Genomic DNA, 144,179 nt, shown 5'->3' with positions numbered 1-144,179 from the left:
GCAGAACAGTCAGTCAGTTAGCTGCACTTACAGTGTATTGTGTATATATATGCATCCCAGGTGTTGCATATATATATATACACTGTATTCAGTTTAGCTAGATCCGTTCCTGTTATCTTCTATCTAGACTATTTACATTTAATGCAGTGCGTCCTGCTCACAGTGTTCAGCTAGATCCGTTCCTGCTATTTACATTTAGTGCAGTGCGTCCTGCTCACAGTGTTCAGCTAGATCCGTTCCTGTTATCTTCTAGACTATTTACATTTAGTGCAGTGCGTCCTGCTCACAGTGTTCAGCTAGATCCGTTCCTGCAATTTACATTTAGTGCAGTGCGTCCTGCTCACAGTGTTCAGCTAGATCCGTTCCTGCTATTTACATTTAGTGCAGTGCGTCCTGCTCACAGTGTTCAGCTAGATCCGTTCCTGTTATCTTCTAGACTATTTACATTTAGTGCAGTGCGTCCTGCTCACAGTGTTCAGCTAGATCCGTTCCTGCAATTTACATTTAGTGCAGTGCGTCCTGCTCACAGTGTTCAGCTAGATCCGTTCCTGCTATTTACATTTAGTGCAGTGCGTCCTGCTCACAGTGTTCAGCTAGATCCGTTCCTGCTATTTACATTTAGTGCAGTGCGTCCTGCTCACAGTGTTCAGCTAGATCCGTTCCTGCTATTTACATTTAGTGCAGTGCGTCCTGCTCACAGTGTTCAGCTAGATCCGTTCCTGTTATCTTCTAGACTATTTACATTTAGTGCAGTGCGTCCTGCTCACAGTGTTCAGCTAGATCCGTTCCTGCAATTTACATTTAGTGCAGTGCGTCCTGCTCACAGTGTTCAGCTAGATCCGTTCCTGCAATTTACATTTAGTGCAGTGCGTCCTGCTCACAGTGTTCAGCTAGATCCGTTCCTGCTATTTACATTTAGTGCAGTGCGTCCTGCTCACAGTGTTCAGCTAGATCCGTTCCTGCTATTTACATTTAGTGCAGTGCGTCCTGCTCACAGTGTTCAGCTAGATCCGTTCCTGCTATTTACATTTAGTGCAGTGCGTCCTGCTCACAGTGTTCAGCTAGATCCGTTCCTGTTATCTTCTAGACTATTTACATTTAGTGCAGTGCGTCCTGCTCACAGTGTTCAGCTAGATCCGTTCCTGCAATTTACATTTAGTGCAGTGCGTCCTGCTCACAGTGTTCAGCTAGATCCGTTCCTGCTATTTACATTTAGTGCAGTGCGTCCTGCTCACAGTGTTCAGCTAGATCCGTTCCTGCTATTTACATTTAGTGCAGTGCGTCCTGCTCACAGTGTTCAGCTAGATCCGTTCCTGCTATTTACATTTAGTGCAGTGCGTCCTGCTCACAGTGTTCAGCTAGATCCGTTCCTGTTATCTTCTAGACTATTTACATTTAGTGCAGTGCGTCCTGCTCACAGTGTTCAGCTAGATCCGTTCCTGCAATTTACATTTAGTGCAGTGCGTCCTGCTCACAGTGTTCAGCTAGATCCGTTCCTGCTATTTACATTTAGTGCAGTGCGTCCTGCTCACAGTGTTCAGCTAGATCCGTTCCTGTTATTTACATTTAGTGCAGTGCGTCCTGCTCACAGTGTTCAGCTAGATCCGTTCCTGCTATTTACATTTAGTGCAGTGCGTCCTGCTCACAGTGTTCAGCTAGATCCGTTCCTGCTATTTACATTTAGTGCAGTGCGTCCTGCTCACAGTGTTCAGCTAGATCCGTTCCTGTTATCTTCCTACTGACAGGCAGGCTTGTCTGGTTACAGTATATAAAGCTACCTGAAGAAAATTACAGGTGTTCTATTTGATCCTATTAGTACCACGGTCAGGCAGCTAGACTATTTACATTTAGTACAGTGCGTCCTGCTCACAGTGTTCAGCTAGATCCGTTCCTGTTATCTTCCTACTGACAGGCAGGCTTGTCTGGTTACAGTATATAAAGCTACCTGAAGAAAATTACAGGTGTTCTATTTGATCCTATTAGTACCACGGTCAGGCAGCTAGACTATTTACATTTAGTACAGTGCGTCCTGCTCACAGTGTACAGCTAGATCCGTTCCTGTTATCTTCCTACTGACAGGCAGGCTTGTCTGGTTACAGTATATAAAGCTACCTGAAGAAAATTACAGGTGTTCTATTTGATCCTATTAGTACCACGGTCAGGCAGCTAGACTATTTACATTTAGTACAGTGCGTCCTGCTCACAGTGTTCAGCTAGATCCGTTCCTGTTATCTTCCTACTGACAGGCAGGCTTGTCTGGTTACAGTATATAAAGCTACTTGAAGAAAATTACAGGTGTTCTATCCCAGCTTAGTGCAGCTACAGGCCATTAGTATGTCTGGAAGGCCAAGAAGGAGAGGCAGACAGTCACAAGCCAATAAGAGAGGGCAAGCAGGCTCTGTGTCTAGTGCTGGTCGTGGAGACGGTGCATCCTCATCAGCACGTGGCCATGGGACACGCTTGGCCTTTTTTTCGGCAGCTGGCCGTGTTGAGCCGCAACATGCGGAAGACTTGGTCGAGTGGATGACCAAGCCGTCCTCATCCTCCTCATCCTCTCTCACCCATGCCCAGGGTGCTTTGTCTGGCAAAGCAGCGGCCTCTTCCCTCAGCTCAATGTCATCAGTGACTCCTTCCCTAGCTCCACCATGTCCTCATGAGGATTCCCTCGAACTGTTTGACCACAGTGTTGGGTACATGCTCCAGGAGGATGCCCAGCGTTTGGAAGGCTCTGATGATGATACTGAGCTCGATGAAGGCAGTAACATGAGCACGGACAGAGGGGGTGCCCAAGAAGGACAGCAATCTGGCAGTCATGCTCCCCCTGCTGCAGCATACTGCCAGGTTTGCTCCAGTGATGAGGAGGGAGGGGATGATGAGGTCACTGACTCAACGTGGGTGCCTGATAGGAGAGAGGAGGAGGAGGAGGAGGAGGAGGAGGAGGCGGCGGCACATCACCAACGAGGCAGGATGCCCTCCAGGGGCCAGCCTAAGGGCAGCACATTGACTGCATCACACCCCAAAGCTCCACATGTGCAGGGCGCTGCAGTCTCTGCGCGTTATTCAAAAAGTTCTTTGGTGTGGGCCTTTTTTGAGACGAGTGCATCAGATCGCACCGCTGCTATTTGCAACATATGTCTCAAGCGTATCTCGCGTGGCCAAAACATCTCCCGCTTGGGTACCACATGCTTGACCAGACATATGTTGACCTGCCATGCAGTTCGTTGGCAAGCGTATCTAAAAGACCCACACCAAAGAACAAAGAGGATCTCTCCTTGCTCCTCATCAGCTGAGATTTCCAACCCCACTAGACCTTCAGTCCTCTCTGAGACCTGCAGTGAGAGGAATGAAGGTGTAGAATTAGGTGTGTCACAGCCAAGTACTTGTGGGCAATCTGCTTTTGGTACACCGACGTCAGATTGTACCAGGCAAATTTCCCTGCCCCAGCTGCTGCACCGCCGAAAGAAGTTTGCTCCCAGCCATCCACATGCCCAGCGGTTGAATGCTAGCTTGGCAAAATTGCTAGCACTTCAACTGCTGCCTTTTCAGTTGGTAGACTCTGCCCCCTTCCGTGAGTTTGTGGAATGTGCGGTTCCTCAGTGGCAGGTACCCAAACGCCACTTTTTCTCACGGAAGGCGATTCCGGCTCTCTACCGGCATGTGGAAGGCAATGTCCATGCCTCGCTGGACAGGGCGGTCAGCGGTAAGGTGCATATTACCGCTGACTCATGGTCCAGCAGGCATGGACAGGGACGTTACCTAAGTTTCACGGCGCATTGGGTGACTCTGCTGGCAGCTGGGAAGGATGCAGGACAAGGTGCAGTAGTGTTGGAGGTTGTTCCGCCACCACGCCTCCAAAATGCTGATTGTGACACACCTCTCTCCTCCACCCCCTCCTCTTCTTCTTCCTCTATGGCCTCTTCCTCGGAACCAGCGGTGCTCCGTAGGCGTTCAAGGGGCTACGCAAGTACGCAGGCCAAAAGATGCCATGCGGTGCTTGAGCTGGTGTGCTTGGGGGACAGGAGCCACACTGGGGCAGAGGTTTTGTCAGCTCTGCAGGGGCAGGTTCAGAGGTGGTTGACGCCACGCCAACTTAAGGCAGGAATGGTGGTTTGCGACAATGGCACCAACCTCCTCTCTGCCCTCCGACAGGGACAAATGACCCATGTGCCCTGTTTGGCTCACGTCCTTAACTTGGTGGTGCAGCGGTTCTTGGGCAGGTACCCGGGCTTACAGGATGTCCTGAGGCAGGCCAGGAAAGTCTGTGTGCATTTCCGCCGGTCATATAATGCCAGTGCTCGGCTGACGGACCTCCAAAAGGAGTTTAACCTGCCCAAGAACCGCCTAATCTGTGACATGCCCACCAGGTGGAACTCAACGTTGGCCATGCTGCAGCGGCTGCACACGCAGCAGAGGGCCATCAATGAGTACCTGTGCGACTATGGCACCAGGACAGGGTCAGGGGAGCTTGGTTTTTTTTCCCCACGTCAGTGGGCCATGATCAGGGATGCATGCACTGTCCTGTCACCATTCGAGGAGGCCACGAGGATGGTGAGCAGTGACAGTGCATGCATCAGTGACACTGTCCCCCTTGTCCACCTGTTGGAGCACACGCTGCGTGGAATAATGGACAGGGCACTTGAGGCAGAACAGAGGCAGGAAGAGGAGGACTTCCTTAGCTCTCAAGGCCCCCTTTATCCAGACAGTGTTCCTGCGTGCCCGCCGATCACACAGGAAGAGGACGAGGAGGAAGAGGAGGAGGAGGAAGATTGTGTCAGTATGGAGGTGGAGCCTGGCACTCAGCATCAGCAGCAGTCTTTAAGGGATCAGTCCCAAGAAACACATGGACTTGTACGTGGCTGGGAGGAGGTGGCTGCGGACCATGTCGTTCTTAGTGACCCAGAGGACTCCGGACCGAATGCCTCAGCAAACCTACGCTGCATGGCCTCCCTGATCCTGCAAAGCCTGCGTAAGGATCCTCGTATTCGTGGTATCAAGGAGAAGGACCAATACTGGCTGGCAACCCTCCTTGATCCACGTTACAAGGGTAAGGTTGCGGACCTTATCTTGCCATCGCAGAGGGAGCAGAGGATGAAACATCTTCGGGAGGCCTTGCAGAAAGGTCTGTGCAACGCGTTCCCAGAGACTGGGAGGTTACAAACTCCTGTTTCTGGACAACGTGTTGCTGAGGCTTCGGTCAGTCAAAGAAGGAGCGGTGGAGAAGGTGGCCGTCTGACCGATGCGTTCAGACAATTTTTTGGTCCGCAGCCCCAAGGTATGATCGGTTCCAGCAACCATCGCCAGCGTCTGTTTTATATGGTGCAGGAATACCTAGGGGCAAGATCAGACTTGGACACCTTTCCCACCAAAAATCCTCTGGGTTACTGGGTCTTGAGGATGGATCACTGGCCAGAGCTTGCACAGTATGCAATTGAGCTACTGGCCTGTCCTGCATCCAGCGTTCTTTCGGAACGCACATTCAGTGCTGCTGGAGGCGTGGTAACCGATCACAGGGTGCGTCTGTCCACCGACTCGGTCGATCGGCTGACCTTCATAAAAATGAATGAGTCTTGGATCACCACCAGCTACCAAGCACCTGATGCTGATGTAACCGAATAATTTTTTTTGAAATCTCAGATCCCTTCAAAGACTGCCTATGCTGATGCTGAGTGACTATCCCTGAGTAATTATCCTCTTCCTCCTCAATCATCACGCTGATAGCTTGTAAGAACATTTTTGGTTCTGGGCGCCACCACCAGTGCCTAAGGCCCAATTTTTCAGCCCCTGTTCAACAGGGGCGTGTAATTACAATTTTTGATGTAATACTTTGCAGCAGGGCTCGTTCCTGCATTCCAACTAGAGTGTCTGTGAGGGGTTGCAGTGTTGTGGCACCAGCACCAGTGCCTAAGGCCCAATTTTTCTGCCCCTGTCTAACAGGGGCGTGTAATTACAATTTTTGATGCAATACTTTGCAGCAGGGCTCGTTCCTGCGTTCCAACTAGAGTGTCTGTGAGGGGTTGCAGTGTTGTGGCACCAGCACCAGTGCCTAAGGCCCAATTTTTCTGCCCCTGTCTAACAGGGGCGTGTAATTACAATTTTTGAAGCAATACTTTGCAGCAGGGCTCGTTCCTGCGTTCCAACTAGAGTGTCTGTGAGGGGTTGCAGTGTTGTGGCACCAGCACCAGTGCCTAAGGCCTAATTTTTCAGCTCCTGTTCAACAGGGGCATGTAATTACAATTCTTGATCTAATATTTCACAGCAGGGCCCTGTGAGGGCTTACAGTGTTGTGGCCACAGCAATACCTAAGGCCCAAATTTCTGCTGAGTATATAGGGCAGGACCCTACTTTCAAACATCTAACTTACAAATGACTCCTACTTGCAAACGGAAGGAGACAACAGGAAGTGAGATGAAATCTACCCCTAGGAAGGGAAATTCTCTCCTGTAAGAGTTAATATGGGAAAACAATTTCTCCTTTCCACTGATGCTTTCCAATCCTTGTTCCACAAAAAAACCCAAATTTTCAAAAAACATTTTTCATTGGGACAAAAAAGTGAGGTGAAATCTTCTGAAGAGGAGGAAAGACAGCAAAACAAATGTCACAGGGGTGATAACCCTTCCCTATGTTTTCCAAAAAGCTTAGAAAAGATTTTTTGGCTGGAGCTAAACACGTTAAAAATGTTCAAAATTACAAACAGATTCTACTTAACAACAAACCTACAGTCCCTGTCTTGTTTGCACCGCCTGTATACTGCTGTTCAGAGTATATAGGGCCTGGTGGCCCCACACCTTTCCTTATTTTAATTTGGGTGCGGGGTTCCCCTTAATATCCATACAAGACCCAAAGGGCCTGGTAATGGACTGGGGGGTACCCATGCCGTTTGTCTCACTGATTTTCATCCATATTGCCATGACCCGACATGACATTAAACCCGCAAGCAGTTTTAAATGAGATTTTTTCCTTTAAAAATGACATTTGGTGCAGGGACTGTTCTAAACATGGGAAACACGCGTCACTTTACAGGCATACTATAGACACCCCCCAGGTACGATATTTAAAGGAATATTTCACTTTTTTTTTTTACTTTAAGCATCATTAAAATCACTGCTCCCGAAAAAACGGCCGTTTTTAAAAGTTTTTTTTGCATTGATACATGTCCCCTGGGGTAGGACCCGGGTCCCCAAACCCTTTTTAGGACAATACCATGCAAATTAGCCTTTAAAATGAGCACTTTTGATTTCGAACGTTCGAGTCCCATAGACGTCAATGGGGTTCTAACGTTCGTGCGAACTTTCGGTCCGTTCGCGGGTTCTGGTGCGAACCGAACCGGGGGGTGTTCGGCTCATCCCTAGTGGCCACCACCTCTCCCGCATTCCTTGTCTGTTTGTGGTAAAAGGGGCACTCCGCAGGTTTCCGCTGTCCCGCCTAAGCACATAGGGCAGCCGGTTCACTTGAATGACCCACCCTGCATGCGGCAAACATGCCAAAAATGCCCCCGCCCCTTTTCATTGCTGCCTCTCCACCTATAGCTGGCACCCCCAGCTTTCTGAAATCTTCTGACTAATGTACCCATCCTGGGAATCACCCCCATCCACTAGTACACAGCCCTGAAGAAGGGGGAGTCCTTTCCCCTGAAACGCGTTGGCTTGATGTTCATGTTACCACTGATATTAAACACCTATGAACCATACTATGGCAGTCGCATTTCTCTGGACACCGGGCGCTCCTTCCTTCCTATCCATCCCCCCCACCTTTTTAGGCGCTGAGCTCTGCACTAGTTTTACCACACATTTTTGGCGAGTTCGGTGCGCATTTTGTTGCACAGAAAAAACACACGTCTGCTGCCTGCTTTTAGGGTGCCCTAAACAATTATTTAACATTTTTTTGCATTCACACTTTTGCACACATGTTCCTGGAATGCACAGATGTGAATGGTGCTGCAGCACCCCGACGTGCAACATGTTCTTGGCGCTGCATTGTGGTAAAGCGCCCATTCCCACGCTGCAATGGGGCGGAGCCAGCCTCAGTGAAGTGACTGCTTGGAACACCGCCGCTGTCAATGTTGGTGGTGCAGACGTGACGCACCTGACCCATTATGAAACCTCAGGCACCACGCTCTAGGGAGCACATTTCCGAAAGTTTTAGGTGCCCCTCCCCCATCCTCATTACATCATTAATTAATGTGACAACCTCCAGCCTGTGGGGGGGATGGATCATATGATGACTATCTGCCCCATCAATACCTCACAGCGCTCCTTCATTCCCATTGGCAGCTGAAGAAAACCTATTCCTGGATGAAGGTTTTCCAGCAAGTTCTGCACCTATGCTCTAGTCAGAAAGGACCCACCCAGAGCATTTATAAAATCCACTACAGCAGTGAATTCAGCAGGACTGTTACAGTGCTTTTTGGTTCAGGGTGCAGGCTCTGGTGACATCACCCAGTGGGCGGAGCTAGGATCCGGGAACACTGGATTTTTCCAGACTCTGGGGGGCCTTCAAAAGATGGAAGGTTTAGTAAAGGGGGGGCAACTAGGGGATTATCAGACCAATTTGGAAGTGTGAGCCCCTCAGTGGGCAAACCTTTGACCCCGACAGTCAGTGAGGTCTCCCTTTAAATGGAATGTGCCTTAAAGTCACAGGCACCCCTTTTGTGGCCCCTATATATTGTATATATTATTATTTATATTATAACCCCTTTATATATTATATTTCCTTCTATACAGATTATTATGTATTATTTTCTCATATATAATACATTATTCCCTTTTATACATTATATATATATATATATATATATATATATATATATATATATATATATACACACACAGTTGTGCTCATAAGTTTACATACCCCGGCAGAATTTATGATTTCTTGGCCATTTTTCAGAGAATATGAATGATAACACAAAAACTTTTCTTTCACTCATGGTTAGTGTTTGACTGAAGCCATTTATTATCTATCAACTGTGTTTACTCTTTTTATACCTTAATGGCAGCAGAAACAACCCAAATGACCCCGATCAAAAGTTTACACACCCTGGTGATTTTGGCCTGATAACATGCACACAAGTTGACACTGCCGGAAACCATGAAATCAGACCGAGACAGAAGTACAGTTAAAATCACACTTGTTTAATAATAATAATTAAAAAAAGGTAAACAGAGTAAACGTAGTCAAAACATAGCCAGAGGAACCGGAAACAGATAGTCAGACAAGCCAAAACATCAGGGAGCCAGAGAACAGCGTAGTAGAACGGCAAGCAGGATCTGGAGCCAGAAGGAATGTCAGCCAAGCAAGTCTTTAACAGGAACACAGGAGAGTGTCTCTAGAGATGTGACCAAGGTGAAGGAAGAGCTCATCTGGACTGGACGGCTTAATTAGGTAGGACTGACAAGGAGGATATCATCAACAGGTGAGTCGCTGTGGAGAGATAGGAGCTGGCAATTAGCCGACAGCTGAGCAGCCAGCTCAGAGGAAGGAAGGACTTTATGTTCAGGTCGAACATGAGTTCACTGAACAGCGAACAATTTGGGGTGTTCGCTGCAAATTTGAAAGCCGCGGAACACCCTTTAAAAGTCTATGGGAGGAATCAAAAGTGCTAATTTTAAAGGCTTATATGCAAGTTATTGTCATAAAGTATTTGGGGACCTGGGTCCTGCCCCAGGGGACATGTATCAATGAAAAAAAAGTTTTAAAAACGGCCGTTTTTTCGGGAGCAGTGATTTTAATAATGCTTAAAGTGAAACAATAAAAGTGTAATATTCCTTTAAATTTTGTACCTGGGGGGTGTCTATAGTATACCTGTAAAGGGGCGCATGTTTCCCGTGTTTAGAACAGTCTGACAGCAAAATGACATTTCTAAAGGAAAAAAAGTCATGTAAAACTACTATCGCTAGCGCCGGCTATAATGAATTGTCGGTCCTGCAATACACATAAAAGTTCAAACACAGCATGGGAATTCCCCACAGGGGAACCCCGAACCAAAATTTACGTAACCGGGTGACCCCGCCCCCCCTGACAACACGGGGAAAGCCAGAGGGAAATCCCCATGAAGTCCCCGTGCGTCAGAGGAGGGGTCACTGGGTGGCCCCGCCCTCCGTTATATAGGAAGTGTCAGAAGAACCGAAGAGTCACACGGCAGAAGAATCCCACTGAGGTGGATTGTGCGGATGGAGCGGAGAAGAAGCCGGAGGAAGATGCAGGACGAGAAGAGCGGAGGAAGAAGTAGATGGAGAAGAAGAACACCGAAGAAAGACCAGAAGAAAGAAGATGGAAGAAGAAGCATAAAGAAGAAGAAATTAATAAAGGACTTGTCAAAAACTGTCTCTTGTGTTTTTTAACCTTTTTGACACTTTTTTGTGAAATGGTAGGGGTACATTTGTACCCCATTACCATTTCACACAGGGGGCTTCCAGATTCCGATAATCCCCCCACCCACAGACCCCCACAACCACCGGGCAAGGGTTGTGGGGATGAGGCCCTTCTCCCCATCAACATGGGGACAAGGTGCTTTTGGGGGCTACACCAAAGCACCCTCCCAATGTTAAGGGCATGTGGCCTGGTACAGTTCAGGAGGGGGGCCACTCTCTCATCCCCCCCTCTTTTCCTGTGGCCTGCCAGGTTGCGTGCTCGGATAAGGATAGGGAGTGGCGCTGTGTTAGAACAAAGGGTGTGGCTGTAAAATTAACAAGTGCTCTGGTGTGTGATATAATCGCTTCTTAGAAGTGAAGAAATATGTTATATGAAACTCCCAAAAATCAATGTATCCATATATATGTAATTAGTAAAAAATCCTTATTTAATGATAGAGGGAATTTTCAACTATGTGTGCAAGCAGTAACACAAATTTTAAATCATCACCATTATATAACATGTGTTGACAATAGTATATATAAATCTACTAATTAGTAAATATAAAGTGACAAGTACCAAGTGGTGCTGTGTATGAAAACTGTGGTTATCAAACCATTCTGCATTAATGTGCAAAAAACATTTAAAAATAGTAAATCATTAATAATGTGTAAAATCCACAACTATGTATCGAAAAAAATCCCATATACTGTTTGTTGCAAAGTGTTCATAACAATAATATAATGCGCCATGCACCAAATCCTCGTAGAAATCGTGCAGAAGGTTCTTCTTTGGTGGTAAAGAGCCGTGCTGTAATTATTGGCAATCACCCCCCAATGTGGTTGCACTCACCGGAGCACTCCACCCCTGCAGGGGTACGAGCGTATGATGTTGATCCTGTTGGTCTCTCCGATTATATGGGTGCCAGTATCCTTCCACGCGTCCCAATCCAAAGCAGCTACTTGCATACAGGGAGATGGGGACTCACTGTCCCTTGATGTAATGTAGGTCCCCACTAGATATCCACTGGAGGTGGCTCAACAGTTGATGTTCATAGATGTGTATTTGGTTGATGGCAAAGGAGTAGGTCAGATCATGCAGCTGTCCAGGCCGGTATCATCCCATAGGGCAATACCATAGGGCATCCCATAGGGAATGATACCGGCCTGGACAGCATTCCACAACTGGCTTTGTTACAGAGAGGTACTCCAGGACCGGAGCTCCCTGCCACTTGGAACAATACACCTGACACAATCAATTTAAGTTGTTTAATTATCACGACTGCCAAATACTGGTTTCTTCACAATATACCAGGCCATCCCGTAGAGGATATTTGAGCAGCATTGACAATCACGTGTTAGGACCCCTGCCAGCACTGGGAAAGCGATTTTTCACAGTTAAATGCAAATAATGTGATGCAGTCCCTCCCTGAGGAAGACTTTATCCTTACAATGAGTTGAAACGCGTTGGAAATCTGCTATCATGACTCCATCACACCTATCGGGGGTGGTACTTGTAACTAGCAGTAGGATGCATCATATGTTTCCATATATCTGATGTTTTTATAATTATTCTTAACTAGATCAATGTGTATGTTCATGTATATCCTATTCGTTTTTGTATCAATAAACTTCTTTTTAACTATAATTCAACACTGCCAATTTCTGCATTGCCCTTAAAATCCCATTTTGAGGTACACATCTAGTTCTAAAAATTACAAGGGATGTTGGCAATGACACGGCCAACCCTCTGAGTCATACATTTATGTAAATAACTTGCATATAAGCCTTTAAAATTAGCACATTAGATTATTCATGTTCGTGTCCCATAGACTTTAATGGTGTTCAAACAAATTTTTTGCCTGTTAGTATGTTCTGGTGCGAACCGAACAGGGGGGTGTTCAGCTCATCCCTACTCATGGTTATCAACCATTGCTATCTATAGGCCCTTTTAGCCCCTGATAAGCCCTCTGATTTTTTTTTATATCTTATATATGTTTTATACCTTATATATCCAATATTCTCTATTTACTGGCCATATAATTTTTTGGCATACATAATGTATATACATAGTTCTAGGTACCATACCGATTATATTTTTCTTTTCCCTTCTTATTTTTTTTTGTTTTACAGAATTTTACTATTTGAATATTGGGGATTCTTTGTGTGATTTATTCATACATGACCCCTACAATGTATTACCTTAAAAATCTTCATATTATGTAAGTATCTATTTCTATGGAATATATCTTACAAAATTTGACTTGTTATACATAAAACTTTTAACCGCTTGCCGACCGGCTCACACCGATATACGTCGGCAGAATGTCACGGACAGGCATATTAACGTACCTGTACGTCGCCCTTTAAGACGCGGCATTGTGGGCGGGCACTGCGAGCTCCGTGAGTGTGATCGTGGGTCCCATGGACACGATGTCTGGGGGGATACCCGCGATCGTCTCAAGGAGAGGAAGAACAGGGAAATGCTGTAAAACAATCATTTCCCCCGTTCTGCCTAGTGACAGGACACTGATCACAGTTCTCTGTAATCGGGAGCGGTGATCAGTGTCGTGTCACACGTAGCCCCTCCCCCCACAGTTAGAACACACCCCTAGGACACACTTAACCCCTTCAGCACCCCCTCCTGGTTAACCCCTTCACTGCCAGTCACATTTACACAGTAATCAATGCATTTTTATAACACTGATCGCTGTATAAATATGAATGGTCAAAAAATAGCACCAAAAGTGTCCGATGTGTCCGCCATAATGTCGCAGTCATGATAAAAATCGCTGACCGCTGCCAAAAAAAATTATTAATAAAAATGCCATAAAACTATCCCCTATTTTGTAGATGCTATAACTTTTGCACAAACCAATCAATAAAGACTTATTGCGATTTTTTTTATAAAACTATGTAGAATAATACGTATCGGCCTAAACTGAGGAAAAAAAAATTTTATATATATTTTTCGGGGGGATATTTATTATAGCAAAAAGTAAAAAAATATTGCTTTTTTTTCAAAATTGTTGCTCTATTTTTGTTTATAGTGCAAAGAATAAAAAATCGCAGAGGTGATAAAATATCTCCAAAAGAAAGATCTATTTGTGGGGGAAAAAAAGGGACATCAATTTCTTTTGGGAGTCACGCCGCACACAACCGCACGATTGTCAGTTAAAGCGACGCAGTGCTGCATCGCAAAAAAGTGCTCTGGTCTTTGGCCAGCCAAATGGTCCGGGGCTGAAGTGGTTAATTTATTAGTTTGTGTAATGTGTGGCTGCGTCCCCATGGGAGGATTGTTACTTTTTGCCCCCCCTCCCCCGGTGGTCACCGGACTTGGGCTCCATCCTGCTACATCCCATTGAAATGACCATTTCATTGTTTATATTGCTTTATATACTGGATAGTATGTTATATATATATATATATACTTATTTGATGTTTTTTCCATGTTTATCAGATCTGTAATCTCCTGAAGAAGCACAATTGTGTGAAACATGTAGAGGGGAAAATCCTCCTGTGACCTCACACTGCGACTCAACTACTCCATGCACTTTATTCCTCTTGGATGCCGCTACTGGTTATACCGGATCTTATTTCTCATCCCACTGGATTAGATTATAATATTTGGAGGTGTTATTGGAGTCCCCGGGGTCATGTATTCTATGTCATCATTAGTATGATGTCTGTTCTTTTTATGTTTTCTACATTTTACCTTTTTTAACTTTATCCAATTATAAATTCTAATATTTTCTATCCTACGTGTGTGCCTACAAAGTCCATTTTTTGTGATTTCTTAGTCTTTTCCAATGTTGATAAGTGGTTAGCACTTCTACCTGGCAGCACTCGGGGTCATCACTTCAAATCCCAACCAGGGGGCACTACCTGCCTGGAGTTTGCATGTTCTCCCTGTGCCTGTGTGGGTTTCCTCCCATACTGCAAAGACACGCTGGGAGGTTAATTAGCCCCAATGTATGTATTAATATGAGTTAGGGACCTTAGACTGTAAGATCCTTGAGGGCAGTGACTGGTGTGAATGTACTATATACTGTATATATATATATACCACTTTATTAGGTACACCTGTTCAATTGCTTGGTAGAAAATTTTGCTAATCAGCCAATCACATGGCAGCAACTCAAAGCATTTAGGTATCTAGACGCGGTAAAGACGACTTGCTGAAGCTCAAACCGAACATCAGAATGGGGAAGAAAGGGGATCTCGGTGACTTTGAACGTGGCGTGGTTGTTGGTGGCAGACGGGCCGGTCTGAGTATTTCTGGGATTTTCACACACAACCATCTCTCGGGGTTTACAGAGAATGGTGGGAAAAAGAGAAAATATCCAGTGAGCGGCAGTTGTGTGGAGAAAAATGCCTTGTTGATGTCAGAGGAGAATGGGCAGATGATAGAAAGGCAACAGTAACTCCAATAACCAACCAAGGTATGCAGAATACCATCTCTGACCGCACAACACATCCAACCTTGAAGCAGATGGGCTACAGCAGCAGAAGACCACACCGGGTGCCACTTCTGTCAGCTAAGAACAGGAAACTGAGGCTACAATTGGCACAGGATCAGCAACATTGGACAATAGAAGGTTTTGAAAAATGTTGCCTGGTCTGATGAGTCTGGATTTCAGCTCCAACATTCAGATGGTGGGGTCAGAATTTGGCGCATGGATCCATCCTGCCTTGTATCACTGGTTCAGGCTGGTGGTGGTGGTGTAATGGTGTGGGGGATGGGATATCACTGGTTCAGGCTGGTGGTGGGGGTGTAATGGTGTGGGGGATGGGATATCACTGGTTCAGACTGGTGGTGGGGCTGTAATGGTGTGGGGGATGGGGTATCACTGGTTCAGGCTGGTGGTGGGGGTGTAATGGTGTGGGGGATGGGGTATCATTGGTTCAGGCTGGTGGTGGGGGTGTAATGGTGTGGAGGATGGGGTATCACCGGTTCAGGCTGGTGGTGGGGGTGTAATGGTGTGGGGGATGGGATATCACCGGTTCAGGCTGGTGGTGGGGGTGTAATGGTGTGGAGGATGGGGTATCACCGGTTCAGGCTGGTGGTGGGGGTGTAATGGTGTGGGGGATGGGATATCACCGGTTCAGGCTGGTGGTGGGGGTGTAATGGTGTGGGGGATGGGGTATCACCGGTTCAGGCTGGTGGTGGGGGTGTAATGGTGTGGGGGATGGGATATCACCGGTTCAGGCTGGTGGTGGGGGTGTAATGGTGTGGGGGATGGGTTATCACCAGTTCAGGCTGGTGGTGGGGGTGTAATGGTGTGGGGGATGGGATATCACCGGTTCAGGCTGGTGGTGGGGGTGTAATGGTGTGGGGGATGGGATATCACTGGTTCAGGCTGGTGGTGGGGGTGTAATGGTGTGGGGGATGGGGTATCACCGATTCAGGTTGGTAGTGGGGGTGTAATGGTGTGGGGGATGGGGTACCTGAGTATTGTTGCTGACCATGTCCATCCCTTTATGACTACAGTGTCCCCATCTTCTGATGGCTCCTTCCAGCAGGATAATGCACCATGTCACAAAGCTCCAATCATCTCACCACTGGACAATGAGGTCACTGTACTCCATTGTCCTCCACACTCACGACATCACATCCAATAGAGCACCTTTGGGATGTGGTGGAACAGGAGATTGGCATCATGGTTGTGCAGCCGACAAATCTGCAGCAACTGTGTGATGTTATCATGTCACTATGGAGCAAAACCTCTGAGGAATGTTTCCAACACCTTGTTGTATCTATGCCACCAAGAATGAAGGCAAAAGAGGGTCAACCCACTACTAGGAAGGGGGACCTAATCTGATCCTCATCATCATCATACATCAGAGGTAATAATTGTGAAGTGGAAGGAAAATGATAAATGATACAAATAAATATGTGAAAAGTGTGTGTGGGGGGGGGACATTTGTATTCAGCCCCCTTTACTCTGATACCCCTAACTAAAATCTAGAGGAACCAATTGCCTTCAGAAGTCACCTAATTAGTAAATAGAGTCCACCTGTGTGTCATTTACTCTCGATATAAATACAGCTGTTCTGTGAAGCCCTCAGAGGTTTGTTAGAGAACCTTAGTGAACAAACAGCATCATGAAGGCCAAGGAACACACCAGACAGGTGAGGGATAAAGTTGTGGAGAAGTATAAAGCAGGGTTAGGTTATAAAGGAATATCCCAAGCTTTGAACATCTCACGAAGACATGGCCGTCCACCTAAACTGACCGGCCGGGCAAGGAGAGCATTCATCAGAGAAGAGCCAAGAGGTCCATGGTAACTCTGGAGGAGCTGCAGAGATCCACAGCTCAGGTGGGAGAATCTGTCCACAGGACAACTATAATGCCCCGTACACACGGTTGGATTTTCCGACGGATAGGATCTTGTTGTCGGAAATTCTGACCATGTGTACACAAATCTGACGGACAAAGTGCAACGCATGTTCAGAATAAATAAAGAGATGAAAGCTATTGGCCACTGCCCCGTTTATAGTCCCGACGTACGTGTTTTACGTCACCGCGTTCAGAACGATCGGATTTTTCAACAACTTTGTGTGACCGTGTGTGTGCAAGACAAGTTTGAGCCAACATCCATCAGAAAAATTCCTAGGATTTTGTTGTCAGAATGTCCAATCAATGTCCGACCGTGTGTACGGGGCATTAGTCGTGTTCTCCACAAATCTGCCCTTTATGGAAGAGTGACAAGAAGAAAGACATTGTTCACACAGGGGTGACCTGTCCGGTGACTTAGCGGCCTGACAAGTCGCGCTCCATTCTCTACAATGGAACCGTTCTAATAGGAGCGACTCAAGTCAAACTCAGCTCAAAGGTTCCTGTACTACTTTGGGGCAACTTCAGAGCGGCTTGCATTGACTTCTATACAGAAGTAAGGATGAGCCGAACACCCCCCGGTTTGGTTCGCACCAGAACTTGCGAACAGACCAAAACTTTGCAAGATTGTTAGAACCCCATTGAAGTCTATGGGACTCGAACGTTCGAAATCAAAAGTGCTCATTTTAAAGGCTTATATGCATGGTATTGTCATAAAAAGTGTTTGGGGACCCGGGTCCTGCCCCAGGGGACATGGATCAATGCAAAAAAAGTTTTAAAAACGGCCGTTTTTTCAGGAGCAGTGATTTTAATAACACTTAAAGTCAAACAATAAAAGTGTAATATCCCTTTAAATTTCGTACCTGGGGGGTGTCTATAGTATGCCTGTAAAGGGGCGCATGTTTCCCGTGTTTAGAACAGTCTGACAGCAAAATGACATTTCAAAGGAAAAAAAGTCATTTAAAACTACTCGCGGCTATTAATGAATTGCCGGTCCGACAATACACATAAAAGTTAATTGATAAAAACAGCATGGGAATTCCCCACAGGGGAACCCCGAACCAAAATTAAAAAAAAAATGACATGGGGGTCCCCCTAAATTACATCTCAGGCCCTTCAGGTCTGGTATGGATATTAAGGGGAACCCCGGCCAAATTTTTTTTTTAAAATGGCGTGGGGACCCCCTCAAAATCTATACCAAACCCTTCAGGTCTGGTATGGATTTTAAGGGGAACCCGGCACCAAAATTTAAAAAAAAAATGGCGTGGGTTCCTCCCGAACTCGAAGCTCATCCCTATACAGAAGTAGATTTGCAAGTTGTATTGGGGCGGTTTAAGAGTCGGGCAACTTTGAAGCCGATCCTGTGTGAACCGGTTCTATAGGGACAAGGACTCCAGAATTAATTAATAAATAAATAAATAAATAAATAAAAAGTAATATCTTTTAACTCTACTCCAGATACTGCATGTAGTTACTTTCTAAAGCAAGTCACACACAATCAACAGCCAAATTGGTGATTGGGGAACCCTCTGAAAAGTCTTTTTGTCTTTTTTTGTTCGGGGACCCCCAGGTGTCCGTGTGTCATTGTTCTGGGACCCTCAAGTGTCCGGGTGTCATTGTTCTGGGACCCCCAAGTGTCCGGGTGCCATGGTTCTGGGACCTCCAAGTGACAGGGCTTATAACCTTTTGTTAATGTAATGCCCTGTATTCTCTTGGGTTTTTAGATGCATTCTGTTATGTACAGGCCACATTATGGGTTAAAGACAAACATCGGCGTGTGGCGTGACGTTGATGTTGACAAACGCAGATAAACAGTTCAATGAGGATGAGATGTACTGTGAGGCCGGACTGTACTGTGACTATTAGTTTGTTCAGATAAAGATCACCGATTGTTCAGAACTCACCTGAGGTCCCGGATCTCCGGCATTCATTATTGGAAGAGCAGACAGAACAATTCATTAATTCCCAGTAAGTACTGGTTTTATTTATCTTGTGGAATGGAGAACAGGAGCAGGCGGTAGACCTTTGGGTACAGCAAGATGCTCATATAAAGATTTATTGAGCCCGTTTGCCAAAATCATACATCCCGAGTAAAAAACATCCTCATTAGGCTGACGTCATACGGTGTAGTCCCGGTGTAATCCTTGTAGTCCCTATCAGTGAGATGGAGAAGGCTTGTATATCTGCAGGACGGGATGGGGGTGGTCTATCATAGTTACATGATTGAGATTTAGTCATAATAGGCATTGGGGGAACAGAACCAGCACAGTGATCTGTCACATAACAAAAATAGACAGAACCAGAATCTGTACCACAGACCTCATTCTAGTCACTTTACAAAAGAATACAATTTGCACTTTTTATGAGTTATAACTAGTTTACAGATAAAACCAAAATTTGTTCCAATAACGTTAATGAAAACCTGGCTTCCCAAAGCTCCTAATAGCTAAACAACACTGGTAGAACCGTGTCACATCTTTTTCCCTTTTCTATTTGGTTTTCCATGGCCATTTTCATGAGTGTCAAGTCAAATCCGCTTGGTAAGGCGTTTTTCACAATGCCGTCAAAGTAGCGTCCTGGGTGGAGGGGGAGGGGCAATATTTGCTGAATTCAGCGATTGTGCAATCTTTTAATAAATGTAACATTTTTTGGATATGACGTTCGTCTCATCTGCAGTATTTGTGCTAAAAATATTGTTTAGCTCATTACGTCTGGTCATCTTCCTACAAATGATTTTATTGGTTGATTTCTCTGACTTCATATAAAAGGGTGGAAATAGCCATCAACTCACAGAAACCAATCAGAAACGAGAACCATAAATGGATCTCTGCAGACAAAAGAAATTATGATTTAGTATTGTTCCATATTCTGAGAACCAGAAATCAGGCTGACAGTGTGAGGGCTCTGCTCTATGAGCCAATCATATTACAGCACTTTACATGGCTTCCTAATCCTAACATGTTTCAGGTACTGGGAGCTGTAATGGCTGCAGCAAGAGTTGTACCCTCTTCCCTGGGGGAGTGGGCTATTGAGGTGGATCGCATCAGGGACCTTGAACGCCTGTTGGCTGAGGAATCTAATAAAGACAACCAGTTCTCTCTTACGTGGACTTCGTGGTCCATGTTCCGATACTCATCGGACTTCATCCCCTGGGCAAAGGGCAACCTGGACGGTACTGCCCCATGACCATGGTGGAGCGACTCCAGTTCCTAACCTTTCTGTTTCTCTACTTTCCCCCTAATCCTTCTCCTTTTCATATCAATGTACTCCTTAAAATCCAGATTCAGAATACGACCCGCACAAGCTAATCCTATACAACATAACAGGTTCCTGGAATAAGTTGATTGTAAAAACACACAAAGTTTACTTGTAATCCCCTCCCATATATTGTGAGGGCTCTATGGTTATCCTTGTTATATCTCATTATGCTAATTAAAACAATGTTTTTCCTTGTGATCTGCACACATAACGTTCTACAATATGTATCCTGCGAATACACTGGATCTATTGTTATAAACAATACTAATGATGTATATGTGAAGTACATTTTCTTGTATGTTTTCTTTTTTTTCAATAAAATAAGATTGAACTAAGAGTTGTACCCTCTGTTTGTCACATAAGTTCTCGGCTGTATTATATAAACCCTAAAAAAATTCAATGCAGCAACATCGCCCTCTGCTGTTCTACTTTATATAAAACCTTACATTGGTACAAAGCTACAACATCGCCCTCTGCTGTTCTACTTTATATAAAACCTTACATTGGTACAAAGCTACAACATCGCCCTCTGCTGTTCTACTTTATATAAAACCTTACATTGGTACAAAGCTACAACATCGCCCTCTGCTGTTCTACTTTATATAAAACCTTACATTGGTACAAAGCTACAACATCACCCTCTGCTGTTCTACTTTATATAGAACCTTACATTGGTACAAAGCTACAACATCACCCTCTGCTGTTCTACTTTATATAAAACCTTACATTGGTACAAAGCTACAACATCGCCCTCTGCTGTTCTACTTTATATAAAACCTTACATTGGTACAAAGCTACAACATCGCCCTCTGCTGTCCTACTTTATATAAAACCTTACATTGGTACAAAGCTACAACATCGCCCTCTGCTGTTCTACTTTATATAAAACCTTACATTGGTACAAAGCTACAACATTGCCCTCTGCTGTTCCACTTTATATAGAACCTTACATTGGTACAAAGCTACAACATCGCCCTCTGCTGTCCTACTTTATATAAAACCTTACATTGGTACAAAGCTACAACATCGCCCTCTGCTGTTCCACTTTATATAGAACCTTACATTGGTACAAAGCTACAACATCGCCCTCTGCTGTTCTACTTTATATAAAACCTTACATTGGTACAAAGCTACAACCGTGCTATCTGCTGTTCTACTTTATATAAAACCTTACATTGGTACAAAGCTACAACCGTGCTATCTGCTGTTCAAATATATATGTATATGTATATATATAGCTCTGACATATGGCGCCGTGCTGTATAGAGATCACTGAGCCAATCACATTATTCTCTGTACCAGAGGAGCTTACACTCTAATGTCCCCTCCCCCCACAGTCACACACTATTATTATTATGCATTTATATAGCTCTGACATATACCGCAGTTAATTCCTATATATAATGAGAGGTATATACTGTATATATAATATAGTTGATTCCTATATATAATGAGAGGTATATACTGTATATTTGCCCACACAGGGTTTCTGCCTTCTACATACTGACCACTAGATGGCCCCAGAGTCTCTCTCTGAGTCGGCCCATTATCCTTCCATTCATTGATCTATAGAGTGGAGTTTTGTCTGATTTTTTTTTCTATAATTATTATAATAAATTTGTACAAATAAAACAATCTCTCCATCCGCAGAATCCGACGCCAGTTTGGTGCCAACATTACGTATGAAGTTAAATTCCCATGCTAAGCTCACTTGTCTCATAATGCGTAAAACGCGTCGGTGGGTAGGGACACATCATCAGCATTAGAGCCTCGGAGCATTAAAGTGAACCTTATCAGAAGTTGCCGGTTCCCTGGCTGTCAACCAATCCAATGCTGACACAGAATACAGATATTGATGACATCTAGTAAACCAGAGAAGGGTGACCATGAAAGTCGAGGATCTGTAATATTCTAACAGACCGATTTCTGTCATCATCTATGGGAGAAGCTTTTGATGGAAGTGATTGCAGACCACATAATGCTGTATAATTGCTCTCAGAGGATGTTGCTGCCCCCCCAACCTAACATGCAATTATATCATGGCAGCTTCCTTCTGAGGCTTCTCACCGAGAAAGTTATTTGTTCTTCATATTCAGAAATCAGAACCTCAAAATACTTTTTCATTGTGCAGTTCAAAGGTGGGGGGCTCAGCTATATAATAAATTAATACATTTGCTCCCCATTTGAAAACAATTATGTCTGGACTTATATTAAAGTTGAATCCGGCTAACTGTGCCAAAAAAAGTGTGAATGTGGAAAGTACATCATTATGACCACAAGATGGAGCTGAGGAGTGTACTTTATTCCTTAAGATGCTCAGTGCCATCTAGTGGCCATAATGCAGTATTCCCCCATGTACACTAGATGTGTGCTTTGATGAGAATACTTATTCCCTATAATACTCAGCGCCATCTAGTGGCCATAATGTGGTACGGTCCTGTGGTCGGGCACATGGCTGGAATGTGAGCCACTCTCCTAGGTGTTTGGCTGCAGAATAAACTCTAATAACCCCAAAATCTCACGTGTGCATAGGGCAGCCAGTTCACTTGAATGACCCGCCCTGCATGCGACAAACGTGCTGAAAAATGCCCCCGCCCCTTTTCATTGCTGCCCCTGCACCTATAGCTGGCACCCCGGCTTTCTGGAATCTTATGACTAATGTACCCATCCTGGGAATCACCCCCATCCACTAGTACACAGCCCTGAAGAAGGGGGAGTCCTTTCCCCTGAAACGCGTTGTCTTGATGTTCATGTTACCACTGATATTAAACACCTATGAACCATACTATGGCAGTTGCATTACTCTGGACACCGGGCGCTCCTTCCTTCCTATCCAACCCCCGCACCTTTTTAGGCGTTGAGCTCCGCACTAGTTTTACCGCACATTTTTGGTGAGTTCGGTGCTCATTTTGTTGCACACAAAAAACACCCTGATGGCACCGTGCGGCACCCCGATGTGCAACATGTTCTTGGCGCTGCATTGTGGTAAAGCGCCCGTTCCCACGCCGCAATGGGGCGGAGCCAGCCTCAGTGAAGCGACCAATTGGAACACCGACGCTGTCAATGTTGGTGACGCAGATGCAATGCACCTGACCCATCATGAAACCTCAGCCACACCGGACCACGCTCTAGGTGGTGCATTTCCGAAAGTTTTAGGTGTCCCTCCCCCATACACTCATTACATCATTAATGTGACAACCTCCAGCCTGTGGGGGGAACAATGGAGCATATGATGACTATCCGCCCCCTGCCCCCATCCATACCTTGCAGCGCTGCTTCATTCCCATTGGCAGCTGAAGAAAACCTATTACCGGATGCAGGTTTTCCAGTAAGTTCTGCACCTATGCTCTAGTCAGAAAGGACCCACCCAGTACATTTATAAAATCCACTACAGCAGTGAATTCAGCAGGACTATTACAGTGCTTTTTGGTTTGGGGTGCAGGCTCTGGTGACATCATCTAGTGGGCGGAGCTAGGATCCAGGAACACTGGATTTTCCCAGACTCGGGGGGGGGGCCTTCAAAAGATGGAAGGTTTAGTAAAGGGGGGCAACTAGGGGATTATCAGAGCAGTTTGGAAGTGTGAGCCCCTCAGTGGGCAAACCTTGAACCCCGACAGTCAGTGAGGTCTCCCTTTAAATGGAATGTGCCTTAAAGTCACAGACACCCCTTTTAAAGGCACTTATATATTGTATATATTATTATACAGATTATTATTTCTATTATAACCCCTTTATATATTATATTTTTTTCTATACAGATTATTATATATTATTTTCTCATATATAATACATTATTACCTTTTATACACATATATATATATATATTTATATATATATATATACACACACACACAGTTGTGCTCACAAGTTTACATACCCTGGCAGAATTTATGATTTTTCAGAGAATATGAATAATAACACAAAAAAAATTATTTTACTCATAGTTAGTGTTTTTGCTGAAGCCATTTATTATCAATCAACTGTGTTTACTCTTTTTATATCTTAATGGCAACAGAAACTATCCAAATGACCCTTATCAAAAGTTTACACACCCTGGTGATTTTGGCCTTATAACATGCACACAAGTTGACACTGTCGGAAACCATGAAATCAGACCGAGACAGAAGTACAGTTAAAATCAAACTTGTTTAATATTAATAGTAATAAAAAAAGGTAAACAGAGTAAACGTAGTCAAAACATAGCCAGAGTTCAGGAACCGGAACAGATAGTTAGACAAGCTAAAACATCAGGGAGCCAGAGAACACCGTAGTAGAACAGCAAGCAGGATCTGGAGACAGAAGGAATGTCAGCCAAGCAAGTCTTTAACAGGAACACAGAAGAGCATCTGTAGAGATGTGACCAAGGTGAAGGAAGAGATCATCTGGACTGTACGGCTTAAGAAGGCAGGACTGACAAGCAGGATATCATCAACAGGTGAGTCACTGTGGAGAAAGATGGGAGCTGGCAATTAGCCAACAGCTGAGCGGCCAGCTTAGAGGAAGGAAGGGCTGAGCCCAGCCCTGACAGACACAAAGGGGTTTGAATGGCTATTAAAGGTAACCATCCTCACCTGTGATCTATTTACTTGTAATTAGTGTGTGTGTATAAAAGGTCAATGAGTTTCTGGACTCCTGACAGACCCTTGCATCTTTAATTAAGTGCTGCACTGACATTTCTGGATTCTGAGTCATGGGGAAAGCAAAAGAATTGTCAAAGGATCTGTGGGAAAAGGTAGGTAACTGTATAAAACAGGAAAGGGATATAAAAAGATATCCAAGGAATTGAGAATGCTAATCAGCAGTGTTCAAACTCTAATCAAGAAGTGGAAAATGAGGGCTTCTGTTGAAACCAAAGCACGGTCAGGTAGACCAACTAAAATTTCAGCCACAACTGCCAGGAAAATTGTTCAGGATGCAAAGAAAACCCCACAAATAACTTCAGATGAAATACAGGACTCTCTGAAAACATGTGGTGTGGCTGTTTCAAGATGCACAATAAGGAGGCACTTGAAGAAAGATGGGCTGCATGGTCAAGTCGCCAGAAGAAAACCATTACTACGCAAATTCCACAAAGTATCCCGCTTACAATACGCTAAACAGCACAGCCTCAAACCTTCTGGTAAAAAGTCATTTGGAGTGATGAGACCAAAATTAATTTTTTGGCCACAACTATAAACACTACATTTGGAGGGGAGTCAACAAGGCCTATGACGAAAGGTCCATCATTCCTACTGTGAAACACGGAGGTGGATCACTGATGTTTTGGGGATGTGTGAGCTACAAAGGCACAGGAAATTTGGTCAAAATTGTTGTCCAGATGAATGCAGAATGTTCTCAAAAAATACTGGAGGAACATTTGCATTCATCAGCCAGGAAGCTGCGCATGGGACATACCTGGACATTCCAACAAGACAATGATCCAAAACACAAGGCCAAGTCCACCTGTCATTGGCTACAGCAGAATAAAGTGAAGGTTCTGGAGTGGCCATCTCAGTCTCCTGACCTCAATATCATTGAGCCACTCTGGGGAGATCTCAAAATGTGTCGTTCATGCAAGACAGCCCAAGAATTTATAGGAACTTGAGGCTTTGTGCCAAGAGGAATGGGCAGCTTTACCATCTGAGAAGATAAAGAGCCTCATCCACAAATACCACAAAAGACTTCAAGCCATCATTAATGGTAAAGGGGGCAATACACGGTATTAGGAACTGGGGTGTGTAAACTTTTGATCAGGGTAATTTGGGTAGTTTCTGCTGCCATTATGATATAAAAAGAGTAAACACAGTTGACTGATAATAAATGGCTTCAGCCAAACACTAACCATGAGTGAAAGAAAAGATTTGTGTTATCATTCATATTCCCTGAAAAATGGCCAAGAAATCATAAATTCTGCCAGGGGAAGGAAACTTATGAGCACAATTGTATATATATATATATATATATATATTTTATTATTATTTTTTTTTTTCTCATTATCACAGGAGAGGGTGAAGGAAATTGACGAGGATTCAGGGCATTTGGTGAGAATGAAGAGCAGCAATGCCTGAGGGGAGGGATAGGCTTTGAACATAGACACAGGGACTGACTGTATCTGTAGGGTGCCAGTCATACCCGCACTGAGCGAGGAATATCAGGAGTAGGGATGAGCTGAACACCCCCCGGTTCGGTTCGCAGCAGAACATGCTAACAGGCAAAAAAGTTTTTGAACACACGAACACCATTAAAGTCTATGGGATACGAACATGAATAATCAAAAGTGCTAATTTTAAAGGCTTATATGCAAGTTATTGTCATAAAAAAGGTTTTATAAAATGGCCATTTTTTCGGGAGCAGTGATTTTAATAATGCTTAAAGTTAAACAATAAAAATGTAATATTCCTTTAAATTTCGTACCTGGGGGTGTCTATAGTATGCCTGTAAAGGGGCGCATGTTTGCCGTGTTTAGAACAATCTGACAGCAAAATTACATTTCTAAAGGAATAAAAGTCATTTAAAAGTACTCGTGGCTATAAGGAATTGTCGGTCCCAGCAATACACATAAAAGTAATTAAAAAAAAGTCCTGGGATTCCCCCACAGTCCATTACCAGGCCCTTTGGGTCTGGTATCAATATTAAGGAGAACCCCAAACCTAAATAAAAAAAAAAAAAATTGCATGGGGGTCCCCCCAAATTCCATACCAGGCCCTTGAGGTCTGGTATGGATATTAAGGGGAACCCTGTGCCAAAATTAAAAAAATGGCGTGGGGTCCCCCCTCAAAATCCATACCAGACCCTTATCTGAGCACACAACCTGGCAGGCCTCAGGAAAAGAGGGGGCGCGAGAGAGTGACCTCCCCCTCCTGAACCATACTAGGCCACATGCCCTCAACATGGGGAGGGTGCTTTGAGGTAGCCCCCCAAAGCACTGTGTCCCCATGTTGATGGGGACAAGGGCCTCATCCCCACAACCCTTGCCTGGTTGTTGTGGGGGTCTGCAGGAGGGGGGCTTATTGGAATCTGGAAGCCCCCTTTAACAAGGGGACCCCCAGATCCCGGCCTCTCCCCTGTGTGAAATGATAACGGGGTACCATTTCACCAAAAAAGTGTCAAAATGGTAAAAATGACAAGACAAGGCTTGGGACAACTCCTTTATTAAAAAATAAAAAAATAAAAATTTCCCACAAAGTCCATTCATCTTCTTCTCTCGCTCCAATGGACCGCAAAAAAAAAAAAAAAAGCTGCACCGACCGGCCTCCATGGGAGGCACTCTCCATATGACATGTCCTCGCAGGTAACAGTTCTTTTATAACTGAGGGCGGGGCCACAGGGTGAATTCCCCAGGTGACCCCACCCCCCTCTGACACACGGGGACATCCTATGGCTCCCCCCAGCATCAGAGGGGGCGGGGTCAGATGGTTACATCACCGTGTGGCCCTCAGTTATAAAAGAACTATCACCTGCGAGGACGCGTCATACGACGGGTGCCTATGGAGGCGGGTCGGTGTGGCTTTTATTTTCTTTTTCAGTCCATAGGCAGAGAAAGAGAAGAAGAAGACTACGTGGGACATTTTTATTTTTTTATTTTTTAATAAAGGACTTGTCCCAAGCCGTGTCTTGTCATTTTTACCATTTCGACACTTTTTTTGTGAAATGGTAGGGGTACATTTGTACCCCGTTACCATTTCACACAGGGGGGAGGCCAAGATCTGGGGGTCCCCTTGTTAAAGGGGCTTCCAGATTCCGACAAGCCCCCTGCCCACAGACCCACACAACCACCGGGCAAGGGTTGTGGGGATGAGGCCCTTGTCCCCATCAACATGGGGACAAGGTGCTTTTAGGGGGCTACCCCAAAGCACCCTCCCCATGTTGAGGGCATGTGGCCTGGTATGGTTCAGGAGGGGGAGCTCTCTCATCCCCAGTCTTTTCCTGTGACCTGCCACATTGTGTGCTTGGACAAGGGTCTGATATTGATTTTTATGGGACCCCCACGCCATTTTTTTTTACATTTGGAGTGGGGTTCCCCTTAATATCCATACCAGACCTGAAGGGCCTGGTATGGATTTTGGGGGGACCCCCACGCAATTTTTTTTTTAAATTTGGTTTGGGGTTCCCCTTAATATTCATACCAGAACCAAAGGGACTGGTAATGGACTGTGGGGGAATCCCATGCTGTTTTTTTCAATGACTTTTATCTGTATTGCTGAGTAGTTTTAAATGACTTTTTTTCCTTTAGAATTGTCATTTGGTGCAGGGACTGTTCTTAAAACATGCGCCCCTTTACAGGCATACTATAGACACCCCCAGGTATGAAATTTAAAGAAATATTTCACTTTTATTGTTTCACTTTAAGCATTATTAAAATCACTGCTCATGAAAAAAACGCAGTTTTTAAAACTTTTTTTGCATTGATACATGTCCCCTGGGGCAGGACCCAGGTCCCCAAACACTTTTTATGACAATAACTTGCATATAAGCTTTTAAAATTAGCACTTTAGATTATTCATGTTCGTGTCCCATAGACTTTAATGGTGTTCGTGTGTTCAAACAAATGTTTTGCCTGTTAGTATGTTCTGGTGCGAACCGAACTGGGGGGTGTTCAGCTCATCCCTACTCATGGTTATCAACCATTACTATCTATAGGCTTTTTAGCCACTGGTAAGCCCTCTGCTGTTTTTTTATATCTTATATATTTTTTATACCTTATATATCCAATATTCTCTATTTACTGACCATATAATTTTTTTGGCATACATAATGTATATACATAGTTCTAGGTACCATACCGATTATCTTTTTCTTTCCCTTCTTATTTTTTTGTTTTAAGAATTTTACTATTTCAATATTGGGGATTCTTTGTGTGATTTATTCATACATGACCCCTACAATGTATTACCTTAAAAATCTTCATATTATGTAAGTATCTATTTCTATGGAATATATTTTGCAAAATTTGACTTGTTATACATAAAACTTTTTTAACCACTTGCCAACCGGCTCACACCGATATACGTCGGCAGAATGGCATGGACAGGCATATTAATGTACCTGTACATTGTCCTTTAAGACGCGGCATTGTGGGCGGGCACTGCGAGCTCCGTGAGTGTGATCGCGCGTCCCATGGACTCGATGTCTGGGGGATACCCGCGATCGTCTCACGGAGAGGAAGAACGGGGAAATGCTGATGTAAACAATCATTTCCCCCGTTCTGCCTAGTGACAGGACACTGATCACAGTTCTCTGTAATCGGGAGCGGTGATCAGTGTCGTGTCACACGTAGCCCCTCCCCCCACAGTTAGAACACATCCCTAGGACACACTTAACCCCTTCAGCACCCCCTCCTGGTTAACCCCTTCACTGCCAGTCACATTTACACAGTAATCAATGCATTTTATAGCATTTTTAAAGCACTGATCGCTGTGTAAATGTGAATGGTCCCAAAATAGCGCCAAACGTGTCCGATGTGTCCGCCATAATGTCGCAGTCACGATAAAAATCGCTGACCGCCGTCAAAAAAATTATTAATAAGAATGCCATAAAACTATCACCTATTTTATAGACGCTATAACTTTTGCGCAAACCAATCAATAAACGCTTATTGTGATTTTTTTTACCAAAAGTATGTAGAAGAATACGTATCGGCCTAAACTGAGGAAAAAAAAATGTATATATTTTTTGGGGGATATTTATTATAGCAAAAAGTAAAAAAAAATTGCTTTTTTTTTTAAATTGTCGCTTTTTTTTGTTTATAGCATAAAAAAAATTAAAAACCGCAGAGGCGATCAAATACCTCCAAAAGAAAGATTTATTTGTGGGGAAAAAAAGAGGACGTCAATTTTGTTTGGGAGTCACGCTGCACACGACCGCGCCATTGTCAGTTAAAGTGATGCAGCGCAAAATCACAAAAAAGTGCTCTGGTCTTTGGCCAGCCAAATGGTCCGGGGCTGAAGTGGTTAATTTATTAGTTTGTGTAATGTGTGGCTGCGTCCCCATGGGAGGATTGGTGCTTTTTGCCTCCCCTCCCCCGGTGATCACCGGACTTGGGCTCCATCCTGCTAGATCCCATTGAAGTGACCATTTCATTGTTTATATTGCTTTATATACTGGATAGTATGTTATATATATATATATACTTATTTGATGTTTTTTCCATGTTTATCAGATCTGTAATCTCCTGAAGAAGCACAATTGTGCGAAACATGTAGAGGGGAAAATCCTCCTGTGACCTCACACTGCGACTCAACTACTCCATGCACTTTATTCCTCTTGGATGCCGCTACTGGTTATACCGGATCTTATTTCTCATCCCACTGGATTAGATTATAATATTTGGAGGTGTTATTGGAGTCCCCGGGGTCATGTATTCTATGTCATCATTAGTATGATGTCTGTTCTTTTTATGTTTTCTACATTTTACCTTTTTTAACTTTATCCAATTATAAATTCTAATATTTTTGTATCCTACGTGTGTGCCTACAAAGTCCATTTTTTGTAATTTCTTAGTCTTTTCCAATGTTGATAAGTGGTTAGCACTTCTACCTGGCAGCACTCGGGGTCATCACTTCAAATCCCAACCAGGGGGCACTACCTGCCTGGAGTTTGCATGTTCTCCCTGTGCCTGTGTGGGTTTCCTCCCATACTGCAAAGACACGCTGGGAGGTTAATTATCCCCAATGTATGTATTAATATGAGTTAGGGACCTTAGACTGTAAGATCCTTGAGGGCAGTGACTGGTGTGAATGTACTATATACTGTATATATATATATATATATATATATACCACTTTATCAGGTACACCTGTTCAATTGCTTGGTAGCAAATATTGCTAATCAGCCAATCACATGGCAGCAACTCAAAGCATTTAGGTATCTAGACTTGGTGAAGATGACTTACTGAAGTTCCAACCGAGCATCAGAATGGGGAAGAAAGGGGATCTTGGTGACTTTGAACGTGGCGTGGTTGTTGGTGGCAGACGGGCCGGTCTGAGTATTTCTGGGATTTTCACACACAACCATCTCTCGGGTTTACAGAGAATGGTGGGGAAAAGAGAAAATATCCAGTGAGCGGCAGTTGTGTGGAGGAAAATGCTTTGTTGAGGTCAGAGGAGAATGGGCAGACTGGTTCCACATGATAGAAAGGCAACAGTGACTCAAATAACCAACCAAGGTATGCAGAATACCATCTCTGACCGCACAACATATAAAGCCTTGAAGCAGATGTGCTACAACAGCAGGTGACCACTCCCATCAGCTAAGAATAGGAAACCTCGGCTACAACTGGCACAGGATCAACAAAATTGGACAATAGAAGATTGGAAAAACGTTGCCTGGTCTGATGAGTCTGGATTTCAGCTCCGACATTCAGCTGGTGGGGTCAGAATTTGATGCATGGATCCATCCTGCCTTGTATCACCGGTTCAGGCTGGTGGTGGGGGTGTAATGGTGTGGGGGATGGGATATCACCGGTTCAGGCTGGTGGTGGGGGTGTAATGGTGTGGGGGATGGGATATCACTGGTTCAGGCTGGTGGTGGGGGTGTAATGGTGTGGGGGATGGGATATCACCGGTTCAGGCTGGTGGTGGGGGTGTAATGGTGTGGGGGATGGGATATCACTGGTTCAGGCTGGTGGTGGAGGTGTAATGGTGTGGGGGATGGAATATCCCCGGTTCAGGCTGGTGGTGGGGGTGTAATGGTGTGGGGGATGGGGTATCACCGGTTCAGACTGGTGGTGGGGGTGTAATGGTGTGGGGGATGGGATATCTCTGGTTCAGGCTGTTGGTGAGGGTGTAATGGTGTGGGGGATGGGATATCACTGGTTCAGGCTGGTGGTGGGGGTGTAATGGTGTGGGGGATGGGATATCACCGGTTCAGGCTGGTATTGGGGGTGTAATGGTGTGGGGGATGGGGTATCACTGGGTCAGGCTGGTGGTGGGGGTGTAATGGTGTGGGGGATGGGGTATCACCAGTTCAGGCTGGTGGTGGGGGTGTAATGGTGTGGGGGATGGGATATCACCAGTTCAGGCTGGTGGGGGGGGTGTAATGGTGTGGGGGATGGGATATCACCAGTTCAGGCTGGTGGTGGGGGTGTAATGGTGTGGGGGATGGGATATCACTGGTTCAGGCTTGTGGTGGGGGTGTAATGGTGTGGGGGATGGGATATCACTGGTTCAGACTGGTGGTGAGGGTGTAATGGTGTGGGGGATGGGATATCATAGGTTCAGGCTGGTGGTGGGGGTGTAATGGTGTGGGGGATGGGATATCACCGGTTCAAGATGGTGGTGGGGGTGTAATGGTGTGGGGGATGGGATATCACTGGTTCAGGCTGGTGGTGGGGGTGTAATGGTGTGGGGGATGGGATATCACTGGTTCAGGCAGGTGGTGGGGGTGTAATGGTGTGGGGGATGGGATATCACCGGTTCAGGCTGGTGGTGGGGGTGTAATGGTGTGGGGATGGGATATCATAGGTTCAGGCTGGTGGTGGGGGTGTAATGGTGTGGGGGATGGGATATCACCGGTTCAGGCTGGTGGTGGGGGTGTAATGGTGTGGGGGATGGGATATCACTGGTTCAGGCTGGTGGTGGGAGTGTAATGGTGTGGGGGATGGAATATCACCGGTTCAGGCTGGTGGTGGGGGTGTAATGGTGTGGGGGATGGGGTATCACCAGTTCAGGCTGGTGGTGGGGGTGTAATGGTGTGGGGGATGGGGTATCACCAGTTCAGGCTGGTGGTGGGGGTGTAATGGTGTGGGGGATGGGGTATCACCGGTTCAGGCTGGTGGTGGGGGTGTAATGGTGTGGGGGATGGGATATCACTGGTTCAGGCTGGTGGTGGAGGTGTAATGGTGTGGGGGATGGAATATCACCGGTTCAGGCTGGTGGTGGGGGTGTAATGGTGTGGGGGATGGGGTATCACCAGTTCAGGCTGGTGGTGGGGGTGTAATGGTGTGGGGGATGGGGTATCACCAGTTCAGGCTGGTGGTGGGGGTGTAATGGTGTGGGGGATGGGGTATCACCGGTTCAGGCTGGTGGTGGGGGTGTAATGGTGTGGGGGATGGGATATCACCGGTTCAGGCTGGTGGTGGGGGTGTAATGGTGTGGGGGATGGGGTACCTGAGTATTGTTGCTGACCATGTCCATCCCTTTATGACTACAGTGTCCCCATCTTCTGATGGCTCCTTCCAGCAGGATAATACACCATGTCACAAAGCTCCAATCATCTCACCACTGGACAATGAGGTCACTGTACTCCAATGGCCTCCACACTCACCACATCTCATCCAATAGAGCACCTTTGGGATGTGGTGGAACAGGAGATTTGCATCATGGATGTGCAGCCGACAAATCTGCAGCAACTGTGTGATGTTATCATGTCACTATGGAGCAAAACCTCTGAGGAACGTTTCCAACACCTTGTTGTATCTATGCCACCAAGAATGAAGGCAAAAGGGGGTCCAACCCACTACTAGCAAGGGGGACCTAGCTAGTAGGTACACTCTGGACAGGAAAGGGTTACCTCTGATGTATGATGATGATGATGATGAGGATCACCTCTGGGTGTACCTAATCTGATCCCCATCATCATTATACATCAGAGGTAATAATTGTGAAGTGGAAGGAAAATGATAAATAATACAAATAAATATGTGAAAAGTGTGGGGGGGGGGCATTTGTATTCAGCCCCCTTTACTCTGATAACTAAACTCTAGTGGAACCAATTGCCTTCAGAAGTCACCTAATTAGTAAATAGAGTCCACCTGTGTGTCATTTACACTCAGTATAAATACAGCTGTTCTGTGAAGCCCTCAGAGGTTTGTTAGAGAACCTTAGTGAACAAGCAGCATCATGAAGGCCAAGGAACACAGCAGACTAGTGGCGGCCCATCCATAGGGGGTGCCCGGGCACCGCCCCCCCCTCCAGGCTGTCAAAAAAAAATAAAAAAATAAAAATTTAAATGGCCCTTTAAAAAAAAAAAAATTGAAAAAAGTCCTTAAGTGCACTGTGTTTGGGCGCCGGGCACAGTGCACTATGGAAAGCACCATGTCTATGTAATCACAAGATTGCAGACGAGGCGCTTCATTTGCGGGGTTTTAACCCACCTTGTGGCACAAAGCAAAATGCCGATCGTCATCTGCCCAGTGCCCATAGTGTATTACTATGGCCGTGTGCTTTGAGTGACAGACTTGTTAGTAGTTTGTCACTTCCAGTTTTCCCTGTGTCAGACCAGTGCGCCCGAGCGGAGGAGCGGACTCCTCCACTGCCTTCAACTTCAAAGAGGCAAAGCCGAATGTTTCCACTTCTAAACCAAGACACAGCAACACCAGTGGAGATAATAGAAGAATTGACGATCACACAAGGCTGGTCTCCTTATTTCTACAGGATGGATGGATGGATGGATGGATGGATGGGGAAGCTTCACATGGGCTGTGTGTTTCACAAGTGGCAATCGTCAATACTTCTATTATCTCCACTGGTGTTGCTGTGTCTCGGTTTGGCAGTGTCAGTGGAGGCTCTTGTTAAGCACACATCCTATGTTGTGAATCATCCCCATCCATCCATCCTGTAGAAATTAGGAGACCAGCCTTGTGTGACTGAATATGCATGGAGATAAGAACGAGATAAGACATCCTTCCCACCCAGCGTATGGAAGGAAGGAGGCAGAGGAGGTGTCAGGACAGTGTCACTAGCCATGGACTGCAGCCTGCAAGACAGAGCCCCATTAATATGTAAGTCCTCATCACTGATCTATGTGTGTGTGTCCATCCCACCCAGTGTATATCCATCCATCCCACCCAGTGTATATCCATCCATCCCACCCAGTGTTTATCCATCCATCCCACCCAGTGTCTATCCATCCATCCCACCCAGTGTCTATCCATCCATCCCACCCAGTGTCTATCCATCCATCCCACCCAGTGTCTATCCATCCATCCATCCATCCATCCATCCATCCATCCATCCATCCCACCCAGTGTCTATCTATCCATCCCACCCAGTGTCTATCCATTCATCCATCCCACCCAGTGTCTATCCATCCATCCATCCCACCCAGTGTCTATCCATCCATCCATCCCACCCAGTGTCTATCTATCCATCCCACCCAGTGTTTATCCATCCATCCCACCCAGTGTCTATCCATCCATCCATCCATCCATCCAACCCAATGTCTATCCATCCATCCCACCCAGTGTCTATCCATCCATCCCACCCAGTGTCTATCCATTCATCCATCCCACCCAGTGTCTATCCATCCATCCATCCATCCATCCATCCATCCATCCATCCCACCCAGTTTCTATCCATCCATCCCACCCAGTGTCCATCCATCCATCCATCCATCGATCCATCCATACATCCATCCCACCCAGTGTCTATCCATCCATCCCACCCAGTGTCTATCCATCCATCCATCCCACCCAATGTCCATCCATCCATCCATCCCACCCAGTGTCCATCCATCCATCCCACCCAGTGTCCATCCATCCATCCATCCCACCCAGTGTCTATCCATCCATCCATCCATCCATCCATCCCACACAGTGTCTATCCATCCATCCCACCCAATGTCTATCCATCCATCCCACCCAGTGTCTATCCATCCATCCATCCATCCATCCATCCATCCATCCCACCCAGTGTCTATCCATTCATCCATCCCACCCAGTGTCTATCCATCCATCCATCCATCCCACACAGTGTCTATCCATCCATCCATCCCACCCAGTGTCTATCCATCCCACCCAGTGTCTATCTATCCCTCCCACCCAGTGTCTATCTATCCCTCCCACCCAGTGTCTATCTATCTATCCATCCATCCCACCCAGTGTCTATCTATGTGTCCATTTATCTGTCTATTTATCTATCTATTGCGGGCGAGTGACCGGCGGGGGGGGTGTGGCTGGGGTTGGTTAGGGCTTTGTGCCCCCAAAAAAATTGAGCACCAGCCACCACTGCACCAGACATGTCAGGGATAAAGTTGTGGAGAAGTGTAAAGCAGGGTTAGGTTATAAAGGAATATCCCAAGTTTTGAACATCTCACAAAGACATGGCCGTCCACCTAAACTGACCGGCTGGGCAAGGAGAGCATTCATCAGAGAAGCAGCCAAGAGGTCCATGGTAACTCTGGAGGAGCTGCAGAGATCCACAGCTCAGGTGGGAGAATCTGTCCACAGGACAACTATTAGTCGTGTTCTCCACAAATCTGCCCTTTATGGAAGAATGAGAAGAAGAAAGCCATTGTTCACACAGGGGTGACCTGTCAGGTGACTTAGCGGCCTAACAAGTCGCGCTCCATTCTCTACAATGGAACCGTTCTAATAGGAGCGACTCAAGTCAAACTCAACTCAAAGGTTCCTGTACTACTTTGGGGCAACTTCAGAGCAGATTGCATTGACATCTATACAGAGGTAGGGATGAGCCAAACACCCCCTGTTCGGTTCGCACCAGAACTTGCGAACAGGCAAAAAATTTGTTCGAACACGCGAACACCGTTAAAGTCTATGGGACACGAACATGAATAATCAAAAGTGCTAATTTTAAAGGCTTATATGCAAGTTATTGTCCTAAAAAGGGTTTGGGGACCCGGGTCCTGCCCCAGGGGACATGTGTCAATGCAAAAAAAGTGAAACAATAAAAGTGTAATATTCCTTTAAATTTTGTACCAGGGGGTGTCTATAGTATGCCAGTAAAGGGGCGCATGTTTTCCGTGTTTAGAACAGTCTGACAGCAACATGACCTTTCAAAGGAAAAAAGTCATTTAAAACTACTCACGGCTATTAATGAATTGCCGGTCCGACAATACACATAAAAGTTCAGTAAAAAAACGGCATGGGAATTCCCCACAGGGGAACCCCGAACCAAAATTTAAAAAAATATGACCCTTCAGGTCTGGTATGGATTTTAAGGGGAACCCCGCACCAAAATTAAAAAAAAAATGGCATGGGGTCCCCCCAAAAATCCATACCAGACCCTTATCTGAGCACGCAACCTGGCAGGCCGCAGGAAAAGAGGGGGGATGAGAGAGTGCCTCCCTCCTGAACCTTACCAGGCCACATGCCCTCAACATTGGGAGGGTGCTTTGGGGTAGCCCCCCAAAACACCTTGTCCCCATTTTGATGGGGACAAGGGCCTCATCCCCACAACCCTTGCCCCGTGGTTGTGAGGGTCTGCGGGCGGGGGGCTTATCAGAATCTGGAAGCCCCCTTTAACAAGGGGATGACCAGATCCCAGCCCTCCCCCCGTGTGAAATGGTAACTGGGTACAAGAGTACCCCTACCATTTCACAAAAAAAGTGTCAAAAATGTTAAAAATGAAAAAAGAGACAGTTTTTGACAATTCCTTTATTTAAATGCTTCTTCTTTCTTCTATCTTCTATCTTCCTTTGGTTTCTTCCTCCATCTTCTTCTTCTTCTGGTTCTTCTGTTTTTTCCGCCAGTGTTCTCGTCCGGCATCTTCTTCCGCGGCGTCTTCTTATCTTCTACTCCTCTGATGCTCCGCATCCATCATGGCATGGAGGGAGGCTCCCGCTGTGTGACGCTTCTCCTCTTCTGACAGCTCTTAAATAATGGGGGGGTGGAGCCACCCAGTGACCCCACCCCCTCTGGCGCACGGTGACTTGAAGGGGACTTCCCTGTGGCATTCCCCGTGATGTCAGAAGGGGGTGGGGTTACATAACGGGTGACCCCGCCCCCTCTGACATCATGGGGAATGCCACAGGGAAGTCCCTGTCAAGTCCCCGTGCGTCAGAGGGGGAGGAGTCACCGGGTGGCCCCGCCTCCCCATTATTTAAGAACCATCAGAAGAAGAGAAGCGTCACACAGTGGGAGCCTCCCTCCATGCCATCATGGATGCGGAGCGGCCTGAGGAGAAGGGAAGAAGACACCGACGCAGTGGAGGAAGATTTTGGACGAGAACACAAGAGGAAGAACCAGAAGAAGAAGAAGATGAAGGAAGAAACCGAAGGAAGATAGAAGATAGAAGAAAGAAGAAGCATTTAAATAAAGGAATTGTCAAAAACTGTCTCTTGTCATTTTTAACATTTTTTACACTTTTTTTGTGAAATGGTAGGGGTACCCCCTTACCATTTCACACAGGGGGAGGGCCGGAATCTGGGGGTCCCCTTGTTAAAGGGAGCTTCCAGATTCCGATAAGCCCCCCACCCGCAGACCCCCACAACCACCGGCCAAGGGTTGTGGGGATGAGGCCTTTGTCCTCATCAACATGGGGACAAGGTGCTTTAGGGGGGACCCCAAAGCACCCTCCCAATGTTGAGGGCATGTGGCCTGGTACAGTTCAGGAGGGGGTGCGTTCTCTCATCCCCCCCCTTTTCCTGTGGCCTGCCAGGTTGCGTGCTCAGATAAGGGTCTGGTATGGATTTTTGGGGGGACCCCACGCCATTTTTTTTATTTTGGCATGGGGTTCCCCTTAAAATCCATACCAGAACTGAAGGGTCTGGTATAGGTTTTGGGGGGACCCCACGCCATTTTTTAAAAAATTTTGGCCCGGGGTTCCTCTTAATATCCATACCAGACCTGAAGGGCCTGGTATAGAATTTAGGTGGACCCCCACGTCATTTTTTTTTTTAAATTTTGGCTCGGGGTTCCCCTGTGGGGAATTCCCATTCCATTTTTATCAATGAAGTTTTATGTGTATTGTCGGACCGGCAATTTATTAATAGCCGCGAGTAGTTTTAAATGACTTTCTTCCTTTGAAATGTCATTTTGCTGTCAGACTGTTCTAAACATGGGAAACATGCGCCCCTTTACAGGCATACTATAGACACCCCCCAGGTACGAAATTTAAAGGGATATTACACTTTTATTGTTTCACTTTAAGCATTATTAAAATCACTGCTCCCGAAAAAATGGCCGTTTTTAAAACTTTTTTTGCATTGATCCATGTCCCCTGGGGCAGGACCCAGGTCCCCAAACACTTTTTATGACAATAACTTGCATATAAGCCTTTAAAATTAGTACTTTTGATTTCTCCCATAGACTTTTAAAGGGTGTTCCGTGGCTTTCGAATTTGCCGCGAACACCCCAAATTGTTTGCTGTTCAGCGAACTGGCAAACAGCCGATGTTTGAGTCAAACATGAGTTCAACTCAAACTCAAAGCTCATCCCTATACAGAAGTAGTTTTGCAAGTCGAGCTGTAGTTGGGCAACTTTGAAGCCCCCCTTTGTGAACCGGACAAGGACTCCAGAATAAATAAATAAAAAGTAATATGATATCTTTTAACTCTACTCCAGATTCTGCATGTAGTTACTTTCTAAAGCAGGTCACACACAATCAACAGCCAAATTGGTGATTGGGGAACCCTCTGAAAAGTCTTTTTGCTGATACTTGACATTCAAAAATCATTATCTAAAAAATATATTGAGGGTTGCATAGCGTTGACTAATTCTAAATATAATAATCTTGATGCACAAACTACTAAGATGAAAAAAACAGACATGTAGAATTTTTACCACGAAAGACTCAGATTTCCAAACTAAATACTCTTTTTTATTTCCTGTGGGATACTCTTCTAGAATGGAATCTCGGTGTAATATAGGCAGGAACCGGGGAAAGATGGGAAAACGATGGTTAATTAAATCTAAGTCTTCCTTCTATAGGAGCAAAAAGACGCCACCTCCGTAGACAGCATCCTGAAGAAGCTGGATGAGAATGGAGATGGGAGGTGGACTTTCAGGAGTTTGTCACCTTGGTGGCCTCTTTGACCGTGGCCTGCAACACCTTCTTCTGTGAGAGCAGCTGAGGCACTCAGACTGTTCATTCCACAGCCATGGAGGAGACCCTTGTACAAAGACTGACATCCCAATAAACGAGAAATTAATCCTTTAAATGCTTCTATGTTTCTGTTTTCTGCATCAATTGATCTATAAAATACCAATGACCATAATCCAATATTCCTGAGTTTCCGGGTGTCATTGTTCTGGGACTCCCAAGTGTCCGCATGTGTCATTGTTCTGGGACCTCCAAGTGTCCGCATGTGTCATTGTTCTGGGACCCCCAAGTGTCCAGGTGTCATTGTTCTGGGACCCCTAAGTGTCAGTGTGTCATTGTTCTGAGACCCCCAAATGTCCGGTGTCATTGTTCTGGGACCCCCAAGTGTCCGGGTGTCATTGTTCTGGGACTCCCAAGTGTCCAGGTGTCATTATTCTGGGACCCCCAAGTGTCCAGGTGTCATTGTTTTGTGGCCCCCAAGTGTCCGGGTGTCATTGTTCTGGGACCTCCAAGTGTCTGGGTACCATGGTTCTGGGACCCCCAAGTGACAGGGCTTATAACCTTTCATTAATGCAATTTCCAATATTCTCTTGGGTTTTTAGATGCATTCTGTTATGTACAGGCCACATTACGGGTTAAAGACAAACATCGGCGTGTGACATGACGTTGATGTTGACAAAACGCAGATAAACAGTTCAATGAGGATGAGATATACTGTGAGGACGGCCTGTTCTGTGACTATTAGTTTGTTCAGGTAAAGATCACCGATTGTTCAGAACTCGCATGAGGTCCTAGATCTCCGGAATTCATTATTGGAAGAACAGACAGAACAATTCATTATTTTCCAGTAAGTACTGGTTTTATTTATCTTGTGGAATGGAGAACAGGAGCAGGCGGTAGACCTTTGGGTACAGCAAGATGCTCATATAAAGATTTTTTGAGCCCGTTTGCCGAAATCATACATCCCGAGCAAAAAACATCCTCATTAGGATGTCGTCATACGGTGTAGTCCCGGTGTAATCCTCGTAGTCCCTATCAGTGAGACGGAGAAGGCTTGTATATCTGCAGGATGGGATGGAGGTGGTCTATCATAGTTACATGATTGAGATTTAGTCATAATTAGGGATGAGCCAAACACCCCCCGGTTCGGTTCGCACCAGAACCTGCGAACGGACTGAAAATTCACACGAACGTTAGAACCCCATTGACGTCTATTGGACTCGAACGTTCGAAATCAAAAGTGCTCATTTTAAAGACTAATTTTCATGGTATTGTCCTAAAAAGGGTTTGAGGACCCAGGTCCTGCCCCAGGGGACATGTATCATTGCAAAAAAAGTTGTAAAAATGTCAGTTTTTTCGGGAGCAGTGATTTTAATGATGCTTAAAGTTAAAAAAAAGTGAAATGTTCCTTTAAATATCGTACCTGGGGGGTGTCTATAGTATGCCTGTAAAGTGGCACATGTTTCCCGTGCTTAGAACAGTCCCTGCACAAAATGTCTTTTTTAAAGGAAAAAAGTCATTTAAAACTGCTTGCGGCTTTAATGTAATGTCCTGGCAATATGGATGAAAATCAGTGAGACAAACGACATGGGTACCCCTCAATCCATTACCAGGCCCTTTGGGTCTTGTATGGATATTAATGGGAAACCCCGCACCCAAATTAAAAAAAGGAAAGGTGTGGGGCCACCAGGCCCTATATACTCTGAACAGCAGTATACAGGCGGTGCAAACAAGACAGGGACTGTAGGTTTGTTGTTAAGTAGAATCTGTTTGTAATTTTGAACTGGTACATTTTTAACGTGTTTAGCTCCAGCCAAAAAATCTTTTTTAAGCTTTTTGAAAAACATAGGGAAGGGTTATCACCCCTGTGACATTTGTTTTGCTGTCTTTCCTCCTCTTCAGAAGATTTCACCTCACTTTTTGTCCCAATGACAAATGTTTTTTGAAAATTTGGGTTTTTTTGTGAAACAAGGATTGGTGATAAAGCATCAGTGGAAAGGAGAAATTTTTTTCCCATATTAACTCTTACAGGAGAGAATTTCCCTTCCTAGGGGAAGATTTCATCTCACTTCCTGTTGTCTCCTTCCATTTGCAAGTAGGAGTCGTTTGTAAGCTGGATGTTTGAAAGTAGTGGCCTGCCCTATATACTCAGCAGAAATTTGGGCCTTAAGTGTTGTTGTGGCCACAACACTGTAAGGCCTTACAGGGCCCTGCTGTGAAATATTAGATCAAGAATTGTAATTACATGCCCCTGTTTAACAGGGGCAGAAAAATTGGGCCTTTGGTGGTGGTGGTGGTGCTGGTGCCACAACACTGTAAGTCCTCACTCGCTCTTGGTGGGCACAGAACTGGGCCCTGCTGTGAAATATTAGATCAAGAATTGTAATTACATGCCCCTGTTGAACAGGGGCAGAAAAATTGGGCCTTTGGTGGTGGCGGTGGTGCTGGTGCCACAATACTGTAAGACCTCACTCACTCTTGGTGGGCGCAGAAACGGGCCCTGCTGTGAAATATTAGATCAAGAATTGTAATTACATGCCCCTGTTGAACAGGGGCTAAAAAATTGGGCCTTTGGTGGTGGTGGTGGTGCTGGTGCCACAACACTGTAAGTCCTCACTCACTCTTGGTGGGTGCAGAAACGGGCCCTGCTGTGAACTTCTCACAGAAACTGTAGTTGGAACGCAGGAACGAGCCCTGCTGCAATGTATTGCATCAACAATTGTAATTACATGCCCCTGTTAAACAGGGGTTGAAAAATTAGGCCTTAGGCACTGGTGCTGGTGCCACAACACTGCAACCCCTCACAGATACTCTAGTTGGAACGCAGGAATGAGCTCTGCTGCAAAGTATTGCATCAAATATTGTAATTACACGCCCCTGTTAAACAGGGGCTGAAAAATTGGGCATTAGGCACTGGTGGCGGCGCCCAGAACCAAAAATGTTCTTACAAGCTATCAGCATGATCATTGAGGAGGAAGAGGATAATTACTCAGCATGACAGCATAGTCACTCAGCATCAGCATAGGCAGTCTTTGAAGGGATCTGACATTTCCAAAACAATTATTCAGTTACATCAGCATCAGGTGCTTGGTAGCTGGTGGTGATCCAAGACTGATTCATTTTTATGAAGGTCAGTCGATCGACTGAGTTGGTGGACAGACGCACCCTGTGATCGGTTACAAAGCCTCCAGCAGCACTGAATGTGCATTCCCAAAGAACGCTGGATGCAGGACAGGCCAGTAGCTCAATTGCATACTGTGCAAGCTCTGGCCAGTGATCCATCCTCAAGACCCAGTAACCCAGAGGATTTTCGGTGGGAACGGTGTCCAAGTCAGATCTTGCCCCTAGGTATTCCTGCACCATGTAAAACAGACGCTGGCGATGGTTGCTGGAACTGATCATACCTTGGGGCTGCGGACTAAAAAATTGTCTGAACGCATCGGTCAGATGGCCACCTTCTCCACCACTCCTTCTTTGACTGACGGAAGCCTCAGCAACATGTTGTCCAGAAACAGGAGTTTATAACCTCCCAGTCTCTGGGAACGCATTGCACAAACCTTTCTGCAAGGCCTCCCGAAGATGTTTCATCCTCTGTTTCCTCTGCGATGGCAAGATAAGGTCCGCAACCTTACCCTTGTAACGTGGATCAAGGAGGGTTGCCAGCCAGTATTGGTCCTTCTCCTTGATACCACGAATACGAGGATCCTTACGCAGGCTTTGCAGAATCAGGGAGGCCATGCAGTATAGGTTTGCTGAGGCATTCGGTCCGGAGTCCTCTGGGTCACTAAGGATGACATGGTCCACAGCCATCTCCTCCCAGCCACGTACAAGTCCATGTGTTTCTTGGGACTGATCCCTTAAAGACTGCTGCTGATGCTGAGTGCCAGGCTCCACCTCTATATTGACACAATCCTCCTCCTCCTCATCCTCGTCATCTTCCTGTGTGATCGGCGGGCACGCAAGAACACTGTCTGGATAAAGGGGGCCTTGAGAGCTAAGGAAGTCCTCCTCTTCCTGCCTCTGTTCTGCCTCAAGTGCCCTGTCCATTATTCCACACAGCGTATGCTCCAACAGGTGGACAAGGGGGACAGTGTCACTGATGCATGCACTGTCACTGCTCACCATCCTCGTGGCCTCCTCAAATGGTGACAGGACAGTGCATGCATCCCTGATCATGGCCCACTGGCGTGTGGAAAAAAAACAAGCTCCCCTGACCCTGTCCTGGTGCCATAGTCGCACGGGTACTCATTGATGGCCCTCTGCTGCTTCTGCAGCTGCTGCAGCATGGCCAATGTTGAGTTCCAATTGGTGGGCATGTCACAGATTAGGCGGTTCTTGGGCAGGTTAAACTCCTTTTGGAGGTCTGCCAGCCGAGCACTGGCATTATATGACCGGCGGAAATGCACACAGACTTTCCTGGCCTGCCTCAGGACATCCTATAAGCCCGGGTACCTGCCCAAGAACCGCTGCACCACCAAGTTAAGGACGTGAGCCAAACAGGGCACATGGGTCATTTGTCCCTGTCGGAGGGCAGAGAGGAGGTTTTTGCCTTTGTCACAAACCACCATTCCTGCCTTATGTTGGCATGACGTCAACCACCTCTGAACCTGCCCCTGCAGAGCTGACAGAACCTCTGCCCCAGTGTGGCTCCTGTCCCCCAAGCACACCAGCTCAAGCACCGCATGGCATCTTTTGGCCTGCATACATGCATAGCCCCTTGAACGTCTGGTTCCGAGGACAAAGCACAGGAAGAGGCCATGGAGGAAGAAGAAGAGGAGGGGGCGGAGGAGAGAGGTGTGTCACAATCATTACTAGTGGCATTTTGGAGGCGTGGTGGTGGAACAACCTCCAACCCTACTGCACCTTGTCCTGCATCCTTCCCAGCTGCCAGCAGAGTCACCCAATGCGCCATGAAACTTAGGTAATGTCCCTGTCCATGCCTGCTGGACCATGAGTCAGCAGTAATATGCACCTTACCGCTGACCGCCCTTTCCAGCGAGGCATGGACATTGCCTTCCACATGGCGGTAGAGAGCCGGAATCGCCTTCCGTGAGAAAAAGTGGCGTTTGCGTACCTGCCACTGAGGAACCGCACATTCCACAAACTCACGGAAGGGGGCAGAGTCTACCAACTGATAAGGCAGCAGTTGAAGTGCTAGCAATTTTGCCAAGCTAGCATTCAACCGCTGGGCATGTGGATGGCTGGGAGCAAACTTCTTTCAGCGGTGCAGCAGCTGGGGCAGGGAAATTTGCCTGGTACAATCTGACATCGGTGTACTAAAAGCAGATTGCCCACAAGTACTTGGCTGTGAAACACCTAATTCTACACCTTCATTCCTCTCAGTGCAGGTCTCAGAGAGGACTGAAGGTATAGTGGGGTTGGAGATCTCAGCTGATGAGGAGCAAGGAGAGGTCCTCTTTGTTCTTTGGTGTGGGTCTTTTAGATACCCTTGCCAACGAACTGCATGGCAGGTCAACATATGTCTGGTCAAGCATGTGGTACCCAAGCGGGAGATGTTTTGGCCACGTGAGATATGCTTGAGACATATGTTGCAAATAGCAGCGGTGCGATCTGATGCACTCGTCTCAAAAAAGGCCCACACCAAAGAACTTTTTGAATAACGTGCAGAGACTGCAGTGCCCTGCACATGTGGAGCTTTGGGGTGTGATGCAGTCAGTGTGCTGCCCTTAGGCTGGCCCCTGGAGGGCATCCTGCCTCATTGGTGATGTGCCGCCTCCTCCTCCTCCTCTCTCCTATCAGGCACCCACGTTGCGTCAGTGACCTCATTATCCCCTCCCTCCTCATCACTGGAGCAAACCTGGCAGTATGCTGCAGCAGGGGGAGCATGACTGCCAGATTGCTGTCCTTCTTGGGCACCCTCTCTGTCCATGCTGACATTACTGCCTTCATCTAGCTCAGTATCATCATCAGAGCCTTCCAAATTCTGGGCATCCTCCTGGAGCATGTACCCAACACTGTGGTCAAACAGTTTAAAGGACTCCTCAGGAGGACATGGTGGGGCTAGGGAAGGAGTCACTGATGACATTGAGCCAAGGGAAGAGGCCGCTGCTTTGCCAAAGTACCCTGAGCATGGGTGAGAGAGGATGAGGAGGATGAGGACGGCTTGGTCATCCACTCGACCATGTCTTCCGCATGTTGCAGCTCAACACGGCCAGCTGCCGAAAAAAAGGCCAAGCATGTCCCACGGCCACGTGCTGATGAGTAGAGATGAGCTTCGAGTTCGAGTCGAACTAATGCTCGACTCGAACATTGGCTGTTCGCAAGTACGCCGAACAGCGAACAATTTGGGGTGTTCATGGCAAATTCGAATGCCGCGGAACACCCTTTAAAAGTCTATGGGAGAAATCAAAAGTGCTAATTTTAAAGGCTTATATGCAAGTTATTGTCATAAAAGTGTTTGGGGACCTGGGTCCTGCCCCAGGGAACATGGATCAATGCAAAAAATTTTTTTTTAAAATGGCCGTTTTTTCAGGAGCAGTGATTTTATTAATGCTTAAAGTCAAACAATAAAAGTGTTATATCCCTTTAACTTTCGTAGCTGGGGGTGTCTATAGTATGCCTGTAAAGGGGCGCATGTTTCCCGTGTTTAGAACAGTCTGACAGCAAAATGACATTTCAAAGGAAAAAAGTAATTTAAAACTACTCGCGGCTATTGCATTGCCGGTCCGACAATACACATAGAAGTTCGTTGATAAAAATGGCATGGAAATTCCCCACAGGGGAACCCCGAACCAAAATTTAAAAAAAAATGACGTGGGGGTCTCCCTAAATTCCATACCAGGCCCTTCAGGTCTGGTATGGATATTAAGGGGAACCCTGGCCAAAATTTTTATTAAAAATGATGTGGGATCCCCCAAAAATCCATACCAGACCCTTATCCGAGCACGCAGCCTGTCAGGATTCAGGAAAAGAGGGGGGATGAGAGAGCACCCCCCCTCCTGAACCGTACCAGGCCACATGTCCTCAACATTGGGAGGGTGCTTTGGGGTAGCCCCCAAAACACCTTGTCCCCATGTTGATGAGGACAAGGGCCTCATCCCCACAACCCTGGCTGGTGGTTGTGGGGGTCTGCGGGTGGGGGGCTTATCGGAATCTGGAAGCCCCCTTTAACAAGGGGACCCCCAGATCCCAGCCCCCCATGTGAAATGGTAAGGGGTGTACCCCTACCATATCACTAAAAAAGTGTCAAAAATGTTAAAAATGACAAGAGACAGTTTTTGACAATTCCTTGATTTAAATGCTTCTTCTTTCTTCTATCTTCCTTCATCTTCTTCTTCTTCTGGTTCTTCTGGCTCTTCTGGTTCTTCCTCCGGTGTTCTCGTCCAGCATCTCCTCATTGGCGTCTTCTATCTTTTTCTCCTCGGGCCGCTCCGCACCCATGGCATGGAGGGAGGCTCCCGCTCTTATCTTCATCTTCTTCACCTTCTTCATCTTCTTCTTCATCTTCTTCATCTTCTTCATCTTCTTCTCTTCTTCTCTTCTTCTCTTCTTCTTTTCTTCTCTTCTTCTCCGGGCCGCTCCGCACCCATGCTGGCATGGTGGGAGGCTCCCGCTGTGTGACGCGTCTCCTCTTCTGATGGTTCTTAAATAACGGGGGCGGGGCCACCCGGTGACCTCGCCCCCTCTGATGCACGGGACATGACGTGACTTCCCTGTGGCATTCCCCGTGACGTCACAGGGAAGTCCCGTCAAGTCACCGTGCGTCAGAGGGGGCGGGGTCACCGGGTGGCCCCACCCCCTATTATTTAAGGAACCGTCAGAAGAGGAGATGCGTCACACAGCGGAAGCCTCCCTCCATTTCAGCATGGGTGCGGAGCGGCCCGGAGAAGAAAATGAAGAGAAGAAGAGAAGAAGATGAAGAAGAGAAGAGCGTGAGCCTCCCCCCATGCCATGGGTGCGGAGCGACCCGAGGAGAAGAAGATAGAAGATGCCGCGGAGGAGATGCTGGACGAGAATGCCGGAGGAAGAACCAGAAGAGCCAGAAGAACCAGAAGAAGAAGAAGATGAAGGAAGATAGAAGAAAGAAGAAAGAAGCATTTAAATAAAGGAATTGTCAAAAACTCTCTTGTCATTTTTAACATTTTTTACAGTTTTTTAGTGAAATGGTAGGGGTACAAAACCCTTACCATTTCACACAGGGGGGCGGGATCTGGGGGTCCCCTTGTTAAAAGGGGCTTCCAGATTCCGATAAGCCCCCCGCCTGCAGACCCCCACAACCACTGGCCAGGGTTGTGGGGATGAGGCCCCTGTCCTCATCAACATGGGGACAAGGTGTTTTGGGGGGCTACCCCAAAGCACCCTCCCAATGTTGAGGGCATGTGGCCTGGTATGGTTCAGGAGGGGGGTGCTCTCTCGTCCCCCCTCTTTTCCTGCGGCCTGCCAGGTTGTGTGCTCGGATAAGGGTCTGGTATGGATTTTTGGGGGGACCCCACGTCATTTTTTTTTTAAATTTTGGCCAGGGTTCCCCTTAATATCCATACCAGACCTGAAGGGTCTGGTATGGAATTTAGGGAGACTCCCACGTCATTTTTTTTTAAATTTTGGCCAGGGTTCCCCTTAATATCCATGCCAGAGCTGAAGGGCCTGGTTTGGAATTTAGGGGGACCCCCACGTCATATTTTTTTTACATTTTGGTTCGGGGTTCCCCTGTGGGGAATTCCCATGCTGTTTTTATCAATTAACTTTTATGTGTATTGTCGGACCAGCAATGCAATAGCCGCGAGTAGTTTTAAATTACTTTTTACCTTTGAAATGTCATTTTGCTGTCAGACTGTTCTAAACACAGGAAACATGCGCCCCTTTACAGGCATACTATAGACACCCCCCAGGTATGAAATTTAAAGGGATATTACACTTTTATTGTTTGAGTTTAAGCATTATTAAAATCACTGCTCCATAAAAAACGGCCGTTTTTAAAACTTTTTTTTTGCATGGATCCATGTCCCCTGGGGCAGGACCCAGGTCCCCAAACACTTTTTATGACAATAACTTGCATATAAGCCTTTAAAATTAGCACTTTTGATTATTCATGTTCGTGTCCCACAGACTTTAACGGTGTTCGCGTGTTCGAACAAACTTTTTTCCTGTTCGCATGTTCTGGTGCGAACCGAACAGGGGGGTGTTCGGCTCATCCCTACTGATGAGGATGCACCGTCTCCATGACCAGCACTGTTGCCTCTAGACAGAGAGCCTGCTTGCCCACTTTTATTGGCTTTTGACTGTCTGCCTCTCCTTGTTGGCCTTCCAGACATACTAATGGCTTGTAGCTGTACCAAGCTGGGATATATATACATATATATATATATATATATGTATATATATATATATATATATATATATGTATATATATATATATACTGATAGATAGTACTGATAGAACACCACCAATCATCTTCTACAGGTAGCTTTAGCTGAACACTGTGAGGAGGACGCACTACACTAACTTGTAGTTTTAGCTGAACATTGTGCAGAGGTCTCACTACACTAACTTGTAGCTTTAGCTGAACACTGTGCAGAGGTCTCACTACATTAACTTGCAGTTTTAGCTGAACACTGTGAGCAGGATGTACTACACTAACTTGTAGCTTTAGCTGAACACTGTGCAGAGGTCTCACTACACGAACTTGTAGTTTTAGCTGAACACTGTGAGTAAGACGCACTACACTAACTTGTAGCTTTAGCTGAACACTGTGAGGAGGGCGCACTACACTAACTTGTAGTTTTAGCTGAACACTGTGAGGAGGACGCACTACACTAACTTGTAGCTTTAGCTGAACCCTGTGCAGAGGTCTCACTACACTAACTTGTAGTTTTAGCTGAACACTGTGAGCAGGACACACTACACTAACTTGTAGCTTTAGCTGAACACTGTGAGGAGGACGCACTACACTAACTTGTAGCTTTAGCTGAACCCTGTGCAGAGGTCTCACTACACTAACTTGTAGTTTTAGCTGAACACTGTGAGCAGGACACACTACACTAACTTGTAGCTTTAGCTGAACACTGTGCAGAGGTCTCACTACACTAACTTGCAGTTTTAGCTGAACACTGTGAGCAGGATGTACTACACTAACTTGTAGCTTTAGCTGAACACTGTGCAGAGGTCTCACTACACGAACTTGTAGTTTTAGCTGAACACTGTGAGTAAGACGCACTACACTAACTTGTAGCTTTAGCTGAACACTGTGAGGAGGACGCACTACACTAACTTGTAGTTTTAGCTGAACACCATGCAGAGGTCTCACTACACTAACTTGTAGTATTAGCTGAACACTGTGAGGAGGACGCACTACACTAACTTGTAGCTTTAGCTGAACACTGTGCAGAGGTCTCACTACACTAACTTGTAGTTTTAGCTGAACACTGTGAGCAGGACACACTACACTAACTTGTAGCTTTAGCTGAACACTGTGCAGAGGTCTCACTACACTAACTTGCAGTTTTAGCTGAACACTGTGAGCAGGATGTACTACACTGACTTGTAGCTTTAGCTGAACACTGTGCAGAGGTCTCACTACACGAACTTGTAGTTTTAGCTGAACACTGTGAGTAAGACGCACTACACTAACTTGTAGCTTTAGCTGAACACTGTGAGGAGGACGCACTACACTAACTTGTAGCTTTAGCTGAACACTGTGGAGAGGTCTCACTACACTAACTTGTAGTTTTAGCTGAATGCTGTGAGCAGGATGTACTACACTGACTTGTAGCTTTAGCTGAACACTGTGCAGAGGTCTCACTACACTAACTTGTAGTTTTAGCTGAACACCATGCAGAGGTCTCACTACACTAACTTGTAGTATTAGCTGAACACTGTGAGGAGGACGCACTACACTAACTTGTAGTTTTAGCTGAACACTGTGAGCAGGACGCACTACACTAACTTGTAGCTTTAGCTGAACACTGTGCAGAGGTCTCACTACACTAACTTGTAGTTTTAGCTGAACACTGTGAGCAGGACACACTACACTAACTTGTAGCTTTAGCTGAACACTGTGCAGAGGTCTCACTACACTAACTTGCAGTTTTAGCTGAATGCTGTGAGCAGGATGTACTACACTGACTTGTAGCTTTAGCTGAACACTGTGCAGAGGTCTCACTACACGAACTTGTAGTTTTAGCTGAACACTGTGAGTAAGACGCACTACACTAACTTGTAGCTTTAGCTGAACACTGTGAGGAGGACGCACTACACTAACTTGTAGCTTTAGCTGAACACTGTGGAGAGGTCTCACTACACTAACTTGTAGTTTAAGCTGAACACTGTGAGCAGGACGCACTACACTAACTTGTAGCTTTAGCTGAACACTGTGCAGAGGTCTCACTACACTAACTTGTAGTTTTAGCTGAACACTGTGCAGAGGTCACACTAAACTAACTTGTAGTTTTAGCTGAACACTGTGAGCAGGATGCACTACACTAACTTGTAGCTTTAGCTGAACACTGTGCAGAGGTCACACTAAACTAACTTGTAGCTTTAACTGAACACTGTGAGGAGGACGCACTACACTACCTGTCAATAGTCTAGCTGCCTGACTGTGGTACTAATAGGATCAAACGAACACCAGCAATTTTCTTCAGGTAGCTGTAAGTACTGTAACAAGACAAGCCTGCCTGTCAGTAGGAAGATAACAGGAACGGATCTAGCTAAACTGAATATAGTATATATATATATATATATATATATATATATATATATATATATATATATATTATATATACAACACCTGGGATGCATATATATACACAATACACTGTAAGTGCAGCTAACTGACTGACTGTCCTGCCTAATCTAGCTAACTCAAATGAAATGACACTGTCTCTCTCTCTCTCTATCTAAGCACGCTGGAACACACTACACAGGGCCACCGTGTAGGCGGCCTTATATAGTGTGGGGAGTGTTCTAAACCCCCGAGCCATAATTGGCCAAAGCCACCCTGGCTTTGGCCAATTACAGCTCTCTCTACCGATGGCACTGTGATTGGCCAAGCATGCGGGTCATAGTGCATGCTTGGCCAATCATCAGCCAGCAATGCACAGCGATGCCTCTGTGAATTATGGGCCATGATGCGCCACATGAATTTGGCGCGAACGGCCCATATCGTTCGCAATTCGGCGAATGATCGAACAGCCGATGTTCGAGTCGAACATGGGTTCGACTCGAACACGAAGCTCATCCCTACTATTGATGTTAGGCTAACTGGTCTGTAATTCCCAGGGATGTATTTTGGGCCTTTTTGAAATATTGGTGCTACATTGGCTTTTCTCCAATCAGCTGGTACCATTCCAGTCAGTAGACTGGTCATAAAAATTAGGAACAATTTCCTAATTTACAATTACTTGAGTTCCTAAACCCCTTAGCGCCGACCATACGCACTTTTGCGTTCACGACTTTCAGGGGTTATACCGGGGTGATGCATGACAACGTTTTTTAGAGCGGGTGGTTCGCTCTTAAAGGATAACAACTGATGCGGCTAAAAGCCAGTTGGTTGTTATCCCACAGGAGCGGGAGGGGTCATCCCCTCCACCAGCCTACTTCTGTAGCTCTTCCCGGGCCTCCGTCCATGATCCAGCACTTCCACCGGCTAGAGAGAGACTGAAACGAATCTGGAATCGGCTTCCATCGAGTCTCCTATGTGTAAACACAGAAGCAACGCCACAACGTCAATTCCGGTTTAGTCGGCTGCCAATGGCGCAGATTAAAGAAAAATGACTATATATATATATATATATATATATATATATATATATATATATATATATATATATACTTTGAAGTGCAAAAGAGGGATTTTTACGGATCCCTCCGTAAAAAGTACCTTTCCCCACCTATTACTGACACAAGGGATGTTTACGATCCTTGTGACAGCAATAAAAGTGATCAAATTATTATTTTTTTTAAAGAGACAATGTAAAAAAATAAAAATTAATAATAAATACATTTGTTTTTTTAATGAGCCCCTGACCTCGCGAGCTTGCGCAGCAAAGAAAACGCATGCATAAGTCATATGTAAACAGTGTTCAAATCGCACATGTGAGAGATAGCCATGATCATCAGAGTGAGAGCAATAATTCTAGCAACAGACCTCTTCTGTAACTCTAACCTGGTAACCGTTAATTCTTTTTAAAGCAACTCCTTTATGGATTTTTAGGTACCACAGTTTGTCGCCATTCCACGAGTATGCACAATTTCAAAGCGTGACATGTATCTATTTACTCGGTGTTACATCATCTTTCACATTACACAAAAAAATTGAGATTACTTTAATGTTTATTTTTAAATTCATGAAAGTGTCTTTTTTCCCCAAAAAAATTGCAATTGAAAGACCGCTGTGCAAATACCGCGTGACATAAAATATTGCATATGATCTGACCTCCCACTCTTACTTTTTATGTACTTAAAGAATTTCTTGTGATCTTTCTTACTCTCCTCCGCTATGTGCCTTTCGCGTTCTATACTAGCCGCCCTGATTGCACCCTTACATTTCTTGTTGCATTCTTTGGAAAGTTGGAATGCTGGTGATGATCCCTCAGCCTTGTATTTTTTGAAGACCTTCTCATTAGCTTTTTTATGCATTTTTACATTGGAGTTAAACCACCCAGGACTTTTATTAGCTCTTTTAAATTATCTTGTATATAACCTTACAATGGTACAAAGCTGCAACTGGATTCTATGATTTTCTGTCAAGGTGAGTATGTATCAGTACAGCTTCGACTGAGAAGAAGAAGGGGTGTCTTGAAAATGTAACTAAGTGCGATTAAAAAAAGTTTTATGGACAGCACTTGACTGTGTTGATCTATTACCTTCCAATAATTTACCTTTACAACACCCTCAGCTGTTCTACTTTATATAAAGCCTTACAACGGTACAAAGTTACAATAGCGCCCAAAGCCCTTCTATTTTCTATAACCTTACACAGTTGTGCCCTCTGCTGTTCTTCTTTATATACACATTTACTATTGTACATGTATAATGGACAGATCCTTATCTACAATATATAAATATCATCATCATGTCTCATATGCCTCTAGCATGAAACACAATAAAAATCTTCACAGCAGCTGCAGGTCAACACATTAACAATGATCTTCTCTGATTGGCCCACTTCTGGTCTGTTAAATATCCCATTAAAAGTGTTTTGTTATATATGTGCTAGAAGTGCAAAAGTGCAAAAAAAACCCTGTCATTCAACCCACTTCCTCTGAGCCCAGGTCATCCCGGACGAGCCCCCACAATGTGATTGGACAGTGAAAGGAGAAGCAGCACAGCGATAAGCCGATCTCGTTGTCACCCTGCTCTCTCTGCCTATCAGCATTCTTCTTGCATAAACTGATTGGCTCCTTGTGTTGCCTATTCCTCTTCCAGTCTGATCTCTGCTGTACAGGGACTGTAAGAGGTAGAAAAAAGGTCACATTGATGGATTTATGCTGCTAATGATTTATTAATGATTACAGAGCTTTTGTCTCTATTTTAACTGACTGGAGTTAGTTCCAGAAATGAAGTCCTGGAGAGCTTGAAAACCGTGTATGTCTGTGTTGGTGTATGACCCCCTACAGGGCTGCCATCGGGGGGGACAGCCCATACACATGTAAGGGGCCAGGTATCCTGAGGGGCCAGGCCACCCAGGCCCCAACCATGGCTGGAGTCCCCCCAAGCTGCTTTGGCTGCTGTGTGGAGTTACTTTCCAGGTCCAGTCTGGCCAATTCAGAAGTAAAGGAAGGGGGTGGGCAGAGGCAGAGAGGAGACCTGCCTGGCAGATTGATATAGAAAAGGGCCAGGAGTGTAATGTACTTGTCTGCCACAGGAGATTGATACAGCGGCACCCAGAAGTGAAGAAAGTCCGCTTGGCTGGGGAAAGTTTTTCTTTAATTGTTACAGCCTGCAGATGGCGGTGCCCAGAGTCTCCTCTCTGCCTCCCTTCCTTCTGGGGGATTCCTCTGACTGGGATGGCTGTGTGTGCAGGGAGGGGGTCTTCCATCTGAAAGGTGTGGAGGCGACCACTAGCAGGACCTGGCTGTGTTTGTTGAATATGCCATCTTTTAACAAAGGATGTCTCTTTGCTGGATTGGGCTGTCTATTTGCTGCATATATGGGGATGTCTCTCTGCTGGATTGGGCTGTCTCTTTGCTGGATTGTACTGTTTATTTGCTGCATATATGGATTTGTCTCTTTGCTGAATATATGGGGATATCTCTTTGCTGGATTGGCCTATTCTATTTTCTGAATATATGGAGATGTCTCTTTGCTGGACTGGCCCATCTCTTTGCTATATATGTGGAGATGTCTGCTGGATTGGGCTGTTTCTTTGCCAAATATATGGGGATGACTCTTTGCTGAATTGGGCCAACTCTTTGCTAAATACAGTATATGAGGATGTCTTCCTTCTGGATTGGGCTGTCTCTTTGCTGGACTGAGTCATCCTTTTGCTGAATGCTGGATTGGGCTGTCTCTTTGCTGAATATATTGGGATGTCTCTTTGCTGGAAAGGCCATCTCTTTGCTGAATATATAGAGATGTCTCTCTTTTAAATATATGGGGATGTTTCTTTACTGGATTGAGCTGTCTCTTCGCTAGATTGACCCAACTCTTTGCTGAATATATAGAGATGTCTTTCTGCTGGATTGGGATGTCTCTTTGCTAAATATATATGGATGTCTCTTTGCTGGATTGGACAAACTCTTTGCTGAATACATGATGTCTCTTTGCTAGATTGGCCCATCTATTTCCTGAATATATGGGGATGTCCCTTTGCTGAATATAGGGGGATGTCTCTCTGCTGAATTGGCCCATCTCTTTGCTGAATATATTGGGATGTCTCTTTGCTGGATTGGGCCAACTCTTTGCTGCATATATGGGGATGTCTCTCTGCTGGATTGGACTGTCTCTTTGCTGAATATATGGGGATGTCTATTTGCTGGATTGGGCTAACATTTTGCCGAATATATGGGAATGTCTATTTGCTGGATTGGGCCAATTATTTGATGAATATATGGGGATGCATGAATTAAGTTGCAAGCGTGTTTAAAATAAAAGTGGTTGCACTGAAGGAGCGGATTCAGTGGGATGGCCAGTGGGCCCTGGGGAACATTGGTGGTCAGGCCTGGGGGGGTCCCAGGCCTAAAGCTGTGTAAGCAGCCCCAAAAATTTCTGATAGCTGTCCTGGACCCACACATCAGGTGCTGCCAATAGCGGGGTCCCACGGCAGAGATTTGGGGATGTGACTAGGCTGAAACTTTTTTTAATATACTAAGAAAATGACAATAATGGTCGTACCTTCAAAGTGTATCTAAAGCCAAAACTTTGTTTTGGATAGAGTAGAAAAGGGTTAATAGATGGTGTCACTCATGGATCTCAAGATCATCAGACATGCATGTTGGTAAAGGCAAACAGTCCCTTTTTCTTTCCAAGTAAACAGGCAAAGAGAGAGAAAAACAGCTCATCATCAGCAAACAGAAAACATGAGGTAGTCCATAACCCTGCTTCAAAATTGCAGAACAAGTCAAAGGTTCACCGTCACCATACTGGCCCTCCTGGGGTTTGGGGGTTTCCCGTTGGCTTCAGGGATTCCAAGGAGGTTTTTTTCGCAGCCCAGCAATGATGGCTCAGTCCTAAGCTCACCCGGCTCAATCTCTCTCAGCCAGATGCCAAATGAAAACCAGTCCTCCCTAAGGGACCACAACCTGAATAGTTTTACTAAAAGTTTTATCAACATTTCGGAGAGCTTGTGAGGAGAGGGGAGCCAATGAGGAGAGGAGGAGGAGGAAGGGCGATACCTCCACCCCAAATCCTTGGCTCATCTCTTATCAGGTTGCTCCCCTGGGTGTGGCGCTGTCTTGTCTGGGTATATATTGGGCATCAAATTATAACAGGTACCACAACAGCTGAATTCTACCCTCTGTCTCCGTAGACTGACGACATTGAAAACATGGTAAGTGAGACTATACTGCTCTCTGTCTGCTTTGTGTGGGGGGGGTGGTAGCAGTGCCAACATTCATGGCCAGCTTGGCATGGGGCTCTCCCTATGGGTTTCCTCTGGTGGGGTCATTCGATGTTCCAGGTTACATTCTCGATAGGCAAGGGTCACCTGCACCGGTGGGCAAAATGGGGGTCAGCTGTCTCAGATAGTTTGGGGGGTGTCGCTAAGGGATCGGAAAATAGGAATGGTCCCCATTTTTGAACAAGGCATCTCCTTCCTCAGATCCGTCTTCAATAGGTCATCTCACACCTGTGACTAGGAAGTCTCCAAAGTCTTGAGAAGTCTCCTTATTTTCTGTTCTCTCAGCAGCCCCCTGTCCTTTGGAGTAGTCTGAGACAACTAAACCCCATTTGCCCACCTGTGCAGGTCACCCTGACTAGGAGGTGGCCAAGAAAACCCAGCCGGCATGAACATGAGCGATTGGCATGACCGTGCCTAAATGATTATGCCTGTGCAGAGTGGAGGAGGGGCAGGGCACTGATTGTCATAGAGGAACAAAGACCATCGGACAGATATTTTTGTTCCAAGCAATTGATCGCCCCTTTGTGTTAACTTGTCTGACGGTTGATAGAATAGAATGATGGGTTAACCCTATGCATGCCATCTGTCGGTAGTGGTGGGATCTGCAAATATCGCCTACCTCTTTAGCCAATCCCCATCCTCCATTTCTGTCCCGGAGCATCTCCACCCTGTAGACGCCGATTTCTTGTATGCAGCCAGCCGAGCAAATAGAAAAATAAAAACAATAAAATATTTAACATAATATTGATAATGATATTAATATTACAACATAATAATAAATTATTTTATTAACAAGGAAAATACAATAATAAAAAACTACAATATTATCAATAAAAATAATAATAATGATAATAACAATAATATTAAAACAATAAAATAATAAGATAACAATAATATAATGAAAAAATATATATTAATAAAAAAATATTGATAAATAAAAAAAACAAAAAAACAAACAAACCCACAACAACAATTATATAATATTAAAAAAAATATTCATAATAATTATAATATTACAACATAATATAATAATAATAACAACGATAATACAATAATAAAAATATGGTTTGTAGCAAGAGATATACAAATAAACCGCCCCTGAATCTCTCTTACTGCACTGTGTCAAAGAAAAGTGCAAAGCTATATAAAAGATGTGTAAATGAATACAAAATGTGTGTACCTACACAGTGTACAGTGAAAAAAGCTGCCACTTAAATAAATACGTAAATTGATCAGAATCCCAAAACTATACCTCTCACACGTGTACAGATTGAGATAGTGGCGCTAATATAAATTGTGTAAAATAATGAGTCAGAACAGCATGATTCCTATGACCCTCTAATTATACATAAAAATAATAATAATAGTATCATGAAAAAAATGTCAACACCCAGTGAAAAAGTGTCACTATAGATAATAAATTACAAGAAATGAATGATCAAGCTCAACAGTTGTTTTTCAATCTTCTTGTGTGATAAATCTTCTACTCTTCCACCACACCACCATGATAGTGACACCACTCCCTCTGAAGAGTGAACTCAATGAAACATGTCTTGGGCATGGTTACACGGCATTCCATCGCACTGACATTAGACGCCGCTGTCTGAGGAGGACTACACCGATCGGATGGCTGGGCCATGAGTTCGACTTGAACATCGGCTGTTCGCCAGTTCGCCAAACAGCGAACATTTTGGGGTGTTCGAGGCAAATTCAAAAGCCCCGGAAGACCCTTTAAAAGTCTATGGGAGAAATCAAAAGTGCTAATTTTACAGGCTTATATGCAAGTTATTGTCATAAAAAGTGTTGGGGAACCCCGAACCAAAATTTAAAAAAAATAATGTGGGGGTCCCCCTAAATTCCATACCAGGCCCTTCAGGTCTGGTATGGATATTAAGGGGAACCCCGGCCAAAATTTTTTAAAAAATGGTGTGGGGTCCCCCTCAAAATCTATACCAGACCCTTCAGGTCTAGTATGGATTATAAGGGGAACCCCACGCCAAAATAAAAAAAAAATGGTGTGGGGTCCCCCCAAAAATCCATACCAGACCCTTATCCGAGCACGCAACCTGGCAGGCCGCAGGAAAAGAGGGGGATGAGAGAGCTCCCCCCTCCTGAACCGTACCAGGCCACATGCCCTCAACATTGGGAGGGTGCTTTGGGGTAGCACCCAAAACACCTTGTTCCTATGTTGATGGGGACAAGGGCCTCATCCCCACAACCCTTGCCCGGTGGTTGTGGGGGTCTGTGGTGGGGGACTTATCGGAATCTGGAAGCTCCCTTTAACAAGGGGACCCCCAGATCCCAGCCCTCCCCCCTGTGTGAAATGGTAAGGGGGTACAAAAGTACCCCTTCCATTTCACAAAAAAAGTGTCAAAAATGTTAAAAATGACAAGAGACAGTCTTCTTCTTCTTCTGGTTCTTCTGGTTCTTCCTCTGGTGTTCTCATCAAGCATCTTCCTCCACGGCGTCTTCTTCCTATCTTCTCCTCTGGCCGCTCCGCATCCACCAAAATGGGAGACTCCCGCTGTGTGACGCTTCTCCTCTTATGATGGTTCTTAAATAACAGAGGGTGGGCCACCCAGTGACCCCGCTCCCCTCTGACGCATGGGAACTTGACGGGGACTTCCCTGTGGCATTCCCCGTGACATCAGAGGGGGGCAGGGTCACCCATTACATAACAGGTGACCCCGCCCCTTCTGACGTCATGGGGAATGCCACAGGGAAGTCCCCATCAAGCCCCCGTGCGTCAGGGGGGGTGGGGTCACCGGGTGGCCCTGCCCTCTGTTATTTAATAACCGTCAGAAGAGGAGAAGCGTCACTCAGCGGGAGCCTCCCATCTTGGTGGATGCGGAGCGGCAGAAGACACCGCGGAGGAAGATGCTGGACAAGAACACTGGAGGAAGAACCAGAAGAACCAGAAGAAGAAGAAGATGGAGGAAGAAACTGAAGGAAGATAGAAGATAGAAGATAGAAGAATGAAGAAGCATTTAAATTGTCAAAAACTGTCTCTTGTCATTTTTAACATTTTTGACACTTTTTTTGTGAAATGGTAGGGGTACTTTTGTACCCCCTTACCATTTCACACAGGGGGAGGGCTGGGATCTGGGGGTCCCCTTGTTAAAGCGGGCTTCCAGATTCCGATAAGCCCCCCGCCCGCAGACCCCCACAACCACCAGGCAAGGGTTGTGGGGATGAGGCCCTTGTCCCCATCTACATGGGGACAAGGTGTTTTGGGGGCTACCCCAAAGCACCCTCCCAATGTTGAGGACATGTGGCCTGGTACAGTTCAGGAGGGGGGCGCTCTTTCGTCCCCCCCTCTTTTCCTGCAGCCTGCCAGGTTGCGTGCTCGGATAAGGGTCTGGTATGGATTTTTGGGGGGACCCCACGCCATTTTTTTAAACATTTTTGGCCGGGGTTCCCCTTAAAATCCATACCAGGCCCTTGTCCCCATCTACATGGGGACAAGGTGTTTTGGGGGGCTACCCCAAAGCACCCTCCCAATGTTGAGGACATGTGACCTGGTACAGTTCAGGAGGGGGGGCGCTCTTTCATCCCCCCTCTTTTCCTGTAGCCTGCCAGGTTGCGTGCTCGGATAAGGGTCTGGTATGGATTTTTGGGGGGACCCCACGCCATTTTTACAAAAAATTTTGGCCGGGGTTCCCCTTAAAATCCATACCAGGCCCTTCAGGTTTGGAACCCCCCCACGTCATTTTTTTAAAATCTTGGTTCGAGGTTCCCCTGTGGGGAATTCCCATGCCGTTTTTATCAATGAACTTTTATGTGTATTGTCGGACCGGCAATTCATTAATAGCCACAAGTAGTTTTAAATGACTTTTTTTCCTTTGAAATGTAATTTTGCTGTCAGACTGTTCTAAACACGGGAAACATGCGCTCCTTTACAGGCATACTATAGACACCCCCCAGGTATGAACTTTAAAGGAATATTACACTTTTATTGTTTCACTTTAAGCATTATTAAAATCACTGCTCCCAAAAAAGCGGCCATTTTTAAAACTTTTTTTTGGATTGATCCATGTCCCCTGGGGCAGGACCCAGGTCCCCAAACACTTTTTTATGACAATAACTTGCATATAAGCCTTTAAAATGAGCACTTTTGATTATTCATGTTCGTGTCCCATAGACCTTAATGGTGTTCGAACAAATGTTTTGCCTGTTTGCATGTTCTGGTGCGAATCAAACAGGGGGGTGTTCGGCTCATCCCTAGTGGGGACACCCCAGAGGACAGCCAATCCCGTTCTTACATTTGTCTCACGTGATTACTGACTCAAATATGGACAATAGATATTCATTGAAAGCTGTGGGAGTGGCACTGAGCAAAAAACTCCCCCATTGTGGGAGGGGCAGAGACACAAACTACTGCAGGAAATCTCCCTATTGTGGGAGGGGCAGAGACACAAACTACTGTAGGGAAATCTCCCCATTGTGGGAGGGGCAGAGACACAAACTACTGCAGGAAATCTCCCCATTGTGGGAGGGGCAGAGACACAAACTACTGCAGGAAATCTCCCCATTGTGGGAGGGGAAGAGACACTACTACTGCAGGGAATTCTCCCCATTGTGGGAGGGGCAGAGACACAAACCACTGCAGGAAATCTCCCCATCGTGGGAGGGGCAGAGACACAAACTACTGAAGGAAATCTCCCCATTGTGGGAGGGGCAGAGACAAAAACTACTGCAGGGAATTCTCCCCATTGTGGGAGGGGCAGAGACACAAACCACTGCAGGAAATCTCCCCATTGTGGGAGGGGCAGAGACACAAACTACTGCAGGAAATCTCCCCATTGTGGGAGGGGCAGAGACACAAACTACTGCAGGAAATCTCCCCATTGAGGGATGGGCAGAGACACAAACTGCTGCAGGAAATCTCCCCATTGTGGGAGGGGCAAAGACAGAGAACAAGAAAAATAGAGAACAAGAAAAATAAAAAATAAATTATATAAACACACACCTTAAAGAGTTAAACTACAAATATTTTATTCGCTGAAAAAGAGCAAAAATACAAAAGACACCAACAATGATATCCCTTAATCCCTGATAAAAGACCAAAAAAAGATCCCTATTATTGGAAATAAATCTCCGATGGTCAAACAATTCCCCAAAAGCTATATAACAGGTAATTCAAAAATACTCCTCTCAACATAATGAAGGGGAAATACAACATGCAGTGGGTAAATTCCTCCCTCCCCCAATATAGTACACCCCCTGCGAGTGCCTGTTAATTCCCCAAGCCCCCTGGGGCGAGATCTAAACTGGATGATTCCTGAAAGGAACAGTATGTAACCACAGAAATTATTCACACTATATCACTTCTGAAATGATACATTCACTGTGACTATTCATAGGATACACATGTCATTCCCACAGTAGGTCAAACAGTTAGTCAGGGACATATATAATGTCACGAGAGGAGGCCACACTGGAATAATAAATAGTCAAAAAAATTAGAAAAAAAGGGGAGAAAAAAGAGTTCTCATGATAAGGTATGTCCTCAGTAGGGATGGGCTGTCTGTTCGGGTCGAACATGAGTTCGACCCAAACATTGGCTGTTTGCCCGTTCGCGAAATAGTGAACAATTTGGGGTGTTCGCGGCAAATTCAAAAGAACACCCTTTAAAAGTCTATGGGAGAAATCAAAAGTGCTAATTGTGAAGGTTAATATGCAAGTTATTGTCATAAAAAGTGTTTGGGGACCCCGGTCCTGCCCCAGGGGACATGAATCAATGCAAAAAAAGTTTTAAAAAAAGGTAGTTTTTTCAGGAGCAGTGATTTTAATAATGCTTAAAGTGAAACAATAAAAGTGAAATATTTCTTTAAATTTCATACCTGGGGGGTGTCTATAGTATGCCTGTAAAGGGGTGCATGTTTCCCGTGTTTAGAACAGTCTGACAGAAAAATGACATTTCAAAGGAAAAAAGTCATTTAAAAGTACTAGTGGTAGTGCCAGCTGCTATAATGAATTGTCAGGTCTCTGCAAAACACATAAAAGTCATTAAAAAAAACAGAATGGGATTCCCCCACAGTGCATTACCAGGCCCTTTGGGTCTGTTATGAATATTAAGGGGAACCCCGAACCAAAATTAAAAAAAAATGTGTGGGGGTCCCCCCAAAATTCTATACCAGGCCCTTCAGGTCTGGTATGGATATTAAGGGGAACCCCACGCCAAAATTTAAAAAAAAATGGCATGGGGGTCCCCCTAAAAATCCATACCAGACCCTTATCTGAGCACACAACCTGGCAGGCTGCAGGAAAAGAGGGGGGACAAGAGAGCGGCCCCCCTCCTGAACCGTACCAGGCCACATGCCCTCAACATGGGGATGATGTCCCCATGTTGATGGGGATAAGGGCCTCATCCCCACAACCCTTGCCCGGTGGTTGTGGGGGTATGCAGGCGGTGGGCTTATCAGAATCCGGAAGCCCCCTTTAACAAGAGGACCCCCAGATCCCGGCCCTCCTGTGTGAAATGGTAATGCCTACCATTTCACAAAAAAAGTGTCAAAAATGTTAAAAAAGACAATAGCCGGCTTTTGACAATTTCTTTATTAATGTCTTCTTCTTTCCCCTCTTCTTCTTCCATCTTCTTCTGGTCTTCATTCGGTTTGCTTTCTCCATCTTGTTCTTCTCCCCAGTTCCTTCTCTTCTTCCTCCGATCCTCTGCTTCTTCCTTCGGTCTTCTCGTCCGCATCTTCTGTCTTCTTCTTTCCCGCTTCGTTCCCTGGACGATCCGCATCCATGGGAGGTTGTCAGGGAAGACAGGCTTTCCATGTAAGCACCCGGCGTGCACACATGCGTACTAGCACTTTAAGACACACACCTGTCACTAATACTGAAGTCAGGCGGGCTATTTAAACAGGGCTCCTACAGAGGTTCATTGCTGTTTGGTCTGCAGCTCCTGTGTTGTATCCTGTTTCCTGTGTGACCTCTGATTCTGATCCAGCTTGTTGTTACCTGTGATTGCCTGCTGCCTGTTCTGATCCCGGCTTCCCATAGACTCTGATCCTGCCTGCTGATTATATCTGCTGATCTTCCGGTACTACTTGGCTTGTGACCTGACCTCTCTTCTGCCTACCGTCTATGCCTGATCTGCCTGATTATTACCGACCCGGCCTGTCTGACCCTGCATCTCGCTCATCCAGCCTGCTACAGCTCCCAGCCACGCAAGCCTGCATCTGGTACTGCTCTGTGGTTCATCCCAGCCTGCCACCAGTCAAGCATCGTGTCAGCTCATCTACTATCTGCCTGCTGATCACCGCTACTACACGGACTATTGAACTGTTTACAGGCACTCATACCCCACCGTGCTCCTGTGGCTGCTGTATCACTACCAGTGGTCCGCGAGCCGGAGTTGTACGAGAGGCCTTCCTCTACACGTCAGGCTCACATCCCAGGTACGTAACAGTACCAAACAGCCATGTCTGAGCCTGCAAGAGGACCCTCTCCAGTAAATGAAATATGTCAGCACCTTGCTGCTCTTACACAGACGGTTAAGTCACTGCAGGAAGGATACGTGCGTCTCGAAGAGTGGGTACAGTCCCTGTCCAATCCAGCAACCATAGCTCCTGCATCTGATCCTGCCTCCTCCATCACCCAAGCTGGGGCTTTAGCCAGCCATACAGTAATGATGTTACCCCCTGAGCCTCGTGTACCTACTCCTGAGAGGTTTTCCGGTGATCGGAGTAAATTTAGAGCCTTTCGCAATGCCTGTCAGCTCTACTTTGCTCTCCAGCCACAGACTTTTTCCCTGGAAACTACCAAGGTGAGATTCATTATTTGCCTCCTCCAAGGGGAACCACAGTCTTGGGCCCACCGGCTGTTAGAAGAGAACAACGCACAACTAAACACCATGCAAATGTTCTTTGACGCCATGGCGCTGATTTATGATGACCCACAACGTACCACCACTGCTGAAGCCGCTCTTCATACACTCCAGCAAGGCCATAGAGCAGCAGAGGACTATGTCACTGACTTTAGATGCTGGAGTGCAGACACTAGCTGGAATGACGCAGCCCTGCGTCATCAATTTCGTCTGGGTCTCTCGGAAAGCCTGAAAGATGAGCTCGCTCGGGTCGGGGTGCCAAGCTCTCTGGAAGCCCTAATCACTCTGTCCATTCAGATTGACCGCCGCCTACGAGAACGCAGGTCTGAAAGAACCACACAGCACTTCCGTCCAGCCTGGATGTTACCTAAGATGCCTGCTTCTCCTAACCCGGCTCCTGGAAATTCCACTTTCCCCACTCCAGAGGTGCCTAAACCCATGGAATTGGGCCTGATTCGCTCTTCTTTGACTCCAGAAGAACGCCAACGCCGACGAGTAAATAACCTCTGCCTGTACTGTGGAGAAGCCGGTCACTTCGTACATACCTGTCCTGCCAAGCTGCGTAAGTGTCTTTCCCTTTCTTCACTCAAGCAGTCACCCCTGCCTGCCTTGTCTGCCAGCTCAGCTCATATCGCTCCTTCCAACTACCGGGAAGAACCATATCAGTGACGGCTATTATTGATTCTGGAGCGTGTAGCTGTTTCATCGACCAGTCCTTCGCAGCTCAGCAACGCATTCCTCTACAAACCAGAGGACAGGGACTCACTGTATTCCTGGCCGATGGGTCTCGTGTTAAATCTGGACTGGTAACAAAGGAGACCCCACCGATGCTGACCATCTCCTCCACCAACCACCGAGAGCTGCTGCGTTTAGACGCAATTTCTTCGCCCTTATTTCCCATCATCCTGGGCCTACCCTGGCTACAGGCCCACAATCCACAGATAGACTGGAAATCCGGAAGTGTCAAGTTCCAGTCAGCATATTGCCAGAGACACTGTTTGGAAACTTCACCACCATCACCTGCTACCCTGCTGTGTATGGACGCAGACCCTGAATTATGTCAAGTAGTTCCGAATTCTTACCACGAATACCTGGATGTTTTCAGTAAACGAGGAGCAGACACCCTTCCTCCACACAGACCTTATGACTGCCCCATCGAGCTCCTTCCTGGGACAGAGATTCCATTCGGGCGCATCTTCCCTTTATCTGAGCGGGAATCAGGAGTTCTGAAGGACTATATTGATGAAAATCTGCAGAAAGGATTCATCCGTCCCTCTACTTCACCGGCCAGTGCCGGTATATTTTTCGTAGAAAAGAAGGATCATTCCCTGAGACCATGTGTGGACTATCGTGACCTAAATAAAATAACAGTGAAAAATCGCTACCCCCTTCCTCTAGTCCCTGAACTGTTCCAAAGACTCAAATCAGCAAGCATTTTTACTAAGCTGGATTTAAGAGGGGCCTATAACCTGGTTCGCATACAAGAAGGAGATGAATGGAAAACTGCCTTCCGTACCCGATTTGGGCACTTTGAATATCTAGTTATGCCCTTTGGCCTTTGTAATGCCCCTGCCACCTTCCAGTACTTTATTAACGACATTTTCAAAGACTTTCTGGATATTTTTGTGGTTGTCTACCTTGATGACATCTTGATATTCTCTGTATCATTAGAGGTGCACCGAGGGCATGTTAAAAGCGTATTGTGCTGGCTCCGCAAATATGGACTTTATGCCAAAGCCGAGAAATGCGACTTTGAGCAACAGAGCATCCAGTTTTTAGGTCTGATCATTTCGACCGAAGGGATCAAGATGGACCCACAGAAAGTCTCAGCGATACTAGATTGGCCAGCCCCCACAGACAAGAAGGGAATACAACGATTCGTGGGCTTTGCCAATTTTTACCGCAAGTTTATCAAGAACTTTTCTGCTATCATTCACCCTATTACACAGCTGACCAAACAAGGTATCCGTTTCTGTTGGACTTCTGAGGCTCAAGCTGCTTTTGAAATCTTGAAGAGACGGTTTACCATTGCTCCTGTCTTAAGTCACCCAGACTCTACCTTGCCCTATATTGTGGAGGTGGATGCTTCAGAAAGTGCAGTTGGGGCCATTCTATCACAACGTCAAGGCCTCAAAGAAGTGACCCATCCAGTGGCATTCTTTTCACGCAAACTCACGTCAGCTGAAAGAAACTACGATGTAGGGGATCAGGAACTTTTGGCGATCAAAGCCGCATTGGAGGAATGGAGGTACTTGTTGGAGGGAGTGGCCCATCCAATTCTGATCTACACGGATCATAAGAATCTTGAATATCTGCGATCCGCTAAACGCCTCAAACCACGCCAAGCTCGCTGGGCACTCTTTTTCTCAAGATTCTCATTCTATATTACGTACAGGCCCGGATCAAAGAACACTAAGCCTGATGCGTTGTCGCGCATGTTCGAAGATCCAAGAGACATCCTAATACCAGACACCATTTTACCAGCTGGAAATTTCCTACTATTACACACTGACCTTATGTCTCAGTTACAGCAAGCTTCTGCAGAAACACCCAGTCCTCCAGGGGTCACACTACAAGCAAAGAATGGGCTATTATGGAGGGGTAAGCAGATTTTTGTACCTAAAAAGGTTCGAGCAATGATCTTGGGGGTTTGTCATGACCACCCTTTGGCAGGCCATTTTGGGGTTCATAAGACTGTCGAACTTGTACAACGCTCATTTTGGTGGCCAGGTTTAGAGAAAGACTGCAGAGCCTATGTAAATGCATGCACCACCTGCACCCGGAGTAAAAGTTCCCAAAACAAAGCTTGGGGATTACTCAGACCTTTGCCTATACCTGACAGACAGTGGAAGATGATTGCTATGGATTTTATAGTTGAACTTCCACCTTCTGAAGAATGTACCGCTATCTTTGTGGTAGTGGATCGCTTAACAAAGATGGCTCATTTCATTCCTCTAAAGAGTACACCATCAGCTGCAGAAACCGCCCGGGTGTTTATAAAAGAAATTGTCAGACTCCATGGAGTCCCCGCAAATATTGTGTCTGATCGCGGTGTCCAGTTCACATCCAGATTTTGGAAGGCCTTGTGTGAGACCCTACAGATTGAACTCTCATTCTCTTCTGCTTACCACCCACAAACTAATGGGCAGACGGAGAGGACTAATCAAACCCTAGAACAATACATCCGTTGTTTTACTTCTTTTGTCCAGGATGATTGGGTATCATTATTACCACTGGCGGAATTTGCCTATAATAATGCCACCCATTCTGCCACCAAGCAATCTCCGTTCTTTGCTAATTATGGATTCCATCCCACCTTCTTACCTAATCTTGTCACAGAATCTTCCGTTCCAGCTGTCCAGGATACTGTGGACTTTTTCTCTCGCAATAATATGTTGTTACAGGAAACCATCGCGAAAGCACAGGAGGACAACAAGAAATCATTTGACAAGAAAAGAAGGGGGGAACTGATCTTGCAACCAGGAGATCAAGTATGGCTTTCAACAACAAATTTGAAGATGCTATGTCCTTCAAGGAAGCTGGCACCAAGGTTCGTAGGACCATTTCCGGTAAGGAGAAAAATTAATGATGTTTCTTTTGAATTAACCTTACCTGAGTCTTTTAAAATCCACCCAGTGTTTCATGTATCCTTGCTAAAGCCTGTTGTGCCAGATCCATTTCCGGATCATAGACCAGGTCCTCCCGCACCTATTATTATTGATGGGGATGAGGAATTTGAGGTTGAGGCTGTTTTAGACTGCAGGAAAAGAAGGGGGCAGACACAATATTTAATCAAGTGGAAGGGTTATGGTCCAGAGGAAAATTCCTGGGAACCCGCACGAAATGTACATGCCACAGACTTGATCCGTGCCTTCTTCCGCAGGAACCCGCAAAAGAGGAACCGGTTGGGCACCCGGAGGTTGCCCGTAGGGAGGGGGCAATGTCAGGGAAGACAGGCTTTCCATGTAAGCACCCGGCGTGCACGCATGCGTACTAGCACTTTAAGACACACACCTGTCACTAATACTGAAGTCAGGCGGGCTATTTAAACAGGGCTCCTACAGAGGTTCATTGCTGTTTGGTCTGCAGCTCCTGTGTTGTATCCTGTTTCCTGTGTGACCTCTGATTCTGATCCAGCTTGTTGTTACCTGTGATTGCCTGCTGCCTGTTCTGATCCCAGCTTCCCATAGACTCTGATCCTGCCTGCTGATTCTGTCTGCTGATCTTCCGGTACTACTTGGCTTGTGACCTGACCTCTCTTCTGCCTACCGTCTATGCCTGATCTGCCTGATTATTACCGACCCGGCCTGTCTGACCCTGCATCTCGCTCATCCAGCCTGCTACAGCTCCCAGCCGCGCAAGCCTGCATCTGGTACTGCTCTGTGGTTCATCCCAGCCTGCCACCAGTCAAGCATCGTGTCAGCTCATCTACTATCTGCCTGCTGATCACCGCTACTACACGGACTATTGAACTGTTTACAGGCACTCATACCCCACCGTGCTCCTGTGGCTGCTGTATCACTACCAGTGGTCCGCGAGCCGGAGTTGTACGAGAGGCCTTCCTCTACACGTCAGGCTCACATCCCAGGTACGTAACAGTGGTTCCCGCTGTGAGACGTTTCTGTTCTTCTGACAGTTCTTATATAACTGAGAGCAGGGCCACCCGGTGAGCCCGCCCCCCTCTGACGCACATGGACTTCACGGGGACTTCCCTATGGCTTTCCCCATGATATCAATTGTCCAAAATTCATAAGAATCCATCCACACCACCCGGGAGACCCATTGTGAGTGGGGTGGACTCATTGTTTGCTAGAATTGGTGAATATCTAGACAGTTTTTTACAGCCATTGGCACAGAGCTGTCCAGCCTATCTTAAGGATAGCAGTGATCTTATGCAATTATTGCGGGGATTGAGGTCAATAAGGGGTATCTTTTGGCCAGTATTGATGTCAACTCCTTGTATACCAACATTCAACAGAAACATATTGATTGATTGATTGAGGCAGTAGTGTGGGCTTTGAATAACACTACAATGAAAAATAAACAAAAGGATTTTTTGGTACATGCCTTAGATTTAGCCATGAGTCCAAATTTTTTCTGGCATGACAAACAGTTTTTCAGGCAGAAGAGAGGAGTGGCATGGGTGCTAAATATGCCCCCTCAATGGCAAACATATTCATGAGTCACTGGGAAAAAGATGCTATTTTCAGTGGTAACTTACCTCAGCTTAAATTTTACAAGCGTTATATAGATGACATTGTCATCGTTTGGGCAGGATCCAAAGAGTCGTTCTTACAATTTTTGTCAAAAATTGGTGAGAACAGATATGGTATTTCCTTTCCCCCCTAAGAAGACTTTCACTTTTCTAGACCAGGTTGTTTTTTTCAGCAGTGGGAGGTGTGTAATGTGTAGAACGTCTAAACATAGAGTAAGGAAGACACTTGAGTTCACATCCCATTCCTCTGGTGAGTCCTACAAGATCAATAAATTCATCACATGTGGTAGTACCCACATCACGTATCTTTTGTCTTGTCCTTGTGGACTACAGTATGTGGGTAGGACCACCAGGGCATTGAGGGTCCGTCTACGTGAACATGTCAGCTGGATTAAAAAGGGCTTTAAACATCATAGCTTGTCCAATCACTTCAGGCTATTCCACAGTAGGGACCCTAGTGGTCTCACTTTCTGTGGTATTGATAGAGTTGAAGGTCATTGGACAGGAGGCAACCTCTATCTCCCGCAGTGAGACCCAGTGGATTAATCGATTGAGGACGATGAACCCTATGGGTTAAATATTGAATTAGATCTAAATTGTTTTTTATCTCATTTCTAATTTCCTATTTTTAATATATTACTATCTTTTATAGGCGTGTTCATTTCGTGTTTATTTTAATTTCATTCTTATTTCACTATTTTTTCATTATTATTTTCATTTTTATTTTTATTTATATTATTTTTTATTATTTCTTCTTTTTTTTATTTCTTTTTTTTATTTTTATTTTCTATTTTTATTTTTATTTTTTTTTTTCATTTCATTTTCATTATTTTTATTATTTATTATTTTTTTATTTTAATAATTATTTTCATATTTATTTTTATTTTCATTTTTATTTTTATTATTTTTTTATTTTATATTTATTTTTATTGCTTTATTTTTACATTTATTCTCATTGTTACTGTTATTTTAATTTTTATTTATTTTATTTTTATTTTCATTTTTATTTTTGTTTTCATTTTCATTCAATTATTTTTTGGTGTAATTTTATGATTCTTATTTGTCTAACAGGTCACCAGAATTGACGTCATGTTGGTTTTAGGTTTATCCAACCATTAATATGGCTTCTAGTCTCTCCCATGGATTGTGCTCTATCCATGGGAGCGACATGTTTTCCCATCCAACAAGATGGCCGCTGTGCTCTTTTTTGATTGGAGGGAGTAAGGGGAGTGTACTTTCTCTTTTGTTATTTAAGGCAGTTAGTTGTAATAGGAAACCAGGTTCTTTGGTGACGCCCTGTGGGAGGGCGAAATGCATTGACGCGACGCCATTTCTGGTACGATTGACATCACTTCCGGTCTTGTGGAAAGAACACCATCCACAGCGTTGGCTGTACTCTTCTCAAGTTTCATGCCTATTTTTAACTTACGTACGTAAGTATGCACTTTTTATGCACAATAAATATCGGTTCTTAGCATACTTCACTATTAGGCCCTTCTCTTCCTTTTGGGCACCTGGTTTTATGGCTGAGAAATCATTTTGAAGGATTACTTATCATCAAGTCACATCATTGAATTTGCCATTCTGTGGACATCCTTTGGAGATCGTTATAAGTCTGTATTGACCCCCAGACTGAAAAGCTGGGTGTCGTTGTGATCTGGTGAGTGGAGACACATGTGGGGGTGTCTTGGTACGCCTGAAAAAGTTTTTCTGCAACATTTTTTCTGCAACATTTTTTCTGCCCTTTATGCACACCAGATGTGAAGCATTTTCTCAGTTTTTTATGGACTTTATGTTTTTGTTATTTTCACTTATGATGGCTTTGTGTTTGTGAGCGCTGTATTTATGTATTTTTATTCTTTTCCTTTAGAAATGTCATTTTGCTGTCAGACACGGGAAACATGCGCCCCTTTACAGGCATACTATAGACACCCCCCAGGTACGAAATTTAAAGGGATATTACACTTTTATTGTTTTACTTTAGGCATTATTAAAATCACTGCTCCCGAAAAAACGGCCATTTTTAAAAGTTTTTTATTACATGATCCATGTCCCCTGGGGCAGGACCCTGGTCCCCAAACACTTTTTATGACAATACCATGCATATAAGCCTTTAAAATTAGAACTTTTGATTTCTCCCATAGACTTTTAAAGGGTGTTCCGTGGCTTTCGAATTTGCCACAAACACTCCAAATTGTTTGCTATTCGGCGAACAGCCGATGTTCGAGTCGAACAGACAGCCCATCTCTATTCAGGAGCTTACAGATCTGATAAACATGTAAAAAACATCAAATAAGTATATATATATATATATAACATACTATCCAGTACATAAAGCAATATAAACAATGAAATGGTCATTTCAATGGGATCTAGCAGGATGGAGCCCAAGTCCGGTGACCACCGGGGGAGGGGGAGGCAAAAAGCAACAATCCTCCCATGGGGACGCAGCCACACATTACACAAACTAATACATTAAAAAAGTTTTATGCATAACAAGTCAAATTTTGCAAGATATTTTCCATAGAAATAGATACTTACATAATATGAAGATTTTTAAGGTAATACATTGTAGGGGTCATGTATGAATAAATCACACAAAGAATCCCCAATATTCAAATAGTAAAATTCTGTAAAACAAAAAAAAATAAGAAGGGAAAGAAAAAGATAATCGGTATGGTAACTAGAACTATGTATATACATTATGTATGCCAAAAAAAATAAATACTAAACCCCTAATACTAATATATTTACAGTGATAATTTCCAGCTTAGACGGCGGTGATAGACGAGCCTCTATGCTGGGGGTGTAATGGTGTGGGGGATGGGATATCACCGGCTCAGGCTGGTGGTGGGGGTGTGATGGTGTGGAGGATGGGATATCACTGGTTCAGGCTGGTAGTGGGAGTGTAATGGTGTGGGGGATGGGGTATCACTGATTCAGGCTGGTAATAGGGGTGTAATGGTGTGGGGGATGGGATATCACCGGTTCAGGCTGGTGGTGGGGGTGTAATGGTGTGGGGGATGGGATATCACTGGTTCAGGCTGGTGGTGGGGGTGTAATGGTGTGGGGGATGGGGTATCACTGGTTCAGGCTGGTATTAGGGGTGTAATGGTGTGGGGGATGGGATATCACCGGTTCAGGCTGGTGGTGGGGGTGTAATGGTGTGGGGGATGGGATATGACCAGTTCAGGCTGGTGGTGGGGGTGTAATGGTGTGGGGGATGGGATATCACCGGTTCGACAAGACTATAAAACGGAAGTTCAATAGCTCCTACGACACCCTTTGGGCTCCTTCTGCTAATCTGGTGTTTATCTCGTGTTAGTAGAAGTTTGGTAAGCGACGATTCGCGATTGTGAGACTCTTATTTTTAAGATCGTTTTAACAGTTGTTCAGTTTGTGCTTGTGAGGTTTGTATCTGCTTTTCAGTGCGTGTGGTCAGTTCGCATTGAGTTATTCAGTGTCTTATTTTCCGCTCATCGCTGATTTTCAGCTCGCTCTTCATAGGCCTTGCTGTTCTTCAGTGCATTCTGTTAAGTGCGTTCTGACCAGCCGACCATTTTGAAGCCATGTTGCATGTACGTACGCATAGTAGAGCTCATGCATTGTATGTGCTTGGTGCTGTAGTTCATCCTTCAGCCCAAGCCCAGTCCATGAACAGGGTGGGGAGGAGTTCATGGACCTAGAATTGGTTGCTCCAGCGTGACCAGTTCTCTCACATGCCTTTGCTTCGTGAGATCCATGAGAATAATCCTAATGATTTCAGGAACTTTCTCCGGATGACGGACCCCGTATTTCACCATTTGTTGGCTTTGCTGACCCCTTATATCAGCAGCCAGGATACCTGCATGAGGCAAGCCATCACTCCGGAGCAGAGGCTAGTCGCCACCCTGCGTTACTTGACGACGGGGAGAAGCCTTAAGGACCTCAAGTTCTCGACATGCATCTCCCCCCAGGCTCTGAGGATCATTATTCCAGAGACCTGTTCTGCCATCATCCAGGTCCTGCAGAAGGAGTATATGAAGGTAAGATTTTTATCCTTTTATATCACATTTTATTGTATTTAATGTTTGATAATATATTGTATTTCTTTCCTCATTCCCTAATTACCATGATTGTAATATGCTGTGAATGTCCCCTTTGTCCTCATGCATGCTTTAATCTTTTAATGCTCTTTTTTGTCCTTCATGCATATTTGCCTTCACTAACCTCCCCAGCATGCAATACTGGGCCCATATCCACCTAGTCTACTCACTTAATGTATTTTGTCAGCTGCATTGTAGTTATTTTACCCTAAAATTAATCAAAATACTCTGTGTGTCATTAAATTGATTTAGAATCCCCTCCCCCTAAAATTCATCCAAATAGTCTGTGTGTCATTAACTTGATTTAGAATCCCCCCCCTAAAATTCATCCAAATAGTCTGTGTGTCATTAACTTGATTTAGAATCCCCCCCGTAAAATTCATCCAAATAATTTGTGTCATTAACTTGATTTAGAATCCCCTCCCCCCTAAAATTCATCCAAATAGTCTGTGTGTCATTAACTTGATTTAGAATCCCCCCCCCCTTAAATTCATCCAAATAGTCTGTGTGTCATTAACTTGATTTAGAATCCCCTCCCCCCTAAAATTCATCCAAATAATCTGTGTGTCATTAACTTGATTTAGAATCCCCTCCCCCTAAAATTCATCCAATTAGTCTGTGTGTCATTAACTTGATTTAGAATCCCCTCCCTAAAATTCATCCAAATACTCTGTGTGTCATTAGCTTGATTTAGAATCCCCTCCCCCCTAAAATTCATCCAAATAGTCTGTGTGTCATTAACTTGATTTAGAATCCCCTCCCCCTAAAATTCATCCAAATAGTCTGTGTGTCATTAACTTGATTTAGAATCCCCTCCCCCCTAAAATTCATCCAAATAGTCTGTGTGTCATTAACTTGATTTAGAATCCCCCCTAAAATGCATCCAAATCGTCTGTGTGTCATTAACTTGATTTAGAATCCCCTCCCCCCTAAAATTCATCCAAATAGTCTGTGTGTCATTAACTTGATTTAGAACCACCCCGTAAAATTCATCCAAATAATCTGTGTGTCATTAACTTGATTTAGAATCCCCCCCCCTAAAATTCATCCAAATAATCTGTGTGTCATTAACTTGATTTAGAATCCCCTCCCCCCTAAAATTCATCCAAATAGTCTGTGTGTCATTAACTTGATTTAGAATCCCCTCCCCCCAAAATTAATCCAAATAGTTTGTGTGTCATTAACTTGATTTAGAATCCCCTCCCCCTAAAATTCATCCAAATAGCCTGTGTGTCATTAACTTGATTTAGAATCCCCTCCCTAAAATTCATCCAAATATTCTGTGTGTCATTAGCTTGATTTAGAATCCCCCCCCTAAAATTCATCCAAATAGTCTGTGTGTCATTAACTTGATTTAGAATCCCCTCCCCCTGTAAATTCATTCAAATAGTCTGTGTGTTATTAACTTGATTTAGAATCCCCTCCCTAAAATTCATCCAAATAGTTTGTGTGTCATTAACTTGATTTTAGAATCCCCACCCCCCTAGAATTCATCCAAATAGTCTGTGTGTCATTAACGTGATTTAGAATCCCCTCCCCCCTAAAATTCATCCAAATACTCTGTGTGTCATTAGCTTGATTTAGAATCCCCTTCCCCCTAAAATTCATCCAAATAGTCTGTGTGTCATTAACTTGATTTAGAATCCCCTCCCCCCTAAAATTCATCCAAATAGTCTGTGTGTCATTAACTTGATTTAGAATCCCCTCCCCCCTAAAATTCATCCAAATAGTCTGTGTGTCATTAACTTGATTTAGAATCCCCCTAAAATTCATCCAGATAGTCTGTGTGTCATTAACTTGATTTAGAATCCCCTCCCCCCTAAAATTCATCCAAATAGTCTGTGTGTCATTAACTTGATTTAGATTTCTCTCCCCCCTAAAATTTTTTAAAATGTTCTGTGGGGTTGATTTTCTAAAAGCAAATATATGTTGCACTTTGCAAGGACATTTGCTTTAGGGCTTAGTAAATGAGCAGAAGCTCTGCTGATTTCCATCATCCAATCATGTGCAAGCAAAAAAGTTGATTTATTAATTTTGCACATGATTGGGTACTCTTTGCAACATGAAGCCTTACCTCATTTACTAAGCTCTGGAGCAACTGCACTTGCAGAGTGCAACAACTGCAGTTTTCAAAGTGCACAGTCTTGTAGCCTGTAGTAAATCAACCCCTGTGTGTCCTTAAACTTGATTTTTATTCCCCCCTAAAATTTAACAATGTGCCATCAGAGGGGGTGAGCAATCTGATAAGTGGGCCTGTATATTTTAGTCTTTAAATAATATTTAAATTAATGTTATACTGATGCTGGGCAATGTTTTAGTGTAATGTGCTTGCAATGTTATGTTCAAAATAACTGATTTTTGTTTTTTCTTGTTTGACTCCCCAGTTTCCCACAGGAATGGCAGACTGTGGCATCCCATTTTGCCACCCATGGGATTTTCCCAACTGTGGAGGGGCTATAGATGGGAAACACGTCCACATCGTGCCACCACCCCATTTGGGGTCATACTATTTTAATTATAAGGGGTTCCATAGTATTGTCTTAATGGCGGTGGTGTCGGCACAATGGCCGGATGTCGGATGGAGGAGTATTTGCCCAGACGGAGTTCTACCAGCATCTCCAGAGTGGTGGCCTGGGATTGCCACCTGATGCTGATAACATGGAAGGACTCCCCTTTGTCTTCATAGCAGATGAAGCCTTCGGTCTGAGCAAGAACCTCATGAGGCCATTCCCCCAAAGAACCCTCACCCCGGAGAGGAGGGTTTTTAACTTCCGGCTGGCCAGAGCGAGAAGAGTTGTGGAGAATGCTTTTGGGATTCTGGCCAGCCGGTTCCGCCTGTTTAAGACAGCTATCCACATGGTGGAATACAAACTCAATCACATTGTTCTAGTGTGCTGCATCCTGCACAATTATTTAAACAAACATTTAACCAATTATATGGTATCACTTGGGCCTGAGACCGGACTTATCAACAATCCTCTGATGGGCCTGGATACTGGCCGTACTAGCTTGGCCCCCCAAAGTTTACGAGTAGGGGGCCATTGCAATGCCACAGAATCTATAATTTTTTAAATTAAAATATCAGGCCTCTATATATATTTTTTCTGTATATATTTTTTTTATTTTCTATATAATTTTTTTTTATTTTTTTTAACAAACAGGCCTCTATATATTTTGTTATTTATTTTTTTTGTTTTTTAAAACAAACAGGCCTCAATTTTTTGTTTTAGATTTTTTTTTTAAATAATTTTTAGAAACAGGCATACAATTTAAACCTAAAATAAAAGGCCGACAATGGGGTCAGTAAACAAGGAAATGAAGAACATGATCAATGTTTTTTTTGTGAAAAAGGGAATTTAGATTCTCCCCAAAACATCTATCATGTTCTTTATTTCCTGCTGCATACTATCCAGCCGATTACGCATTCAGTCTAACGTAGTGCGCATGACATCAATATCCCCATTCCAGGCCATTATCTGTCCAATTAGGCGTTGTGCACTGTCTGTGCTAAAAGGTTCCACATGAACTAAAATTAAAGGAAAAAAATATGTATTTAGAAATATGCAGCCATACATAGATTACCTTACCATAAGCTGGTGTGTCAGACACTCATGTGGTGGGGTGCCCATGTCGCCTACTTCCTCCAACTCTACTTCATACACATCCTCGAGGGTGGCGCTGGTGCTTGTTTGTTGCCCTTCCACAACCAGATCACCTAAAATAGATGATAAAAAATGTATCTCGAAATAACATCCTCTGTGGGGCTTGGGTTTAATTCCCAATTCGGGTGTTGTGGTCGGGGGTCACTGGGTTCAGCTTGTCTGAGTCTTTTCTCCCCTATGTGAATGAAACAAAAGATATACTTAACACACAGATATTTGAGTCCAGGAATAGTAATCTTAAAACATTGAAGTGAAGTGATGTACAAATTGTCTGTTTGGGCAGAGTTCATAGCTGGAGAAATAATAAAAATTCCCTTTAAAATATAGATCATACATATAGATGTAATATACATATATATATATATATATATATATACACATATACAGTGGGGATCTAAAGTTTGGGCACCCCAGGTAAAAATGTGTATTAATGTGCATAACGAAGCCAAGGGAAGATGGAAAAATCTCCAAATGGCATCAAATTACAGATTAGACATTCTTATAATATGTCAAAAATAGTTAGACTTTATTTCCATCATTTACACTTTCAAAATTACAGAAAACAAAAAAATGGCATCGGCAAAAGTTTGGGCACCCTGCAGAGTTAATATCTTGTACTGCCCCCTTTGGCAAGTATCACAGCTTGTAAATGCTTTTTGTAGCCAGCCAAGAGTCTTTCAGTTCTTGTTTGAGGTATCTTTGCCCATTCTTCCTTACAAAAGTCTTCCAGTTCTTTGAGATTTCTGGGCTGTCTGTCACGCACTGCTCTTTTAAGGTCTATCCATAGATTTTCAATAATGTTGAGGTCAGGAGATTGTGAAGGCAATGGCAAAACCTTCAGTTTACGCCTCTTGATGTAATCCCCCGTGGATTTTGAGGTGTGTTTAGGATCATTATCCATTTGTAGAAGCCATCCTCTCTTTAACTTCAGCTTTTTCACAGATGGCATCAAGTTACCATCCAAAATTTGCTGAAATTTTATTGAATCCATTTTTTCTTCTACTCGTGAAATGTTCCCTGTGCCACTGGCTGCAATACAACCCCAAAGCATGATTGATCCACCCCCATGCTTAACAGTTGGACAGAGGTTCTTTTCATTATATTCTGTGCCCTTTCTTCTCCAAACGTACCTTTGCTCATTCCGGCCAAATAGTTCTATTTTAACTTCATCAGTCCACAGAACTTGTTTCCAAAATGCCTCAGGCTTGTCTATATGTTCATTTGTAAAGTTCAAACGCTGATTTTTGTGGTGAGGACGTAGAAGAGGTTTTCTTCTGATGACTCTTCCATGAAGACCATATTTGTACAAGTATCTCTTTATAGTGGAATAGTGTACCACAACTCCAGTGTCTGCCAGATCTTTTTGGAGGGATCGTGCAGTAAAATGTGGGTTTTGATTGGCTTTTCTCACAATCCTGCGAGCTGTTCTGTCTGATATTTTTCTTGGTCTTCCAGATCTTGCTTTAACTTCCACTGTTCCTGATGACTGCCATTTCTTAATTACATTCCGAACAGAGGATATTAACATCTGAAAACGCTTTGCTATCTTCTTATAGCCTTCTCCAGCTTTGTGAGCGTCAACTATTTTCAGTTTTCTAGACAACTGCTTAGAAGAACCCATGGTGCTGATTGTTGGGGCAAGGTCAGATGAGTCTGGCCATTTAAAACCTTTGAGATTGACATCACCTGGTCTTCCCAGATGATGACTGAGAACAATCCATGACACTGGCAGGTCTCAGCCTTGCAAAGGGGGCAGTGCATGCTATAAATTCTGCAGGGTGCCCAAACTTTTGCAGACGCCTTTTTTGTTTTCTGTAATTTTGAAAGTGTAAATGATGGAAATAAAATCTAACTTTTTTGACATATTATAAGAATGTCTAATCTGTAATTTGATGCCATTTGGAGATTATTCCATCTTCCCTTGGCTTCGTTATGCACATTACTACACATTTTTACCTGGGGTGCCCAAACTTTAGATCCCCACTGTATATATATATATATATATATATATATATATATATATATATATATATACATATACATATACATATCCCTGCGATCCCTGAAAACTCATCTCTTCAGGAAAGCCTGTCACGTCTCCAACTAATCTCCTACCACTTCCACCAGCTCATTCCCCACGGTTACAACCTTTTGTACCACCTGCCCCACCCTATTAGATTGTAAGCTCTTCTGAGCAGGGCACTCTTAATCCTCTTGTATTTTATTGTATTATAACTGTATTGTCTCCCTTTTATATTGTAAAGTGCTGCGTAAACTGTTGGCGCTATATAAATCCTGTATAATAATAATATATATAGATATATGTATGTATGTATGTATGTATATATATATATATATATATATATATATATATATATACACACACATATATACATATATATGAACTATATATTATATATATTTCATATATATTTATGTGTGTATATATATATATATATATATATATATATATACACACATAAATATATATGAAATATATATAATATATAGTTCATATATATATATATATATATATATATATATATATATATATATATATATATATATATATACATACATATATATATACATACATACATCTATATATATTATTATTATACAGGATTTATATAGCGCCAACAGTTTATGCAGCACTTTACAATATAAAAGGGAGACAATACAGTTATAATACAATAAAATACAAGAGGATTAAGTGGGCCCTGCTCAGAAGAGCTTACAATCTAATAGGGTGGGGCAGGGGGTACAAAAGGTTGTAACTGTGGGGAATGAGCTGGTGGAAGTGGTAGATTAGTTGGAGACGTGATAGGCTTTCCTGAAGAGATGAGTTTTCAGGGATCGCCTGAAGGTAGCAAGAGTAGGGGATAGCCGTATAGATGGAGGTAGCGAGTTCCAGAGGATGGGAGAGGCTCTGGAGAAATCCTGGAGACGAGCATGGGAGGAGGAGATGAGAGAGCTTAAAAGCAGGAGGTCTTCAGAAGAGCGGAGAGGTCGATGTGGGTGATATTTAGAGACAAGATTAGTGATGTAGCTTGGGGCAGAGTTGTGAATGGCTTTGTATGTTGTGGTTAGTATTTTGAATTTAATTTGCTGGGTGACTGGGAGCCAGTGTAGGGATTGGAGGAGAGGGTTGGCAGACACTGAGCGGTTGGTAAGGTGGATAAGTCTGGCAGCAGCATTCATGATAGACTGAAGAGGGTAGGAGCCTATGGAGAGGCAGGCCAATGAGAAGGGAGTTGCCATAGTCAAGACGAGAGATAACAAGGGAGTGAATGAGGAGCTTGGTGGTTTCATTTGTTAAAAAGGGGCAAATTTTAGAGATATTACGGAGGTGAATTCTACAAACTTTTGACAATGATTGGACTTGCGGCTGAGATGACAAGTCAGAGTCTAGGATTACACCAAGTACCCTGGCGTGAGGGGAGGGACTGATGGTTGCATTGTTGATTTTGATGGAGGGGGTTGGGGGGAATATTAATAGCTGTTTTAGAGAGATTTAGTTGAAGGAAGTGGTGGGACATCCAGGCTGATATGTCAGTTAGTAAGTTAGTAATGCGAGAGGAGACTGAAGGAGTGAGGTGAGGAGTAGACAGATAGATTTGGGTGTCATCAGTGTATAAGTGGTATTGGAAGCCGTGGGCAGTTATTAAGTGACCGAGGGAGGAGGTGTAGATAGAGAAGAGAAGGGGTCCAAGAACCGAGCCTTGGGGGACCCCCACAGAAATGGGCAATGGAGAGGAGGAGACAGAGTTCTAGGTGACACTGAAGGAGCGCTGTGATAAATAGGCAGAGAACCAGGATAGAGCAGAATCTCAGAGGCCAAGGGAATGTAGTTTATTGAGAAGGAGCAGGTGGTCAACAGTATCAAAGGCTGCAGAGAGGTCAAGTAGTAGGAGTATGGAGTACTGGCTGTTGGTTTTAGCAGTTAGTAAATCATTAGTGAGTTTCAGTAAGGCAGTTTCTGTGGAGTGCTGCTAGCGAAAGCCAGACTGTAAGGGGTCAAGAAGGTTATTTTCACTGAGGTAGGAGCTAAGGCGGTTGTAGACTAAGCGTTCTAGAAGTTTAGAGGTGAATAGGAGCAATGAAATGGGTCTTAAAGGGGTTGTAAAGGTAAAAGTTTTTTCACCTTAATGCATTCTATGCATTAAGGTGAAAAAACTTCAGACAATACCGCCGCCCCGAGCCCCCCTGTTTTACTTACCTGACCCCTCGAAAGTCCCCCGCTCGCTCCCGACATCGATTTCGCCACTCAGCCTGGCCGTTGATTGGCTACAGTGGATGGATTGAAAGCAGTGCAGCCATTGGCTCGTGCTGCTGTCAATCACATCCAATGATGCGGCACGCCAGGGCGGGGCTGAGTGATACAGCGTGCGGGAGCGTGCCCGCAAGAACTAACCACCATGCGAGGGAGCTCACATTAAGGTGGTGAGTCCTTGTGGGGAGGAGCCGAAACAGCCGCCGAGGGACCCCAGAAGACCAGGTTCGGGGCCACTCTGTGCAGAACGAGCTGCACGGTGAAGGTAAGTATAACATGTTTGTTATTTAAAAAAAAAAATTACCTTTACAACCCCTTTAAGTTGTTCAGGTCGGTAGGGTCCAGTGAGGGCTTTTTAAGAATGGGAGTGATCTGCGCATGTTTTAGAGGGGAGAAGAAGATGACACTAGAGAGGGAGAGATTGAAGATGTGGGTGAGGGAGCATAGGATAGAAGAAGAGGGTGACCGTAGTAGTTGTGAGGGAACAGGATCCATGGGACAATTGGTTAGGTGGGCATCCGAGAAAAGTTTTGTAACCTCTTCAGTAGTAGCCAATTCAAAAGAGGAGAGTGTTGAATGTGCTGCTAGGCAAGGTATGTTGGGTGGGGAAGACGTACGCACAGTGGATGTGTCCCCACGAATTGCATCGATCTTGTCTTTGAAGTGATTGACAATCTCTTGGGCAGTGAGTGAGTTAGTGGGTAGAAGGGGTGGGGGACGAAGCAGAGAGTTAAAGGTTGAGAAGAGCCGATATATATATATATATATATATATTTATTTATATACCGTATATGTATGGAACAATGTTTACTACGATAGTTTAAAAAGGGTCTAAACTCATATATTAAATGAAAGCACATGGAGCAGTATGCAAGGTAATAAACAGAATATGAACACATGACAAGTACTTACTTTTTTTAAGCACTTTACGGATCCATCTGTACTGATCCGGCTCCCAGAGTTTGAGGTCGGACCATCTTTTCCTAAGCTGATCTTTCGAACGCTGTCCCCCAAAACGAACATGCAAGGTATTCCCCACCTTCGCCATTATTTTGGCTTTTCGGAAATTAGGCCGGGTGTACGGTCCATACTTCCCATCATAGTCTTTTTTTCTCAATATTGCCAACATCTCCACCATCTCTTCAAAGGCCATATTGAAGGCCTTAAATTTCCGATTCAAAGATCGGGACTTTCCCGGGCTCCTGTCTTCCGTTGCTACCTGAGGTAGTACACACCTGATGTGTCTCCGCCATTTTTTCTCCTACTACGCACCATAGAGAGAAGGGAGAATATTCGTTAAAAAAGAACGTCAGGGGAGGGCGACGCAGGCAGAGTTTCACGCATGCGCAGTGTATAAAAAGTTATTACGTATTGTGTCATACGTATGTTCTGTGCGTAGAGGATAGAGGACTGGAACGCCAGAAACAAAGGTAATTTTTTTATTAGTAAACTATGTAGCAGACTATACTGCTTAAAGATTGATGAGGCCTATGTTGGGATAAGATGATGAGGGTTTAGCTGAAACATTAGTGTTTTTGTCTTGTGTATTATCTTTTACAGAAAACATGAATGCCAAATTTAAGGACCAGAATTTATGACAGCCTTTAATGATAAGTACAGGGAGATGAGGAATCTGTGGGAGGTCAAACACCCTCAATATTACATCAAACCAGTAAGGAAGTCAATGCTGGAGAGACTTCTGGCATTTGTGCAAAATTTCATCCCAGAAGCAACCGTGGAGATTTTGGAAAAGAAAATTGGAATCTTGTGAAATATGTATAGGAGGGAGCATAACAAGATCCAGAATTCCCTGAGATCAGGGTCATCAGCAGATGATGGGTATGTACCCAGGCTGTGGTACTACAAAAAACTATGTTTTCTTGATGACCAGACTGAAGCCAGGGCATAACTTTCAACCCTTCCCTCCACCCTTCCATGCACCCTTCCCGCCACACTTTCATGCACCCTTCCCTCCACCCTTCTTTCCACCCTTCCATGCACCCTTCCCTCCACCCTTCCCTCCACCCTTTCATGCACCCTTCCCTCCACCCTTCCATGCACCCTTCCCTCCACCCTTCCCTCCACCCTTCTTTCCACCCTTCCATGCACCCTTCCCTCCACCCTTCCCTCCACCCTTTCATGCACCCTTCCCTCCACCCTTCCCTCCACCCTTCTTTCCACCCTTCCATGCACCCTTCCCTCCACCCTTCCCTCCACCCTTTCATGCACCCTTCCCTCCACCCTTCCATGCACCCTTCCCTCCACCCCTCCATGCACCCTTCCCTCCACCCTTCCCTCCACCCTTCCATGCACCCTTCCCACCACCCTTCCCTCCACCCTTCCATGCACCCTTCCCTCCACCCCAGCAGAGGCTGATGAGGACCAACCTGGGACTTCCATCCTGGAAGAACTGGATGTGACCATCTGGAGTCAGGTAAATTAATTTCAGACATATTTATTGTTCTAATATTAATGATGTTAACTAGATGTTATAATTGATTAAGGATTTTATCCTAAAAATAATGTATACATATCAATTGACAGTAGTGGCCAAAAATGTTTGTCACCTGCTTTAACAAATGCTGGTGTCAGATTTCTATACTCTTATATATGTATTAACATTGAATTTGCAAGTCATGATAAGAAAATTGTGTGTCATTGATGAACCAAAAACTATAAACATGTCCCTTTTTATACACAGGATGAGCTCAGCCTGGAGGAAGGTGTGGAAAGTGGCAGGCAGGAGGAGGCTGGGCCCAGTGTCATCCAGGAGAAGGTCGGGCCCAGTGTCAGCCAGGATGTGGCCGGGCCCAGTGTCAGCCAGGAGGTGGCCGGGCCCAGTGTCATCCAGGAGGTGGCCGGGCCCAGTGTCATCCAGGAGGTGGCCGGACAAGTGTCAGCCAGGATGTGGCCGGGCACAGTGTCAGCCAGGAGGTGGCCGGGCCCAGTGTCAGCCAGGAGGTGGCCGGACAAGTGTCAGCCAGGATGTGGCCGGGCACAGTGTCAGCCAGGAGGTGGCCGGGCCCAGTGTCAGCCAGGAGGTGGCCGAGCCCAGTAGGAACCTCACCGAATCACAAGTGCTTCCCCTCCGCCTTCATACAAAAAGGGCCAGGAAGGGGATGGTGACAGTCTTCCATACCACAGTACTGGTCCGGCGTATATATTCACAGTTTAGAGTGCTCATTTGGAGAGGTGGATTGGCGAGAATTAAACTGCCCATTCTACAACTCCCAAAAGAACAGGGAGGCATGGCGATTCCTCACCCTCTAATGTACTATCTGGCTGCGCAGATGCAACATTTCACGGGGTGGGAACTTGAGACGGTGTCAGACCCCTCCTGTGATCTCCTCCTGGGTCTTGGAATGGATCACACTGCCCTGTCCCATATGGAGATGGGCTTTCCTAGTGTTCCCTCTGACTGCCCCACAGTTAGGTCACTGATGAAAATCTGGAGGAGGGTTAGGACCACTTTGGGACTGACGGGTTATCTCCTAACTGGTCGGCCTGGGAAAGGGCGGGGGTTAGATTCTTCACACAGATACTTGACAGACCTGTCCTAAAGCCGTACAGACAATTACTGAGCGAATTCCCTGCACTTAAAGGCCACCTCTTTCAATACATACAATTACAAGATGCCATTAGATACCAAAGTCGACAATCCAACTTACAATTAGAAGATTCCACATTCCTTGAGTCCATATATCCTGACCCTGAGAATAGGGGAATCATTTCTAGAATCTATACCCACCTACTATCACACATACAAGCCCCTGACTTGTTACCATGTAGGGAGGGGTGGGAGCGAGATATTGGTCCCATCGATGGCGAGCAGTGGAATCAGATTCTGGGAGTGGGTTCCTTGGTATCAGTATCAGCGGCACAGAGACTGTCTCACCTGTTTATATTACACAGAGTATACCGCACTCCAGTACAGTTGCATAAGTGGGGCAGGCGTGACTCCCCCATATGCCCCAAATGCCAGGCTCACCCGGGTGAACTCATTCATATGCTCTGGCGATGGTTTGTTTACTGGGATGCCTGGACGAGGACTTGTAACTCCCCCCGGTATATGTAGCCCTCACGAGGCTGCTATATTTAGCCAGGAAGCTGATTGCCCATTTGTAGCTCTCAGCACGCATCCCTAAATGAGGCACAGTGGATACAAATGGTCAATGCTATCCTCAAAAAACATGTATCGCCATAGAAAATCACCAAAAAAATGTACCAACATCTGGAAGTGTTGGCTTAACTCCCCAGTTGTTGCACCTCCACAATTGGCCCTGAACAGACTGATGATGGGATAACTGGGCTTTTGGAACTGACGTTGGTGCCCTATATGGTTCAGAAAGTTGAGTGACGTGCTAGGAGTGCCTTGCTTGTTCAGCAAATGTCAATCCCTAATGATATATGATCGGTTGGTACATCATCTTTATATTTTTATTTTATTTAATTTACTTATGTTTTCTTCTTAGCTGAGCACTAGGCTGCTCATCTGTTTGTTTGTATTTTTTTTTCCTAAATTCAGGGTAAACAGGAACTCAGGGTTTTATACAATGTTTTTTCAGCTGTATGATAGCAGTGTTGGCCTTATTGTTAATGCCACTCATATGTTGTAATGAGAAATGAGACTCCTGTTTTATATCTATGTCATACGATTGCAATTGTTCCATGTTTTGCCTTGTGTTCTCATTAATAAAAACCTTTTTGTTGATTAAAAAAAAAAAATCTAAGTCTTCTAAGTCTAGGAGCAGAAAGACGCCACCTCCGTGGACAGGATCCTGAAGGAGCTGGATGAGAATGGAGATGGGGAGGTGGACTTTCAGGAGTTTTTCATCTCGGTGGCCTCTTTGACCGTGGCCTGCAACACCTTCTTCTGCGAGAGCAGCATAGGCACTCAGACTGTTCATTCCACCGCCATGGAGGAGACCCTTGTACAAAGACTGACGTCTCAATAAACTAGAAATGTATCATTTAAATGCTTCTGTGTTTCTGTTTTCTGCATCAATATATCTATAGAATACCATATAGAATGACTATAATCCAATACCAATATTCCTGAGTGTCCGCATGTGTCATTGTTCTGGAACCCCAAGTGTCCGTGTGTGTCATTGTTCTGGGACCCCAAGCATCAGGGTGTCATTGTTCTGGGACCCCCTAGTGTCCCTGTGTCATTGTTCTGGGACCCCCAAGTGTCCGGGTGTTATTGTTCTGGGACCCCCAAGTGTCCAGGTGTCATTGTTCTGGGACCACCAAGTGTCTGGGTGTCATTGTTCTGGGATCCCCAAGTGTCTGGGTGTCATTTTTCTGGGACCCCCAAGTGTCCAGGTATCATTGTTCTGGGACCCCCGGGTGTTATTGTTCTGGGACCCCCAAGTGTCTGGGTGTCGTTGTACTGGGACCCCTGGGTGCCATTGTTTTGGGACCCCTAAGGGTCCGGGTGCCATGGTTCTGGGACCCCAAGTGTCAGGGCTTATAATCTTTTGTTAATGTAATGCCCCGTATTCTCTTGGGTTTTTAGATACATTCTGTTATGTACAGGCCACATTATGGGTTAAAGACAAACATCGGCGTGTGGCATGACATTGATGTTGACAAACGCAGATAAACAGTTCAATGAGGATGAGATGTACTGTGAGGCCGGCCTGTATTGTGACTATTAGTTTGTTCAGGTAAAGATCACGATTGTTCAGAACTCGCCTGAGGTGCCGAAACTCTGGCATTCATTATTGGAAGAGCAGACAGAACAATTCATTAATTCCCAGTAAGTACTGGTTTTATCCATCTTGTGGAATGGAAAACAGGAGCAGGCGGTAGACCTTTGGGTACAGCAAGATGCTCATATAAAGATTTATTGAGCCCGTTTGCAAAAATCATAGATCCCGAGTAAAAAACATCCTCATTAGACTGACGTCATACGGTGTAGTCCCGGTGTAATCCTTGTAGTCCCTATCAGTGAGACGGAGAAGGCCTGTATATCTGCAGGACGGGATGGGGTGGTCTATCATAGTTACATGATTGAGATTTAGTCATAATAGGCATTGGGGGAACAGAACCAGCACAGTGATCTGTCACATAACAAAAATAGACAGAACCAGAATCTGTACCACAGACCTCATTCTAGTCACTTTACAAAAGAATACAATTTGCACTTTTTATGAGTTATAACTAGTTTACAGATAAAACCAAAATTGGTTTCAGAAACGTTAATGAAAACCTGGCTTCCCAAAGCTCCTGATATCTAAACAACACTGGTGGAACCGTGTCACATCTTTTTCACTTTTCTATTCGGTTTTCCATGAACTAGAAAGTGTCAAGACTAGGCCTGGTGGACAGTGGTGGCCAATTATGTTCCCTGTGCCGTCCCGGCCACTCTAGGTGCAAATATAAAGCTTCGCCTGCCTCAACACTGCACATTTTGGCTTCATTTTTCTTGGGTTCTAGAAGGTCTTGCCCTGGTATTGGGTGTAGCCCAGGTTCAGACTGTGGATGTAGTGGAGACTGCGGGTACAGAGGTGGTGCTGCAGAGAATGGATGTCAGATGGGGATGCCAAGGTGCAAAAGGGACTGCTGTGTAGATTAGTGGAAGTTGCAGGGGGCTACAGAGGTTTAAAGGTCTTACAGTTGTAGAGGAACACTTCAGTACCTTTTAGGGGAGCTGCAGGCACAAAAGTTCTACGGGAACATGGACTCCGTGCTCAAACACTGACACAACGTCCCACTTGATAGAGGATGCAGTCCTGTGATTATGGTTGCCACCTCGTCCCTTTAAATCCGAACACATATTTAATACACAGGTTCTGTGGCTGATTAAGGTGGTAATTAAACTCACTTGGTGCCTTATCTGCATTTAAATAGCCTCAGAACCCGTGTAATTCAAAGGTGTTCAGGTTTAAAGGGATGAGGTGACAACTCTACCCGTGATGTGTCATATGATGCAGCCACCACACTCCAGGTAAAACCGAGATGTGGCTGCTGGCAAAAAGAAAAGACACCAACACTGGAACACAAGCCAACTGGAAGTCAATCGACCCTAACCAAGCTCCCTTATTCTCCTACTTGTTCTGTAGACCATGGTGTTTAGATGAGCTGTTCAGGTCAAGCATCAGTTCAGCCCCAAACATCGCCCTTTCGGGTGTTTGCATGTTCTCCCGCCGAGCTCCCCAAAATGCACTTGTGTGCCACACAGTGTGTTTTTAAAAGCTCTGATTGGCTGAAGCAATGCACCTGACCAGCGGTCAGGTGAAAGGCTTTGCCCAGTCAGGGCAAAAGAGCACCGCAAGAGCTCTGATTGGGCAAAGTTATGACTTTGCCCAATCATGGCTCAGTGCTCATAGTCTCACCCCACACTATAAAAGGTTCCTTCCCGTGGAGATAGAGCTGGGCTCAGTCGTGAGAAGAATGTTTTAGCAAGCTAGTTAGGCCCCTTTAACACTACCGCGACTCCAAAGTCACGCAATTTTGCCGCGATTTTGCGGCCGCAATTTCAGGGAATGCCTGTGTAACTCGCATCAAAGTCGGACCAAAGTAGTGCAGGGACTACATTGAAGTCGGCACGACATGAAGTCGTACTAATATGAATGGTTGTCATTGGAAATCATGGGGAACGACTTGTCATGTGACTTTGCAGTCCCAAGTCGCAGGACAAGTCATTGGAGTGTGGATCACCTGTATAGAGGTATCAGTACAGAGCTGGGTGTGTCCACACAAGGAATATAATACACATAAAGGGGGTGGGGAGAGGAGGGTCTGACCAGATTTCAGTTCATATAAAAGTCTCCTCACACCTGTACCCAGCATAGTGTGTGCCGTCACATCGATCACCATGGTAAGTTATATTACCTATAGAGAGTTTATATTACCCATCCTCACCCATCATCATTGTGTTCTCTTCTCCCCATCCCCAGACTGCAACCCTCAAACCCACCAACAAAATGTTCTGTCTTCTGATCTTTCTGAGTCTCTTCTCTGCCTACAGCACCAAGGTGAGTACCTACCTTTCCTCATTACCAGGGTGAGTACCTACCTTTCCTCATTATACAGGGGGAGTACCTACCTTTCCTCACTAGAAGGGGAGTACCTACCTTTCCTCACTACCAGGGTGAGTACCTACCTTTCCTCATTATACGAGGGGAGTACCTACCTTTCCTCATTATACAAGGGGAGTACCTACCTTTCCTCATTACCAGGGTGAGTACCTACCTTTCCTCATTATACAAGGGGAGTACCTACCTTTCCTCATTATTCAGTGGGAGTACCTACCTTTCCTTATTAGCAGGGTGAGTACCTACCTTTCCTCTTTATACAAGGGGAGTACCTACCTTTCCTCACTACCAGGGGGAGTACCTACCTCCATTATTATCAGGGTGAGTACCTACCTTTCCTCATTACCAGGGTGAGAACCTACCTTTCCTCATTACCAGGGTGAGTACCTACCGTTCCTCATTATACAAGGGGAGTACCTACCTTTCCTCATTATACAGGGTGAGAACCTACCTTTCCTCATTGTGGAGGACAATAATACAAATGTTATTAATAGGAGGCATAGAAAACTGTGACTGTGGGGGAGGGGACATTAGAGTGTAAGCTCCTCTGGTACAGAGACTGATGTGATTGGCTCAGTGATCTCTGTAAAGCACTGCGGTATATGTTATCGCTATATAAATGTATAATAATAATATTAGTGGATGGGGAGGTTGGAGATCAGATGATGGAACCTCCTCATATCTTTGTACAGGTCATATTTCTGGAGAAGAATATAAAGAGTTTGGCGGAAGAATTTAATAAGATCGCAAACAAGGAAGGAAATACAAAAACTTTGAATGTAAATGAGCTGAAGGAATATCTGAAGCTGAATCCTATCAAAGTAAGAAAATCATTTACATTATAATATGGACAACCAAGTGTCTTTGTTCTGGGACCCCCAAGTGTCATTTTTCTGGACCCCCAAGTGTCAGGTTGTCATTGTTCTGGCGCCCCCAAGTGTCAGGGTGAAACTAGAAGATTTTGAAAAACGTTGCCTGGTCTGATGAGTCTGGATTTCATTCTGATGGTGGGGTCAAAATTTTGCCAATGGATCCATCCTGCCTTGTATCACTGGTTCAGGCTGGTGGTGGGGGTGTAATGGTGTGGGGGATGGGGTATCACTGGTTCAGGCTGGTGGTGGGGGTGTAATGGTGTGGGGGATGGGATATCACTGGTTCAGGATGGTGGTGGGGGTGTAATGGTGTGGGGGATGGGGTATCACTGGTTCAGGCTGGTGGTGGTGGTGTAATGGTGTGGGGGATGGGATATCACTGGTTCAGGCTGGTGGTGGGGGTGTAATGGTGTGGGGGATGGGGTATCACCGGTTGAGGCTGGTGGGGGTGTAATGGTGTGGGGGATGGGGTATCACTGGTTCAGGCTGGTGGTGGGGGGTGTAATGGTGTGGGGGATGGGGTATCACTGGTTCAGGCTGGTGGTGGGGGTGTAATGGTGTGGGGGATGGGGTATCACTGGTTCAGGCTGGTGGTGGGGGTGTAATGGTGTGGGGGATGGGATATCACCGGTTCAGGCTGGTGGTGGGGGTGTAATGGTGTGGGGGATGGGATATCACCGGTTCAGGCTGGTGGTGGGGGTGTAATGGTGTGGGGGATGGGATATCACCGGTTCAGGCTGGTGGTGGGGGTGTAATGGTGTGGGGGATGGGGTATCACTGGTTCAGGCTGGTGGTGGGGGTGTAATGGTGTGGGGGATGGGGTATCACCGGTTCAGGCTGGTGGTAGGGGTGTGATGGTGTGGGGGATGGGGTATCACTGGTTCAGGCTGGTGGTGGAGGTGTAATGGTGTGGGGGATGGAGTATCACCGGTTAAGGCTGGTGGTGGGGGTGTAATGGTGTGGGGGATGGGATATCACTGGTTCAGGCTGGTGGTGGGGGTGCAATGGTGTGGGGGATGGGGTATCACCGGTTCAGGCTGGTGGTGGGGGTGTAATGGTGTGGGGGATGGGATATCACTGGTTCTGGCTGGTGGTGGGGTATAATGGTGTGGGGGATGGGATATCACCGGTTCAGGCTGGTGGTGGGGGTGTAATGGTGTGGGGGATGGGATATCACCGGTTCAGGCTGGTGGTGGGGGTGTAATGGTGTGGGGGATGGGATATCACCTGTTCAGGCTGGTGGTGGGGGTGTAATGGTGTGGGGGATGGGATATCACCGGTTCAGGCTGGTGGTGGGGGTGTAATGGTGTGGGGGATGGGGTATCACCGGTCCAGGCTGGTGGTGGAGGTGTAATGATGTGGGGGATGGGGTATCACTGGTTCAGGCTGGTGGTGGGGGTGTAATGGTGTGGGGGATGGGGTATCACTGGTTCAGGCTGGTGGTGGGGGTGTAATGGTGTGGGGGATGGGATATCACCGGTTCAGGCTTGTGGTGGTGGTGTAATGATGTGGGGGATGGGGTATCACTGGTTCAGGCTGGTGGTGGGGGTGTAATGGTGTGGGGGATGGGGTATCACTGGTTCAGGCTGGTGGTGGGGGTGTAATGGTGTGGGGGATGGGATATCACCGGTTCAGGCTGATGGTGGGGGTGTAATGGTGTGGGGGATGGGGTATCACCGGTTCAGGCTGGTGTTGGGGGTGTAATGGTGTGGGGGATGGGATATCACCGGTTCAGGCTGGTGATGGGGGTGTAATGGTGTGGGGGATAGGGTATCACTGGTTCAGGCTGGTGGTAGGGGTGTAATGGTGTGGGGGATGGGGTTTAATCACCACAGCCTACCTGAGTATTGTTGGTGACCATGTCCATCCCTTTATGACTACAGTGTCCCCATCTTCTGATGGCTCCTTCCAGCAGGATAATGCACCATGTCACAAAGCTCCAATCATCTCACCACTAGACAATGAGGTCACTGTACTCCATTGTCCTCCACACTCACCACATCTCATCCAATAGAGCACCTTTGGGATGTGGTGGAACAGGAGATTCTGGTCATGGATGTGCAGCTGACAAATCTGCAGCAACTGCGTGATGTTATCAGGTCACTATGGAGCAAAATCTCTGAGGAATGTTTCCAACACCTTGTTGTATCTATGCCACCAAGAATGAAGACAAAAGGGGTCCAACACGCTATTAGCAAGGGGAACCTAGCTAGTAGGTACACTCTGGACAGGAAAGGGTTACCTCTGATGTATAATGATGATGATGAGGATCACCTCTGGGTGTACCTAATCTGATCCCCATCATCATCATACATCAGAGGTAACCCTTTCCTGTCCAGAGTCTGATCCTCATCATCATGCCACCAAGAATGAAGCCCTAAGGGGGTCCAACCCGCTACTAGCAAGGGGGACCTAATCTGATCCTCATCCTCATCATACATCAGAGGTAATAATTGTGAAGTGGAAGGAAAATGATAAATAATACAAATAAATATGTGAAAAGTGTGGGGGGGCATTTGTATTCAGCCCCCTTTACTCTGATACCCCTAACTAAAATCTAGTGGAACCAATTGCCTTCAGAAGTCACCTAATTAGTAAATAGAGTCCACCTGTGTGTCATTTAATCTCAGTATAAATACAGCTGTTCTGTGAAGCCCCCTGAGATTTCTTAGAGAACCTTAGTGAACAAGCAGCATCATGGCCAAGGAACACACCAGACAGGTCAGGGATAAAGTTGTGGAGAAGTATAAAGCAGGGTTAGGTTATAAATAAAATCTCCCAAGCTTTGAACATCTCACAGAGACATTGCCGTCCACCTAAACTGACCGGCTGGGCAAGGAGAACATTCATCAGAGAAGAGCCAAGAGGTCCATGGTAACTCTGGAGGAGCTGCAGAGATCCACAGCTCAGGTGGGAGAATCTGTCCACAGGACAACTATTAGTCGTGTTCTCCACAAATCTGCCCTTTATGGAAGAGTGACAAGAAGAAAGACATTGTTCACACAGGGGCGACCTCTCAGCTGCCTGACAAGTCACGCTCCTTTCTGTACAATGGAACCGTTCTAATAGGAGCGACTCAAGTCAAACTCAACTCAAAGGTTCCTGTACTACTTTGGGGCAACTTCAGAGCGGCTTGCATTGACTTCTCTACAGAAGTAGTTTTGCAGGTCGCGCTGTACGGGGCGGTTTCCGAGTCAGGCAACTTTGAAGCCCCCCCTGTGTGAACCGGCTCTAAAGGGACAAGGACTCCAGAATAAATAAATAAAAAGTAATATCTTTTAACTCTACTCCAGATACTGCATGTAGTTACTTTCTAAAGCAAGTCACACACAATCAACAGCCAAATTGGTGATTGGGGAACCCTCTGAAAAGTCTTTTTGCTGATACCTGACATTCAAAAATCATTATCTAAAAAATATATTGAGGGTTGCATAGCGTTGACTAATTCTAAAGAGGACCACATAATCTTGATACACAAACTACAAAGATGAAAAAACAGATGTGTAGAATTTTTACCACGAAAGCCTCAGATTTCCAAACTAAATACACTTTTTTATTTCCTGTGGGATACTCTTCTAGAATGGAATCTCGGTGTAATGTAGACAGAAACCGGGAAGAGATGGGGAAAAGATGGTTGATTAAATCTAAGTCTTCCTTCTCTAGGAGCAAAAAGACTCCACCTCCGTGGACAGGATCCTGAAGGATCTGGATGAGAACAGAGATGGGGAGGTGGACTTTCAGGAGTTTGTCATCTTGGTGGCCTCTTTGACCGTGGCCTGCAACACCTTCTCCTGTGAGAACAGCTGAGCCACTCTGACCGTTCATTCCACCGCCATGGAGGAGACCCTTGTACAAAGACTGACATCTCAATAAACTAGAAATTTATCCTTTAAATTCTTCTGTGTTTCTGTTTTTTTCATCAATATATCTATAGAATACCAATGACCATAATCCAATACCAATATTCCTGTGTGTCCGGGTGTCATTGTTCTGGGATCCCCAAGTGTCCATGTGTGTCATTGTTCTTGGACCCCCAAGTGTCAGGTTGTCATTGTTCTGGGCCCCCAAGTGCCAGGGTGTCATTGTTCTGGGGCCCCAAGTGTCAGGGTGTAATTGTTCTGGGGCCCCCAAGTGTCAGTGTGTCATTGTTCTGGTACCCCAAGTGTCAGGGTGTCATTGTTCTTGGGCCCCCAAGTGTCTGGGTGTCATTGTTCTGGGGCCCCCAAGTGTCAGGGTGTCATTGATCTGGGGCCCCGAGTGTCAGGTTGTCATTGTTCTGGGGCCAAGTGTCAGGTTGTCATTGTTCTGGGGCCGCCAAGTGTCAGGTTTTCATTGTTCTGCACCCCCAAGTGTCAGGGTGTCATTGTTCTGGGGCCCCCAAGTGTCAGGGTGTCATTGTTCTGGGGCCCCCAAGTGTCAGGGTGTCATTATTCTGGGGCCCCAGGTGAACTCTTCAGCAGATGTTGCAGTTCCCAGGCTCAGTGGATGAAAAGGGTGCAATGTAATGTTGTGTATTCAGTATATTGGAGGAATGATACTTTGTGTCTTCTCAGGGTCAAGAGGATCTGTATTTTGTTCTGAAGACTTTTGAATTTTTGGATAAAAACCAAGACTGAGAATTACAATACAGCACATTTGTGAGGATTCTGATGCATCACATCACCACATTAAATCACCCTTAACCCCAAAATTGAGGCCGGCTACGGAAGGTGCCGCTACGTCTCCCGGCAACAACCAAATCCACCGTATGAAATACAAAGGAATGGAAATTAATAATGAATGAAAATTACAAATTCAATAAAGGAGAACTAAAGGCAAAACCTTTTCTGTTAAGTTTTTGGATAAAATAAGGGGGAGGGGCTACATCATATTGGTAAGAATACCCTTCACTTCCTGTTCCATATCCAAAACAGGATGTGAGAGAATATCCTCGGTGGCCCCATTGGAAGATTTTCCCTCCTATTCCTCTGCTGGTGACAACCCAAAATTTTGCAAAGTTATTTCAAAGATCATGGTCACCAGGGCAAATATAGAGGAGGAATCTCCCTAAAGGGGAAGACCATTCTCAGCTCTCACAGAAAGATTCCTTTCAGTGAGACCATACACTATGTAATCTGATTGTACAACCTTTGGATCTTTGAATAACCATCTTTGTGGTGTGCGGTCCTCTTCTCATGATTACAGGGAGGAGTAATTATCAACTTATTGGGAGTGAACTTTGTGAAAGGTCAGGAAGATGTCCCCCCCGAGACATTGATGGAAAGTTCAATCATCATATAATTATAATTATTATTTCCAGAGGGTGAGATCGAGGAGATTGAATGACAATCGACTCTCAGTTCTGAAATCCAAGGCCCTCATTTTAATCGTCTGGTAACATCGTGACGTTAAAATCCACCAATATCACATGGAGATTGATTACCAATCATACAAAAATAATTGCCGGTAGTTGGGGGAACTCTGGAACCTTCTATGTGGTGCAGTTTTGGCAGAAGGACCTGCAGCCATAGACCATAATTGGTCACTCTTGTTATTTTGGTGTTTACTCGGGGAGTTACTGTGGATCTTTTGTTTGTCTGTTTATTTAAAGGGTACAATACTAACCATATCTTTCTGATCTGATCCATCCTCACTGTGAGGATTCCCTGTCCTATAGACATACGCATCATCCTGACCTATTCTGTGTCTGCATTCACATTTATTTAGTAATGGACATGGGCAGCTCTTTTCACTCCAAATTTGGGGGGAAAATTGTTCGTTATTCTGAAATGTGGATGTATCTTAATTTCCGAATTACAATAATAATGAATTTAAACAAAATTTCTGACAAAATTCAAATTCAAATAGTATTCCAATTACCGAAGAGAATAGAAAATAAAGAAATAGAAAAGAATATAATAGAAAATAAAAGAATAGAATATAATAGAGTAAAACAGAGCAGAATACAAAATAAAAGAATAGAAAAAAATTGAATAGAAAAAAAGGGGACAGAATAGCAAATAAAAGAATAGAGTAAAACAGACTAAAATAGAATAGCAAATAAAGGAATAGAACAGAATAAAATAGAATATAACTGTAACGAAACGCCCCACACTCCGCTTGAGTACTTTTGTCTTATACCGCTTCCTCCCAGTCTGAATATAGATATGAGATATTCCAACCGCTGACAACCAAGTACTAGTCAGTACTCATTTTGGCTGCTGAACATTATTATTATTATATTATTATTATTATACAGGATTTATATATCACCAACAGTTTGCACAGCGCTTAACAAAATGAAGGCAGACATTACAGTTACATTACAATTTGGTACAAGAGGAATCAGAGGGCCCTGCTCACTAGAGCTTACAATCTAGGAGGGGGGTCAATTGATACAAAAGGTAATAGCTGTGGGGGATGAGCTGATGGAGAAAATGAAACAGTGAATTAGATAGAAGCAGCATAAGCTTCTTTAACCACTTCCCGCCCGGCCCATAACAGATGATGGCCGAGCGGTGGTTGTGTTATCCTGACTGGGCCTCATATGACGTCCAGCAGGATAACCCCCTAGCGCACAGCGTGGCGATCGGGCATAGCATGTGTCCCTCAGACACAGTGCTTCCCCGATTGCGGTAAACAGACAGTGATTTTGGCCATTTACCACGTGATCGGCTGTGTCAATGTCACAGCCGATCACATGTCATAACAAACTCGGCGGCGTGCACCGTACTCGTTGCTGGAGGAGTGCAGGGCAGGGATTGAGGAAGGCGGTTGTCCCTTGGACACAGCGCTTCCCCGATCAAGGTAAACAGGTAATGAAATTGGCTGTTTACCATGTGACCGGCTGTGTCCAATAACAGCCAGTCACAAATGTTAACACAGAGGAGCAGTTACCATCTGATCTCTGCTCTTTCCTCACACACCGATCGTGTGAGGAGAGAGCAGGGATCAGTAAGTGAGATATCAGTGTTCTGTCTGTATACTGTGCACAACACGACCCCCCAATAAAGAGGACCTGTCACACAGCCCAGCCCATCTTTCAATCAACCCATCTGTCAGTCAGCCCATCTGTCAATCAGCCCATCTGTCAATCAGCCCATCTGATCAATCAGCCCAGCCAATCAGCCCATCTGTCAGTCACCCAATCAATCAGCCCACCTGTCAATCAATCAGCCCATCTGTCAATCATCTGTCACAGGCCCACCGCTATCAGTACCGCCATTGATACCGCCACACAGGCTACCAGTACCGCCATCGGTACCACAGCCAGTCCTGCCATCAGGCCCACTATCAGTACCGCCATTAGGCCCACCGCCATCAGTACCGCCATTGGTACCGTCACACAGGCTACCAGTACCGCCATCAGTACCACTGCCAGTTCCGCCAGTTCCGCCATCAGGCCCGCCATCAGTACTGCCATCAGGCCCACCATCTATACCACCACACAGGCCCGCCTCACAGGCCTGCTACCAGTACCGCCACCCGTACCACCATCGGTACCGCCACCACCACACGTACCATTACCTGTTCCATGATTGGTACCACCACCACCCGTACCGCCACCTGTACTACCACACAGGCCCGCCACTAATACCACACTAGTACCACCACTACTGCCAGCAGTACCATTACATAGGCCCGCCAAAAAAGCACTACCATAATGTCGCAAAGGGTTTACACACCTGAGGAGGCATATGCCCTTCTTACCATGTCGGATGATGAGAGCAGTGGGGAGCTCCCATCATCCGATTCTGGTTCAGAATACGAGCCAGTGGAGGATAGTGGATCAGAGTCCAAGTCCTCAGAGGACACCGTCCCTCCCAAAAGAATGAGATCAGGACCAAGATCAGGAGATCTGCCCACCACCAGCAGCGCCAGACCCCAGGAAGAGGAGCCCAGTACAAGCACTGGAATCACACGCCCAACCCGAAGAACCCAGCCCCAGTCCTACCTTCCCGATGCCCTGGCAAACCCCTTATGGTTGCCTGCCAACTCAGGATCCGCTATCATCCCCCTTTCACTGCACAGCCAGGTGTGCAGCCCGACACTACAAATTTTTTCTCAATTTGATTATTTTTCTTTATTTTTCCCACAAGATTTGCTGCAGAGTATGGTGGATCAAACTAACCTGTATGCATCCCAATTTATTGCTGCCAACCCCAATTCTTCCTATGCCCACATGTTCCAGTGGCGACGTCTAACACCGGACGAATTTAAATTATTTTTGGGCCTTACAAAAAAGAACGAAGTCCATGCATATTGGTCCACCAACCCCATCCACCACATGCCCATATATTCCGCTGTCATGTCCAGAACAAGATACGACATGATTATGCGTTTTCTCCACTTCAATGACAATTTACAGTGCCCTCCCCGAGATCATCCCAACCATGATAAATTGTATAAGATACGCCCCCTAATCAATTCCTTTTCCCAGCGATTTAGAGACATTTTTACCCCAGACCAAAAAAATTGTGTGAACGAGTCCCTCATACATTTCACTGGCCGACTGCACTACAAGCAGTATATACCAAGCAAGAGAGCCAGGTATGGGGTGAAATTAAATAAATTATGCGATCGAGCCACTGGATATGTCTTCACATTCCGGATCTACGAAGGCAAAAACTCCCAGCTCCAGCCCCATGATTGCCCCACATATATTGGAACCAGTGGTAAAATTGTCTGGGAGCTGGCATACCCCCTGTTCGACAAAGGATACCATTTTTATGTCGACAACTATTATACCAGCCTGCCCCTTTTTCGTCACCTTTATAGTAAAAAAAAACCCGGCCTGCGGTACTTTAAAAAAAACGGAAGGGATTCCCACAAAATTTGTTGACCAAAAAATTGCAAAATGGAGAATCGGCATTCATGAGGTACGAGGAGGTGTTGGCCATGAAGTGGAGGGACAAGAAAGATGACCACATCCTCTCTACCATCCACAATGACACCCCCAAAGAAGAGGCGGCCCCATTGTAAAGCCCGAATGTGTCCACGATTATAATATATACATGGGAGGTGGATTTAAATGATCAGATGCTACAGCCCTATTTATCAACCAGAAAAATGTAAAAAATGACCGCGCTTCACAAGCATGAAATATTAAATTAAGCTGCAGTTCTATTTTAAGGTGTACACAAATAACCAAATCAAAATAATATATAGGAACCGCACTAAAGAATTAAATTATTATACTACAGAAAGTATAACAAACATTGTCAAATATAGAAAATGCGAAATTAAATTAAATACAAGTATTCATAAACAATCAATCAATTAAGGTGACATAAAATAAATTAGTGACATTGAATAGAGAAAAAAGTCCCAAGACCAAATCGGTATCAGATGGTAAATAACCAAAATCAATTGTGATGACATAAATTATAGAAATAAATAACAATGACCAGAGAGAGAGGTCCCCGAAACCAAATCAATGTCCAATGGTGATAAATCAAAATTCATCGAAGAGCACCCAGTGAAAAATCCACCAACTATAGAAATGCACGCTTACCAGAGGCAAGCTATAAACCATCTTGTATAAGGATATCCACTCAATGGAGATAACACAATCGACCTCCTCACAGGAGAAAGACAAGCAGGAATGCTCCGTCCAGCAGATCAAAGCACTCAGCAAGGGGGACCAGAGGCTTGCAGCAAGCGATCAACCACACTACAGACACATTCAGTCCTTGGCATTGAAGATCTGACAAGTGGATGACTGAAAAGTGGATTTAAACGATCAGATGCTACAGCCCTATTTATCAACCAGAAAGTCCCGTTATTGGTAGAAGAAAGTTGCGTTTCTCCTGTTTCACATGGCACTTTTTAATTTGTTTGTCTGCTACCAAAAAGCAACTCAAAACCAACAAATCACCTACCTGAAGTATATTGAAGATATTGTCACTGCCCTCATTTACCAACAAGGTCCCGCCCCAGTAAGCATTAGTTCTGATAGCGTGAGTCGACTTCATGAGCAACACTTTCCCTATCACATTCCCCCCACAGAATCTGGAAGAAGATGCCAAAAGAAATGCCATGTATGCAGCAGAGGAGGAGTAAGAAGAGATACCAGCTATTATTGTCCCCAATGTCCCCCCAACCTGGCCTGTGCATCGGAGATTGCTTCAAAAATTATCATACATCTATCCAATATTAGTTCCCCTTATTATTAACAGACTACCATTTCCCCATTTGCCTGCTACCATGTTAATTAACTGACCCTGGCATGTATACCGACGATGTCTTTGCTTGCCGATTTAAACCACGTTTCTGACTTCCATGTGCACCAACCTCAGCCTGTTTACCGACGATGCCTCTGCCTGCCGATTTAAACCACGTTTCTGACTTTCACATGCACCGACCTTGGCCTGTTAATCGACCATGTTTTTGCCTGCCACTTGGACTGATCATTTGGCCATCTACTTCAGTACACAGGGGTCTCACATATGTGAGGGGCTTCAGAATAGCGTTCTGAGTAGAGAAAACCAGTTTTTCGTTTTCTGTGCTCCCAGAACAGGGTCTGGTTGCACGGAGGCTTCAAAGCGATTTGGATGGGAGAAGCCTCTACCCCTGTCCCCCCTGGCCCTAAGCTTGATGGTCCTTCCTGCTGCTTGGACCAATACTTTGGCTGTGTTGACCATTTATCTGCCTGCTGCATCTACTGACTTTGGACAGTATTTCTGCCAGGACACCTCTGCCTGCTACCTGGACCTGTACTTTGGCTGTGCTTTGGCTGTGCTCTGGTTGTGCTGACAGTATCTCTGCCTGTATGAACTATGGACAGTATTCCTGCCTGCTGCCTGGATGATTGCTTTTGCTGTCGCTGACCTCATTCCTGCCTGCTGCCTGGACCGATGCTCTCCTCTGTGGACCACTGCACTTCTAAAACCACAGGTAATCTTTTGTTATTTGGTATGTACCTGCTATGTGTTAGAAATATGAAGGGCCTTCAAAAATGTGATCGGTAGTCAGAAAATGATATGTGTAATTAATGCTGCTAGAATGCCCGGAGGTGCTACTTCACTGTTGGGCCTCTGTATGTGGCCAGGCTGTGTAAAAGTCTCAAACATGTGGTATCGCCATACTCAGGAGTAGCAGAATGTATTTTGGGGTTTTATTTTTGCTATGTACATGCTATGTGTTAGAAATATCTTATAAAGGGACAACTTTGTGTAAAAAATGCATTTTCATTTTTTTCCACATTTTCCAAAAACTTCTGTAAAAAAATGAACCATTCAAAAGACTCACTATGCCTCATAGATTATACGTTGAGGTGTTTGCTTTCCAAAATGGGGTCATTTTGTGGACAATTCCATTGTCCTGGTGCTCTAGGGCCTTCAAAACTGTAATAGATGGTTGAGAAAAGATATGTGCAATTTATGCTCGTAGAATGCCTGAAAGTGCTACTTCAATGTTGGACCTTTGTATATGGACAGGCTGTGTAAAAGTCTCACACATGTGGTATCACCATACTCAGGAGGAGTAGCGGAATGCATTTTGGGGTGTTATTTTTGCTATGTACATGCTATGTGTTAGAAATGTCTTATGAAGAGGGGGCGTGGGGACCGGACTCCAAGATGGATGCTTAATCTAGGAGCTCCGCTCGTCCACCGGAGATAATCCGAAGCCATCAGAGCTCACCGGTGCCATCTAAGACCCCAAACACTACCATCCAGCCGGCGAAACCAAGGCGATCGAAACAAGATGCCCAGAAACCACAAGAACCCGCAGCAGCCACAAAAAATGACCAGCTACTATGCCGCGCGGGAGCCTCAGCAAAATGGCGGCAGTGCTCGGGGGAACAGGCCGGAGCATGGAGCCTGCAGCGGCATCAAAGGGCTATCGTCTGCCTCCACCAACGCACCTGACCCACCCAGCGAATCATCCTCGGGCACATCTAGTCCCTCAATGAGAAGTCCGGCAAAATCCAAACAGCGGAGGCACTCTCCACCCAGACCGCCGGCAGATCCTGTAATGGAGGTAGGCGGGCCTCACTGCACCACCACAACACAGAGCACTCAGGACAGGGATCCCGTCACAGACTTCCCCACAGCAGACAGACCAGTGTCAGACACCATGATGAAGGACATGCTGCTGTCCCTGAGATCGTCCCTGCAAGCTGACATGGTCAGAGGGATAATTGACTGCAAGAGGGAGGTGCAACCCTTAGGCCACAGAGTGCATCAGGTAGAGCACAAGATGGAGGAATATACCTCATCATATAATGTAATGGTGGAGGCCCACACAGCTCAGGGGGAAGACATTGCATGGATAAAGGACAAGCTGGCAGACCTTGAGGACAGGTCCAGGAGGAACAACCTCAAATTAAGGGGTATACCTGAAGCAGTTCCCCCTAATCAGCTATTGCAATTCGCCCAGACCCTATTCTCAACTTTAGTGCCAGCAGCAACTGCACAAGATCTTCTTGTGGATAGGATTCACAGGGTCCCCAAACCATCCTTTCTCCCTGCTGACACACCCAGGTATGTACTGCTGAGAGTACATTATTATCACATAAAGGATCAAATGTTGCAAGCCTCACGTAAACCAGAAAACATCCCACAACAATATGTGAACATCAGATTACTCCCTGATCTGTCCAGACACACGCTACAATGCAGTCGCAACCTGATGACAATCACAAAGGCACTGAGGAACCATAAAATCCTCCACAAATGGAAATACCCGGCAACACTTTCCATTACCCACAACGGGGCCACCATTACAGTATCCACATTAGAAGAGGGGCTTGCTGCCCTGCGGAGATGGAATATACTCCCTGATCAAACCACCCTCCATTCACTCCCTGCAGGGCCGCCTATTATACAAAATGAATGGCAAACTGTAACCCACAAGTGCTCTTCAAAGAAGAACAGCGGTGGAAGCTCATAGCAATGACCCATAAGCATAACACTCTATCTCTGGAGAAGAGCTTCTTTATTGAACACTCTTCAACACCCCTACACCATCTGTAGCAGTTACGTCTGCACTAGGATCAGTTTTCTTTTCAGATCCATTTATTATGATACCTGTGTTGACTGTTCTTATTTTTTTTTCTGTTGTTTTTCTTTTTATTGTTTATCTTGAAATACGCAGTTCAGTTCGAAGTGACCTCAACCTCTCTACTGACATGGAAGATCTACATCTGCTCTTTTCCAGGAGCAAGGCAGCTGCATCCTACCAAATACGTGGTCACAGTGAGTACCCACACCACAATGCCTTACCAAACATACTACGATCCTTACAATGACGATCAAATGCTTGTTGATTAACGCCCGTGGCCATATCTATGTCTATAATAGAACGGGGAGTCTCCTCCTCACCCCCCATCTGGCGCTGCAACATTAGACTACTCCAGGAATCACCCACCTCTAAATCCATTTCCCAGCACCTAAACAATTTCTTTGCAGACAATGTAGGCTTAGTAAACGACCCATACATTTTATGGAATTCCTATAAGGTCTACATGAGAGGCATTCTCATGTGACTAGAGGCTAATGAAAAAAAGGGGGATATATAAAAAAACCAACCATGGGTTTACACTGCGCTAGATGTCTAAATAAAATGAGTGGGTATTATATTGAATAAAAACTACCCCAATATCCACAAAGCAGCCAGCACCAAAGAGTCAGATACAAGCACTCTAAGTACAAATAAAATAAAAACGATGCAGCGCTAAAAATGAGCAATAAGTGAAAAAATCAGAAACATGTAAAAAGAAAATGCATGTGTATATATATATATACAACAAAAACAAAAGAAAAAGGATGTGGGACTTTGAGTGAGGCACACGGGAGCAAAAGTCAAACTAGAATAAAGTTTCAATTTTTAATATGAGGTAATACATAAATTCATAAGTTTACATTTGTAGGAACATAGCTCAATAAATATAATTTGTATTCAATCATAAAATACATTCCAACAAGGACTTCTATGTAAACATATGAGGATATGAATAAAAAATGCATAACAATGAATATGTGGCACGCAGTGTCACTAGAAAAAAGTGTCAAAAACAAAATACAATAACAATGGAACGTCCATACATAGCTAATAATGGTGTATGAATAACGGTAGTTGTAAGCTCTACGCCTTTTCGGGACCTTATAGCCACTCATCAGGAGCATAACCGTATTAATCACCTATAAATAGGGGAAATTAGCAATATTTAGAGTAGTTTAACCACCTCAATACAGTGCATTTTTGCCCCCTTCCTGCCCAGGCCATTTTTCAGCTTTCAGCGCTGTCACATTTTGAATGACAATTGCGCGGTCATACAACACTGTACCCAAATAAAATTGTTATCATTTTTTCCCCACAAATAGAGCTTTCTTTTGGTGGTATTTGATCACCTCTGGGGTTTTTATTTTTTGCGCTATAAACAAAAGAAGAGTGACAAGTTTACAAAAAAAACCACAATAATTTTTACCTTTTGCAATAATAAATATCCATTTTTTTTTCTTTAAAACAAATTTTTTCTCAGTTTAGGCCGATATGTATTCTTGTACATATTTTTGGTAAAAAAAATTGCAATAAGCGTATATAGATTGGTTTGCGCAAAAGTTATAGCGTCTACAAAATAGGGGATAGATTTATAACATTTTAATTTTTTAATATTTTTTTACTAGTAATGGCGGCGATCTGTGATTTTTATTGTGACTGCGATATTGCGGTGGACATATCGGACACTTTTGACACATATTTGGGACCATTCACATTTATACAGCGATCCGTGCTATAAAAATGCATTGATTACTGTATAAATGTGACAGGCAGGGAAGGGGTTAACACTAAGTGGTGATCGAGGGGTTAACTGTGTTGCTAGGGAATGATTCTAACTGTAGGGGGTGGGGACTCACTAGGGAAGGAGACCGATCGGTGTTCTTCTGTACTGGGAACATACCATCGGTCTCCTCTCCTCTGACAGGACCGTGGATCTGTGTGTTTACACACACAGATCCACGGTCCTGCTGTGTTACCGGTAATCACAGGTGCCCGGCGGACAACGCGGCCGCCATGCACGCGCACCGGGTGCTCAGTGACACGGCGGGCGCACACGATCGCCGTCGGCGACGTGCGTGCGCCCCCTGGTGGGCTGGGAAAGCGAGGCCATCATATGACGCCCGCCGGCCACGAGAGCTGCGCCACCTGGTCGTCAATTGACGGCCGGTGGTCAGCAAGCAGTTAAAGGAAGAGTGGGCAAATGTAAAACATAAAATTCCACATTCTTCCACAAAGACCATAACTTACAATTGCGTCCGTGCAAAGGCGGCGCAGCCCTGAATGCAGAGCCCACCCACAATGCCAGGGTCCGAAGCTGAGGAAGCGTGTCCAGGCAGCAGACCCGGCAACGAGAAACCCCCAGATTGGGTCAGAGTGCGACGGGGTGACCTCAGTGGAAAGAGGAAAAAAAGGACCTGAAAAGCAAAAACACGAAGTGAATAGGTAAGAATAGTGTGAAAATATGAGAAAATGAAAGGAGAATATGAAGCAGTGAAAATAGGTTGGAGTAAACAACGAATAAAAGAAAGAAAAGGAAAAATAAAAGAAAAAAAGGTTTCGAGAAAGAGAGAATAGAATATGAGAGAAATAACCAAGATAGTACAGAAAAAAGCCAGGGAAGGGGGATGGTAAAACAAAAGAGGGAAACTGAGTGAAAGAAAAAGAGGTGAAGAAAGACCATAGCTGTGAAGAAAAAGACCTGGAAAAACAAAAACACGAAGTAAATAGGTGAGAATAATGTGAAAAAATGGAAAAAAAGAGTATGAAGCAGTGAGAATGGGTTGGAGTGAAAAGAGTGAATAAAAGAGAAAGAGAAAAATGAAAAAGTGAAAAGAAGTTTTGAAAAAGAGAGAGTGGAATATGAGAGAAACGACCAAGATAGTCAAGAAAGAGACCGACCATACCTGTGAAGGAGGGAGTAGGGGCATGGTTGCCAAAAGTGTGTGGCTGCTTTATGGTGTACGGATGAAGCCTGAATTGAGAGACACCTCACTGGGAGAAGCCAAAGCGGGGAGTGTTGCCACAGAGCACACCCCCAATGTCATGCAACCAGCAAACCAAAGGGGGACCGGGAGGCGCTGCAGACCTGCCAGCCAGGCGACCGAGCTGGCAGAGCGTGAGCGCCAAACCGACCCCACCAAGCGCTGGAGATGGAAAACATGCTGCCGCCAGGGGCGTCGGGAGGGGGTGGCTAGACGTGGCTGAAGCCCCGAATGTGCCCCCGAAAAGCCCCGAGCCTCAGGCATGCAGCTCACAATTGAAAGCCCCGAGCGGCGAGCGCCGGGACCGATCTGATCCCGAGCGCCGCCGAGTTTGGCCGAGTGTCATAGCAGGTCCCGCCTTCTGGAGCCTGCAATGCCTATGATGGACGTCCCCCTGGTCCAATGATGGGACCGCGGGACGTGTGACGTCCATCATAGGCGCTGCAGGCTCCAGAAGGCGGGAATTACAATGTGGCCGCCACTCCACATACCCGCTCTGCGCTCGGGCTGCCCGCTCTCCTCTCCTCCTCGGGTCCTCCTCCTCCTCCTCTGACTGCCTGGCTGCTGTGCTGTGACACCGCACACCACAGCTGAGGTAGGTCAGACACAGTGTATGGAAATATCAGTGGAGGTAGGTCAGTGTATGCCAGTGTACGGGCTGTTTTTTTTATATGAAATAATACTTGGAATGTTTGAGGCAGCAGCACTGTTTCTATTCATCAGGTGTGAGGCAGCTTTGTGCAGCGATGGGCTGCTTCCATTTTGTTATGGCATCGGCTGATCATGGTGGAAGTAGTAGCTGAGGTGGATTCTAGCAATGTGTGCTTGCAGGAAGAACCACAAGGGACTGGCTCATATTATGGCTGTGGTAAAACATTCCCAGTCAGCTTAGGAATTTTTAGGTAGATCAGTGTAGGTAGGTCAGTGTAGGTAGGTCAGTGTAGGTAGGTCACTACCATCAGTGTAGGTAGGTCAGTGTAGGTAGGTCACTACCATTAGTGTGAGTAGGTCAGTGTATGTAGGTCAGTGTATGTAGGTCAGTGTAAGTAGGTCAGTGTAGGTAGGTCACTACCATTAGTGTAAGTAGGTCAGTGTATGTAGGTCAGTGTAGGTAGGTCAGTGTAGGTAGGTCAGTGTAGGTAGGTCACTACCATCAGTGTAGGTAGGTCAGTGTAGGTAGGTCACTACCATCAGTCTAGGTAGGTCAGTGTAGGTAGGTCACTACCATTAGTGTAAGTAGGTCAGTGTATGTAGGTCAGTGTAGGTAGGTCAGTGTAGGTAGGTCACTACCATCAGTGTAGGTAGGTCAGTGTAGGTAGGTCACTACCATCAGTGTAGGTAGGTCAGTGTAGGTAGGTCACTACCATTAGTGTAAGTAGGTCAGTGTATGTAGGTCAGTGTAGGTAGGTCACTACCATCAGTGTAGGTAGGTCAGTGTAGGTAGGTCACTACCATTAGTGTAAGTAGGTCAGTGTATGTAGGTCAGTGTAGGTAGGTCACTACCATCAGTGTAGGTAGGTCAGTGTATGTAGGTCAGGTAGGTCAAGGTCCAGCCGGAAAAAAAAAAAGGCCTGCGTCACGTGTACCCCCCCCCCGTTTCCGGCCTTGGACTTCGGGCTGAAGCCCCTGGTCTTTTTGCCATCTAGCAACGCCCCTGGCTGCCGCTATGGGGCGTCATAAAGACGCTGAACAGCCGGCGCGGAAGGCATGACGTCGACGCGCAGTGGAGGAGGCCCCGCCCACCCCACATCACAACAAGGCGGAGGGGGGATCCCCAGTACACGTCGCAGCTCTGGAGTGTGGCAGAAAGGGCAGGCCAAGACAGACAGCAGCCAGAACCAACAGTGCACGGACACAACTGCAAACACTGAATTATAAAGGGGCAAAACACCTGAGATGACTTAGACCCCTTTCACACTGGGGCGTTTGCAGGCGTTATTGCGCTAAAAATAGCACCTGCAAACCGCCCCTAAACAGCCTCCGCTGTTTGTTCAGTGTGAAAGCCCGAGGGCTTTCACACTGAAGCGGTGCGCTGGCAGGAGAAGAAAAATTCTCCTGTCAGCTGCCTCTTTGGAGCGGTGAAGGAGCGGTGTATTCACCGCTCCTAAACCGCTCCTGCCCATTGAAATCAATGGGACAGCGCGGCTATACGGCGGTAATACTGCGGCTATAGCTGGGCTATACGAGGGGTTTTAACCCTTTTTCGGCCGCCAGCGGGGGGGTTAAAACCACACCGCTAGCGGCCGAATACCACGGTAAAACAGCGCTAAATATAGCGCTGTTTTACCGCCGATGCCCCCTACCGCCCCAGTGTGAAAGGGGCCTTACTAATGATTGACTCCATATAGGGGCAATCAAGGTGTGAAATGGGGAAATACTGGATAAACATCAAAATTAAATTAAATTAAAAAAATAAAAAATCTGAAAATTAAATGATATAATACTTGAAAGTGCAAGCCGTGTGCCTCCATCCCTAATTATTTGATTAAAAGGAGAGAAATAAACAGTATTGGGACTTTAAATGAGGATAGTGGGGCCCTTCATACCCCTCCTCCATCCCGGTTCAATAATAAAAAAAAAAGAAAAAGGATGTGGGACTTTGAGTGAGGCACACGGGAGCAGAAGTCAAACTAGAATAAAGTTTCAATTTTTAATATGAGGTAATACATAAATTCATAAGTTTACATTTGTAGGAACATAGCTCAATAAATATAATTTGTATTCAATCATAAAATACATTCCAACAAGGACTTCTATGTAAACATATGAGGATATGAATAAAAAATGCATAACAATAAATATGTGGCACGCAGTGTCACTAGAAAAAAGTGTCAAAAACAAAATACAATAACAATGGAACGTCCATACATAGCTAATAATGGTGTATGAATAACGGTAGTTGTAAGCTCTACGCCGTTTCGGGACCTTATAGCCACTCATCAGGAGCATAACCGTATTAATCACCTATAAAGGCAATGGTAAACAGCAAAGGTAAGCGCATCACGCCGTGATACGCTTACCTTTGCTGTTTACCATTGCCTTTGTGACCGGATCCGTCTGTAAGTGTATTTCTTCTTTCATTAAATCTATAAGTGGAACGATTACACTATAGGAGTTTTTTCTATTTATATCTCCTGAGCAAATGCAGATCCAGCCTTATTGCAAGATGCCGGTATAGGTTGTTGGGAGACCTTAGTATTCCCTAATGCTTGCTGTGACCACCTGTGTGGTCAGTGTAGTCGGTAAGGAGCCTCATTACTCACTTGGGTGTTCTTAACTCTTGAAAGTCTGGATTCTTTTCACTACGTTTTTTTTGGGGATCAGCTCCTGGATTACTTTATGGACTTTTTTATATATTCTTTTTGCACTGTGTGTGATGGGACTATTTCATATATTGTGATTATTGTATATTTCATAAGTTTTTTTACTTTATACTCTAATAATTTTTCTCAATTTTTGATGAATGAATTATCAATAGCACTTTCCATGATACATTATGATACACTGTGGTATATATATATACATGCATTTTCTTTTTACATGTTTCTGATTTTTTCACTTATTGCTCATTTTTAGCGCTGCATCGTTTTTATTTTATTTGAAAAAAAAGGGGGACAGCAGCTTAATGACATTCTAAAATCAATTAATGATTTAGAATCCAAAAACAAGATAGCGCCTACATTACCACTATCTGACACTCTGAATAGCCTCAGAGAGAAACTTAGAGAACTACTGTCTCAACAATACGACAAACATCCTAGGCGCCTACGTCTAACCCATTAAACAAACACCAACAGAGCAGGCAAATACCTAGCAAACAGACTTAAGGCAATCCGTTCAAAGACAAGGATTACATACCTTAAACATCCTACGTTATCCCACAAAATTACAAATCCACAAGACATAGCGAATCAATTTGCTGATTACTACAGCTCATTATATAACCTAATTAATGATCCCAAAACACCCCAACCGACCGCAGAACACATTCAAACATTCCTGCAGAACATAAACCTACCTACTCTCACTGAGCACCAACTTGAAGCCTTAAATGCACCAATTACAATCCAGGAAATAGAACTAACTATTAACACGCTTCCAAACGGGAAATCTCCTGGACCTGATGGGTTTTTTAACGAATATTTTAAACTATTTAAATGCACCCTCTCTCCACATCTCTCCACAGTATATAACAAAGCTGTTGAGTCTGCCACCTTACCTCAAGAAATGCTGAAGGCACAAATAGTTACAATACCGAAACCAGGCAAAGAATCCAACACTCCGGACAACTTTAGACCAATTTCCCTTCTCAACTCGGATACCAAAATTTATGCCAAACTCTTAGTCAAAAGACTAACAAATATTATCCCCACAATTATAAAGCGGCAACCAGATGGGTTTTGTGAGGGGGAGACAAACCTTGATTGCAACCAGGAGAATTGTTAATGTGATACATTGTGCTGAGAAAAATCGAACGCCTTCTCTGCTGCTATCTATTGATGCAGAGAAGGCATTCGACAGAGTCCACTGGACCTACATGGAAATGACCCTGAACAAATTTGGCTTCAGAGGCCCCATATTACAGGCCATTATGGCCCTATATTCATGTCCCTCAGCACAGGTTTACTCAGCTGGCTTTCTATCTACACCATTCAATATTACCAATGGTACTAGACAGGGGTGCCCCCTATCTCTGACCATATTCAACTTAATGATTGAACCCTTAGCAGAAGCGATAAGAACACACCCCTCGGTTACAGGTTTCCAGCTTGGTACTAGCACACATACTATCAATCTTTTTGCGGATGATGTAATCCTACTTCTGACCAATCCGCTCAAGTCTATAAAACAAGCCCACAAAATACTTACTGACTTTGGGAATATTTCTTATTATAAGATTATTTTTTCTAAATCATTGATACTGGACGTAGGAATAACACCCTCGACACGTGCTGCTCTACAGTCACAGCTACCCTACACCTGGAGCAAAGGCAGTATTACGTATTTAGGAATTACTATCACCAACAAAACTTCAACGCTTGTCAAAGTTAATGTGGTTCCGCTGATAACCAAGCTGGAAACACAACTTAGGGATATTTATAAATGGTAAGAAAGATAAAGGGATTTTTACGGTGCAAATAAGCTGAGCATAGAAAATTTAAAAGAACCAAAATTTTAATTTAACCATTAAAAAAACATACAATTTGTACATAATTCATAAAATCTCAATATTGAGTCACAGTGGTCAGGTGGGATATGAGTGTACATATATTTTGGAAGATGATATAGTTGCATACTAGCCCGACATGTTTCGCAGTGTCGCTTTTTCAAGGGATATGCAAACTGAAAAGTGGTATCATCCAACACTCCTATAGATTCTAAGAAAATATAGAGAATTACAAAATAGCATTCATTGTAAATTGCAGAGAAATACAAATATACATAATTATTGAAAAACTAGCGCAGTGTCTTCTTTGAAACAGCACTGTTAGGGGGCTTACCCCCATAATGACCCAAAGCTCAGTCAGTCCCCACATTCACCAACCAGAACTGGAACAGCGATAAGGCCGAATGTGCAACCACAGGGGACAGAAAGGTAGAACTTTATATAGAATACAGAATACAATGTATCAAAATGGGCTATTTATTAATGTAGGGGAGGTAAATGTATGGCTAAATATATAAATATCAACGGAGTGAAAAATGAATTTTGTTTGTTAAAATTCTAGTAAAGACTCGCAAGAGGTGGGCAAAGGAAGCTCTAGTTAGCTAAAGAAACCCAAAAAGCCATTAGGCACTTACTCTATAAATTATTCAGAACAGCACCTGTGGAACGGAGGCGGTCATCCAAACTCCTGCTAGGTGGTAGTTACAGGGGATGGTTCAATAATGCTAGCGAATAAAGCAGAGATAAAGTGATAAGATAATAGAGAATGCTGAGAATAACAGAAATTAGAAAGACTGGGAAGTGTAGATGAAAAGGAATATAGCATAGAGATCAAATGATAATAACGGTTAGACAGAGATCATCCAGTGTAACTAGCCGGATGATAATGGACACATTGTCTCAGTAAATACATATAGGGGAAGCAGATCAGCAGTTTAGGTGCTTTTTGCACTAAATATAAAAGACCATTAGGTATTGGGTAGCAGATGAGTAGACTAAAGATGATAGGAAAAATGGAAGGGAAAAGCGTCTGGTTTTAGAGCAGTGTGTGGTAAACTTACCAGTCACTGACACTGCTGGGAAAAGAGTTCCACCCTCCGGTGCTGACATATTGCACTGTCAGATTAGCCGGCTTAAATGCTGTCCCCCATCGAGCTGGCGTGTGACATCACCAGCTCGATGCGGATGTGTAGGCGCCAGTGCGCATGCCCGAGGAGCCGGAGATCCCATCCTACTACAAGTCCCATGGAGCACCGCGGTCCCACACAGAACCGACATGCACAGTGTAATGCATGCCGATTCCGACTGTGTTTCCGCGGAGCCCGGGTTGCAGGGGTGGGAAGCAAAGCACAGACGTGACCCACTGATGTTCTGATCCCTCAGGAGGCGCGGCGCAAGTGGGCACATCACAAGGATGTGCCACGGGCGTCCGTGTGGTTGGGATAGGCCCCGCTGAAACCAATGGAGGAAGGGAGCCGAGAACAAACAGGCTGAGGGAAATCAAAAGGGCAGCTGATCGGAGAGGAGAGGACCACATACACTACGATCCGATCAGTGAATCAAAGAGACAGAGCGCTTAAAAAAGACCCATAATAATAAATCAAGAAATTACACACAAATTACAGCTAGTATGGATATTTGTTATACAATAACCATGTAAAGAAATTGGGAATTACATACATCTAGGTATATTAAATCTATAACAAAATAGGGGGTAATATATAGAACTTAATTGGAAAAATAAAAGAAACCAATAAAGGAGGGGGGGCGGGGAAAGGGTGAGAAACAAATAAAGGGGTGACCAAAAATTAAAATAAATTTTACAAAGATCACTGTGCAGATTCACAGGAAGGACTTATAGCTTAAGCTCTCATTTAAACCCGGGAAAACAGTAGCCCTGAGGGTGTATATCCAGCGGGCCTCGAGCTGGAGCAGCGTACGATCGACGCTGCCGACGCTGTGCTCCAAAGCCAGGAATTTGATGGTATATTGATTGAAATTGTGACATGTACCAACGTGTCTGCCTATGGCGGTGTTCATTTGTTTTTTAAAAATAGGTTTTATATGGTCCCTTATCCGTTTGAAAAATGGTCGCTTTGTCTTGCCAACGTAAAAGCCGCCACAGACACATTGAGCCAGGTAGATTACACCTGGAGTTTGGCAGGTTACTTTGAATTTAATCGAATGCCACTTCCCGTTGGGAAGCAGGAAACAGGATTTGTTATCTACAAAGTTGCAAATATCACATTTTCCACATGGGGAAATGCCTATGTTGGTTGGGTTGTTGTCAAAAGAAGCTTCAGTAAAGTGGCTATGAACTAAACGATCCTTTAATGAAGGAACCCGTCTGAACGTTATCTCTGGAAATGAATTTATGCATTTCCTGCCTATTGGATCAGCTGATAGGAGGGGCCAGAATCTAGTCAAGATTCTTCTGATCTCGCTGTGTTGATTAGAATAGCGAATAATTAATCTGACTGTGTTTATTTTTTTCAGGGTTTTTTTTGAGAATATTAGGGAATCCCTGTTTTGGACCTTAACCCGATTATATGCCCTCTTGAGGCATGAGTGATTATAACCCCGAGAGAGCAATCTTCTATACAGGTCCTTTGCAGCTACTTGAAAATCTGAATCCTTACTACAGTTGCATTTGAGTCGCAGATATTGGCTATAAGGATACTCCTCAACAGCGAATCTGGATGTGAGCTGTCCGCATGGAGAATTGTATTGCCAGCAGAGGGTTTTCTGTAAAGTGAGGAATTCAATTTTCCATTGACATTAATGGAAATAGTCAAGTCAAGGAAATTAATTGCAGTTTTACTGTATTCCATGGTAAATCTGAGATTGAAATCATTAATAGAGATCAATCTCAGAAAATCATTCAACTCTACCTCAGAACCAGACCAGAAAATCAACACGTCGTCTATATACCTGTACCATGAAATGACCTTCTCCATAAGGTGGGCAGAGTCGTCCCTGGAAAATACATCCTTCTCCCACCCCCCCAGGTACAGGTTGGCATACGATGGGGCACACCTGGTCCCCATCACAACCCCCTGCACCTGGAGGTAGTGGGAGGAGTTAAACACAAAGACATTGTGTCTTAAGATATAATCGAGAAGTTCTAGAACGAATTCATTGCACTTATTATAAGAGGGACCTCTTTCAATTAGATGATTTCTCACTACTTCAATAACCTTTGCTGTGGGGGATGGTATTATACAAACTTTCAATATCACATTATTCAATATCAATATCAATTCAATATCACAAACAATCAATATTCAATCTCACCGCTGGTGAGACACTTTTTGGAATTTGGACATAATGTATCACAATTAAAATATATGGTCCTAGAGGGAATAGAGAAAAATAGGAGGGGAGGAAACTGTGAAATGATTTTAAGGAAAAGAGAGGTATACTGGATATAACATTTTTAAATACCATTGCCCCATATGGTTTAAATGTTGATTTGGATCTTTATTTGTTTGTTTAACAACATAAATCTACAATTGATTATTTAAACTAAAAAAAGAACGTAAAAATGTTTTGCAACAAAGAATTTTTTATGTGGACATACTTATTTTATCTATGTATGTATTTTTCATAGGTTTATAAAACATATTGAAGAATAAGAATGAAGAGATAGAGATATCGGCTGCTATTTGCTAGTTTTTGTGTCTATGGTACAAAAAACAGGTATCCACATAGATGATGAATATTATGTGGGTTGAATTAATTAATCATATTGTTTCTATTGTTTCCACGTGCGATGTATTCTACTAATTTGTATTTAAATGAATGAGTGTAGTGAAATCCTAAGATATGCTTTGACGGATCTTAGGAAGGGCGTAAGCATACTAGCCCGAAACGTAATCCATTCATATCTGTATTGTATAGCCATTTATTGCCATGATTTTGTCTGGAATGATTATGCTTGCTTTATAATTTTTCCTCAAGACTATATGAAATAAAGCAACTGAAAGATTTTAAGTGCAGCAACCTCTTGGACTTTTTCATATATATATATATATATATATATATATATATATATATATATATATATATATATATATATATATAGACATACACACACAAATATGTATATGTATGTATATAGCTCTGACATATAGCGCTGTGCTGTACAGAGATCACTGAGCCAATCACATTATTCTCTATACCAGAGGAGCTTACACTCGAATATCCCCTCCCCCACAGTCACACACTATTATTATTATTATACAGTCATATAGCTCTGACATATACCGCAGTTGATTCCTATATATAATGAGAGGTATATTCTGTATATTCGCCAACACAGGGTTTCTGCCTTCTGCATACTGACCACTAGATGGCCCCAGAGTCTCTCTCTGAGTCGGCCCATTATCCTTCCATTCATTGATCAAAAGGGTTGAGTTTTGTCTGATTTTTTTCTATAATAATTATAATAAATTTTTACAATTAAAACAATCTCTCCGTCCGCAGAATCTGACGCCAGTTTGGTGCCAACGTTACGTATGAAGTTAAATTCCCACGCTAAGCTCACTTGTCTCATAATGAGTAAAACGTGTCGGTGGGTAGGGACACGTCATCAGCATTAGAGCCTCAGAGCATTAAAGTGAACTTTATCAGAAGTTGCCGGTTCCCTGGCTGTCAACCAATCCAATGCTGACACAGAATATGGATATTGATGACATCTAGTAAACCAGAGAAGAGGCGACCATGAAAGCCGAGGATCTGTAATATTCTAACAGACCGATTTCTGTCATCATCTATAAGAGAAGCTTTTGGATGGAAGTGATTGCAGATCACATAATGCTGTATAATTGCTCTCAGAGGACGTTGCTGCCCCCCCAACCTAACATACAATTATAGCATGTCAGCTTCCTTCTGAGGCTTCTCACTGATAAAGTTTTTTGTTCTTCATATTCAGAGATCAGAACCTCAAAATACTTTTTCATTGTGCAGTTCAAAGGTGGGGGGCTCAGCTATATAATAAATTAATACATTTGTTCCCCATTTAAAAACAATTATGTCTAGACTTATTTTAAAGATGAATCCGGCTAACTGTGCCAAAAAAAGTGTGGATGTGGAAAGTACATCATTATGACCACAAGATGGAGCTGAGGAGTGTACTTTATTCACTATGATACTCAGCGCCATCTAGTGGCCATAATGCAGTATTTTCCCCATGTACACTAGTGTGCTTTGATGAGAATACTTATTCCCTATGATACTCAGCTCCATCTAGTGGCCATAATGTGGTATTCCACTGAATCCCGTGAAGTCCCCGTGCGTCAGAGGAGGGCGGGGTCACCGGGAGGCCCCGCCCTCTGTAATATAAGAAGTGTCAGAAGATTCGAAGCGTCACACGGTGGAAGACTCCCACTGAGGCGGATCGTGCAGACGGAGCGGAGAAGAAGCCAGAGGAAGATGCGGGATGAGAAGAGCAGAAGAAGAAGATGGAGAAGGAGAAGATGGAGGAAGAAGAAGAACACTGAAGGAAGACCAGCGGAAGAAGAAGCGGAAAGAAGAAGAAATTAATAAAGGACTTGTCAAAAACTGTCTCTTGTGTTTTTTAATCTTTTTGGCACTATTTTGTGAAATGGTAGGGGTACATTTGTACCCCATTACCAATTCACACAGGGGGGCCGGGATCTGGGGGTCCCCTTGTTAAAAGGGGCTTACAGATTCCGATAAGCCCCCCGCCCGCAGACCCCCACAATCACCAGGCAAGGGTTGTGGGGATGAGGCCCTTCTCCCCATCAACATGGGGACAAGGTGCTTTGGGGGGCTACCCCAAAGCACCCTCCCAATGTTGAGGGCATGTGGCCTGGTACGGTTCAGGAGGGGGGCGCTCTCTCATTCCCCCTCTTTTCCTGCAGCCTGCCAGGTTGTGTGCTCGGATAAGGGTCTGGTATGGATTTTTGGGGGGACCCCACGCCATTTTTTTTATTTTGGGGCAGGATTCCCCTTAAAATCCATACTTTCAGGTCTGGTATTGATTTTGAGGGGGACCCCCATGCCATTTTTAAAAAATTTTTGGCACGGAGTTCCCCTTAATATCCATACCAGACCTGAAGGGCCTGGTATGGAATTTGGGGGACCCCCACGCATTTTTTAAAAATTCTTGTTCGGGGTTCCCCTGTGGGGAAATCCCATGCCGTTTTTATCAATGAACTTTTATGTGTATTGCCGGACCGACAATTCATTATAGCCGGCGCTAGCGATAGTAGTTTTACATGACTTTTTTTCCTTTTGAAATGTCATTTTGCTGTCAGACTGTTCTAAACACGGGAAACATGCACCCCTTTACAGGCATACTATAGACACCCCCCAGCTATGAAATTTAAAGGTATATTACACTTTTATTGTTTCACTTTAAGCATTATTAAAATCACTGTTCCCGAAAAAACGTCCATTTTTAAATCTTTTTTTGCATTGATCCATGTCCCCTGGGGCAGGACCCGGGTCCCCAAACACTTTTTATGACAATCACTTGCATATAAGCCTTTAAAATGAGCACTTTTGATTATTCATGTTTGTTTCCCATAGACTTTAACCGTGTTTGCATGTTCAAACTAATTTTTTGCCTGTTCACATGTTCTGGATGTGAACCGAACTGGGGGGGTGTTCGGCTCATCCCTACTGATGAGCATACTTATTCTTTATGATACTCAGCACCATCTAGTGGCCATAATGCGGTATTTCCCCATTCAGAATAAATGGTGCTGATGAGCATACTTGTTCCCTATTATACTCAGCGCCATCTAGTAGCCATAATGCAATATTCCTCCCATTCACAATAGATGGTGCTGATGAGAATACTTATTCCCTATGATACTCAGCACCATCCAGTGGCCATAATGCAGTATTCCCCCCATTCACACTAGATGGAGCTGATGAGAATACTTATTCTCTATGATACTCAGCCCCACCTCGTGGCCATAATGCGGTATTCCATCAATTCACACTAGATTGAGCTGATGAGCATACTTATTCCCTATGATACTCAGCCCCATCTAGTGGCCATAATGTGGTACGGTCCTGTGGTCGGGACACATGGCTGGGCTGTGAGCCACTCTCCTAGGCGTTTGGCTGCAGAATAAACTCGAATAATCCCAAAATCTCACGTGGTGACCACCACCCCACATTCGTTGTCTGTTTATGGTAAAAGGGTCACTCCGCAGGTTTCCGCCATCCAGCCGGGCAGCCGGTTCACTTGAATGACCCACCCTGCATACAACAAATGTGCTGAAAAATGCCCCCGCCCCTTTTCATTGCTGCCCCTGCACCTATAGCCGACACCCCCAGCTTTCTGAAATCTTCTGACTAATGTACCCATCCTGGGAATCACCTCCATCCACTAGTATGCAGCCCTGAAGAAGGGGGGAGTCCTTTCCCTGAAATGCGTTGTCTTGATGTTCATGTTACCACTGATATTAAACACCTATGAACCATACTATGGCAGTTGCATTTCTCTGGACACCGGGCGCTCCTTCCTTCCTATCCAACCCCGGCATCTTTTTAGGCGTCAAGCTCCACGCTAGTTTTTGGTGAGTTCGGTGCTCATTTTGTTGCACACAAAAAACACACGTCTGCTGCCTGCTTTTAGGATGCCATACACAATTATTTAACTTTTTTTGCGCATTCACACTTTTTGCGCACATGTACCAGAAATGCACAGATGTGAATGGTGCTGTGGCACCCCGACGTGCAACATGTTCTTGGTGCTGCATTGTGGTAAAGCGCCCGTTCCCACACTGCAATGGGGCGGAGCCAGCCTCAGTGAAGCAACTGCTTGGAACACCGCCGCTGTCAATGTTGGTGGCGCAGATGTGACGCACCTGACCCATTATGAAACCTCAGTCACACCGGACCACGCTCTAGGGGGCGCATTTCAATGCTGAAAGTTTGAGGTGCCCCTCCCCCCTATCCACATTACATCATTAATTAATGTGACAACCTCCAGCCTGTGGGGGGAACAATAGATCATACAATAACTATCCTCCCCCCTCCCCCATCCATACCTCATGGCGCTCCTTCATTCCCTGCTGAGGAAAACCAATTCCTGGATGAAGGTTTTCCAGAAAGTTCTGCACCTATGCTCTAGTCAGAAAGGATGCACCCAGTGCATTTATAAAATCCACTACAGCAGTGAATTCAGCAGGACTGTTACAGTGCTTTTTGGCTCAGGGTGCAGGCTCTGGTGACATCATCCAGTGGGCAGAGCTAGGATCCAGGAACAGTGGATTTTCCCAGACTCGGGGGGCCCTTCAAAAGATGTTAGGTTTAGAAAAAGGGGGGGGGGAACTAGGGGAGCAATTTGGAAGTGTGAGCCTCTCAGTGGGCAAACCTTGAACCCCGACACAGTCAGTGAGGTCTCCCTTTAAATGGAATGTGCCTTGAAGTCACAGGCACCCCTTTTGTGGCCCCTATATATTGTATATATTATTATACAGATTATTATTTACATTATAACCCCTTTATATATTATATTTCCTTCTATACAGATTATTATGTATTATTTTCTCATATATAATACATTATTCCCTTTTATACATTATATATATACAGTTGTACTCATAAGTTTACATACCTTGAGAAAAAAAAAAACAACAATAATAATAAAAAATATATATATACAGTTGTGCTCATCTCCACTAGCAGGAGGAATAGCTACCTCTCCTCATTACCACAAGGAGTACCTACTCTCCTCATTACCAGGGGGGGTACCTAACTCTCCTCATTATACAAGAGGAGTACCTACCTTTCCTCATTACCAGGGTGAGTACCTACCTTTCCTCATTATAAAAGGAGAGTACCTACCTTTCCTCATTACCAGGGTGAGTACCTACCTTTCCTCATTATACAAGGGGAGTACCTACCTTTCCTCATTACCAGAGTGAGTACCTACCTTTCCTCATTACCAGGTTGAGTACCTACCTTTCCTCATTACCAAGGGAGTACCTACCTCTTCTCATTACCAAGCGGAGTACCTACCTTTCCTCATTGCTGAGGACAATAATACAATTGTTATTAATAGGAGGCATAGAAAACTGTGATTGTGGGGGAGGCAACATTAGAGTGTAAGCTCCTCTGGTACTGAGATTAATGTGATTGACTCCGTGATCTCAGTACAGCACTGCAGTATATGTCAGTGCTATATAAATGTATAATAATAATATTAGTGGATGGGGAGGTTGGAGATCAGATGATGGAACCTCCTCATATGTTTGTACAGGCCCTGTTGCTGGAGAATAGTATACAGAGATTGGTTGAAGAATTTAATATGATCGCAAGCAAGGAAGGAAATACGAAAGCTATTAAAGCAAATGACATGAAGGAATATCTGAAGCTGAATACTCTCAAAGTAAGAATATCATTTACATTATAATAGAGACCCACAAGTGTCATTGTTCTGGGACACCAAGTGTCAGGTTGTCATTTTTCTGGGGCCCCCAACTGTCAGGTTGTCATTGTTCTGCGCCCCCCAAGTGTCAGCGTGTAATTGTTCTGGGACCCCCAAGTGTCAGGGTGTAATTGTTCTGGGACCCCCAAGTGTCAGGGTGTCATTGTTCTGGGGGCCCCAAGTGTCAGGGTGTCATTGTTCTGGGACCCCCAAGTGTCAGGGTGTCATTGTTCTGGGACCCCCAAGTGTCAGGGTGTCATTGTTCTGGGGGCCCCAAGTGTCAGAGTGTCATTGTTCTGGGACCTCCAAGTGTCAGGGTGTCATTGTTCTGGGACCCCCAAGTTTCAAGGTGTCATTGCTCTGGGACCTCCAAGTGTTAGGGTGTCATTGTTCTGGGGGCCCCAAGTGTCAGGGCGTCATTGTTCTGGGGCCCCCAAGTGTCAGGATGTCATTGTTCTGGTGCCCCCAAGTGTCAGGGTGTCATTGTTCTATGGGCCCCAAGTGTCAGGGTGTCATTGTTCTATGGGCCCCAAGTGTCAGGGTGTCATTGTTCTGGGGCCCCCAAGTGACAGGGTGTCATTGTTCTGGGGCCCCCAAGTGTCAGGGTGTCATTGTTCTGGGGCCCCCAAGTGTCAGGGTGTCATTGTTCTGGGGCCCCAGGTGAACTCTTCAGCGGAGAAGCCCCCTTTCTATGTTGCAGTTCCCAGGCTCGGTGGATGAAAAGGGTGCAATGTAATGTTGTGTATTCAGTATATTGGAGGAATGATACTTTGTGTCTTCTCAGGGTCAGGATCTGGATTTTTTTATAAAGACTTTTGAATCTTTGGATGAAAACCAAGACAGAGAATTACAATACAGTGAATTTGTGAGGATTCCGATGCAACACATCGCCACATACAATCACCCTTAACCCCAAAAGTGAGGCCGGCTGCGGAAGGTGCCGCTACGTCTCCCGGCAACAACCAAATCCACCGTATAAAATACAAAGGAATGAAAATTAATAATGAATGAAAATTACAAATTAAATAAAGGAGAACTAAAGGAAAAACCTTTTCTGTTATGTTTTTGGATAAAATAAGGAGGAGAGTCTACATCCTAGTGATAAGATTTCCCTTCACTTCCTGTTCCATATCCAAAAGAGGATGTGGGAGAATATCCTCGGTGGCCCCATTGGAAGATTTTCCCTCCTATTCCTGTTCTGGTGACAACCCAAAATTTTGGGAAGTTACTTTCAATGATCATGGTCACCAGGGCAAATATAGAGGCGGAATCTCCCTAATGGGAAAGACCATTCTCAGCTCTCACAGAAAGATTCCTTTCAGCAAGACCATACACTATGTAATCTGATTGTACAACTTTTGGGTCTTTAAATAACCATCTTTGTGGTGGCCGGTCCTCTTCTCATGATTACAGGGAGGAGTAATTATCAACTTATTGGGAGTGTACTTTGTGAAAGGTCAGGAAGATGTCCCCCCCGCCCCAGGCCATTGATAGAAAGTTCAATCATCATATAATTATAATTATTATTTCCAGAGGGTGAGATCGGGGAGATTGAATGACAACCAACTCTCAGTTCTGAAATCCGAAGCCCTCATTTTAATCTTCTGGTAACATTGTGACTTTAAAATCCACCAACATCACATGGAGATTTAATATCAATCTAACCGAAATAATTGCCGGTAGTTGGGGGAACTCTGGAACCTTCTATGTGATGCAGTTTTGGCAGAAGGACCTGCAGCCATAGACCATAATTGGTCACTCTTGTTATTTTGGTGTTTACTCGGGGAGTTACTGTGGATCTTTTGTTTGCCTGTTTATTTAAAGGGTACAATACTAACCATATCTTTCTGATCTGATCCATCCTCACTGCGAGGATTCCCTGTCCTATAGACATACTCATCATCCTGACCTATTCTGTGTCTGCATTCACATTTATTTAGTAATGGACATGGGCGGCTCGTTTCACTCCGAATTGAAATTCAGGGGGAAGATTGTTCGTTATTCTGAAATTTGGATGTATCTGAATTTCCGAATTACAATAATAATGAATTTAAATGAATCCGATGAACCAAAATTTCAGACGAAATTCAAATTCAAATAGTATTCGAATTACCGAAGAGAATAGAAAATAAATGAATAGAACAGAATGAAATATAGAATATAACTAACGAAGCGTCCCACACTCCGTTTGAGTGCTTTTGTCTTATACCGCTTCCTCCCAGTCTGAATATAGATATGAGATATTCCCACCGCTGACAATCAAGAACTAGACAGTACTCATTTTGGCTGCTGAACATGAGGTAGGTAAACATAACCTTGTCAGTACCTACCTTTCCTCAATACCAGGGGGAGTACCTACCTGTCCTCATTATATAGGGGGAGTACCTACCTTTCCTCATTACCAGGGGGAGTACCTACCTTTCCTCATTTCCAGGGGGAGTACCTACCTTTCCTCATTACCAGGGGGAGTACCTACCTTTCCTCATTACCAGGGGGAGTACCTACCTTTCCTCATTACCAGGGAAAGTACCTACCGTTCCTCATTACCAGGTGGGAGTACCTACCGTTCCTCATTACCAGGTGGGAGTACCTACCGATCCTCATTACCAGGTGGGAGTACCTACCGTTCCTCATTACCAGGTGGGAGTACCTACCGTTCCTCATTACCAGGTGGGAGTACCTACGGTTCCTCATTACCAGATGGGAGTACCTACCTTTCCTCATTACCAGGGGGGAGTACCTACCTTTCCTCATTACCAGGGGGAGTACCTACCTTTCCTCATTACCAGGGGGAGTACCTACCTTTCCTCATTGCTGAGGACAATAATACAATTGTTATTATTAGGAGGCATAGAAAACTGTGACTATGGTGGAGGGGACATCAGAGCGTAAGCTCCTCTGGTTCAGAGACTGATGTGATTGGCTCAGTGATCTCTGTACAGCACTGTGGTATATGTCAGCACTATATAAATGTATAATAATAATATTAGTGGATGGGGAGGTTGGAGATCAGATGATGGAACCTCCTCATATGTTTGTACAGGACCTGATGCTGGAGAAGAGTTTACAGAGTTCGGTGGAAACATTTAATAAGTTCATAAACAAGGAAGGAAATATGAAAAATGCGAATACAAATGAACTGACAGTATATAAGAATACCCTCAAAGTAAGAAAATCATTTACATTATAATATGGACCCCCAAGTGTCATTGTTCTTGTGCCTCCAAATGTCAGGGTGTCATTGTTCTTGTGCCTCCAAATGTCAGGGTGTCATTGTTCTTGTGCCCCCAAATGTCAGGGTGTCATTGTTCTGGGACCCCCCCCAAGTGTCAGTGTCTCATTGTTCTGGGGTCCCAAGTGTCAGGGTGTCATTGTTCTGCTGCCCCCAACTAAGGGTGTCATTGTTCTGGGGGCCCCAAGTGTCAGGGTGTCATTGTTCTGGGCCCCCAAGTGTCAGGGTGTCATTGTTCTTGGGCCCCCATATGTCAGGGTGTCATTGTTCTGGGACCCCCCAAGTGTCAGTGTCTCATTGTTCTGGGACCCCCCCAAGTGTCAGTGTCTCATTGTTCTGGGAGCCCCAAGTGTCAGGGTATCATTGTTCTAGGACCCCAAGTGTCAGGGTATCATTGTTCTGCTGCCCCCAACTAAGGGTGTCATTGTTCTGGGACCCCCAAGTGTCAAGGTGTCATTGTTCTGGGACCCCCAAGTGTCAGGGTGTCATTGTTCTGGGGCCCCAAGTGTCAGTGTGTCATTGTTCTAGGACCCCAAGTGTCAGGGTGTCATTGTTCTGCTGCCCCAACTAAGGGTGTCATTGTTCTGGGCCCCCAAGTGTCAGGGTGTCATTGTTCTAGGACCCCAAGTGTCAGGGTGTCATTGTTCTGGGGGCCCCAAGTATCAGGGTGTCATTGTTCTGGGACCCCCAAGTGTCAGGGTGTCATTGTTCTAGGACCCCAAGTGTCAGGGTGTCATTGTTCTGGGACCCCCAAGTGTCAGGGTGTCATTGTTCTAGGACCCCAAGTGTCAGGGTGTCATTGTTCTGGGGGCCCCAAGTATCAGGGTGTCATTGTTCTGGGGCCCCTAAGTGTCAGGGTGTCATTGTTCTGGGGCCCCAAGTGTCAGGGTATCATTGTTCTGCTGCCCCCAACTAAGTGTGTCATTGTTCTGGGGGCCCCAGTTTTCAGGGTGTCATTATTCTGAGACCCCAAGTGTCAGGGTGTCATTGTTCTGGGATTGGTGACACATTGGTGCAATCTTGGTGACTTCCTGTGTTCCCCTCCTGGGTCCCCACTCACCAAATAGAGATGAAAAATACGCCTGTGTGTATAAAGATGGTGTCTTCTGTCCAGCGGATATATAAGTTGGTTGTACCTCAGAGGATGGAATCTTCTCCCCTCCACCGCTTGTTATGGGTCCAGCATACTTTACTCAGTCATAGGTGATTGAAGAGGTAAAGTTTGGACAAGTGAAGAAAGAGAGGATATAATGTAATATTGCAAGGTTTATTTAAAAGGTTTAAAATCATTACACTTACATCAAAGTCTTTAAAATGTGCAAAAATTGCCGCCTTGGCATCCAAACAGCCGTCACAGATAATCAGCTTATTGATTGCACTTTACTTTGAATGACGTTGTATGAATTTATTTGGCACTATAGCACTTTGATATAGGTAGATGTAATTTATGTTTTTAGAGAGGCAGCGCTGAGTATTAATTTCTTTTGGTCAGTTTTTTGGGGTACTTACCTCACACTATAGCTGCAGCCTCATTGTATATATACATTGTATATATGTGTGTGTGCAAACATATACACACACATACATTTTGGATTCGCTAAAATGTTATTTTTTATTTTCATTTTGCTTGATTTTTTTTATTTCTACACATATTTTTATTTGTAATTTTTTACTTATTAATACTTACTCCACAGCGCGGGTTTATGCTTACTATTTTCATTGTTCTGGGGCCCCCAAGTGTCAGGATGTCATTGTTCTGGGGCCCCCAAGTGTCAGGATGTCATTGTTCTGGGATCCCCCAAGTGTCAGGGTGTCATTGTTCTGGGGCCCCCAAGTGTCAGGGTGTCATTGTTCTGGGGCCCCAGGTGAACTCTTCAGCGGAGAAGCCCCCTTTCTATGTTGCAGTTCCCAGGCTGGATGGATGAAAAGGGTGAAATGTAACGTTGTGTATTCAGTATATTGGAGGAATGATACTTTGTGTGAGGATTTGATTCAGAAGGTTTTTGAATTATTGGATCAAAACAAAAATGGACATATAGAATACATCGAATGTGTGAATTATCTGATCCGACGCATCGCACATTAAATCACCCTTAAACCCAAAAGTGAGGCCGGCTTCGGAAGGTGCCGCTACGTCTCCTGGCAACAACCAAATCCACCGTATAAAATACAAAGGAATGAAAATCAATAATGAATGAAAATTACAAATTCAATAAAGGAGAACTAAAGGCAAAACCTTTTCTGTTATTTTTGGATAAAATAAGGGGGAGGGTCTATAACCTATTAGTAAGATTTCCCTTCACTTCCTGTTCCATATCCAAAACAGAATGTGAGAGAATATCCTCGGTGGCCCCATTGGGTGATTTCCCCTCTATTCCTGTTCTGGTGACAACCCAAACTTTTGCAAAGTTACTTTCAATGATCATGGTCACCAGGGCAAATATAGAGGAGGAATCTCCCTAAGACCATTCTCAGCTCTCACAGAAAGATTCCTTTCAGTGAGACCATACACTATGTAATCTGATTGTACAACTTTTGGGTCTTTGAATAACCATCTTTGTAGTGGCCGGTCCTCTTCCTTGGTGCCCCTGATGATGTCATTTCTGACGAAACGGCCGTAGGATTGACACGCTCGTACCGACGGCGCATGCGAGAAGTTTCGTTTTAAAGCTGTATTGGTTCCTTGCAAGGAAAAGTGTTTTTATGGATGCCAGTGAGGCGACTTTTAATAAACAAGAGATAAAACGTTCTACACCATTCGAGTTTTCTCTTTTCTTTTAAACACTTCCATATCGGTGAGAGTTCTCTTCCCTGATTGTACCGCTGTCTGGAAGCCTGTGGCGATCGTTTGTGGATCTACATCCATCATCCCAGCTAAAGTTCCAGCCGCTGTGGAGGGCAAACCCCAAGCTGTTAGCTCTATGTAGGGATGAGCCGAACACCCCCCTGTTCGGTTCGCACCAGAACATGCGAACAGGAAAAAAGTTCGTTCGAACATGCGAACACCGTTAAAGTCTATGGGACACGAACATGAATAATCAAAAGTGCTAATTTTAAAGGCTTATATGAAAGTTATTGTCATAAAAAGTGTTTGGGGACCTGGGTCCTGCCCCAGGGGACATGGATCAATGCAAAAAAAAGTTTTAAAAACGGCCGTTTTTTCAGGAGCAGTGATTTTAATAATGCTTAAAGTCAAACAATAAAAGTGTAATATCCCTTTAAATTTCATACCTGGGGGGTGTCTATAGTATGCCTGTAAAGGGGCGCATGTTTCCTGTGTTTAGAACAGTCTGACAGCAAAATGACATTTTGAAGGAAAAAACTCATTTAAAACTACTCGCGGCTATTGCATTGCCGACAATACACATAGAAGTTCATTGATAAAAACGGCATGGGAATTCCCCAAAGGGGAACCCCGAACCAAAATAAAAAAAAAAAATGACGTGGGAGTCCTCCTAAATTCCATACCAGGCCCTTCAGGTCTGGTATGGATATTAAGGGGAACCCCGGCCAAAATTAAAAAAAAAAAATGACGTGGGGTTCCCCCTAAATTCCATACCAGACCCTTCAGGTCTGGTATGGATTTTAAGGGGAACCCCGCGCCAAAAAAAAAAAAAAAACGGCGTGGGGTCCCCCCAAAAATCCATACCAGACCCTTATCCGAGCACGCAACCTGGCAGGCCGCAGGAAAAGAGGGGGGGACGAGAGTGCGGCCCCCCCTCCCTCCTGAACCGTACCAGGCCACATGCCCTCAACATTGGGAGGGTGCTTTGGGGTAGCCCCCCAAAGCACCTTGTCCCCATGTTGATGAGGACAAGGGCCTCATCCCCACAACCCTGGCCGGTGGTTGTGGGGGTCTGCGGGCGGGGGGCTTATCGGAATCTGGAAGCCCCCTTTAACAAGGTGACCCCCAGTGTGAAAATGGTAAGGGGGTACATAAGTACCCCTACCATTTCACGAAGAAAGTGTCAAAAATGTTAAAAATGACAAGAGACAGTTTTTGACAATTCCTTTATTTAAATGCTTCTTCTTTCTTCTATCTTCCTTCATCTTCTGGTTCTTCTGGTTCTTCTGGCTCTTCTGGTTCTTCCTCCGGTGTTCTCGTCCAGCATCTCCTCCGCGGCGTCTTCTGTCTTCTTCTCCTCGGGCCGCTCCGCACCCATGGCATGGGGGGGAGGCTCCCACACTTCTCTTCTTTTCTTCTCTTCTTCTCTTCTTCATTTTCTTCTCCGGGCCGCTCCGCAATCCATGCTGGCATGGAGGGAGGCTCCCGCTGTGTGACGGCGCTCCTCGTCTGACAGTTCTTAAATAACGGGGGGGTGACCCCGCCCCCCTCTGACGCACGGTGACTTGACGGGACTTCCCTGTGGCATTCCCCGTGACGTCACAGGGAAGTCCCGTCAAGTCACCGTGCGTCAGAGGGGGGCGGGGTCACCGGGTGGCCCCGCCCCCCCGTTATTTAAGAACTGTCAGACGAGGAGCGCCGTCACACAGCGGGAGCCTCCCTCCATGCCAGCATGGATTGCGGAGCGGCCCGGAGAAGAAAAGAAGAAAAGAAGAAGAGAAGAAGAGAAGAAAAGAAGAAGAGAAGAGCGGGAGCCTCCCCCCCATGCCATGGGTGCGGAGCGGCCCGAGGAGAAGAAGATAGAAGACGCCGCGGAGGAGATGCTGGACGAGAACGCCGGAGGGGGGGGGGGCGGGATCTGGGGGTCACCTTGTTAAAGGGGGCTTCCAGATTCCGATAAGCCCTCCGCCCGCAGACCCCCACAACCACCGGCCAGGGTTGTGGGGATGAGGCCCTTGTCCTCATCAACATGGGGACAAGGTGTTTTGGGGGGCTACCCCAAAGCACCCTCCCAATGTTGAGGGCATGTGGCCTGGTACGGTTCAGGAGGGAGGGGGGGCCGCACTCTTGTCCCCCCCTCTTTTCCTGCGGCCTGCCAGGTTGCGTGCTCGGATAAGGGTCTGGTATGGATTTTTGGGGGGACCCCACGCCGTTTTTTTTTTTTTTTTTTGGCGCGGGGTTCCCCTTAAAATCCATACCAGACCTGAAGGGTCTGGTATGGAATTTAGGGGGAACCCCACGTCATTTTTTTTTTTTAATTTTGGCCGGGGTTCCCCTTAATATCCATACCAGACCTGAAGGGCCTGGTATGGAATTTAGGGGGACTCCCACGTCATTTTTTTTTTTTAATTTTGGTTCGGGGTTCCCCTTTGGGGAATTCCCATGCCGTTTTTATCAATGAACTTCTATGTGTATTGTCGGCAATGCAATAGCCGCGAGTAGTTTTAAATGAGTTTTTTCCTTCAAAATGTCATTTTGCTGTCAGACTGTTCTAAACACAGGAAACATGCGCCCCTTTACAGGCACACTATAGACACCCCCCAGGTACAAAATTTAAAGGGATATTACACTTTTATTGATTGACTTTAAGCATTATTAAAATCACTGCTCCTGAAAAAACGGCCCTTTTTAAAACTTTTTTTTGCATTGATCCATGTCCCCTGGGACAGGACCCGGGTCCCCAAACACTTTTTATGACAATAACTTGCATATTAGCCTTTAAAATTAGCACTTTTGATTTCTCCCATAGACTTTTAAAGGGTGTTCCGCGGCATTCGAATTTGCCGCGAACACCCCAAATTGTTCGCTGTTCGGTGAACTTGCGAACAGCCAATGTTCGAGTCGAACATGAGTTCGACTCGAACTCGAAGCTCATCCCTAGCTCTATGCCTCTGATCAGAGGCTATCTGGTAAGCCTTCAATCTATACCAGGTGACGGGATTTCAACACGGTGACAGTCACGGATTTATTATTCATAGAAAGTCACATTTAATTGCTTTTTTGGACATTTGTTTTGACATAATTTTTGCATCGTTGGACTTTTTCTAAATGTGTGGATAAAAAACTGGGAATAGTCACGCATATATATCACTATAGTAAAGCATCCATGTTATTGTTCACGCATATATATCACTATAGTGAAGCATTCATGTTATTGTTTATTTTTATTTTTTTATTTTACCACATATGAAAGTTGTTGGTGCTTTAATAGTAAATATCAATTTTTGTTGTATTTTTGCATTTATATCCAGCGCTGTGCTTTTTGTTATATCAGTCCTCTTCTCATGATTACGGGGAGGAGTAATTATCAACTTATTGGGAGTGAACTTTGTGAAAGGTCAGGAAGATGTCACCCCCCGGGCCATTGATGGAAAGTTCAATCATTATATAATTATAATTATTACTTTCAGAGGGTGAGATCGAGGAGATTGAATGACAACCGACTCTCAGCTCTTAAATCTGAAGCCCTCATTTTAATCTTCTGGTAACATTGTGACATTAAAATCAACCAATAGCACATGGAGATTTATTACCAATCATACCGAAATAATTGCCGGTAGTTGGGGGAACTCTGGAACCTTCTATATGGTGCAGTTTTGGCAGAAGGACCTGCAGCCATAGACCATAATTGGTCACTCTTGTTATTTTGGTGTTTACTCGGGGAGTTACTGTGGATCTTTTGTTTGTCTGTTTATTTAAAGGGTACAATACTAACCATATCTTTCTGATCTGATCCATCCTCACTGCGAGGATTCCCTGTCCTATAGACATACTCATCATCTTGACCTATTCTGTGTCTGCATTCACATTTATTTAGTAAAAAACATGGGCGGCTCATTTCACTCCACATTGAGATTCGGGGGAAAATTGTTCATTATTCTGAAATTTGGATGTATCTGAATTTCCAAATTACAATAATTAATGAATTTAAATGAATATGACGAACCAAAATTTCTGACGAAATTCAAATGGTATTCAAATTATCTAAGAGAATAGAAAATAAAGGAATAGAAAAGAATATAATAGAAAATAAAATAATAGAATATAATAGAGTAAAACAGAGCAGAATACAAAATAAAAGAATAGAAAAAAAATGAATGGAAAAAAAGGGGACAGAATAGCAAATTAAAGAATAGAGTAAAACAGACTAAAATAAAATAGGAAATAAAGGAATAGAACAGAATAAAATAGAATATAACTGTAAAGAAACGTCCCACACTCCGCTTGAGTGCTTTTGTCTTATACCGCTTCCTCCCAGTCTGAATATAGATATGAGATATTCCAACCGCTGACAACCAAGAACTAGACAGTACTCGTTTTGGCTGCTGAACATTATTATATTATTATTATTATACAGGATTTATATAGCACCAGCAGTTTTCGCAGCACTTAACAAAATGAAGGCAGACATTACAGTTACATCACAATTTGGTACAAGAGGAATCAGAGGGCCCTGCTCACTAGAGCTTACAATCTAGGAGGGGGGGTCAATTGATACAAAAGGTAATAGCTGTGGGGGATGAGCTGATAGAGAAAGTGAAACAGTGTATTAGATAGAAGCAGCATAGGCTTCTTTAAAGAGAAGGGTTTTCAGGGATCGTCTAAAGATGGATAGATTAGGGGACAGTCGGACAGATTGGGGTAGGGAGTTTCAAAGGATGGGAGAAGCTCTGGAGAAATCCTGAACATGAACTGTTTATTGAAACACAGGTACACAGAGGTAACACTCGGGACAATCCCCCCTCCCATTGCATTCAGGGCAGGGTAAACTGTCCAATCAGCAGGAAGAGCTGTTGGAGGACTTTCCCCCCTCCCACCTCACAGCAAATACACGTACACATCCCATAATACTTTCTCCCAAGGCAGACAGACACAATAGAACAATGGAATACAGCCACACCCCCAAACGACCCAGCAGAGAGCACACCATAGTATGAGACAATATACAATATATACAGTTGTGCTCAAATGTTTGTATACCCTGGCAGGAATTGTAAATTGTGGCATTAATATTGAAAATATAACAAGTAATGTGAGACTGCGCTTAGGACACACTGTAGGTTTACTGCCTCACCTAATAGAGCTCCCCTAAGGGGTCTCCAAATCAGAAAGAAAGAATAAAATAAAGGGTAATTGGCACTACCTAAAGATAATGCAATTAAGACGTATTTGAGGGTATATATGTATGGCCTTACAGTGGCATACAAACTTATAATGTACAGACGTAAAAATGAGTGAGCTCAAAAACAATAGAGGCTTATAAACTCAAACAATGCATATATAGCCCCCAGGGCAATAGCATGCTACACGCTCTCTGGTTAATTCCTATTGCTTATGTGACCTTATTAGGAAGAAAGAACCTCATGAAATTAAACGTTTAGACTGTATTGTCTAAACGTCATAAAACTATACTAATTGTTGATACTCATGCATACTAATTGAAAGGTATTAACAGCTACCCTGTATGAGTGGGGTTTTACTAACAGGGTTCATAGAGTAAAATAAGATTTTGCCTAAATGAATAGTACTGGTAATCTTTGTGCAAATTCTTTGTTTGTATTTAAAATATTGACGGTAGTGTTGGGGGCAATTGCTTGGCTGCTATTAGCAATAATTGTGCTTAGACCAAGAGAGAGAACCCTATCCCCAGAGCACAAAACGCTAGAAGGGGGAGAATGCATAAAATTGCATAACCTTGCTGATGTGTCCAAGCAATGAATATGGGCAACTTGAGGTGTTAGTAGATACCTTGTTCATCTGTTATATCATATTGTTAGTGATATGTATGCTGTTAAAAATCTGGAGAGATAGACAGCGTGGTTTCCCTGTGTGTGTGATCTCCAATTTGTGCTGTAACAAACTGTGCCACAAAAGTCCAGTATATAGCCTCATCCAAGTAGGGGGTGAGGGCGTGCTTTCGGTGAAGGAGAGCGCAAGGGGAGTATTGGCCAGCTCCCATAGGAAAGGAAAAGTAACTGGAACCTCACTGACGATCTAGTAATGGGGAATCAGGTGGGAGGAGGTGCTAAAGTTTACGGGGCACCATTGACACCCCAAGAGGAAGTCAAGGCCCGCTATGGGAAGTGGGTAGTGAAGTACCTAAAGAAATGGCACAGCTTGGCAAAGGCAACGGATTGGCCGGTACCCATACAGGGAACATTTGATGTCAGAGTTTGGACAGCATTACACCATAACTTTAAGAGTAGGATGACTGAACCTAATGAAGTTGCAGCATGGGCCACATGGGAGGCAAAGGCATATGGGAAAACAGCTAAGGTCCTAGTTGCAACACTGCCCAAGGTATCGGAGGAAGAAGGTGAGTTATCAGAGGAAATGATTGCTAGTACATATATGTTAGCAAAAACACTCATCAGAAACCCAAGTAGGTCTGTCTCTGACCAACTAATATCTAATAGTGGGTCCCCACCACCATATGTCACATCATCTACCCCTCTTGGAGCAGGTGCTATTGAAGCATCTGCGCCAATGAGAGAGGAGGTGATGCAAGGATATGTACCAGACACACCTAAGGGTAAACATTGGTATCAGTCGCCAGGATGGAGTAGCATGCCTCCGTCCAAGTTGCTGAGTACAGAAGATTTACCAGAGGTAAGTTGGCAGGATAAAAGTTTCCTAAGAACACCTGTCAGGATGACAAAAATACAAGGGGTGAGTATGCAACAAGAAAGAATTTACCCACCTCCCCCCCCTGACTCAGATGACGAAGAAGTAATAACTTCTAAACAAGGGGGACAGGAAGAGTATTACCAGTAAGAGAGCAGAAAGCTTATAATGATAAGAGTGAATTAACAGGGACTATAGTTCACCATATGCCCTGGACTCCTGGGAGAGGAATACTTTCTTGAATTCAATCCCCAAGCCTAGGCATAGTCCTCATCTGTTTGCTAAGCAGCTATGCAACATAGCTGCAAGCTACAGAGCAAATTGGGAGGACATGTTACGAATTATAAAGGGGGTGTCAGGAATAAGTGATGCTGATCATATGATACAGGAGGCAAGGTTAGTAAAATCAGAATATTTAGGGGTCTTCAAACGGGACTCACCAAAATTGGCACTAGAAGAGTGTGAGAAATTGAAGGAGAGGATAGGGAAGATTTTTCCGGCAGCTTCCTGGAATAAGGTGAGTTCAATGACCCAAGAAAGTAAAGAGGAAGTGCACCAATACACTGATCGGTTTAGGAATGCAGTCCTAGAGACTGGGCAGGACCCAGATAGTCCAGCCTTGGCCTCAATGGTTGTCACCATGTGGGGAACAGGTTTGAAAAAATCTGTTCAGGAAAAGTTAACCACCAGTTATCCTGAGTGGAAGACCATGAGCCTACAAGCTCTGACCTCAGTGGCATCCTATATCTAAAAGAATATGGATGACATGGAGGCAAGAAAGCCACAAAAGGTGTTGCTCTCCTACCTCCCACCAAAAGAAGCCCCACAGGGCGAAAAGGGGAGGGAGGGTGGGAGACCAAGAGCTATGGGTGTGTGTTTTAACTGCCAAAAAACCTGGCCACATTGCTAAATTTTGCCGTGCACCCAGAAAAAGTGGCATGGATGCATGGGGAAAGAGGGATTGACAGGCAGAGGCCCCAGTGTGGTCAGTAATGTCTGAAACTGATGGTAATGATGCTTTTGTAAACATTTTTGGCAGAAAAAAATTGTAAGGTAGCTAAAGATAAGCTACAGTGGTGCCAGGAAAAAAGTTGTTTTCCTGGGGCACTGTATCTTTAAAGGGGGTAAACACCTAACCTCAGAAAGGAAAGAGGTGATACTTTCATACCCCCTTCCGAAGAATCAAAGGTCTCTAAGTGCATTTTTGGGTTTGGTTGGTTACTGCAGACAATGGATCCCAAATATGTCCCAAATATCTAAACCATTGTATGCTTTAACCTCAGGTAAGGCTGTGCATTTTGAGTTGTCTGCTGAGGAGATACAGGCTGTAGAGGCATTAAAGGAGGCTATAATGGCATCTCCAGCATTGACACTGCCTGCCTATAAAAAGGACTTTTACCTATTCTGTCATGAATCAGATAATCAGGCATCTGGAGTGTTAACACAAAAATCTGCTGATAAGCATAAACCTGTGGGATAATTTTCCCAGCCTCTTGATCCTGTAATCTCAACAGCAGCACCTTGTGTGAAAGCCAAGGCAGCAGCAGCCATGTTAGTGGAGAAAACTGCTGAAATTGTGTTGGGGAACACCCTGATTCTCATGGTCCCACATGCAGTGGAGCAGGTGCTGGGACATCTTAACACGAGACACTTATCTGCTGCTAGGTTAACTAGGTATGAACTGGCTTTGCTTACACCAAGTAATTTCGTCATTAAGAGGTGTGATATTTTAAATCCAGCCACTTTGTTACCCATTCGGCCTACTCCAGTGTAGTGGGTACATGACTGTTGTCACACAACTGAGGCCTACTATGAGCTCCCAGTGACGGTACAGGATTTTGCCCTGGAGAACCCAGAGCGGGAACTGTGGGTAGATGGTTCCAGGTATTACACTGAGAAAGGTTCTCCCGTCACTGGTTTGGCTGTGGTAAGTGAGAAGAAAGTAATTTTCCAGAGGGCTCTACCAAATCATTGTTCTGCCCAAGTGGCGGAGTTGGAGGCCTTGATAAAAGCGTGTGAATTGACAGAGGGGAAATCAGTGAATATATACACTGATTCTCGTTATGCCCGCGGTGCTATACATGATTTTTCTATTCTATGGAAAAGCCATAATTTTTTGACATCTCAGGGCAAGCCTATTAAAAACTCTGCTCAGGTGAAGGCCCTACTTGAAGCTATCACTTTGCCCGCTGCAGTTGCAGTGGTCAATGTGAAGGCTCACACAAAAGCGTCTGATGCTGTTGCAATGGGTAACCAAAGGGCAGACGAGGCAGCTAAGGCAGCTGCCTTGCTCCCCCTGGTGGTGAGTGATGATGAAAGAGTGTATTTCCTAAAAGGGATACAGACACTCAAACCCTACAACAATTGCAGAGCACAGCATCTCGAGAGGTAATCAATAAGTGGAAAAAGAACAATTGTCATTACAATGAGGATACCGGAATTTGGCTCCATGAGGATGGGAGGTCGTGTTCCCCTCCTTCAATGTACCCTTCTCTTTGTTCTATGGCACATCTCCCTTCTCATGTAGCCAAAGGGGGGATGGTTGATCTGATATGGAAATTGTGGTATGCACCAGGCATTGAAGAAGTAGCTAAGCAGTATTGTCAGGCTTGCTTGATCTGTGCACAATATAATCCAGGGAAATGGGTAAAAACTCCTCAGGGTCACATTCCGAGGGCTCTATATCCCTTCCAGAGATTACAAATAGACTACATACAGTTACCTAAGGTAGGTTAATATGAGTATGTGCTCATGTGTGTGGACTGCTTCTCAAGCTGGTTGGAGGCGTGGCCTATACGGAAGGCTACAGCCACAGCAACAGCAAAGAAGCTGATACAGGAAGTGGCATGTAGATATGGGGTTTTTTGAAACCTAATGGGGCATACACACGGTCGGACTTTTCGTCTACAAAAGTCCGACAGCCTGTCCGACAGACTTCCGGTGGACTTTTGGCGGACGTGCGGCGGACTTGTGGCAGACTTTCTAACGAACGGACTTGCCTACACACGACCACACAAAAGTCGAACGGATTTGTACGTGATGACGTACACCAGACTAAAATAAGGAAGTTCATAGCCAGTAGCCAATAGCTGCCCTAGCGTGGGTTTTTGTCCGTCGGACTAGCACACAGACGAGCGGATTTCGGGGTCCGTCGTAGTTATGACGTAAAGATTTGAAGCATGTTTCAAATCTAAAGTCCGTCGGATTTGAGGCTGAAAAAGTCAGCTGAAAGTCCGGAGAAGCCCACACACGATCGGATTACCAGCCAGCTTTTGTCCGCCGGCGTCCGTTGGACTTTTGTAGACGAAAAGTCTGACCGTGTGTATGCCCCATTAGAGTCAGATAGAGGAAGTCACTTTACTGGGCAGGTAATGAAAGGGGTACTTGCAGCCTTTAACATTGAGCAACGCTTACACACTCCATACAACCCCACAGCTAGTGGTAAGGTAGAAAAATACAACGGGCTACTAAAATCCAAGTAAAATTACAGCTGAGACAGGGCTAAATTGGCTCCAAGGGTTGCCTATAGCTCTGTTTGCATTGAGAACTACACCTAAACAAAAAGGGAAGCTCTCTCCCTATAAAATATTATTTGGATCAGTACCAAAGACGGGCTTGTACTATCCACAGGCTTTAGCAAGACCATACGGGTCACTCACTGAATATGTCATCGGGTTACACAGGTATTTAAATCAATTGTACAAGAAAATATATTCATCTCTTCCAGACCCAGATGCCCTTGAAGGGACTCGTGACCTGCAGCCAGGTGACTGGGTAATGGTGAAAAAGCATCAGAGGAGGGGTCTGGATCCCAGGTGGACAGGACCCTACCAGGTGCTACTTACTACAGCTACAGCAGTGAAGCTGGAAAACAGGGATACTTGGATACATGCTTCACATTGTAAACGTGTACAGTACCTGACCGCGAGATTGTGTTTCCAGCGCGATACCCTCGCGCTGGTTCTCGGCGACAGGGTACTGTGAATGTCGCGCTGGCTCACTCATCGGGAAAGGAAAAGTTTGTTTTCCTTCCGCGATGAGTGACAGGCAGCGCTGACAGCTGTCTAGTATGAATCCTGAGGCGGGAACACCGCGCCAAATTTTAAATGAAAAAACCGGCGTGGGTTCCCCCCTAGGAGCATACCAGGCCCTTAGGTCTGGCATGGATTGTAAGGGGAACCCCCTATGCCGAAAAATCGGCGTGGGGGTCCCCCCCCAATCCATACCAGACCCTTATCCGAGCACGCAGCCCGGCCGGCCAGGAAAGGGGGTGGGGACGAGCGAGCGCCCCCCCCCCCCCTCCTGAGCCGTACCAGGCCGCATGCCCTCAACATGGGGGGGTGGGTGCCTTGGGGGAGGGGGGGCGCCCTGCGGGGCCCCCCCACCCCAAAGCACCTTGTCCCCATGTTGATGAGGACAAGGGCCTCTTCCCGACAACCCTGGCCGTTGGTTGTCGGGGTCTGCGGGCGGGGGGCTTATCGGAATCCGGGGGCCCCCCTTAATAAGGGGGGCCCCCGGCATGCGCAGGGACTCTGGGGCCACGCCCCCTTATGACGCCAGAGTCCCTGCGCATGCTGGGACCATGACGTCGTAAGGGGGCGGGGTTACCGCCTATATAAATGGCTCCGCAGCTCGCACACAGCATTCGAGCCGGAGAGAGCGTCGTGTCAACATCGGGGAAGAAGAAAAGAAGAGAAGAAGCGGCGAGACAGCGGCGACAAGACAGCGGCGGCAAGACAGCGGCGACAAGACAGCGGCAGCAGACCGGGCCCCTCGCTGGCAATAGAGCTGGAAGAAGATAGCGGCGGGGCCCGGGAGAAGAGGCCGAACACCGGGAGAAGTCGGAAGGAGACCCCCCGAAGTCGGAAGAAGACCCCGGAGCTGACTAATAAATTATTCTGTGTAATAATTTCCCGATGTGACTTTTAGGGGGCGTGGTCATCACCCAATGACCACGCCCCCTTATGCAGTCATAGTCCCAGCATGCCCAGGGACTGTGACGGCATAAGGGGGCGGGGTCACCGCCTATATAAGTCAGAGCAGAGCGCACAGAGAGCATTCTAGCCGGAGAGAGCGTCGTGTCAACATCAGAAGAAGAGGAGAGGGCAGAAGAAGGAAGACCGGGCTCCTCCGCTTTAGCAAAAGAGCGGCAGAAGAGAGCGGAGGAGCCCGGAGGAAGATCCGGAGAGCGTGGAGAAGAACCGGAGAGACCCCCGAAGTCAGAAGAAGACCCCCGGAGCTGTCTAATAAAATACTTAAAAAATTTATGTAGTGTTTTTTTTTAAATTGACACTTTTTCCCTAGGTGAATGGGTAGGGGTACGATGTACCCCATACTCATTCACATAGGGTGGGGGGCCGGGATCTGGGGGCCCCCTTATTAAAGGGGGCTCCCGGATTCTGATAAGCCCTCCGCCCGCAGACCCCGACAACCAACGGCCAGGGTTGTCGGGAAGAGGCCCTTGTCCTCATCAACATGGGGACAAGGTGCTTTGGGGGGGGGCCCGCAACGCGCCCCCTCCCCCAAGGCACCAACCCCCCATGTTGAGGGCATGCGGCCTGGTACGGTTCAGGAGGGGGGGGGGCGCTCGCTCGTCCCCACTCCCATTCCTGTCCGGCCGGGCTGCGTGCTCGGATAAGGGTCTGGTATGGATTGGGGGGGACCCCCCACGCCGTTTTTTCGGCGTAGGGGGTTCCCCTCAAGGTCCATACCAGACCCAAGGGCCTGGTATGCTCCTGGAGGGGGAACCCATGCCGGTTTTTTATTTAAAATTTGGCGCAGAGTTCCCCCTAAAGATTCATACCAAACACAGTGGCGGGGATCCAAGTCGGATCCCCGTTCATTGAAAGTCGGACACATGTCGCAGGGCAAAGTCGGATCCACAAGTCGCGTTGAAGTCGCGTTGAAGTCACGTTGCAAAGTCGCGTTGAAGTCGTGTTGCCCCTGTGTGAATCGAGCCTAACTGTTGGGTGTGTTCTATGATTCCCCCAGGTGTGAGACATAAACCATTAGTAGCTATAGCAGTTACAGAACCCAATTTATTTTATGCAATATTGATAAAAGAAACAGCCATTAGTACCCTAGCTGAGAAAGAAAAAGGGCTGTTAGTGCAGGGAATATCAGGAAAAGGAATAGGACTAATCCTTAACCATAGTGCTGACCCAGAGATGGTTGAAATGAGGATTACTGATTATTATCAGGATCCTGGGAATGTTCAGGTTGTGGTGAATGGTTGTTTTAGCATAGAAAACCAAACTATGTGTCAGTGCCTTAAAGAGGGAGTCCACCTAAATCCACCTAAAACAAAAATATTAAAAGCCAGCAGCTACAAATACTGCAGCTGCTGACTTTTAATAAATGGCCACTTACCTGTCCCAGGGTCCAGCGATGTCAGCAGCCAACGCCGATAACCTGCTCGATTCTCGGCAACTGCCGCCACCATCCTAGGTGAGGGAATCAGGAAGTGAAGCGTTGCGGCATCACTTCCCGGGTTCCCTACTGCACATGTGCGAGTCGCGCTGCGCATCGTAACTGGTCCCCGCTATCTCCTGGGATCTGTGTGTTTTCCAGGAGACAGCGCAGAGGGACAGGAAGAGGCATAGACTCCCATGGGAGTCTATGCCGGAAGTGGATGCAAATACCTGTCTTAGACAGGTATCTGCACCCCCCTCCCACCTGAAAGGTGCCAAATGTGACACCGGAGGGGGGGAGGGTTCCGAAAAGCGGAAGTTCCATTTTTGTGTGGAACTCCGCTTTAAGGATTGCTCTAACTGTTTTGCTGGGGGTGATCTTAGGAGCTGTGCTATGTTTGTATTTGTGTTTTAAGATAGTCATGTGTGCATGTGTAGCAATGTGTAAGGTAAAGATGAAACCTGATAAGAAAACCTCAGATGTTTCTCTTGCTTTCCCAAAGGAAGAAAATGTCAGAAAGAGAAATGCCAGACCTATCCTCCATCTTTGATGGCCCCTGCAGTTGTCTGTCCTGTTTTGCTCCTGAAGCAGAAATGCCTGAACTAGAGTTTGGACCTGAAATTGAGAATGTATCCACCCAGAGGATTTATGAAATATTTGAAGAATCTCTAAACCCTACTACAGTCGCTACCATGAACTTTGAACTAGAACAATTGAGCTGTGCTGATGGACCCAGTTCCCTACCCAGTGCTGAAGAATCTCCAGAAGAGAATCGGGAGTCTCTTTATTCTGATGGCTCACTCCAAATAGTGGAAGATGAACAGACTGTATGAGAACTTTGGGTTGTGGGACATTCATATATACATTGGGCCCATAAGAAGGCATTACAAATGGGCATGAAGAATTTGGGCTGTGATCCTAACAAGATAAGAGTAGTTTGGGGTGGTGTTAGGGGAATGCGCTGGAGAGCTTTGAGGCCACTCTTGTTGGAGGCGGCTGGTCATTGCCCTACTCCTCTTGGCATTATCATCCACTTAGGTGGTAATGACGTGGGGAGAAAAAGGAATCTTGGATTGATTTCTTTGATAAAAGGAGATCTGAAGTGGATTTCAGGGTATTTCCCTGACACCATTCTAGTGTTCTCTTCCATTGTTCCTAGACCCTCTTAGAGAGAGAGAGAGAGAGAGAGAGAGAGAGAGAGAGAGAGAGAGAGGCTGCTTCTCTGTCTCCCCCTTCTCCCTCCTTCAGCCATTCTTTTTGGGACCTCCTCTACACTAGTAAGTACTCTTTGGAACTTATACTTGTGTTTAGCCTTTCATTGTTGGGACTGAATTTCCTTGGTGTTCAGTGATCTGCTTATGCAGCTCAAGGAGGGGATTGTTTGCAGAGCCTTGAAGGATTTGAAATACCATCTGATCTTCGTGGGCTCTGCCTTTACTGTCCTCTCTTTCAAACTGACCCCTTGGTTAATCACCCACAACGATTAGAAACACTAAATCTATATAGGAATTACCAACAAAATAAATTAATTCCATTTTTTTTCTTACTTATAGGATAATCCAGGTTATTTCCAGTGGTGGCCCGTCCATAGGGGTGCATGGGCACCGCCCCCCTCCAGGCATAGAAAAAAATGTAAAAAAGACATTTTTTAAAAGCTGGTCCTTTAAAAAAAAATACAAAAAAAGTCCTTAAGTGCACTGTGTTCAGACGCCGGATACAGTGCACTTATGGGAAGCGCCACGTCTATACAATCACAAGATAGCAGACAATGTGCTTCATCTGCGGCCATTTATACCACCTTGTGGCGCTTTCTGAGGCGCCAAGTAGCTTCCGCCCGGCGCTCATAGTATCTATTACTCCGGCCGGGGGGTTTGATTGACATCTGAGTTTGATGTCACTTCCTGTTTTCTCTCTCCCATTGCGCCCGGAATACAGGAAGTATGAGAGGAGCAGATCTCTCCATCGCCATGGGAAGGAGACACCGCAGGAGAGGACAACACAGTCAGCAAGGTAAATGCCACTGTGCTCCCATGGATTATTTGATGTGACACAGGCTGGCTGCTTTCTTTGGTGGGACACAGGCTGTTTTATTTGGTGGGACACAGGCTGCATTTGGTAGGACACAGGCTGCATTTGGTGGACACAGGCTGCATTTGGTGGACACAGGCTGCATTTGGTGGACACAGGCTGCATTTGGTGGACACAGGCTGCATTAGGGGGACACAGACTGCATTTGGTGGACACAGGCTGCATTTGGCGGCACACAGGCTGCATTTGGTGAACACAGGCTGCATTTGGTGAGACACAGGCTACATTTGGTGGATACAGGCTGCATTTGGTGGGACACAGGCTGCATTTGGTGGACACAGACTGCATTTGGTGGGACACAGACTACATTTGGTGGACACAGACTGCATTTGGTGGACACAGGCTGCATTTGGTGGGACACAGGCTGCATTTGGTGGGACACAGGCTGCATTTGGTGGACACAGGCTGCATTTGGTGGGACACAGGCTGCATTTGGTGGGACACAGGCTGCATTTGGTGGGACACAGGCTGCATTTGGTGGGACACAGGCTGCATTTGGTGGGACACCGGCTGCATTTGGTGGACACCGGCTGCATTTGGTGGACACAGGCTGCATTTTGTGTGACATAGGCTGCATGTAAGGAGGGACTCCGCTGGGGGCACCTGATGTAAGGACGGACTCCACTGGGGACACCTGATGGCATCTGGTGGCAGGCGACATGGCTAGTGAAATGCTCAGGACTCCCACTGATTCTGCATTATGGTGGGTTGAATGATTTCATTTTATATTACAATGTAATAATAGAAATAATGCGCTTCAATCATCCTGACACCATAACAACCATGGTGCCGGGATGATTGAAGTGCTAACACCAGGTGTTTGGAGTATCTTTATCTGCTGATTGTTAAACTTTCTAGAATACACATTTCTATTGTTGTGTAGGATCTGGGTCTGCTGTCCCTCCATCCCTCTCTCCCACTCCCTCCATCCCTCGTTCATCTCAGACGCTAACTACACCACCTTAGAGCCACACCCATTTAGCTGAAACCACACCCATTTTCACCAAGTGGGAGGGGTCAAAAAAGGAAGGGCGGGGTCTGGCACCCCTCCTAAAACTTCACCAGCTGCCACTGTTTATTTCCCTAAACAGTAGAACCCAACAGCAAGCATGCAACGGGTGCATCTCTGGGCGCTGTGGGGATAAAAATAAGTGGCTGCATTCACCATTCTCGGTCCTCCTGTTTACTGTCCGAATCATCAGATCATCCCCTCATTTTAGGGATGGAAGATCAAATTGGTTCTATTTTTTTTCATTATCTAGAATCGATGTAAATGTTTTTGCCCTACTCACTCTTTAGTATAATTATTTTGAACCATTGTCATGAAAGAAGCAAGTACCAGCCTCGCCAATATCGCCGCTTTCCTACACACATGCGGCACCCCGGCGCATCCTTGGGCACAATACAGCGGAATGGCTAATGCGTGTGCGCAATTCAGCGGAATGGCGAACACACGTACGCAATAGTGCACGCACAACCTGAGCCTCCCACTGCCTATAAGTGGCACCCTGGCGCATCCCTGGGCACAATACAGCAAAATGGCGAATGCACGTGCGCAATTCAGCAGAACGGCGAATGCGTGTATGCAATAGCGCATGCACAACCTGAGCCTTCCACCGCCTATAAAAGCCACTCTGTGCCATGTCCAAGTTGCTGGTTTGTCTTTCAGCTTCCTGTGTGTTTCCTGCTTGTATCCTGATTCTTGATTACCTGTTGTGACCCGGACTGACCTTGACTTACGCTGATCTCTTCCTGCATCTGACCTTCAGCTTGCCTCTCGGACCTACTTGCCT

General features: G+C 45.1%; 1 protein-coding gene and 2 long non-coding RNA genes across 5 annotated transcripts; all 3 read left to right on the top strand.

The window, feature by feature from the left end:
- The first annotated feature begins 11,525 nt into the window (after positions 1 to 11,525).
- LOC141117394 (uncharacterized) lies at positions 11,526 to 14,110 on the top strand. Its single transcript, XR_012237148.1, has 2 exons — positions 11,526 to 12,571; positions 13,810 to 14,110. It is a non-coding gene; the product is annotated as an uncharacterized lncRNA (long non-coding RNA).
- Positions 14,111 to 40,288: 26,178 nt separating this feature from the next.
- On the top strand, positions 40,289 to 121,148 carry LOC141116359 (uncharacterized). The gene is made up of 3 exons (XR_012237027.1): positions 40,289 to 40,488; positions 115,385 to 115,473; positions 121,019 to 121,148. It is a non-coding gene; the product is annotated as an uncharacterized lncRNA (long non-coding RNA).
- On the top strand, positions 56,502 to 95,462 carry LOC141116357 (protein S100-A1-like). Of its 3 annotated transcripts, none has more exons than XM_073608590.1 (4): positions 56,502 to 56,590; positions 89,633 to 89,710; positions 90,463 to 90,591; positions 94,306 to 94,536. In XM_073608590.1, exons 1-4 carry the CDS (start codon positions 56,588 to 56,590, stop codon positions 94,447 to 94,449), a joined length of 354 nt encoding a protein of 117 aa, XP_073464691.1. In that variant the 5' UTR covers positions 56,502 to 56,587; the 3' UTR covers positions 94,450 to 94,536. The 3 variants fall into 3 exon arrangements, with proteins under 3 accessions (XP_073464691.1, XP_073464693.1, XP_073464690.1); XM_073608592.1 differs by lacking the exons at positions 56,502 to 56,590; positions 94,306 to 94,536 and adding exons at positions 89,446 to 89,553; positions 95,196 to 95,462; XM_073608589.1 differs by lacking the exon at positions 56,502 to 56,590 and adding an exon at positions 89,448 to 89,553.
- Positions 121,149 to 144,179: the final 23,031 nt, after the last annotated feature.

The sequence above is a fragment of the Aquarana catesbeiana genome, linkage group LG13 (genome assembly GCF_042186555.1).
Source record: "Aquarana catesbeiana isolate 2022-GZ linkage group LG13, ASM4218655v1, whole genome shotgun sequence".
Classification (NCBI taxonomy): domain Eukaryota; kingdom Metazoa; phylum Chordata; class Amphibia; order Anura; family Ranidae; genus Aquarana; species Aquarana catesbeiana.
This window is presented reverse-complemented; position numbering and strand designations above follow the sequence as displayed.

Bases quoted from the DNA above. Each gene is read 5' to 3' on its own strand.
- LOC141116357 (XM_073608590.1), top strand. The intron at 89,711-90,462 runs GTGAGTACCTAC...ATCTTTGTACAG, and splicing joins TCTCTGCCTACAGCACCAAG to GTCATATTTCTGGAGAAGAA. The intron at 90,592-94,305 runs GTAAGAAAATCA...TTCCTTCTCTAG, and splicing joins TGAAGCTGAATCCTATCAAA to GAGCAAAAAGACTCCACCTC.